Source organism: Abramis brama (assembly GCF_963993115.1).
Source record: "Abramis brama genome assembly, chromosome: 3".
Classification (NCBI taxonomy): domain Eukaryota; kingdom Metazoa; phylum Chordata; class Actinopteri; order Cypriniformes; family Leuciscidae; genus Abramis; species Abramis brama.
The window spans coordinates 24754510-24897772 of NC_139965.1; the positions used below are offsets into that span (position 1 = coordinate 24754510).

Genomic DNA, 143263 nt, shown 5'->3' on the forward strand with positions numbered 1-143263 from the left:
ATATTGAAACAGGTGATGACTGTGAATATCTCAAAGATGTTTAAGACAAAGAAAAGCTTTACAATTTTCAGAATTAATAAACAAAAACAAAAAAGTGCTACAATTCCTGCTACATATAAATCCCTATAACGTTACAATGATATTGTAGAAGACATACAGTCTTGATTTTCCTTGCAATTACAGTCATCATAGAAATTGGGGGTCTTATTTAGCGGATCTTATATAATGGAATAAGGATAGATTGAAAATACAAACATGACGCATAAAGGACAAAATAGACAGATCTATTGAAATTCGCCGGGTGAAATTTAGCGCTTGGCTTCTTTTAATGATGATTTGAGTCAAAAATCATAATAGTTTTCTGTCCAATAAAAGCGTGTCGATTATACATGTAACGTAAACAACAGTTCATTCGCTGTTTTGTGTATCCCTGCAGAGCTATGCCATAGTGCCCGCTAACCACTGCATTCCAGCTATTATACTGTAGCCAACTTACCCAAAATATCAGATTTAGGAAGACTAAAACCGTCTTCGAAGAAATAATACCACATTGTCCCATGATTACGCTGAGGCTAGAGTAAATATTTTAATCCAGGGAGAGATATTTACGTTAATAGCAGATGCATATCCTGCGATTGTCAAGCTCCGCTAGTCAACACTTTACAGAGCATCCAACTGGACAGCGGCAGTCACGTGTCCCACTGACCTCAATAAAGCGAACTGTGCTATTTGTTCTCAGCGGCAGACAGACGCTAATAAAACACAGTCCAAGTCGTGTTGGTCTAAGAAACTGCGCCAACCTGTTTTCCTTAGGTCATATGTGACTATTAAAACTATTAAAAATGTATGAATTAATGAAGAGTGAGTCTAAAGACACCCCTAAAGGAAAGCTTAATGGGTAGATTTTGCACATCCATCTCAACAATTTGTTGTGGTAGTTGGCTAGTTGCTGGTCTGAAAGTGATGCCTGTAGTCAAAGAAAGTAACAGATGTTTTTTTCAGGTCGCTTTTGATTTATATGCAAGGCTATGTATGATGTGTAGCCAATTCTTTAAAAACATAAGACAATAGATCAGATGGATGAAATATTTTTTAAAAAGATTAATCTTCTCGTTATACAAAAAAAAACAAAAAAAAAAAAAAAAAAACAGGCTTCTTACACAGCATTTACAGTCAATTAAAAAGTCAAAGACAAAGACAATGACAAAAAGGCAAAAAAAAAAGACAAAAAAAAAGACAATGTAAATTTCAGTTCTTCACTGTTGTTAATGTATGAAATTTGTAGGCCTATGTTTCTTTGGTTCCCTTTCAGTCAGTCACTGCGAGTTACGTCAGAGACTGACAATTGGGGGTTAGAAAACGAGCCAATGGTATAAAAATACCATGGGTCTGCGGAATTTGCATCGCGAACTCCGCCCCACCGCGTGGGTATAAAAGGAGCCGTGAGTGCAATCTCGCATTATGTTTCTGCTTTGGAGCCGAAGTGTTTATGTGCTTCTCTTCGCCTTCATCTACAAGCAACAAACTCTCTCTTCGGTCTGTGTTGGTGTGACGGCACGTTTCAGTGGATTCACAATCCTGCTGCTGGTCTGTGCAGTGGCTTGCATGCGGCTCGTGTTTCATGCGCTTCAGCACTGCTGAAAGAGTTTTTCTTTTCTGAAAGAACTGCACGGGCACATCTTTTTAAAGATGTCTCGCCCGTGTGTTTCTGGTTGTGGGCACGTGATCCATCCGCCTGGCGGTCACGAGCGCTGCCTCGTGTGTTTGGGCTTTAATCACGGTCAGGTAGCGCTCGTGGATGAGTCATGTTCTCACTTTGGGAACATGACCATCGCGATGCTTAGATCAAGACTCAATGACCTCCGAGTCCCCTCTGTCACGCCCCAATCTATCTCCTCCTCGAAAGGGGATACTTTGGCTGGTGGCCAGGTTGATCTGAGGGTTTTGATGGGAATAACCCAACGAGTCTTCCTCGGGCCACGCCCCCCTTCTCATCGCAAGCCGTGGAGCTCCACCTCCCACACCTGGGCCGGTCATTCCGCTTTGCTGCCCCATCGTGGGCCGCCCTACTGGCGAAGGGTGCGATCGAGACCATCCCTCCAGCCAAGATGAAGTCCGGCTTCTACAGCCCCTACTTCATTGTACCCAAGAAGAGCGGTGGGTTACGACCAATCCTGGACCTGTGCATCTTGTACCAAACCCTTCACAGGCTTCCATTCAAGATGTTGACAGCCAAACGCATTTTCGAATGCGTTCGTCTGTTGGATTGGTTTGCAGCGATCGACCTGAAGGACGCGTACTTTCATGTCTCCATTCTTCCCCGACACAGACCGTTTCTACAGCTTGCTTTCAAGGGGCAGGCATATCAGTACACAGTACTCCCATTCGGGTTAGCCCTGTCTCCTCGCGTCTTCACGAAGATCGTCGAGGCAACCCTTGTGCCACTCAGGCAACACGGGGTTCGCATCCTTTACTATCTCAGCGACTGGCTGATTCTAGCACACTCTCGAGACCAGGTTTGCGAACACAGGGACCTGGTGCTGGGACGGGCAGCTCAGAGACGGGCAGCTCAGAGTTAGGTGGCTAAACTAACGAAAAAGAAAGCTTCAAGCCCAGAAGTTTCCAAGCAACTTACATCATAAGAAGAATGGCATCTACACTCATTTTAGTGTCTTTGTTTATCCCAAGGTTTTCCCGCAGCCTGCCGGATCCAGGCCGTATCCAGGCCGTATCCAGATCTGACGAAGGACCTTTGCCTGGACCTGATGACAGTGCTGAAGTGCCAACTAGTCTCTCCCTATGGAGGATCTCTTTACCACTCTACAGATAAAGCGTTGTCGAGAAAATTCATTTTGCGTTTTACCTACCCCGAAGTGACAAAATAAAATAAAATTCTGTATCAAAATTTATAAGAAAAGACCAGTACTTTGTTTAGTCTTGGTTTGTAGGGAATTACAAACCTGCGCACATATATTCAAACGCACATAACTATAGAACCAATTCTTAATGTGCATGTGAACGCCATCAGCGTTTATCACAGGTTTGCATTTAAAGTCTGTGTAGAGAGAATGGTGTCGTAAGAGCAGATGACGTAAGAGGTCACGTGACTGATATTCATGTGTACCCTCTTGGGACCTCGCAGTGGTTTTATCTGCCCAACAGAGAGCTCCCTTTGAGCCATTGCGATCAGTCAAGCTTAAGTTCATGTCTATGAAGACAGCGCTCCTGGTCGCTTTGGCCTCCATCAAGAGGGTAGGGGACCTGCAGGCATTTTCGGTTGATGAAGCGTGCCTAGAATTCAGGCCGGCTAACTCTCGCATGGCCTGGATACGTGCCCAAGGGTTCCCGCTACTCCTTTCAGGGATCAGGTGGTGAACCTGCAAGCGCTGCCCTTGGAGGAGCCTTGGCACTGCTCTGTCCAGAACACGCCCTCCGTGCTTAAGTAGACACACCGCAGTGTTTCAGGACCTCAGACCAGCTCTTTTTCTGTTTTGGTGGGAAGCTGAAGGGAAAGGCTCTCTCCAAGCAAAGGTTTTCTCACAGGATAGTGGACGCCATTGTCTTGGCTTACCAGACACAGGGTCGACCATGCCCCCTAGGGGTGAAGGCACACTCCACCCGGAGTCTGGCTTCCTCCTGGGCTTTAGCGCATGGCGCCTTGCTAACAGACATAGAGCTGCAGGCTGGGCGATACCCAACACTTTCGCGAGATTCTATAATCTCCGGGTAGAGCCAGTGTCCTCTCATGTACTCGCTTCCACTAGCCAGTAAGTAGGACCTGCTCGTGTCATCGTTTGCTGCGCCATTCCACTCCACAGACTGGATACGTGCACTATTTCACTCAGATGAGTTCTCCTTAGACCCTGAGTTCCTCCTGCACTGTTGATGCCGTCACCAGAGTGCATGCCTGGTTGGTCAACCCACTGAGCCCGGGCGAGAAATAATGCGAGATTGCACTCGCGGCTCCTTTTATACCCACGTGGTGGGGCAGAGTTTGCGATGCAAATTCCGCAGACCGATGGTATTTTCATACTATTGGCTCATTTTCTAATAACTTGAAGGTGATAGGGCTCTCTAGCGAAACCCCCATTCGTCAGTCTCTGACGTAACGTCTCCGTTCCCTCTTTCAGGGAACAAGGGTTACATACGTAACCGAGACGTTATCTGGTCATGTTTAAGAAAAAAGAAGGAAAGTAGTAGGCTATAGCTAGTGTTATATTGAGTAAATAGAGAACAAGGTCTGGTCAAAGAAAATTGGTGTCATTTGTATTTGTCTAAAGATAATGAGCTTGTATAGTAAATTTATATCTGAGAAGATTATGGTCAACTGATTTTCACATTGACAGAAACACGACTCAAAAGGTACAATAATTAATATATAGAGCACAAGTAAATATTTGGTAATTGGTTGCACTCTTTGCACACTGTTTTGTACAAGTATTATATTCAGTTCTCAGGCCAAGAAATATATTATATAGCAATACGTTATTTTTGTATATACTCTTTTGTTATTTTAGTACATTTACAACTCATCTTGTAGTGCTTTGAAATTTGGATTTTGATGGTTTGTCAATGTAACTGTTAAATCTAGTTGAGGTGTGAAAATATGGTTAAATTATTCATCTGGATAAGTGTATTGCTTATTATCTTTGAAATCTTTGATTTCCATTTGTGATATTTGTGTGATGTTGGTCAAAATGTAAACACTCAAAACTAGGACTGGCCGATAAAACGATAATGAATTGCTGAACACCTGAATTCAGCGAAGAACACAAATGTCAGTTTAAAGCTAAGATGAAACAGCGTTGGCATTCTCAATAGCACTGATGAACACGAGAAACATTGTTCCATGAATGATTCAGAAGACTTTTCAAACTACTAATCGCCGTCATTTACGTCATTTCTTGCAGAAATGTGGTATGTTCCTATTGAATTTTATTGTAACAAATATAGTTACATTTAACCAGGGTATGAGGTGCTATATGGGTGGTTTTACCTATGGTTATCATGATCTAAATGTATGATAGCCAGCCTATATGGAAGACCATTGGTTAATTTTAATAAAAGCTTAACCCAAACACTCAGAATATAAAAATTTTAACCTAATTGTTTTTTTATAGATGTTATATTTTTTATTAATTAACATAAATTTACATCTGTGCCATCAGGCAACACAAACCTGTTTCATGATTTGAAACATATCACCTGTTACCACATACAAATTCTTTTTTTTTCTATTAAGATATTTATTTTGTTTAAGAAAAAAGACTAATATGATTAGACTAATATGAAGATGATTAATATGCATTGAATCACAGACATATGACACAGCGCATGAACACAATGACCAATCAGAGGTGTTTACGATTCCGCTCAAAAGTGCTCAAAGCGTTAACCTTTTTAACAATCTTAGTAGGAATAATAATAAAAAAAATTAAACTACCTCAGATTTGTAAGATATTAACCTGTTTGGCAAGGGTTTGTCATGTTCAGACAATAAAGAGTAGTTTAAAACCATAATAAACTGTCTGATTTCTTTCACTCAGGAGCAAAATCTGCCTTTAAACTTGAAAGAAATAAAGAGTTGACATTTATCGTGATAATTTTTTGTGCCATAGCCCAGCCCGGCTCTTTTCTGAGATTATATTGTTGTGCTTGGTTGATCACTTTTTAGTTGTTTTGTTTTCCTCAATCATGTCTCGAATTTCCTTCTGATGTTTTCTGTCCAGTATTATGTGTAACATTTTTAGTTTTCATAAAACACCATTTGTTAGCCTAAATGATACCTTCTACAATTACAGCTCATTAATCAATGAAAGCACCAAGAATAACTGTTCTCTAAATCTGTCAATCCTATCTGTTTTACACATTCACGAAACTTTCACTGAATATAGAAATTTAGATACAAATTATGACACTTTTAACATTGTAGTTGCATGCAGGAGCAAATGACTTCACTCATTTAGTCTTTATTTAATACAAATTATTGAAAAAAATAATACAATTCTGGACATCCTCTAAAAATAAATATACAAGTAACTTGTTGCATTTCTTGTGACATGGAGGTGGTTAATAGGCTTAGTTAAGGAACAAATTACAGTTGATGAAAAAGCAATTACAAATTCCATGTGAATTGAACCTTTGAAGATTTCAGACAATGGAAGTCATCATCATTTTTTGATTGTCTTGGATGTAGCTTTCTAATATCTTCATTAATATTGCAGTCTCCTAGAACAACCAGAAACAGTTCATATGAATCAATTGTTGATCTGTGGTTAACATGCAGAATTGCGCAACTGACATTTTAAAACTAACAAGCAAATTCATTTAAATCACATTATTCATGAAAAGTATTTACAACAGAAGAATATTCTCTCTCATATTTCATCAGTCATTTCAGACCATAGTGCAGTATAATCACTTCAAATCGACAGAAGATCCAGTCTCGGTTCTTACCGGAACTTTATGGCGGATCTCCGGCGAGTCGAGGTGTGCTTGAAGCGCGATCCTCAGCATCTCCTGGTAGAGGTCCGCGAGCTCGACCTGCTGGGGATTCAGAGCAGCCTCGAAGGCTTTCATCGTGGAGTCGTCCTCGGTCGGGAAGCGTTCGCTGTCCACGACACTTTTCTTCCCCATAAAATGACCTTAAGTGTCAAATCACAGTTCTGTTCTAGGTATGTCACGTTATATGTAGCACAATAATAAGTCATGTATGCACCTCACCTGTTGCCCATAAATTTCCTCTCGGGTTAACTTTGATCTTTGCAACTTTGTTTCTTAGTTCAGTCAAGTCAAGGCTCACTGAGGACGTTATTGGAATGTAAAAAGAGAACAGCACAAGGTACGTGAGGAATCCACAGTGACAAAAACTGGCTACACTTAAACTGGACATTTCTAAACGTTGTCGGTGTCTCCTTCTTTCTCAATGCGCGTACATCTACTACGAGTGGGGGAGTCAGGTGTTGTTTTTATATCGCGCGGATGGGAGGGATGGGTATGGTGTCGTGTGGTAATGAATGATGACTTATTGCGTTCCATTCAGGTCCAGCGAACAGCTGCGACGTTGTCAGTATCTGCAAATATGGCGCGTGTTGAGAATATAAGCGAGCCTATGGAAAAGTAATTTTCACTTGCTAACACGTGCCAACATTTTGCCGAGTCAAATGTCTCTGATCTGCAGCGTTGAGTTCAGCACCATGGACAACACTCACATCACATGCTGCTAACAGGGGAGTTGCTGTTGGCTTCCTAAAGGATTGCACATGCTTTGATAGTGTTGAACTGAAATATGTTTATCCTACCTTGTTGGGGGTTTTTTTTTATTGTTTGTCTTAATTCCTCATTCTGTGTAATGTTCAGAACAATGTCACAGAAATCATATTTTTATAAATAATAATTAAATAAATGGTCAGTATGTTTTTGAACGGGTTCATATAATACTTCTGGTACAAATTATTTAATTGCCATTTGTAATCAATACAGATAATGTGTTCTTTGCATCATGATCCATTCATATGTTTGTTAAATGCAAAAATGTCAGGTTCAAAAATGATCTTGTGAGTCAAATCACACAATATGTTAAATTGCCGATACTTGTCAGTTATGACGTTATGTGAAATAGATTTTTTTCCAATGATTGGGTCAATGGCATGCCTTACTCTAAAAAGCTTGCTTAAACATTATACAAGTACATCAGTAAAGAAATCAACTTTTATAAAAGAAGGATTTATATCAGGTTCTCCTCGTCTTGTTTTTCCCCCTTTCATGGAAATCAATGAGTTTCCCTGTGGGAGGAGGGGTGTTTCCTTCATAGTTTTCCGGGAAGGAGAGGGTGAAGGGGGGGGGGGGGGGGTTGCTAAGGGTTGAATGTGAAAATGCAATCCATTACCACCAGTGACACCTCTTTTCCCAATAGCCTGACATCCTGAAACTCTAATGGTGTGACTCCACTGAACACGCATTTGGTTCATTTTTTTTCTCTGAAGTCTGAAACAAATGGGCCAGTGACTCACAAGGGACACAGCATGCCATAAAACTCAGATGTGTGGAAGCAGATAATGGCTGATTAATACTGAGAATTTAAAGGCGCTAACCTTCCCCTGCCTCACACCTTTCTTTATGATAACCCACATAAGAACTAAGCTGTAGTAAGTTAGAGTGCAGAGAGAGAGAGTGTAACCCTGAACCTGTCCTGTCTCTCACCCATGCCATTTTAACATTTACACACTTTTTAAAGTGTGAAAAAAAAAAAGCAGAATGATTCATGTTTTATGACGCTGAATGTGATAAACACTATCTAATTATCACTTTGCGTTAGTGCTTGCCCTTTTTTAATAGATGCCAGTGAGGGAATATGTGTCTTGTGTTTTGGCAGCAGAAACATATCAAATCATTTTCAGAGATAATTTATAGATGTCCAGTAAAAGTTAATATTAATGATGATTTAAGTTTCTGAATATATGGAGTTTATCATAAAATTTCCATAAATGGCAAAAAATGTATTGGTTCAAATGTGAGACTGATCATGTGAATGATTCTGATCTACAAATTAGAAAGACACATCACGCAATACACTTATCACCTCAGAAAACTACATCATTTAAATGTGATTGATAACTCAACCTTTTAAAGATATTTTTATCACATTATTCATCTTGCATTAGTTCAGTACACTAGAATAATATGGGTGGCATGGTAGCTCGGTTGATAGCACAGAAAGAAGTTCCCTGGGTCGAGTCCTGGCTGAGCCAAGAAGCATTTTTCAGTTTGCATGTTCTCCCTGTGTCGGCAAAAACAGAAGTTAATCTAATGATTTTGCATTAAAAAAATAAATAAAAATTCATATGATTTGTATGACAAATCCAATTACTCCTTACGGTTGCATAAATATGGGGTTAATAGAGAGTGTTTTCATAGGCTGTTAAATGTCCATGAAAGTATCAAAATGTCAGGGCAAGTAATTGATGGAAAAGTCACTTTAAATCAGAGTCTGTTGTGAAAACAGAACATACTTCTTCCGTTTAATATGTGTGTTCAAATATTTTTAAGCCTCATCTCTAAACTGAATGTTTGGTAACACTTTACAATAAGGTCTCATTTGTTAACATTATTAAAGCATTAACTAAAATGAACTAACAATGAGCAACATATTTTTTACAGCATTTATTAACCTTAGTTAATCTTACTAAGTAAAAATGTTCATGTTAGTTCACAGTGCATTAACTAATGGTTATGAATACAACTTTTTATCTAAAAAATGAATCAGTAAATGTTGAGATTAACATTAGCTTGATAAATGCTGTAGAAGTGTTGTTCATGTTAGTTCATGTTAACTAATGCAGTTAATGTTGTATTATCCCACAAATGAACACCACTGCTGTTTTCAAAATATGTTGTAAAATAACCATCCTAGGTTCAGGAAAATGACAATTATGTTTTTGAGCCATATACGTATAAAGTGTAATGGAAATAACGTTTCTTATTTTAATGCTTTTCGAGTGCTCGTATTTTTGAATGAGGACAGTTCAAACACAATAATTAATCACAGTATTTCCATCTTATCAGTCTGGGCTCACACTGACAGTGCTGAGTAAATATTTCCATACTCAAAATGTTTCTCTTTGTTATCATGAAATGCTGTTCTAATTTCCTGGAGGGATGTTATACTATGAAGCACATTATGATGGTGATCAAGCTCAAACAATTAGGTGAGAATGACACCCTAATTTATGAGTAGGTAATTATTCTTAGTGTGTAGTACGAGAGTAATCTCTGGAACAACAGGTCCTGGCTAATTTCTTAGCATCTGTCATTGTTTACTTGAGATTACAAAAAAAGTTATTGGTTACTTTATTGTCTTTGCAGAGATACTGTCAGCAGTTTCAGTTTCACAACAACATCAACTTAACTAAAAAGACCACTGCATATTGTAAGTTTACTCTAAAGAAACACATCGATGGACATTGGACAAACATTGCCACTTTAATTGCTTAGCTGGTTCCCATGGCAGTATGAGTACATCTGAGAGGCTGGCTAATCTTATCAAAACAATGTGACACTCCATATGTTATGCTAAGAGATTCACACAATATATTGGTTAACTAGCAGTCGTATTGCCACATTGTCAAAAAAAGTGGATCAGCTTTTAAGAAAAATAATAAAAAATAACATAATTTTTGAGTCCACAAAATAATTGTTATACTCCCGTCTGAATCAGCCAGTTTTCACAGAAAGATGACGACTTGCTGTCTGATCCTGAGGACTGAATCAGATCCCAATCAGCTAACTTTTTATGACTGAGGTCAGCCTCATGCCAGCAGAACTTTGTTTCTTTTTTCCAATGTGAAGATTTGGTGAAGCATGTCAGTATTTGTAATGTTTATGTACATCTGACTGTAGGATATGCAGCTGGATCTATACACCCAGATGAGTCTTATAGTTTCCACCTCACTCTGGAGAATGCACACATCCGTTGCACCTTTGTGTGGCAAGTTTGAATCACTTGCCACACCATTAAACCCTTTGACAACACACACCTGCGCTGGGCATTATGACTCACATTCAGCCTGACAGCACAACTTTGACCGAGTCATTCCCTGATCATGTCATTTCTTGAATGTCAGTTGATGGGATATTGCCGATTAGTTATTAATGGCAGTGAAGCATATTATAGCTCAACCCCCACGTTTTATAGCTCTGGATAATAAACAGAAAATATTTACAACCAGTTTTAAGAAGTTGCACAAGTCTTGTCAAATCATTTTTATATGCAAAATTAAACTACACAACAGAAACAGAATCAAAAGGTGAATAACCCGTATTTATATATTATTATATATTATTATGAACATCCATGAGTTCATATATGCATTTCTTGCAGGAAAAATGAGTTTTCCTTTATATGGATGTACTGATGTGTGATGAACTGATCCATATGTGTTTACAGCACATGGTAGAAATACAACAATGGAGGCTGATTTGAGAAGTCTGTGTTGGTTGTATTGATTGTATATTGATTATGTAAGTGATAATGTACAGCCAGCTGGTCTTTATCGTAAAATAAACATTGAAAACTCACCCTGAATGGATTTATTTTACGATAATGACCTCCTGACTGAACATTATCCTGCTTTTTACATGCGACGACATGAAATATTGAACTTTTTGCTATCACAATGTACTGTAAGTTGAAATTATAATTTTACCTTTACAAAAAAATTTATAGGCCTATAAGTAACTGCTCTGATGTCAGTTTCTCAAAAATCGAGTTGTGTCTAGTTGTCTGCATGAAGCATCAAAGTATTTGTATTTGTGTTTTGTATTGCCAATTGACATAAATTAATATCCAGTTTGATGAACTAGATACACGAGTCCTGCATAATGGTCAGTCGCGGAAATGATTAAACACTGACCAAAGGATTATTGATCTAACCTGTAAGCTTTCAAAAAGCATTATCATATAATTAGTCAGTCATGATTTCATTCAAAAATGTTTAGCCTTTTCTCTTGTTAAGATGCACAGCGCGAAGGCTGTGAGATTGTTATCAGAATGTCAGAGCAACACACAGTTCATACACACGGTCTGCAGTGCCAGATTATACCACCAGTGACAGTTACCACAGTGACGGCATAGACACACTTGCTGCCTCCAAGCTTTTAGTGGATAAGAGATAAAAGTTGTTAAAATGCCAGCGCTATTGTGACATTTCAGAAGCTTTGGGTGCTTCTAATTCAATTCCCTATTTAGTGCAAAAATTACATCCCACGTGTCATGATTATCAAAATGAAAAGATGACAGTATATTCAACCTGATATTTCAACCTGACCTTTTAATAATATTATATGGTAAGGTGTATTTTGCGCATGATCTTTTAAAAGCACTATGTTTACACATTCAAACCCTTTCCTCTCATCCTTCTTACTCTGCATTTGTTTTTAATTAATGAGTTCGCCTGTTCATACTCAGTCTGGATTCCAGTCTAACCCTCCACTTTGTAGCTTATTACTTCATCATGACGTGAACAGACAATTACGCATAAGTACATGCTAGGGACTATAATTAGGCTCCCTCATGGTAGGCATTTGCAAAACCTCAGGCTAGAATATATATTCGTTCATTCGACTAATTTATCACAATCAAAGTATATGGCAATGCCTTATCACCAATCCTCTGCTGGATATGAGAGACTATGTTAATGCATTCATTACTCTGCACACTCTTCTCAGATCCTGTCTAGGTTTTGGAATGTTTCATTTTGTATTCATAATATTTTCTCCATATGTGTCAGTGTTAGCCGTTGACTGTAGTTTTCCCACAGACCAATATACACTTAGAATTAGGTTGGTTTGGTCAAATTTCCTTCAATTTGGATATAACAGTATCCATAATATATATATATAATATATATATATATATGTGTCTTTATTTTATAAGTCTAAATGTTATCACAGTTGTTGACATAATCCTTTATTATAGTCAACATTATAATCAGTTAATCTAACTTCATGATTACCTGCATTAATACTTCTTACTCACAGAGTCTTACTATATGTTTACCGACCAAAGGCAATTACCAGAACAAAGTATTACCAGAACAAAGGCAAAACATGACAATTATCCATCAAAGTCATTCAAATCAGGTTCTGGGGCCAGATGCGAAATGGCTGTCATGATGAGCTATAGTAAAGTTATTGTTAAAATGCATACAGAGTGCATACATATGAAACAGAGTCCATGCAAGCTTGTCTAATCAACAAGGTGAAATAGAGCAGTGATTATATAATTGTCTATTCCATTCTGAGACAAAGTCAAAATCCACAAATGTTCATATATATGAGATGCAACATACTTGTACTCTTTGGAATGATTCCTTTCCCTTTTACTTAAGCCAAATGCAAACCGATTGCCTTAAAAAAACAAAGTAAAGTGAAATATGAATAGTAATTTGTACTGACAAATGCTTAGTTCACTAGAGTTCAAGTAATTAAAAAATAACTGTAGTGTTTACAGAACTGTGTTTTGCATGCTGAATGTTGAAGTCTGTGTGTCTCAAGCATAGTCAATTGCACAAACATAGAGGGATTACATCAACCCAATTAAAAGTTCCACAAGGTGTTTATGACAGAAGTGGCAGCAATAAAATCGTAAAAGATCATTATTCGACATGAGCAATAGACTATGATTTAGTTAGAAGTTAGGTCACCTTTTAAAAGTGACCTAACCTTTTAAAATCTATTTATTCCTTCCTTTCCTTTGAAACCAAATAACTGTGATTTCTTGTTGCATCGCTGCATCGGAAGAGAATTACAATAATGTAAGTGAAGTTCCAAAGTGCCCAACCAAAGCGAGCATTAATCCCCATAATGATGAGTTCAAACAAAAACATTTTAGGGAAATCAACATCAATTTATGAAGTCAGTATCATGTGATGCTCTCTCAAATTTTTCAGTTGTATTGACAATTCAATGTTCAAGATGAAATTAGTGAATGCAGTGAAACTAGAGAAAGATAACTGCAGAAGTGGAGGAAATTAGTGAAAAGACTATTGAGAATAGTCCCGCCTCAAAACGTATTTTTTGCTTGACAAAATGGCACTCAATGTCATTATATAATAAATAAATAATGTTAGCATCAGTTTCTGTGTTTTCTATTATATGCCTCTCACATCAAGCTCAATTCAGCCATAGATAGTCTTATAAATGTTGCTCCCCTTCTTGTTGTGCAAAAAGTTCATTTCTTCTGTGGAGCACAAAAGATTTGAGAGTAAAGTGCCGTAGCATTTTAATAGACAACATTCAATAGCTTTCTAAAAGTTAAAGATTATAATTTGAAAAATATTTATCATTTTCAGGATACGCATCACGTTAATCCACAACCAAATGGAAATAATATGCTCTCTCATCTCATAAAATAAAAGGTCATTTATAACTAAATTATTATATTTTTTTAAATTATTATTTACAAACAGCTAGTGAGCCAACAGCACTGTACTTCCTTTAGAAATAAACAAAGAGGTAATAACATTTTGTAGTGCCACAGCTCCTCTTGACATTTTCACGCACATATACAATGCCCTTTCAAAAAACCTCTGAGGATTATACAACGGATTCTGAAAGGACCACTACAACAGAAGATTAGGGTATGTTTCTGGATTTACATATTTCATTTAAAATGTTGCATTTATCAAAAGAATGTTTTTTACTTGCATTCTGGTTGTAAGTGCAGCTGCATCCTATTTCCTGCATTTCCTATCAATAACAGACATACTTCTTTTTTCCCTTTAGTTTTCCCTTTGGCCTATTTTAAACACCTTAATTTCGAGTTAGGCTGAGGTCTGAGGGTTCAGCTTGCGGGATACTTTGGGGCTCTTTGTGGACTTGCGTGAGGTTTGGGGACTGGAGGAGCTGGGATCTGTTCTTCGTTGTAGTAGTGGGCTGCTTGAGCCTTTGGATCTGGATGGAGCCTGGAGTGTTTCTGGGGCTTTGAGAGGTTTGAGGTTTAAGAGACCACAGAAGTAATTACACTGATGCTGAATGTGAAACAGCTCAAAAACCTTCGGATTAGCTTCACAGGGAAACCCCTGATACCTGCATCAGAAAAAAGCAAATAAGAATGCATCAAGAAATTACAGAATATTATAGCACTGTAAATTAATCTATAATGTTTAAACCAATGAAATCACATACAATACCATTCAAAAGTTTGAGGTCGGTAGGATTTTTTGATGTTTTTGAAATAAGTCTCTTAGTCCAAGGCTGCATTTATTTGATCAAAATACAGTAATAACAATAATATTGGTAAAAATTACAATTTAAAATAACTGTTGTCTAATTTAATATATTTTAAAGTGTAATCTACATGTGATGTGAAAGCTGAATTTTCAGCATCATTACTCCAGTCTTCAGTGTCACGTGATCAGAAATCATTATAACATGCTGATTTGGTGCTCAAGAAACATTTCTTATTATTTATCACAGTTGATAAATGTGCTGCTTAATATTTTTGTGGAAACCACGATATGTTTCATGATTCTTTGACGAATAAAACTTTCAAAAGAACAGCATTCATGTGAAATATTGTTTTTTGTGACAATGTAAAAGTCTTTGCTCTTACTTTTGATCAAATAATGCATCCTTGCTGAATAGAATATTAACTTCTTTCAAAAAAATATTTTATCATTAGAAAACCTGAATGAACTGTTCTTACAATACCCACCCCTTTGTCCTGATTGCTATTCCGATATTTGTCAGTATTGTATCAACTCCTGCAAAAAACAATAGTATCAAAGCCAGCATTTGAACTAAAACTAGTGCGAAGAAATGCATAATCATTTGTTTTGGATATATTTTCTTTAACTTACCCTCAAGTCTTGAGAACAGCACATTTCCATTGGTCCACTGGTGGATCCAGTGCTGGAGAGAAGAACATTTTTGTCCCACCTCTAACTTCTCATTTAATACCAGTGACCCGGTACGATCCAATCCACAATACCGCTTATAGACACCCTTAAGCTCTGCCTCCACTGTTGCATAAGGAACACTGCTTGCTGGACAGTACATGAAGTATAGAGGGATTACCCTGAAAAATATACATAGTCACAGTGACAACACATGTGAGATCAACTAGGATCCTCATATGCTCTTTGAGTTTGATATACTATAATAAATCTGAAATCACATGATTTGAGCATGATCTTGGTAGAGAAAAAACCTCACTTACTCCAGCGCTGCACCAAAGCTCTCTATCACTCTCGTCTCTGTAGCAAAGATCTTGAAGTATTCTCTGGCCATGTTCTGAATTCTACATTCCTACAAATTAGAAATTTATAGTCCTATAAATAAGGAACTTATGGGAAGAAATTCAAAATATTATAGGGGATAAAAGTGTTACAACTTATCGTTGAGAAATGTTACAATTTTACCTGGATTTTTCAAAAACTTGAAAGATCTGTCACCTGTTTTGTGATTTGGAGATTCCTTTCAGCCAATACAGTCTCCTCTCTGCTCTCATATGCAATGGGGCTCCGCACTTTTATAAAACATGAGCTGCCAGACTCAAACACAGGATCTAACCCATAGATTACTTTCAGCCGTCTGGTTTTGTGCTCACATCCCATTCCGACCTGAGCTTCTTCTGTTGTGACACGGCCGTAGAACTTTGAGCCCCAGCAGCCTGCATCAGCAAGACCTTTACTAAAGATCAGAGGAGTCATCTCAATCTCCTCCCCAACTTCATATGAGAGAGAGAGAGAGAGAGAGAGAGAGAGAGAGAGAGAGAGAGAGAGAGAGAGAGAGAGAGAGAGAGAGAGAGAGAGAGAGAGAGAGAGAGAGAAATGGTAAAAGGGACAGAGAGATTTATATGTATACTGAGGGGTCAAAAAAAGATTGAAAGCACTAGGCTATACAGCTGCTATTTTTTCTACCTTCCTGGAGCTCCTCACGCAGAAACATATTGGAAATAACTGTCAACAGATGTAACAGACAACAGGAAGCACAGTCACAATTAGAATACATTCTCTAGAAAAAAAAAAATCTGTGAGAATTTTATCATGGATAATTTAGACAAAAGAACACATTAGAGAGTTAAGAGCATAGATAAGACTCACACTCTGCACTGAGAAGATACTCTGTGGAATCTTTGCCATAGTCATTGGTAATTGTGCATCTGTAAACCCCACAGTCTCTTTTGGACATCCGTATAATAGCCAAGCACACCTGAGTCTCATCTCCTGCACTAAAACAGAAAACAAAACAATATACAAGCAGGCAGCAGAGTACGTAAGCCTATAATAATATAATAATACTAATATGCATCATGTTGTATTTTGCATGTTGTCATATGACACCATTGATGAAAGCATTAGGGTTTGAAGCACTGGATAACACTAGGGGTCAGTAAAACTCTAGGAGTGCGTACCTTCTCTTTATCTGTGCAATCTCCACCTCATCCTTGTACCACCTTATTGTCGAGTCACTTACTATATTGAAAAACTGACACCAGAGTTTCAGATGTCCAGAGGCATCAAACACCTCTGGTCGGATTTTACGGATAACCTGTGGAACTGCAAGGAAGGAGAGGGAGGACGATAAATATAGGGGGATAAATGGTGTGATAAACAACGTCCAAAGGCAAAGTGAGCAACGGCCATTAGCAACACAAAGGCCATAAGTTTGATTCCCAGGGAATGCATAAAATGCAATGTAGCTTTGCATTAAAGTGTGCCCAAATGTCTGAATAGAAATGTAGCAAAATGACACATCATTGTTTTATGGTCAAACACACCGTCACATTACAAGCATTATAAATAGTTGCTAGAATTCAGGTTTTCCGTCCGCTGTGAACCACTTGTCTACGCTATTAATTGAAAATAACTGCTTTAATTGTGTGTTCAGTGTCCATTCCTTGATATCTTTACCTTTGAACTGGTTTTCTTTGTCTTTCTCTGTTGATTTGGGCTTAATGTTCTCATTTTCTGCAGGCTTGGGGAGGTCAGCCGGGACACTCTTCCGGGTGAGACGAGGGGAGTGCGTTTCTAATGATGTCTTCAACTGTGAGTTACTGACTGATTGTAACGGAGATTCAGGTTGTGTTTTCAAAGATAATATGTCCCTCTGATATGCATCTCTATTTGCTTCTTCAAGACATATGGCCATTCCCATTTCACTCCTCTCTGTTTTAGTGCTAGGTAATGTAGTCTTTTGATTCGTCCTGGTGCCAAGTTCACTGTGGGCAGCAGTAGAGTTGTCCTGATGGTCTGTATTCTTCAGTGGGATTATTACCTTACAGACACCAGGCTGGATCACTGCAGAATTGACTTCCTCCCCATATTTATCATTGTCTCTAGAGTTTATATGTGTTGCAGCACTGGACATGGTGCTGGTGGAACTTTGATCTGACATCTCAAGGTCCAATGCAGCTGATTTCAATTGTTTTATGAAGGAGTCAGAATCAGTTTTCAGATTAAGATCTGTTTTTGGATGACGAGTGGTTTCAGTTAATTCAGACTCATTTGTCTTTATGCTTTTGTCAGCACTGTGATGTTGCTTAGGAACCTCTGATAGTCTAATATAATCTGTTGAAACCTTCTCAGTGGAACAATGACTTGATGATTCAGGTCCTTGAATCAGGCTTTCTTGACTTAGTGAATGTTGATCAGGCTTGTTGACTTCAGAAGATTGTGAACGTAGGGAGAGATCAAACTTCTCATCACGCAGACCTTTAAATTCCAAAACGGCTGTGGTTTTGTTTGTGGTGTCTGTGCAATCAGAATGAATAAGTGTACTTGTTTGACTGACAGTGTTGCTATTTGTCACACTAGAGGTTACTGCATTTGCTTCAGTTCTGATTTTAACTGTATCTGATTTATTAAAAGCACTCTTGCATACAGTGTGTTCTGTTTTGTCTGTGCTATTTTGAGATGTGCCGTCCACATCTGTAATATATATTGCAGGAATGGTAAATTCGGTGGGTAAAGCTTTTGAATGTTGGGAGAGGAATGTAGAGGGGCCAGAATGATCAATGCCTTTTTTTGCAGAGTAACTTTGCATCTTGTGATGAGTTGATACTGGTACTTCAAATGTGGTAATTTTAGATTGCTCCTGTGTGTCCATTTTAGAAACATTGTTTGTAGCTAGAGAAGAGCTCTGACACTCTCTGGCCTTAGTATCTTTCATTTCAACTTTAGTAATAGAGGAGCTATTCATGGTCTGTGGTTGCACCACATTCGAGTTTAACTTGCAAATTTGAACAAACTCTGTGACAATGACTTGATTTGTGGAATGGTTTGAGTTTGCCGTTGATTTTTCTTTTGAAATGCTGTTCTGTACATGCACATTTGTACTTGTATTTATGTTTGTCATCTCATTTTCTTCCATACTGTCGAAAGACATGGATGCAGGTTTTGTTTCACCCTTAGGTTTGTCAGACTCTTTGATGAGTTGGTTTTCAGCTTTGCTATCCTTCTCAAACACGCTGGTTAATGTGTCATCTCCTAATGAGGAACTCATAGCTGTTGTAACTTGGCCATCATGAAGCATGTGTGAAACATGACCTGAGGAGATTTTCTCACTCGGCTGAGTGTTTTGAGGCCCAGTGACAAGTGTACTGCTCTTTGTTGATGCCACAGACTGGTCACCTGCTCTCAACTTCTGTCCCTGTGATGCAAGGTGGCAGGAACTGAGTGTGTCCGTAACACTCGCAGTGACCTCACGCATCAATGGCGGTTGCTCCTTTAACTTCTTGGCTACTTCCTTATGAAAAGGAGGAATATCTTCAAGAATCGGTGACTCTGTGGGCGCAGTGTGAGTATCACCTGCAGCCTGAAATCATAGAAATATATTTATTTATATTCAGAAGCCTTAAAGGGATAGTTCGACCAAAAATCATAATTTAGCCTACCCATATTTATGTTGTTCCTAACCCTGTTTTCATTCTTCTGTGGAACACAAAATAATATATTTTGAAGAATGTTTCAACTATTTTTTTCTATGCAATGAAAGTCAATGGGGTCCAAAGCAACATTGGACCCCACTGACTTTTATTGGACACTACACTCAAAATTTGGGTCGGTAATATTTTTAAATGTTTTTTAAGAAGTATTTTATGCTCACCAAGGCTGCATTTATTTGATAAAAAACACAGTAATATTGTGAAATATTTTACAGTTTAAAAGAACTGTTTTCTATTTTAATATATTTAAAAATGTAATTTATCCTTGTGATGGCAAAGCTGAATTTTCAGCATCATTACTCAAATCTTCAGTGTCACATGATCCTTTAGAAATCATTCTAATATGCTGATTTGGTGCTCAAGAAACATTTCAGTTGTGCTGTTTTATATTTTTTGGAAATTGTGAAAAAAAAAAAAAATTGGTCAATTTAATGCATCCATGTGGAATAAAATGATTATTAATTTCTTTCAAATTAAAATCTAAATGACTGTAAGTATGAATGTATGAAAAAAGCCCACTAAGATCTTCTTTTGAGTTCCACAGACAAAAAAAAAAAATATCCTACAGGATTGGAATGACATGAGTCAGCTAAAGATGACAATTTTCTTTTTGGCTGTAAATTATTATCCCTTTAATATATACCATATACTAATATATATCCTCATGGACCTACTTACATTTAATAAACCAGTGACCAGTTGCATACACTACTTAGATAAGTCTTATAGGGGTGGTTGATTATGATTTCACTTTTCTAACTTTAGTTAGTGTGTAATGTTGCTGTTTGAGCATAAACAACATCTGCAAAGTTACAATGCTCAAAGTTCAAAGCAAAGGAAGATATTTGCTTTTAAAGAAATTGCTTTTTAAGGACTACAACAAACGGCTGGTAGGGACTACACGACATTCCTCCCGGGTTAGTGACATCACCAACCCTATCATTTACATAAACCCCGCCCCCTGAACACAATTTATAGATTATCAAGACAGAATATGCTAATCAATGACCAGAAGATAACTACACATAAGCTACATAAATTCATCAACTAAGCATACAAAAATGTCCTTAGTTTTATTGAGTGTGTTGCAACTTCTTCTTGAGTCTCTCCATCATTGTCTGACTCCGGTTTGAACATGAAAGGCTAAAAGTTTTTGAAATTTCACAAAGGACACAAGCTCTTGAAGCTTCGCCCCCTGTGCCAGGAGCAGCAGCTCATTTGCATTTAAAGGGACAGACACAAAAACAGTGCGTTTTTGCTCACCCTCAAAAAGTGGCAATTTTAACATGCTATATAAAATATCTTTGGGGTATTTTGAACTAAAACTTCACATACATACTCTGGGGACATCAAATACTTATTTTACATCTTGTGAAAAGGGCATTATACCACCCCTTTAAAAGTTAGTCATCTAATTATTTTCTTAAAGATTGGTTCTAACTTTTTGAAGTCTGTTGCATAAAAAGGTTGATCGGTCTAATTTTAATCAGAAAATTAAGATCGAGTTAGAGTTAGATCAGAAAAAATGCAGGTAATTTATTTTGATATCTTATTTTGCAAAAAAATGCATACTTTTATGTTGGAAGGATGTTTCCCCTCCATCTCTTAAGACCTTTTCTGACCAATTGTCTTCATTTCTGCCATTAGAAAAACTGACTTTGGAGAAATATAACCGTGCACATCTCTTTAATGAATTCTGGTGCCCTTTACTTTTAGGTATTGGAAAATTATATGACCTTGTAGATCAAGTTCTGTATTCATGCTGTTTAATTAATTAATTATTTATTTTATTTTATTTTATTTTATTTTATTTTATTTTATTTTATTTTATTTTATTTTATTTTATTTTATTTTATTTTATTTTATTTTATTTATTTTTCCAATTTTTTTACAGAAAATGTGTTAACTTTAAAATCGGGGATATTTACCTCGGTATGTTATATAAATGATTTTCTTTTGAGAAATAAAATAATAAAAAAAAATAAAAAAATTAAGATCGATGGTGCTAGTTTGTCAAACTAGTGATCTTAAGACTTAAGACCTTGAAATCTTAGTGGCTCAGTTTATGCAACTGGGCCCAGATATACTGGTTCTGTTGCACTGTACTAATGCCAGATCCCTGACTAATGAAAGCTTTAGCGTAAGTTCTGCCAGGAAGACTCAATCAGCGTGTATTACCTCACTTCTAACCAATCATGTGCTAACACTCGCAGTACAAAAGATTGGTACTTACATTTGTCTGAGTTCGCAGATGCTGACGCTGCCAATTACCTCCATCCTCCCCAACCACCACCAAGATGGTACCTTCCCCTTCATCCTCCCCACCACCACCAGGATGGTCCCTTCCTTTACCTCCAGGGGGTCGGCTGCACCCTTGCCTTCGTCTTCAGGCAGGATATGCAGCTTCCGCTACCCTCGCATTGCAAAGAACTTTATAAATTTATGCTTGCTGGGCTGTTAATAAATATACACTTGTTATATCAATTTATCTCCAGAGTCTTTCTGGTAGAACTGTAAATCTGCAGGGAGATTCTGCCACTTAGCACTTGAGTCCTTAATCTAAAATCAACAGAGCATTATATTAGCTGAACCTCTGTAATATTAGCACTTGATTATCTCTCATTTAGCTAGGATAAGAGAAAAAACAAGAGGAAGAACCAGAGAAAATAAGCGGATTCAACATTACTTTATTTGAAAGACCCCAATATTAGATAATGTGAATGCCCTAATTATATGATTACAAGTTAGAATGAGAAGCCACCTGTTTTCAGTTGACTAGGTCTATCTTTGCTTCGTATTTAGTATCTATTGCCTTGGGGAAGCTGTTGCACTGGCCATATTTAGAGAGTATTTTAAGGCTTTATGAGATCGGAGAGGAATGTGGGATTAAGGAGAGCAGCTGGTCTGTCCACAGCACTTACGACTTACACAGTAAAGTTGTATTTTGTATCTGCTTTTAAAACGGCATGTAGCAACAGGTGGTTTGGGACAGCAAACACATCTGATGGATCTCAGGATCTTTATACTACTGTGTACCCTGGAGCCACAATGTGCGTAATGGGAATATTATCGTTGTCTGTGACCCTACTTGTGTGTCATTTAAGATGGGTCTTGTCACATCATCAAAGTCATGCTTGTGGCACTATTTATAGTTTATGATTGTGGCTGAGGGGGGTTACTGGTCTCACTACCACTGGGAACATTACACTCGCATGAAGTCACAGCCAGAGCATGAGGAAACACTCACCAAACCCCTAAGGGAGCATGCAGATACATTCCTCTCCCCTGTGTCCACATTGACGTCATTCCCGCCACAAGAATGAGGCAAGATCCTCACACATGTACTTACTGGGTTTCTATTCCTGTGTTCATCAAAAAGTTTGAGGTTTGATGTCCCTTTCTCAGATGATGCTGTTTGCTTCGTGATTTCGACTACCTTGTTTGTCTGGGTTGTCATGGAAACCTTCAACGCTGGTCGTTTCTGGGTTGCAATGGGCTTTTGAACTCTTTTTGATTCTGAGGGACTTTCCTGTGCATTCTCTGACAGTTTTTCACTCTTTCTGTCTGTTATGTCCATATTCTTTCTAGATTCAGTCACTGAGGCGATCTGAACGTCTTGAGCTTTCTTTGATTCTTTTGAGGGACCTTTGTTCACATTCACTGACTGTTTTTCTTTTCTTTTTGTGTCTGTTATGTCCATTTTGTTTCTAGATTCAGTCACTGAGGCGATCCGAGCACCTTGAGCTCTCTTTGATTCGTTTGAGGGACTTTTGTTCACATTCACTGACTGTTTTTCATTGATTTTTGTGTCTGTTATGTCCATTTTTGTTGTAGATTCAGTCACTGTGGTGATCTGAGCACCTTTATCTCTCTTTGATTCTTCTGAGGCACTTTTGTTCACATTCACTGACTGTTTTTCATTGATTTTTGTGTCTGTTATGTCCATTTTTGTTGTAGATTCAGTCACTGTGGTGATCTGAGCACCTTTAGCTCTCTTTGATTCTTCTGAGGCACTTTTGTTCACATTCACTGACTGTTTTACATTCATTTTTGTGTCTGTTATGTCCATTTTGTTTCTAGATTCAGTCACTGTGGTGATCTGAGCACCTTGAGCTCTCTTTGATTCTTCAGCGGCACTTTTGTTTACATTCACTGACTGTTTTTCTTTTCTTTTTGTGTCTGTTATGTCCATTTTGTTTCTAGATTCAGTCACTGAGGCGATCCGAGCACCTTGAGCTCTCTTTGATACGTTTGAGGGACTTTTGTTCACATTCACTGACTGTTTTTCATTGATTTTTGTGTCTGTTATGTCCATTTTTGTTGTAGATTCAGTCACTGTGTTGATCTGAGCACCTTTATCTCTCTTTGATTCTTCTGAGGCACTTTTGTTCACATTCACTGACTGTTTTTCATTGATTTTTGTGTCTGTTATGTCCATTTTTGTTGTAGATTCAGTCACTGTGGTGATCTGAGCACCTTTATCTCTCTTTGATTCTTCAGCGGCACTTTTATTTACATTCACTGACTGTTTTTCTTTGATTTTTGTGTCTGTTATGTCCATTTTCTTTCTAGATTCAGTCACTGAGGCGATCCGAGCACCTTGAGCTCTCTTTGATTCGTTTGAGGGACATTTGTTCACATTCACTGACTGTTTTTCTTTCATTTTTGTGTCTGTTATGTCCATTTCATTTCTAGATTCTGTCACTGTGGTGATCTGAGCACCTTGAGCTCTCTTTGATTCTTCTGAGGCACTTTTGTTGACTATTTCTGGCTGTTTTGTACTTTTTTGTCTGTCTGTTATGTCCATTTTGTTTCTAGATTCAGTCACTGAGGCGATCTGATCGACTGTGTTCTGTACCTCCATATTCTCATTGGAAGTCCCTCTCTCATTCATCATCTCTTCCCTTCTTCCAGTTGGTCTGTTTTCCTTGCTTCTCTCTGTTGCAGCTGTCGAGATTTTGAGCTTCTTCTTGATATAATGCTCATTGTTCTGTTTGCTGGAGGCACTATGCACAGTATCATGGATATACATTAGCCCCTCACTGTCTTTGTCTCTGTTTGCGATCATTTCAGAGTTTGAGATGCCATGGAAAAGTCCTGCTGCTGACACTTGAACTGGAGCAGCTAGTCTGTCCTCTACTGGAGGTGTTTCCACCTTTACGGCTTTCTCCTCTGAAGGGCTGCCAGCGCCCCTGGTCTCCATGGACCTGCGTTTCCTCTGGGCTCTTTCAGGACTACTGTCGTGCTCAAAGGCTGCTGGGACATTCTCTTTGCCTATATTGCGGTGCTCCTCCTGCTCATGGCGACGGTTCTCGTTTCGCAGTTTAAGCTTTGCAAAGTAATTTTGATGAATCTTGTACTCACTCATTGTTCCGACCTCCAACACACCTGAACATGACACAATGCCTCGACTGTTCTGTGCTGATGCTTGGTAAATTGCAGCATCCTCCAGAGTACAGCTAAGATAGAAATAAGCACTGTAAATGTTCACTAAACAATAATCAAAAGAAGAAAAAAGGTTCTAAGAAAAGAGCATACTTGTATATTTGGAGTGTGTGTGTCTTGTCGTCACGTGATATTTCATATTTGGGAAGGCCGCAGTATCTGTCCAGCTGTATGTCATCTTTGTACCATGTCACCTCAGGAACTGGGTAGCCTGCAAATGGGATGGTCAAAAACAAAACCTGGTGAGCAGAAAGTTTGGACCACTTTACTAATGTTCCATTACACAGTATAATGCATTCGCTTGCTTTGATGGGATACCTGAAACCACACAGTTGAACTTGACGTTTGCATCTTCAGACACAGCTTTGGATTTTAAGGTGGACTCAATTGTTGGCTGTGTCTCCTCAGTTAATTGAGCCATGACACTACAGAGAGTGCTCCTAAAATGGAGGTAAATATATAATTGATCTAAGGCAAAATTTGCATAAATCATTTGCATTATCATCAGCATAGCACTGTCATCACAGTCACCATTATTGTTAGCATTCATGCAAAGTAAGATTTACAGTGGTTATATTGGTGAGACACAATATTAAAATAAACGGAAAATTCTAAATATTAGAACTGAATAACCAATAGTTTGTTAGATGTATAAATTAGCTGAGAATATGTTGTTTGACTCTAGATAATGGCAGGTAATTCTGATGTTACAGCATCATTGATGTGTTTATCATAAGCTTTCCTAATATCTTACTGTTACGATGAGGCAAGGACGAAGCAGAGAGAAAAACTAATTTAATGACACAAACAGGAACTCCAGGGCAAACAGAGGAACACAGAACTCAGGACAGGAACATGGAAACAGCTACAACGACCGACAAACAACAACTGAAGCACAGAGGTTTAAATACACGGGCAAACAAGCTAAACAAGATAACAAGGGGGCGTGGTAAATAAGAAACACCTGGGGAGACTAATCAACATAATGGGGAACTGCTAAACACGGGACAAGACAGAGGAACACAGACATGAATCATTACACTTACAATGACTTCACAAATTGGGTGTTTTTTCTATGTCCCTTTTGTTTTTGTCGTATGAAGTTGACAATAAAAAGAAAATTAGTTTTTTTTTTACCATAACTTCATAATTTATTGATCCATTTTATGTATAGATAATACGGTTCTATAAATTGTTTTTGTGATTTTAAAGGGGCTATATATAAGAATTTTCATGTATTAAACTTTTTTTTATTGCCAATGTGTGATGAGAATAGCTTGTACCGAAACTTAAAAAACAAGACCTTCCCTGACTTCATAGGTTGTCTATGATAGCTGTAGACTGATTTTTATGTCAATGACTTGGGATGATTTTGTCTGGAAAATCAAAGGAATGTGTTACGCGTGCTCCCAAGAGGCTCTCTTCCATTCAATGACACATTAAATAGGCCTATATTATTCAAATTTTAGGAGTCAGAACAATGCCGAAAGAGCCTGTACATAATGTCAATTGTCATGCAGAGAAAGGGATTCATTCAAACAGTCTCACATAGCCAGATTTATAGTCTCAAATATAGCCTACTTTATAATCAAACTATCATAACAGTGTAATTTTAATTACCTGTCGACATGATGCTGGTGAATTGCAGAGCTGGTGCAAACATATCCACATTGCTATGATCAGATGCTTTCTTAACTGCTGCTTTCTCACCACTGTCATTTTTGTTTTGCATTTATTGTATTGAAATGAAAGTGCGCAGCATATTTACACATTCATTCTAAGCGTCGCTCTCAGCAGTGTGGACAACGTCGGGATGTTCGTTAACAGTATATCGCTGCAAAGGTATTTCAAACTTCTTTTTGCTTCTAAGCATATATAGCGAAAAAGAACTTGGCCTTGAGCATTTTGGGGCCTTGAATCACATTCAGTCTCTTGTAATGTGCATGAGTACGAGCGCGAGCATGAGCAATGAGTTGCTAGCTGCAGGTCACCTCGGTCACCAGTTTCGCTAATAAAACAGGTTTCTGAATTCTACATATAGATTCATTATTTACTCCCCCTCATGTTGTTCCAAACCCATAAGACTTTCGTTCATCTTTGGAACACAAATGCAGATCTTTTTTAATGAAATCAGAGCTTTCTGTCCCTCCATTGACAGCCTACGCAACTACCACTTTCAAGGCCCAGAAAAGTGACATAATTAAAGTAATCCATGTGACTCCAGTGGTTTAACCTGAATTTTATGGTGACGCAAGTGCTTTGTTACGCAAATTTTTATTTTATTTTACCAATTTAGTTACAAAATATTAATCTCAGATGTGCATTCACGCAACGTCTGCTCTCGCATCAAACCGCATGCATCATGGTACACTCGTGAACGCACGTTTGAGATGAATATTTTGTAAATAAAGTGGTAAATTATATTTTTTGCGTGAACAAAGCACTCGCATAGCTTCATAAAATTGAGGTTAAATGGAGGTACATGAATTACTTATGATGTCTTTACTACCTTTCTGGGGCTTGAAAGTAGTTGCTTAGGCTGTCAATGGAGGAACAGAAAGCTCTCAGATTTCATCAAAAAGATCTTCATTTGTGTTCTGAAGATGAACAAAAGTAAGGACACAAAGGTAAGTAATTAATGACAGAATTTTTCGGTGAACTACCTTTTTATCTAGACACGTTAAGTAAGGAGCATGCTTGAAATATCAATTGTGAGCAGGATTTTTGTATTGTGCATCAAATTATTTATTTACTGCATTTAGGATACAGTACAAACCATTTTCAACACCATCATTTTCATTGCAAAATTCTATTAATCAATTTATCATCAAGATGTGATGGAAATTACACTACAGTGGGAATTTTTATGAAAAATGGAAAAACATCAGAATTCTCCTGTGTATGTTGGACATTGTTAGTGAAAACAAATGAAATCAACTATTGAGAGTGTGAAAAGAGTGTTTGAAGAGACTATTTTCTAAAAGTCCACAAGAACAAAAGTGCCTGAAATTGAAGAAACACCAATAAATCAGAACTGCTGAGAAATTTGTAAAGTTAGCTAGTTCTGGATAACAGTTGTCTTTTTACCTGGATGGCTTGAACTGAGAGAATCTATGGCCAACATAGCTAAGCAGAGATGAAGCAAGCACAAGAATCAGCCATGCACACAAGTTTGTTTTAGTGATGAACAAAATCACACAACCATAGCATTCAGGTCTATTTGTAATGAAGGACATGAATTTCTTTATTTTGGGAATTATGTTGGCCAAAACTGAAATCAGTAAAATCTCAATAGTAATTTATAATGCATGTCACATTTATTTTTTGCACATTGTAAAGCTTTCATAATATTTAAAGGTTGTGTTTTTGACAAAACAGATTTGATAAAACCGTTGCTCTTGCGGTAAGTTGGGCACTGGTGAATACTAAAAGACATTTATTGAGGGTGGCATGCGCACTACTTATTTATAACCTTATGACCTTCACACAAGCCTTTCAAGAGTCCGACAGTGGTGGAGCTCTGAACTATTGGCAGTAAAGTAAGGAAATCAAATATCTTCTCTTCAGTCACCCTGAATTAGGCTTACACAGTTTATTATTATTATTTATTATAACGTAAGCTTGAATTAATTCGTAATATAAGGAAGCATATGGCTTGTAATATGCATTATTTATGTGCTGTTTATTTAGGCTTATAAATCTAAATTGTTGTTTAAGCCCTACTGCATTATTTATCACAAATCTCCGATTTAACAATCACTAAAAACATGTATATTTTGAAAGCTGTCATTTAACAGATGCTTTTATCAACATATTACAGGGACAGTCCTTCTGTAATAACCAGAGTTAAATTCTTTACACAAGGGCACTGATTTTACATCAGGAATCATAAACCTGTACCTGCTTTCAGATCGGACACTGCTCAGGTAGCTCCTTCTGCCAGACCTTCTATTCTGAGAGGCATCGCTGGCACTGTAGTCAGACCTTCCATCACTCGAGAGCGAACGGTTCATCAGCCTTCTGGAACTCATCTTCTTAATCTGTAAGTCTCACATGCATTCACAGAGTCATCTGCTTGTATCCAACATTCTTAAAGCCTGTCAACATTAAACGCAAAAGTGTTTGTTTTCCCAAACTTAGAAAGTTAAGGGGTCGAGCAAAAATCTTCTGTCATCACAGCCAGCATCCCAGCAGTAGATTTCTCACTGGTTTATGTCTTTACTTTGACACTCAGGACAGGGGTGCACTCTACAAGCTCAGTGTTTTCTTTCAGTGCCGTTGGACTCCTGGGGTGGTGCACGGGGGCATAAGACTCTGCTGTTTCCAATCAGTCTGCAGCTTGCGTGGCCATGAAGGCTAATTATAGCAGGGCCACAAATAGGCACACAAGCACATCACATTTTCCAAAACTGACTTACTAGTTTTTTTGTTTTTTTAAATAAAATATCATTCTCTTGCTGAAATCCATGATCGAAGTCCCTCTTACGTTTTTCAAGCTCTACCAGCACCACTAGCATTAACAGGTAAGCCAGAACCATGTTAATATGCTCCCAAGTGGGTGTTGAGAGGATACGTGGTGTTTGTTAGTCCTGTCGTAACCCAGCATAACCCTTAAATGGACCGTCTATTCAAGTAAACCTGCTCGTCTGCCTGATGGCATTTCTCTGAGCTCCATTAAATCTGACTATAAAGTCAGGCATCTGGGACATGGGGATCCTTTCCGAGCACCAGGAGGCTGTAGTTACATGGACATCTCATGATGATAGTTTTCATCCTGTGTTGATCAATGGAAGTATGGAAAGCTTGTCAAGGATTTTGATTTGTGGTGCCACATGCAGGTGAATATCAGGTCACACCAGGAACCACTGAAACCAGTAACCTTCCAAAATGTACCTCTTTTGTATGACATGGGCTGGATATGGCCTACACTACTGTTAAAAAATATATATTTTTATGAAGTCACATTTGTTTAAAAAATACAGTTAAAACAGTAACATTGTGAAATATGATTACTTATTTCTATTGCAATATATATTAAAATGTAATTTATTCCTGGTATGGCAAAGCTGAATTTTCAGCATCATTACTCCAGTCTTCAGTGTCACATAATCCCTTAGAAATAATTTTTATGCTGCTCAAAAATGCTGAAAAGTTGTGCTGCTTAATATTTTGTGGAAACGTGATGATAAATAGAAAGCTCAGAACAGCATTTATTTGAAATATGAAATATTTTGTAACATTATAAATGTCTTTACTGTTACTTTGATCAATTTATGCACCCTTTTTCACAAAAAAAGAAAGAAAGAAAAAAGAAAAGAAAAAACTTACCCCAAACTTTTGAACTGGAGTGTATAAGGCACTATTAAACATATAAATAATGGGTAAATTCAGTCTTAATTTCAGATTGGAATAAAATATCTGGTGTCTCTTTTACGGATATATACTTTACATTGACTCCAATTTGCTCAGGTTTAAAGAAAATGGTGGCTTGGGTGTGTTTCATCATCATTAAAGCCCATTGTTAGGATAATAGTAGGTAGCCTATAGTTAATTAAGTTGATTTGTAGCACTGACAGTTACATTGCACCAGTGCTGCTCTGAGCTGTGAGCAAAATTAGTTAAAGTCTATGACCAAAACACATAAACATTTAAGATGGCAATCTGACGTTCCGTATACCATGCTTGAACTAAGGCTGGTTAATTTAGTGTTGACAGTGTTGTGTTAATTCTGCTGCTTTATGAATTTCCCCTCACTTTTTACCTTTTATTGCAGGTTTAATGTCTAATCTCTTCTGTGAATAAAAACCTTTTGCATTCAGTAATATCCACTATCTAAAATCAAGTCTGAGGTATGGGGCTTTACACAGATAATATGGCACATGCCATATTTTGTCATGAATTACTTTGTATATAAGCTCTCCCCTCTCATCTCCCCTTTTAGGTTTGCCCGAAGATTAGCATTAGCAATACATGAAAATTTGTTGAGAGATTTGGATGAGAGGAGTGTTTCTGCCGACTAGTGGCAATTGCTTAACATTGCAATGATTTCTGCAGTGATCACACTAGCCTGTTGACTCAGATTGATTACTCAAATACATTAAGATATTAGTTAAACGTCATTTATCATGCACTTTCACATCAGTAGGCTACACTCATATGTAAGTAAGAACATTTAGAGAAGGCCTCGTTCCTACAATGTCTCAGAGGATCGCAGCAAGGTTTCTGGAAATTATTTAAAAAGTAAGAATGTTGAGAGTTGAGATTACAATTCTACATCGATTACTGCAGACCTACATCAAGTGGAATTTCTTATTTATTTTTTTAATGATTTTATGAAACTCACAAAACTGCATAAGTAGGCTACATTAAATTTGGTTTGGAGAAGGTTTTTTTTATTTTTTTTAGAAAAACATAAAAATAAACTGCTTTAATGCCTTCTTGGTACAACATAGGGTAACCAAATTATGGTATGAATCAATGAAAATAAAATATGTAATTTACAGAAAATAATAATCTGATGCTGTACAATGAGCAGGAAGATCACATGGCTCAGGCACAGTCGAGTCATTGTATAACAGTGTAATTCATTATCCATTTCAGATTGTCTTCTGAAATACAACATTTCAATCTGCTATTGCTTTGAGTGAAACTTTTGAAATGTCTGAAACAGTGTCCATCGCCACCAGTAAGAGATCTGAAGGATTAGTCAATCACAGTATATTAAAGATGATTTATAGCGCCACCTGCCGATTGCAAACGGCACAGTGTCAGACAAACAATCAACACATTCTTAGGTTACTGAATTTGTAATGCACTTCTCAACCATCTTGTTGTTTTAGGTTAACAAAACACTTTTCTGCTGGCTTATTAGTGTCATTTTGTATTGCTTCATTTCTTTTTGTATTATCGCATAATCACCAGTGCAGAGAAAAAACATATTAGGATTTCGATGCAGGTGTTTTCATCTGTGCCATCAGTGGTATTGTTGCATACTGTTTCTAGTCAGGCTATTTTACGAAGCTACACACACACAGCACACAACAGCACATAAAAGAATTACATCACACTATGTTGCTTTCTTGAAATGTAGGGTTTCAACCCCCAAATATGATTTAGATCTTTTCAGGACATTTGCAATTGCTGTAGGCCTGACAACTGACAGTACCAACGAGTTCCAGTTAGGTTTTATTTTCTTGACATAAGCTTTTATACCAAAAATATTTAAAAATGTGCATATAGTTGTGTGATTACTTCCACAGATGACCTTTGTGTCTTAAATTTACCATCAGTTTGTCATTTAAATTAAATTACTCTGCCACTTGTCTTACAGCTAATACAACCCTTTACTATGAGTCTCATGAAGGCAACAGAAAAGTAACAGAAATTAAACATTTTGTCATTTGGTTTAGACTGAAAATGCATTTACCAGTTCAGCCATTCTGAGACTATATGCCTTTGGATAAGATCATTTCATAATCACACAACTGGATAAACTAGTTGTGTGAACAAATTCAGCATCACCTACAGAAGACATCGTCACATTTTAATTTTGAAAATTAAGGCTGTGTAAGTGAAAGAATGAGGTCTCCAAAATAATGATGCATGCTTAAAAAAATAATTGAACAAATTATAGATAATTCAATGTTTTTTTTTTTTCAGAAATAGGTTAGACTTTCAAATATTTCACATTACTTTGTCCATCCAGTGCACTTTCTTCACCCTCATCACAACATTTGAATCTCAAGGCCGCCATCTTCCACTAAATATCAGTGCTCATTTTTATGGGATAGAATATCGTTTCTCGCTTTGGATAGATTGGATTAAAGGTCAGTGGGAATTTTCAGATGACCCATACCTTGGTGTTAAAGTCTTTACACAAATGTATTCTCAGTAACTCTTTACCATAAGGTTGAATTTATTAATCCATTAGGTATCATGAACTAACAATGAGCAACCATATTAAAGCATTTTTTAATTTAAGTTCATTTAAGTGTACTATTATTCATTGTTAATTCATGTTTGTTCATAATAAAGATGAATAAATAGTTTATGAGTTCATGATACCTATAATGTTAACAAATTAAAACTTATAGTAAAGTGTTACTAAATTCTCATCAAAACACCACTGAAGCACTTTTAAAAGAGATGACACTGTCAATGGCTTTGATCCATACCATCGACACACAATCATGTTTATAGTATGATATGGATCAAATTTACACCTTGTACCAACATATTACACTTACAAAATACCTCATCTAAAAAACCTCCAAACTCACTCTCAAACTGTCCAACATTAAAGAGATAGTTCACCCAAAAATGAAAATTCTCTCATCCTTTATACTCATCCTCATCATGTCATATGACTTTGATTAATCTTCGGAAAACAAATTGTTTTTTTGTAACAAATTGCAGAACCTGAGAAGTTTCTGTCCCTCCATTGAAATTCCAGGTAACCAAAACTCCAAAAAGGTCATATAAAGGTGTCATGAAATGAATCCATACGAGTTGGGCAGTTAAATCCAAGTCTTTTACGATCACTTTATATGATGAACAGAATTAAACACATCACAAATGGTAAAAATGTAAGTTTTTTTGTTCATCATAATCTCTCATAATTGATTCTCACATTGGAGCTTCTGTATGTTTACCATATGTGATGTGCTTTATGAATTTGTGTCACTCATTATTTAGTAAATAAAAGACTACACTGAATCTGTTCATCATATAAGCGATCATATCTCTTCTCAAGAGTTGTAATAAACCACTCGATTCATTTGGTTTTGTTTTATGACAAACTGCATGGACTTTCAATGAAGGAACAGAAACCTCTCAGGTTTTATTACAAATATCTTGTGTTTTATTAGATTAGATTACCCAAAATCTTACGGGTTTAGAACAACATAAGGGTGAGTAAAAGACAACAGAATTTTCATTTTTGGGTGAACTATGGCTGTCTCTGCCCCTGTCTATTGTCTGGCCAATAAAGGCAACTTTGTCTTTGATTGCAGTATGAGGTCTTAAGGCCTCATTATACTTCTGCGTCGGACCTACACCGGAGCCTATACGCCGTAGGCAACGTGTTGGTTTTAATTTATACTTCTGCGTCGTTGTCCGCGTTGACGCGCACCTAGGGAGCATGTGAAACCCCGAGGGAGGGGTTCTGGCACACCAATCACAGCGCTTGCGTCCGCGTAGAATTGATGCGTTGTTACATTTTTGGAGAGGTGCACGTCAGGGTACGCGCGCTACACACAGCCTACGACGTAGTTACGGCGGCAGTTCGACGCAGAAGTATAAATAGGCCTTTACTTGTCACAGTCTGGTTGAACATTTCTTGAGTGTAGATATTATATTTAAATGATAGATAAAGGACGTGTGGGTGACAGCAGCATTTAAAGACCTATACATACAATTTTTTACCCAAATGCTGCAGAGAACAATTTCACAATAACTAGAGTTGAAACACACAGGTTCTCGTCTTGGCATGGTAGGAAGTCCACGGCTTTGGCTATGTAGATAATAGTAATTTCGTTTTAAACTCATGGTACATGGTATGATATTAATGCTTAGAACATCCCACTCTCAAACTACCACAGACTACACTCTCAGGAGAGAGGGGTGCTTATGCACTCAAGTCTCAGTTATTTTTTAATGAGATTCCCACCCATCCAGCGCAACTTGCAGGCCAGCCAACGCCTAAGGGGGCAAAAGTATTCATAGTGGAACTGCTGGAATTCGGGTGTCCTCCGGATGTCCCTAAGAAGGGCCAAGTCCAGCTCAGATTCTGTTAGCACAATAAGAAGGATAAGGAGGGCAAAGAGCAGAGCCAGGGTCACTAAGAAAAGACGGGCCAAACTACAGATGAAATCATTCACCCCTTCCTCTGGGCCGTGTTGGGTTGGCTGAACCTTCTCCAGGAGGGAACGTTTCCCTTTGGGCTTAACGGCCTGTGGCCTTGCCTGGTTTTGAGTGCACGGTTCTGTTCCTCCTTCATCTTGGATCCTGCGTGGGCCGTTTGTGTGGCGAACCTGAGCCTGGTCCAAGGGGTCATTGGACACAGGTGTGGGAAGCACGCTGTCAGAGGGATTGTAAGAATCCTCAGAAAATTCAGCTGTTCCGCTTCCTCCCTCGGCTCCATTTCCATGGGAGCGTAGGAATGAGTTGCCATTGGAGACCGATCGTACCGGTGTGGAATGGCCACTGTCACGCAGGGACTCCAAACCTGAAACAGAGTAAGGATGTTCAGTGATTGTGTTTGATGCATTGATGTCTATTTGCTTTCAGGGTTTTGTACCAGTCAGAATTGAATTTAGAATGCCTTTTAAATTTGAATTTGAATTGAGGTAGCAAACAGGATTGCTAGTATAAATAGATAAATTTAAGGAAGTATAAATTAACTGAAATAAGTGTCACTTTATAGCAAGGGACCAAGAATGATGGCTTGACAAAGCATTGCCTGAAAGTTTAGAGTAGTTTAAAAAGTTGAAAGTCTTAAGAACAGACAAGTATGTTTGAAATGTCACCTACAGAAATTTGTACTTCATGTATACTCTACTTTTCAAATGTTTGGGGTTAGTAAGATTTGTTTTTGATAAATTAATAATTTTATTCAGCAAGGATGCATTTAATTGATCAAAAGTGACCGTAAATACATTTATAATGTTACAAAAAGAAATCTAATTCAAATAAATGCTGTTCTTTTGAATTTTCAATTCATCAAAGGATCCTGAAACAGTGTAGGACGATTTCCACAAAACCATTAAGCAGCACAACTGTTTTCAACATTGATAAATATGAGAAATGTTTCTTGAGCAGAAAATCAGCATATTAGAATGATTTCTGATGGATCATGTGACACCGAAGACTGTAGTGATGGCAGCTAAATATTTAGTTTTGACATCACAGGATCATATTACATTTCAAAATATGCTAAAATAGAAAACAGTTCTTTTAAAGTATCACACTATCACTGAAATTTTTATTTAAATAAATTCAGCATTTGTGAGCATAAGTTACTTATAAAACACATTTTAAAAAATCATACCAACCCCAAACTTAGTGTACAAGTTATATATAGTGTACAATATATATATATATTTATTTTTTATTATTTTTTATTTTTTTAACAAATGTATTGTCCAGGATGGAAGAAAACTTAATTTCCCAGAAAGCTGTCTCTAACCAATTCAGTAAATTGCACTTCCTTTAATTCCAATTTAACTTCATGTGTGCTGTGGCCATTTCATTTCAAACTGAAGAATTAAAATCAAGTCAATTATGAAATTGCCCAATCCTAATGTATTATACTGATTTCACAAGCTTATCTGCACCACTGGTCTAAACAATGTTCAAAAGTATCAGAATGGGTAAATTAATTAAAAGTTGTTTAAGTTGTTGGTATGGAAATATAAATATGTGGCAAATCTACTTCAGCACATCAATATCCAAGCTGCCTCCACATAATGGATATTCAGAAAAATAAAAAGTTATTAGAAAATCAGAAAAAAAAAAAATCTGTTTAAGTTCTTTTTTTTCTTTTTTTTTTGCTAGTTAACATATAAGTGACATTCCATTATTATTCACAGAGACCATTTACATTCATTAAACTGTTACCAATGTATTGATAATATGCACTGACTATAATGTACTGTTGTAATCAAAATTATTAAGCCCCATTGTAAATCAGGTTTATTGGCAAAATTTACAGACTTTCAGCTGTTTGCAATGAACAAATCAAACAAAAGTATTTTAAGTAGTTCAACAACAAATGTTTTAAGTGGTTTCCCCAAATTCAACTGAAAATGCAACTTTTAATGACTTCTGCAGTCTCGAAATTATTCAACCCCGTGAATAGTATCCCTCACAACAGCACAAAACTGCAAAACAGGTGTTGTCTCGAGCAAGTGAGGAAGTGTGCTTGAGCAAGAACACATGTGTGGCAAGTAGGGCAGGGCAAAGAGCCGTCAGAGAACAGCGCGAGCCGGTGGCGTGATTGATAATGAGCGTCACCTGCGAGCCACACCGGAGGAGCTACGGAAGCATAAAAGGAGCGACGACAGTGAAGGAAAAGAGAGGACCAGGCCTGGACTATTTTAAGTTATGTTTTGTTTATGTGCATTTATGTTTATGTTACTTTCATTTTGTGTTTGTTTATTTAGGATTAAAGTTGCTGAACGTTTGCCGGTTCCCGCCTCCTTCTTCCCCTGGACAACTAACCATGTTACAACACAAAATATCTGTACTGGCTAGGATTGTTGATTGTCACACTTGACTACATGTTAGAAATATGTCAAAAGAATGGTCCAAAAAGTTAAGAGAAGATATCATCGCCCTTCACAAACAAGGGACAAGATACAAAAAGATAGCAAAAGGCACTAAGTGTTCCTATAGAGACACCGTTGAAAGCATAGTTCGCAAGTTCAAAGTTAAAGGAACAGCGGTTACACTACCTGCACGGTGCAGAAAGAGGAAGCTATCAAAAGCTGCAACCAGATTTCTGAGAAGGCAGGTTCAGAAAAACCCTTGAGTAACTGCAAAAGACCTGCAACAAGACTTGGTGGCAACAGGCATTGAGGTTTCAGCTTGCACAGTATAAGGCGCATACTAAATGTATGCAGTTTCCATGCCAGAGCTCTAAGACATCCACAATACTGACCCCAAAGCACAAGAAAAGGGCTCAATATCAAATAATTAAGCCACAGAAGTTTAGGGATTCTGTTCTGTGGAGCTATGAAACAATGGATCAGCCTTACGGATCAGCATTGAAGTATCAGGAAATCCTAGGAGAAAACATCATGCCATCAGTGAGGAAGCTGAAGCTTGGGCGTCATTGGACCTTCCAACAGGACAATGATCCCAGGCATACCTCAAATTCCACCAAGGCTTGGTTGCAGAGGAAGTCCTGGAAGATTCTACAGTGACCATTAGTCACCTGACTTGAACCCCATAGAAAATCTCTGGTGGGATTTGAGGAAGGCGGTTGCAACACACAAACCCAAGAATATTACTGAACTGGTGGCCATTTCTCATGAGGAACGTGCTAAGATTCCTCAGAAACGCTGCCAGAAGCTGGAGTCTGATTATACATCTCTTGATTATACAAGATGCTTGCCATGAAGGGGTTGAATGATTTTGAGACTGCAGAAGTCATTAAAAGTCATTTTCAGTTGAAATGGCGAAACCAGTTGAAACATTTGTGTTGAGCAATTACTTTTGTTGGATTTGTTCATTACAAACAGCTGAAAGTCTGTACATTTTGCCAGTAAACCTGATTTGCAATGGGGGTTGAATAATTTTGATTACACTGTAAATATAATTAGTGTATATTGTAGAACTACACAACAACACAGGAAAATATGGCTCCACCCACAATCCATAAAAGCTAAACACAATCCATGCTAACAATGGTGGCACTCCAATCCACTGTATACTAACAAATTCAAATGCAGTCACACTGAAATAAGTTGGACGCCCAGCTGTTCCAAATGACCTAGAGCTTTACCTGCAGTGCTGGCGGGTTGAACACCAAGTCTGGATGAAGCTCCAGAGGAAGTGGAGGAGCTGGGCAAGGAAGGGAACAGAGGCAGAGCTCCTAGAGCTTTCCCTAATAGTCTAGGTCCCATCGTCAACACCCGTACCTTCACATCCCGGTAACAGTGGTTGATCATCCGCAGGTGAACATTCACCTTTGTTTTAATCCGTATGAGACACTTCACCATGGTTTCAGAATGTAGCTGCTAAAGTGTCTGATGTTCTCACCCCTGCGTCAGTGTATCACCAATAGCCCCCTTTCCTCCCTCTATCCTCCTGAACAAAAATGACATAACACTACAGTGTGTGTGAGTTTGAAAAAGTGAGTGTGAGAAAGCAAGAACACCCTAAAGCCCTAAAGCTCCATAAGTCCCTCTATGCCCAAAAGCCCAGCTGCCCTGCATGCTCCAACCCCCTCAAACCCATTATGGGCTGTAACAAAAGAGCACATACACAACACACACTCATTCTGACACAAACCACATGACATACATGGACAGGCTCTCTATTTATAGACAGTGTAATAATAACAGTGATGGTTGGACAAGGTAAAATCTGTCACTCCTCATTGTCTCTGTATTTTCTTGTGCATGACACAAATTGTCATGAAACCCACTTGCAGGACTTGTGAAGCCTTAATTTGTACTTCCTGTTAGCTTTTACCCCCTGCTTTAGTATAGTGAATTATTTTTAATTTACCAGTAGCCTGTGTGTTTTTGCAAGCACACTGTGTCTGTTTACTAAAGTACTAGACTTTTATTATTTCTGTATAGGGCAGGTACTAAAACAAAACTAATCTTAAACTCAAAATATACAGTACACTTATAGAGTACCCTCACACACAGACAAATGCAACCATGATGGCATTTGCCAATGCGGTAAAGTGACTGGAACAGGTGAACGTCTGGTCACATTGTGCACAATGAGAGCAGCTCTCATGTTACACATAGAGCAATAGAGGGAGATTGATTATGGTGTATTCCTATCCAGAGCACACTTTTGTTATCTTCTCAGCTTCAAGGTTTGTAATCATGACTATGTACACTGTAGTTCAAAAGTTTGGGGTCAGTAAGAAATTAATACTTTATTATGCAAGGACACATTAAATTGATCAAAAGTGACAGACGTTTACGTAGTTTAAAGAGAATTGTAACAATCTATTCATCAAAGGAACCTGAAAAAAAGACAGTTTACACAAACATATTAAGCAGCACAACTGTTTTCAATATTGATAATAATAAGAAATGTTACTTGAGCAGCAAATCAGCATATTAGAATGATTTCTGAAGGATCATGTGACACTGAAGACTAGTAATGAGTAATGATGCTGAAAATTCTGCTTTGCCATCACAGAAAGGAATTTCAATTTAAAATTTTATTTTATTTTATAAATTTACAATTTTATTTATTAAAACAGAAAACTGTTTTTTTATTTTTATAATATTGCATTTTTGCTCAAATAAATGCAGCTTTGGTAAGCATAAGATACTTATTTTAAAAACACTAGGAAATCTTACCCCAAACATTTGAATGGTAGTGTACTCTGTGTAGGTTTACGCCTAACTGTATATGTGTTTAAAGTTGAATTATATATTTTGAAAAACATTGCAGCCAGAATTGTGTTGTGAACAGAACTGAATTGTGAATTATAATTTTTATTTTATTTTTTAAATCTATAGTATTGTAGTGGCTGAATGGCAAAAGTGGCAAAAATGGTAAGGCATTAAAAAAGTACTGCAAGTTATAGTCCAGTATAGTCCACAATAATGAATCATGGTGGAAGAATAAACCAAACCAAAAATCTCCATGATGCTTTTTATTACAGGGGAGATACAACGTTATACCACCAGATAGCAGTATTTCAGTGAGTTTGGACCAACAGATCTTGCCTTGAGTTGGATTCAGAAGACAGAATGCATAACTTTTCTAGTTACAAATTAAATTAAATTTTTGTTATGAGAAAGGAGCAGTTATATGCTTAAGTGTGTGTGCACATTCGTGTTCTTGTTTAACCTACATTGCGAGGAGCAAATAATAGTAAATTAAGTTTTTGACATTGTTGGGACAGGTGGCCGGGGCCCCATAAGGATAACAGCTTAAAAATCATACTTGATGTTTTTTTTTTAAATGCAGAATGTTTTCTGTGAGGATTGTGTTTAGGAGCACTGTTAGGGGATAGAATATACAGTTTGTACAGTATAAAAACCTTAATGTCTAAAGTCTACATAATGATATAAAAACATGTTTGTTTGTGTGTGTGTGTGTGTGTGTGTGTGTGTGTGTGTGTGTGTGTGTGTGTGTGTGTGTGTGTGTGTGTGTGTGTGTGTGTGTGTGTGTGTGTGTGTGTGTGCGCGCGTGCTTGTAGGCACATGGGCATACCCTCCATGATGGAAATATGGACTGCTCTCCTTCGTGTTCGGGGAACGCTACTCTGTCGTGGGCCATGAGTGATGGAGGGACAACTCCTACTGGGGACCATCCCAGCCCTGAACCCACAAAAAGATGTGACATAACAATTGGCATAATGTCAAACACAGTTAAACTGTTAAGAAAACAAGTCAGTGTTGAGAAGACTTACCTGTGGATCTCTGGAGGCTCTCGTCTGATTTTGGCACTCTGTTCCATCACTTCCTTGGCCACTTTACCGCTATAAGGGAAATTATGCAATCAAAATCTTAGTGTTGCTTGCAGCTAATCCATTAATTAACATATATTCACAACACAAGCCTAATTAAGCAGGGCTCACAAACTCATGAGGTTCACTTATAGCAGATACTACTCACCTATATCTAAAGCGACTCCCTTTAAAGAAAAGATTACTACTGGACACAGTGCGAACTTGACTTGATTTCTCAAACCTGTAAGAAATGGAGAGAATGAGAGATAGATTTAAAAATAAATAAGAAAAATAACTGTTTGTCTAAACCAGTGGTTTTCAACCTTTTTGACTCGTAGGCCCCCCATTGTCCAACATAATATCTAAAGGCCCCCCATACTGGCTAAGATATTTCTATGGAGTCAATAATGTGCCATAATTAAACAAACAAATCCAGTATTTTGCAAACAAACTCGATCTGCTTTGCAAAGGAAAACTCGACTCGCAAACAAACTCGATCTGCTTTGCAAAGGAAAACTCGACTCGCAAACAAACAGAAAGCAATGTGCAAGTACAAAGGTCAATTTGAGCGAAAATGCAGTGGAGTAACACATGCATTGTGTTTTGCAAATAGAAATAAGTGAGCCTAGATCATATTTCACAAATAAATACAAACCATCCTACAAATTGCATGTAACCTTTGAACAAATACTAAATCTAGTGCATACAAATGCATATCTGTCTGTTATGATTGTGAGACACTTGGCTTTTTATGAGATCTCTTGGCTCGATTTTCTCACAAATGTGTCCAGGAAGATTTTCTCACAAATGCAGTTGAGCAACTTCCTCTTCTAAAACAGTAGATGGCGCTAAGATAGGGGATTAATTGTCTCCCGGGAAAAGCACTGATTTGAAATTTGCCTTTGCCTACAGCTGAGGCAAATGACCGGTGAACAGGTGTGTTTCTGTCTTACTTTATCTATAATTAACCTTTTTAAGGTTTTCTTTTGCAAAATTTTATTACATATCTAGACAGAAATCCACATTAGCACTTACAATTCACTCTCTCTAGGATAGGGGAATCTATAAGCTGAAAGCTCTGCCATCATATGTTGCTTTTTTAAATTTTTGTAAAAACGTAAAATTTTCTGAACGAGTCTATTTCTTTCGTTCTCCATTAATTAATGAGAACATTTATATATTTAATTGAAAGGAGGGTCCCACTTATTTATTTACTTAACAGCTTAACTGTTAATGTAATAAAATAATTAATGAACAAAACAAACTATATACAGTTGTTTCTTAACTTGCCTGTGATGTATGCAGTGCCCAAATTATTATTTTAGACAGACAAATGAAACCCTCCTTTCAATTAAATTAAATGTTCTCATTAATTTATGGAAAATGAAAGAAACAGATTCGTTCAGTGTAGACATAATCACTAATTTAGTCATTTCGTATGTGTCCGATGCAGAAAAAATGTAAAAAAGCAATATATGATGGCAGAGCTTTCAGCTTATAGATTCCCCTATCCTAGAGAGAGTGAAGTGCTACGAAGTGCTAATGTGGATTTCTGTCTAGATATGTAATAAACATTTTGCAAAAGAAAACCTTAAAAAGGTTAATTATAGATAAAGTAAGACAGAAACACACCTGTTCACCGGTCATTTTCCTCAGCTGTAGGCAAAGGCAAGTTTCAAATCAGTGCTTCTCCCAGGAGACTGGCGCTAAATTAATCTCCTATCTTAGCGCCATCTACTGTTTTAGAAGAGGGAGTTGCTCATCTGCATTTGTGAGAAAATCTGCCTGGACACATTTGTGAGAAAATTGAGCTGAGAGATCTCAAAAAAAGCCAAGTGTCTCACAATCATAACAGACAGATATGCATTTATGCACTAGATTTGGTATTTGTTCAAAGGTTACATGCAATTTGTAGGATGGGTTGTATTTATTTGTGAAATATTATCTAGGCTCATTTATTTATATTTGTAAAACACAATACATATTTGTTACTTCACTGCATTTTTTGCTTAAATGTACCTTTGTACTTACACATTGCTTTCTGAGTCGAGTTTTCATTTGCAAAGTTTGTTTGCAAAATGCTGGATTTGTTTGTTTAATTATGGCACGATATTAACTCCATACATTTCCTCTCGTATTTTTGCTCTAATTATGACAGTTTTTATTTTTATTTTATTGATAGAAACTCGTAGAGTTAATTTTGTATTGTTACAATGTCAGTAGTATATGTAAATGAACAATGTTTTCTCTTTCTCCATGTTAAATCCATGTTTATTCATGCAAAACATGTCAAAGCTCTATTGCTTTCATGAAAACTGCAGATTATACTTTGCGCATTTTTGTATCCCCAACCACAGACAGTCAGATCGACAGAGCGTTATTAACAGAACATTTATTGTAAGGGTAGGTTTATCACTAATAATTGTATTGTACTTTGTCTACTCTTTAAACAGCATTATGGTAAAAAGTGGACACTATGGGAACAGCTTTCTTACCTGTACGCAATGCCGTTTTGCTTTGGGGGTTGGGCGGAATTTTCTGTTTTTACCATCCGTTTGGCCTAAAACACTGTGTTCGTTGTCATCCAGTTTGAAATGGAAACTTAATTTCCGATTTTAATTTAATCTCCGATTTTAATTTAATTTAATCTTAATTTACAGATTTATTTTTTTTTGTAGCAGTGTTCTCTCCATATTTACACTTATTTGCAGCCTTTAGCCCAGGGGTTCTCAACTCAACAACTTTCCGGCAGAGATTAGCTCCAACCTTCAAAATCAAACTTTCAGGGCTGCTTTTAAGTCCAATTTTTATGCCCTTCCCTTGATAACTTCTCTTCATCTCAGGGATAAATTAAGTTAAAATAAGTCCGAACTGCTGTGACGTCACAATCTCAATCTTTGTAAGATATAAGTCAACATTTTAACCGCATTAAAGCTTTTTTTTTTTTTTTTTTCATTTGTATATCATTAGATATTTCAGTAAGTTGAAACCAAATCCTTACGTTTAAAAGTGTAATTCAGCAATTTCTGGCAAGGCCACGAATGAATCCATCTGTTGTATTATTCATTGCACGGGAAACGAAGGACACATTTGGAGGCTGCATTTGAAGGAGCCTTAGAATCGGGACAGCCTTCGTCACGCAGCTGTTACACAATCGGCCTTTGAATGTGGCCTTCGAAGGATGCAGCCACTGAATTGGTATAAAGCTACTGAGAAGGCTCGCTCCATCTGTCAAAATCTAAGGGTCGAGGGTCTGTTGAACGCACTTCAAGATGGCGGCGGGGATTCCCCCAAGGGGAAGTGCAATTCAACACCATTATGACTAAAAGTTTGCTAAGACATAATATAGCAAATATAGTAAATATATAAGGTGATCTGAATGGTCAAGTCTATACATAGCAGACTGGGAGTGGCCTTGGACGTCAACATGCCCAGTGCATTATGGGTGTTGACGTTATTCCTACCTATATGGCAAAAGGGAAGTTTTTTCAGCCTTTTTTCTGTTTTCTTTAGCCATTTAGCACCGATTTAAATTTTTCCCCCGCCTTTCTACTGCATAGGCAGCCAAGTTTTATTGAAAGCCATTATGTCAGCGATGAAGTACCCCCTTTAAGTTTTCATATAATTCATTTTAAGTCCTCCTGTAGACTCTTTAGAAGATTGCTGAGGCCCCAAAATGGGTCCCTGTACCCTAGTTTGAGAACCACTGGTTTAAACTAAATTAAATCATTGGCAAGATGTTTTATGCTTGATTGCTTGCTCTTACTCTTTTTATGCTATTTCCATACTTGAACCAAATTTCAGCCTGATAGGTCAAAAAGGTTATGCACACTCACTGGTAGAAAGCTTGGTTTTCCACCCCACACTTCCATAAATGCTTGCAGGCCTCAGGTGTTGGAGCAAAGTAAGTCAAGATGATCTTCTGATCCTTAGTAAAGGTCACAGGAGGTCAGTAAGTGAAATTATTTAGTTGTTAAATAGAACAGGTTGGTTTCCTGATCAATTCCTAGGTCCTGTATCAGTCTGCATTCATCTTACTTTTTACCATTTGTTCTTCTGCATAACCTGGGGCTGCCTTGCTGTCACCTACCTCTTGATAAGTTGCATATATATGGAATGTCTTTCCTTCGAACTTTAGTTTGGTGACCTCGTTCCTGTACAATATGACAAAATACTGTCAAAGTTATTCATATACACAGTCATTTGATCTTGACTACTAAGCAAATGAAAATGATATGCGAGATTAATTTCGCCTCTCACCATTTGAGGAAATGAATCCTCCTGTTCCCCTGCAGTACCACAAAGCCAAAGGGGGTAAATGCAAGAAATGCTGCATTCCCAGACACATCCTGTCATACAAAAAAAATTAAAAAAAAATCTGTGTTTACACTTCTTTGTGAATGTAAAAATTCAGATTAAAAGACTTTCAGTTCAGACACTTGTGTTGAAATAATTTCTTGTATATGAGCAGCTGATACATTTGGGTACTGACTTTGCAGGGGTGTGGATCTACTCCATATGTTTCTAGAGACTGAGCTTTCCTTAAGAAATTCATTTCAGATGTCTCAGGACTCTGGCCTCTGTAGGAAATAAACAGACTAGTTAATATTCTGTGTTTGTTCTGGGAGATAAATTTCATAAAATATATTTAATCTCTCCATTAAACACCAGCGCTGCTTTAAAAAGAGTGACATACTGCATGTGACAGGCTAATTGAATGTAAGCTTACGTCAGCTCGGATTTGTGGATCTCAGCAATGCGGCGTTCCAGGCGCTCAGAATGCTTTGGAAAAAACTGAAACTTAGAGCTGTAACCTTCCGGATGCTTCCCTGGGTCATAATCGCCAATCTCAGCTAAAAAAAAAAATTGAGAAAGAATCAAACAAAAACAGTGTCATCTTGAGAGTCTTGTCTTACTGTAATGTCATTCATATAACAAAACTCTTGAGATGTCACAATTCAACAAATATTGTAAAGAATGGCTCCTGTGACTGTGGTTTGCTATTACCCTGCAGAATAAATGCGGCCAATGCAGCAGCATCTGAACTTTTGCACAGGAGTCGGCCATGATACAAATCTCTTTTAATCTGTAGGAAGACATGGTATCTGAAAACAATGCAGAGTATATATTGAACTGTCAGTGTGTTAATCATACATACATCAGATAATTGTAAGACTCTGTAACTTTTCTAATATGATTTCCTATAGATTCTTTAACTATGTTAATTATGAATAATAATGGACTCCATGTTAATGAGCAGTACCTAGTGATCTCTTCTTTAAGAGCTGCAGGGTCCGGAGGATAGAATTTAACACGCAAACACATGGTGTAGGGTGGCTGAGCTAGGACACAAAATATCCATGTGGATGTAATTAACCAGACAATATACATCTGCCTTTTAGAAGGATATTTGAATGCAAAGATTATTCTTTTCACAACATGCACACAGTGTAAGAAGGATTTTCCACATACAATATGACTTACATCTCATTTGTTTGGTAATTGGCTTGCTGAATTCCAGCCAGTGCTGAAACAACAAAATAAAAAAGAAATGATGTCTAGAATGCAGATTCCAGTTAAATTCCAGTTTAACACATTGCTATGACTATCATTGTCAACTGATGACTGTTCACAACATTACATATCGATTGCATCACCCCTTGCAGCTCTTCATCTGAATCAGCATGTGATCTTTGGGTGTCTTGCTTCAAGCTCAAGCAAAAACATTAACATTGCTTTTATCAGGCATGGTTATTAACAAGTCAGCATTAGCATGAACCTTAGTCAGGGTAGATACCATATTTAAATTGATGGGACATAGATCAAGGCTGCAATGAATATACAGTCAATTTGTTGTGCTGTCTGAAAGTCTACTTTCTCACAATCCATGGTTTGTGTTTTGTTGACTGGATTTTTTTTTTTTAACAACACTTTCAATTACATTGGCTGAATAATCAACAACAAGGCACCCAACATTACAACCCATTGAACCAACTGTACGGTGAGGTGAAAAAAAGGAATCGCCGGTGCAGCACAGATGTCTACTTATTAATTTTTTTTATTTAAGGTGCATACCAATGACTAACGTTTCGATGTAAAGTTACATCTTCATCAGAGTCCTTGAGGTGGTTAAGATAAAGCGCACGAAGAAGGCGATACTAAGGAAAACTTTAATCTAGAAATAAACATGAAATAGTACAACCACATAACACTCAAATAAAAATATATATGATACAAGACAAGGAACATGGAGAAACAGATCAGGGAAACGAGACACAGCTGGGGCAAATTAACTCAATGACAGTAACCATAGTAACTAACAAGATACAGCTGAACCAAAAGAACTAATGGAGTGGCTAGAAACTAAACAATGAACGCAGAGGAAGAGCATGCAGGTGAGGGCCAGGGAGGATGATGGGAAATGTAGTGACCGTAACACTCTCACAGCCTTGTTTTAACTATCATGTCCGATCTCAGTCAAAATATAAAAATAACCATTTTCCACAAGCTCAGTACACTATTAACAGCTCATTTTATATTTATACTATAGAAACTCACTCGTTGCTTGTCTGGGTCCACAAATCTGATGCCAAAGTAGTCTTTCTCCAACAAGTTTAGATAATGGCAGACCTGCTCAAACAGCCATTGACCTTTTGCATCCCTCTGGAAAAGAGAGACACAGGAATCAATGTGACAATGTTTGTATACAGTCCTTGGGATCATATTGGATCATATCAGTTCTACACAAATTGGACATAACTCAACTTAGATTGCAGATTGCAGATTGGACATAACTCAACTTCTTTTGCTGACCAGTGTAGTGGGTAACACATTACAAGTAGCATGAGTTATGTAACCAGATTACTTTTTTCAAGTAACGAGGAAAGTAACACATTACTTTTAAATTTACTACAAAATATCTGAGTTACTGTACTTTTTTGTTACTTTTTAAGTTACTTTGTTTTCCCATTTATTGACTGACAGCTCTCCTGTCCCCATGTTGAGAGAAGTCTGGAGTAAAGGTGCAGAGGCATGATGGTTATCCTTCGATGATCCAATTCAACCATACTAATAAGCAAAAATGACTTTGGTTAAACATCACATTTATGTTTAATTTTTAGTTTTTGTTGCTGAAGTAAGAAAGTTGAACTTTCTTCTCCTGTGTCATTTCACTTTTTTGGTGTGAAAGAGCCTTGATATTTGTCAAAAATTTAACTTTTGTTTTTTTGCAATAACAACCTACCAAGCCCAGCCCAAGTGAGAAAAAGTAGTGCAAAATAACGTGCAACATAACTTTCCATAAAAAGTCACTAAGTATCACATTTAGTTACTTTTTTAGGGAGTAAATTAGTTTCACAGGTAACTTTCCCAAACACTGTTGCTGACATCCCATTTAGTGTAAGGTAAATATGTCTTAACAATGTACTCTTTCAAAAACAGAAATTGTTGCACTTGAGCAGTTGTTTAATAAAGTAATTTTCCCACATTTTTCCAAACTATGTTTTGTAACCAGTTTTCACATAAAAAAAGAAATATATATATATTAGTGCTGTCAATTTGATTAAAAGCATCTAACATAAACGTTTTTGTTAACATACAGTATATATATATACTGTATATACACACACATATATATTTATATAATATATATATATAAATAATGCAACACCAATGCAGCGTAATAGGTTACCAAAATCTGTTACCCCTCTCTATTTAATACATAGGCCTAATGGCTTAAATGTTACCCAAATTCACACTGGTGATGACTAACCTTATTGTAATTTATATCCTAGAAATATTTTTTTGCCTGATGTGAACAACTGCAGATATACTCAGTATCACCAAATCCGACAACACAGCATTAAAGGTTATCTAAATCTGTTACCTCATCTATAGCAGTTTATCCTGATGTGAACAGCTGCAGGAATACAGCAAGGTCACCAAATCCGACAAGGCAGCATAACAGGTCACCGAAATCCACACACAATGGCTTTAACGATACCTAAATGCACACTGGTGATGTCTAATCTCCTCCCAGCAGGCACACAACGTCATAAGACGTTGATATTTTGTTGTTTTTAGGTTGTGTTGTAAAGTTACTAAATTCCAACGTCTCCTTGACGTCATAATGGTGACATCCACACAACTTCAAATTCTAACATCATTCATATGTTCAATGAAAGCAGCCTCCTCATGCAGCTACATCTGTTTCTTTCTGCACCAAAGCTTGTTCTCGCGTAAAATCCTTTCAAAAGTGCGTTTGTTCCGAGCTATTCCATGCCTTTCCATTCCATGCTTAATAAGGCAAGAATTTCATCATTAACCATCATTAAAACCAGTAAAACCATGTTTAAAATACTCCTTGTTCACAATTCATCCTGTGTCGGGTTACGTCAGATCAATGAGCTTGCAAGTCATAACTTAGATTTAGTTATGTCATAATTTCGACTTAGTTATGTCATAATTTTTATTTAGTTATGTCATTATATTGACTTTTTATGCATGATTTTTATTTTTATTTTTTTTTGTGGCGGAAATGGGCTTCCATAGCTCTAACGAACTGTTTGTGAAGAATTTGTTTACATAAATTTACTTCTACCAGAAAGACTCAGGAGATAGAATGATGTAACAAAGCATTAATTTATTGACAGCCCAGCAAGCAATTATTTATAAAGTTCTTTGGCGTTTAGGCCCCGTTCGTAGTGCATAATCCGAGGGTAGCGGATCTGCTGAAGACGAAGGCCCTGCGCAGCTGACCCCCCGGGAGGTATGGACAGGACCATCCTGGTGGTGGTGGGGAGGGTGGAGGTAATTGTTTGCGTCAGCGTCTGCGAACTCAAACATGTGTAAGTACCGATCTTTTATACAGCAAGTATTAGGACATGATTGGATAGATGTGAAGGTAATAAGTGACGTAGTAATTGAGTCTTCCTGGCAGAACTTATGCTAAAGCTTTCATATCTGAATAATGAAACAGTTTTGGAATCAATAGTCGTGTGAATTAGTGACAATTTTGTAGATGTTTCAGTTTCAGACGTTGGATGTTGACGTCAATCTGACGTTGGGTTCTGACGTCAACCCGATTTTCATTTCCAACCAAAATGCAACGTCTGTTCGACGTTGGATGTTGGCGTCAATCTGACGTTAGGTTCTGACGTCAACTCGATTTTCATTTCCCACCAAAATGCAACGTCTGTTCGACGTTGGATGTTGGCGTCAATCTGACGTTAGGTTCTGACGTCAACTCGATTTTCATTTCCCACCAAAATGCAACGTCTGTTCGACGTTGGATATTGGCGTCAATCTGACGTTAGGTTCTGACGTCAACTCGATTTTCATTTCCCACCAAAATACAACATCTGTTCGACGTTGGATATTGGCGTCAATCTGACGTTAGGTTCTGGCGTCAACTCGATTTTCATTTCCCACCAAAATGCAACATCTGTTCAACGCTGGATATTGGCGTCAATCTGACGTTAGGTTCTGACGTCAACTCTATTTTCATTTCCTACCAAAATGCAACATCTGTTCGACGTTGGATATTGGCCTCAATCTGACATTGGGTTCTGATGACAACCCGATTTTCATTTCCAACCAAAATCCAACGTCAATCTGACGTCATATTAACGCCCGGTGCCTGCTGGGCTATGTTTCATACCTGAAAAACATTTACTCAAATTTCACTATAATTTACTCAATTTATGAATCAAGACAAGAATGTGATGAGACGAGAAACATTATAGGAGCATATTAGGCATTAGATTTAAAGTTTAATAAATTACACCCAAATTAATTTTTTACCAAAACCAAAATTAAACTTTTCATTTAGCCCAAAACCAAAAATAAAGTTTTCTCACTTTAAGAAAAAGAGATACAAAAGCTGTCACTGGAATTGTATCCTTTCAAAACCTTCCTTACACCCTTTACCCAGAGATTTTCTTATTATTGAGAGATGAGAGGGTCTGTGGCTCTTAACATTGGAAAAAGCGTAACTGCTAATTTAGATCACATGAGACACCTCAGCCTATCATATTATGGCAGTGACGTCAGTGGCCAGCGTTCAGAGATTTATGACAGTCAGTTGTAGTTGTTGCACAATGTTTCTTGTGGATTTGTGTGTTCGTTTTGTGAAAAAATTTCTAAATTTGATGCTATATCGCTTGTAAATGTACAGTTAGGACTGCAATGTTTGTGGAATGTGCTTTCCCAGGCTTTACTGAGCGGAAAAAGAGCACCTTCATTCATTTACCTTTATTCTTTAAAAAGCGCTATCATTATTAGGCATAGAAATCAAAAATCATTACAATTCAAGTCTAATTCATTTGTTGAAACCTGGAAGCCCGAGAGCGACATCATTATTATTATTTTATTTTTTTCCGTTAAACAACAATATAATACAATATTTATAATTAAATTATTAATTTTCTCTTTATTCATTAAATGTAACCCTAGTTCCCTGAAGGGAACAAGATGCTGCGTTGAAACACTGTGGGAACGCCTCTGCGTGATTGCGTCATGAAGCACGTATGAAACCAGTCCAATGGCGTGACGGAACGTCATGTGACGTCATCGACCAGGAAACTATAAAGCACACCTCAACCAAACAGCGCCAGCTTCAGATAGGCAGAAGCAAATCGATCACGGGCATGCCGGGAGTATAGCAGGGTGACACAGCGTCTCATTCCCTCTTCAGGGAACTAGGGTTACATACGTAACCGAGATGTTCCCTTTCAAGGGAACTCGAGTGGGAACGCTAATACCCACGCCGCCATAAGAGCAAGTGTCCGTCTTTGTGAAATCAATGCGCACATCTAGGCGAAAGCACCTGCGCACCTGAATTTGGTGCAGCCATACTCCTAGAGGAGTGTGCCTGTACAGCCAAAGGTGAAGGCTGACTGGCCGACTCATAAGCAAGTGAGATGGCCTCAACCATCTATACTTAAACCCCTCTATGGGTACCCCAAAGCATACAAACAGTGTTTAGACTTTCTCCACAGTTCTGTGGATGTAAGCATCTAAGGCCCTAACTGGGCAGAGCAGATAAAGTTTCTCTAGGTCTGATGTCCGGAGGAAGACAGAAGGCCTGTAGTACTCTAGGTCTTACAGTATTTGTAGGAACCTTAGGAACTTAACCTGGTCTTAGGGTGAAGAAAATCCTTTACCATACCAGGAGCAAATTCCATGCACGAGGGAGATACCGGAAGTGTTTAAATGTCTCCAATTCTCTTGAGAGACGAAATAGCGAGGAGAAAGACAGTCTTTAGAGAGATATTCTCAGAAACTTCCTCAATGGGCTTGAATGGAGCTAGGGAGAGGCCTTCTAGTACAACAGCCAAGTCCCATGTCGGCACCCTTGTGCGGACTGCTGGCCTCAGCCTCAAAGTGCCACAAAGGAAACAAGTTATTAGTGGGTGTCTCCCCAAAGATACTCCACTCAAAGGGATGTGGAAAGCAGCTAGTGCCGCCACGTACACCTACAGTGTGAAGGGGGAAACCCTGCGGAGAAGTGCTCCTGCAGGAACTCCAGCAGGAACTCCAGCACTGCACCGACTGGGCAGTTAACCGGGTCAAACTGGTGCTCTCCACACCAGGAAGTGAAAAGTCTCCACTTCAAGGCATACAGTTCCTTGTGGATGGAGCTCTGGAGTGGAGAATGGTCTCAACAACCTCAGTTGAGAGACCAGAACTTATGAGCTGGGCCCCCTCAGAGGCCAAGCCCACAGTTTCCACAGTTCTGGGTAGGGGTGAAAGATCGACTCACTCGCCTGAGAGTAGGTCCCTCCTGATCAGAATCTCCAGAGGAGAGCCGTTGAGGAGAGACACTAGGTCCACAAACCATACTCGGGCCGTCCAGAATGGGGCTACTAGCAGTAGACTGGCGAACCCTTTCCAGAACTCCTGGGAGCAGAACAATTGGGGGAAATGCGTACAGATGTGATCTCGGCCACGTCTGCACCATAGCGTCCAACCGGATGCAGGGCTGGATGGCTGAGTGAGAACCATAGTGGACAATGTGTGGTCTCTTGGGATGCGAAAAGGTCAGCCTTTGCTCAACCAAATTTCTCCCAAAGGAGCTCGACCACCTTGGGGCCGGCTTGTCTGCACTTTTTTCACTCCTCCCCTCACTGCAGCCGCCTACTCTCGCATACATTTCAGGCGAGGCAAGGCGCATCTCAAACAAGCCTATTATGTTGACCCATAATCTACACGCTGCCTCAGCATGCGCAAGATCCAAGCTAGTTAAGACTCAACAGGGGCATAGCTAATACTTCCTTTATAGTGTGTGTGTTTTTCTACACATAGGGAACAATAGGCTTGTTTGAGATGCGCCTTGCCTTGCCTGAAATGTAGGAGGAGTGAAAAAAGCGCAGGCAAGACGGACAGTTTTCTCTTCTCGCAGTGGATCTGACACCTGTGAGATCAAAGGTGGATATCGCGGGATTCACAGGATTCACGCTCGTGCACGGTGTTGCTAATAAACTGGATGTAATTTAAGTTCTGTTGCTTTTATATGAAAATAAATACAATGAACAAGACACCCAAAGTACTTATTTAATTCGATTCCAAATACGTGTTTATCAATCATTTTTTCTTTAATACAGACATGTGTTTTTATTTTTTTAATAAAAATTACATCACATAACCCATATCGCACTGTCAGAGAATTTATTTACATATAACGTACATATACACATAAAACATGATATCAAAGTTTTAAAATCAAACATTTTAAAAGAGAACAATACATCACGGTTGTTTAAACCAATGAGCATTAAGCAAGTCGTTTCCCATGGTGCTTTTGATCAGCACAGTCGGTGGAGAGCAACTGCGCGCGACTGCAGAATCCGACACGTGCGCCTTGCGGTCGTGAGAGTTTTTTGACATACGTCAGCATGATATCAGAGCAAGGCGGACTGCACTCGGACACATTTCTAACCGGCATGCATCTCGCGGTGATCACCGGTGATCGGTTCTGCGCAGATTTTGCTCATCTCAAACAAGCCTATTTTTATGAATGAAACTGTCAGCCCACACTGATGTGCATGCACCGCAGCCAAACATACACTTTAACCACGTCTATACCCGCTCGTAATGTTGTGAGGGCAGGGAGGGACACAATTCAAAAGGCTGTTTGCTTCACATGAAGTGGCGAGTCTGTTTCGATAACTACAACATACAGCTCCTCCGAACTGGATAATTGCAGTACCGGTGCCTCATTCGGGGTGGAAGTAACATTCATTCGGGGTGCCTCATTCGGGGTGGACCTGGCAGGTGAAGGCAGAGAAACCCCTCTGCCAGATCCATTTGTGAACCCCGCAACTTGAGCCCTCCTCAAAGAGCGATCGGCGGGAGCACAGCGTTCTCACAACAATGCTTATATTTACCCCCCTCGAGGGCTGATTGAGCATGCTGCGCTCCAAAACGAACAACACACAATACATGTGTATCCCCACCCGTGATGTAGATTGGGTAGGGATGAACACACTATTGAAATGTTGTTCGCTCGCCATTATACATTTTTTTATATATATATATATATATATATTTATGGGTGAAAACTCCTGCCTAGCAAATTCAGACAAAAAACACCAGGGACATAGATTCACACAGAGCGCTTGCTGAAGACACAGAAGATGACGCTGTTTGGTTCAGGTGTGCTTCCTGATCGCTGACGTCACATGACGTTCCGTCACGCCATTGGACCGGTTTTATACATGCTTCATGACGCAATCATGCAGAGGAGTTCCCACAGCGTTTTGACGCAGCTTGAGTTCCCTTGAAAGGGAACATCGATATTGTTTATTTTCTTTTGACAATACACAATATCATTCAATATTACACAACACCCATTATTAAATACTACTACACATTTGCTGGTGGTAATGCCGTGAATGAGTCTTACCTGTCATGACATTCCCCACTCAGCCTTCTCGTAAAAAATAAACATAAACAAAAAAAAATAAACAAGCAGGAGCGTTAGCTTTAGCCGTTGCGATTTTTTGGCTAACGGTTGGAGGCTTGCCTTTTAGTGACTTTGCTTTACCCTTTTTTAGGTACACTTTTGTACCTAGAGTGCATAATAGTACCTCAAAGCCAAAGGTACATATTGGTACCAAAAGTGTATATTAGTCCCTAAATGGAACATACCACAAGTAACATTAATAATCAAGTAATTATACAAATTTATTTAATAATCAACACTCAAATAAAACGTTATTTATAAGTTGTACAAACATTTAAATTGCACATAATACTATTAATAATAGAATTATGTTTCTCCTCCCATTTTTTATTGAAATATTATCATTAATAGGTGGCATGTGTACTACAAATAATGTTTAGTGAGTTGACGCATCATTGGAAAACAGTTTAGATTAAAAGAATTATCTTGAGATTTAAGAATCCATATCAGTATTGATTTAAATCGAGAAATCTATATTTTCCACACAGCTAACATTTACCTGTTGTAGTCTATCCATGTTGTGGCGCGAAATAGACACTTATACAGACAAAACGACCTCCACTGTATGGGGATTCTTGTGTTGATTAAGGCAATCTTCCTGTTAGGGGAATGTGTCTCTCTAAACACCATTGCTGAATGAGGTTTTTTGTTATAGTGGTGAAAAGATTTTTATGCCAAGCCCTGGTTGTGGCAATAATTTCAGTGGCAGTCAGAGGACAATTAAGGAGAGAGGGTGTGAGCATTTGGCCTGCCTTCTGCTTAATATTTCAGAATCTCTCTGGAGACATCAGAGCTCAATCAAATATTAACAATCACACAGCACTTTGAAGGCATCTTAGAAAGCTTTAGAGCTGTGTGATAGAGGAAAGTCAGATTTTAAAATAATCATTGCCTGCAAAAAGCAGTTCAGGAAGGCGAGGGATCAGGGTCACAACAGCAGCTTTCAGGACTAAACAGACAGATGTGAACTAGCAGACTGGCTTATCAGACAGTATAAGCACTAATGTGGTGTATTTCCCCGGTTCAGCACATGTATGTATACAGTATAACACATGGGTGGAAAAACACCAGGAGATGTTATACACAGCAACATCTGCAAGATCGTAAATAAGGCAAGTATTTTGTTTGTTTTTTATAAGTGTGCTCATGATTGGAAGAGAGGCAGAGTTCATGTTAGAAACTACAAGTAATGTCTGACACTAGTAATCTCAGTATGTACTCAGATCTCCATTCACTCGAGATTAAATATTTAAATCAGCTCCATATCAGCATCTCAAACAATATTAATAAATTATTCCTTTCAGGTCATGAGAAGGGAATATATAGTGAGAGTTAAAGGTGTGATTTGTATGCGTGTATGCGTGTGTGTGAATGTGAATGTGAGAGAAAAAGAGTGAGGGATATAGATGGTTCATATGGTTCTCTTGGTGAAAAGCAGTCTCTGGTTATTGCTTGCTTGCTACTACTTGTAAGCCCGTCTAAATCGGCCCAGTGGAGGTTTCCAATAGAACGGGTGAAGGTCTCTGCGTGTTACTGTCTTTCCGCGAGGCAAAGTAATTTAATTCCATTTAAGCTTTTATCTGACTCCATCTGACTCTATTTTATCACAACCTCAAATTTAGGTTAGATTGCCAATTGGTTATTGGTCAATTATATAATAGTTTAGCAATACATTTGATTGTTCAAAACTCTTTACTTATATTTTACCCGTTCATAAGCTATGTCGCTCAGAGGTCCTCACGCCTTGTTTAACGTGGGTCTCACGATCGCAAGCTCGCCAGCTTCAGTCACCAAACAGAGGTAATTGCTATATACCTGAGATCGGTCGCATTCACGCTTACACAATCAAAGATATGTTATAGCCCCCGTGATTGCATACACTTGAAATTAAAGTAACGTTTACTTCAGTAGAGGTATGGCCACTACTACAGATAAGTCAACCAACTTCTACTTGGGAAAACAATTTCAGCCACAGTCGGAATAAAATCAAATGTAACAATTTATTATGTCTGGTAAATGTATCATGCCAATTTCATAATCAGTTCAAAGATAATAAATACAAAACATCAAATGCTCTGGAATAAAGAGAGAAGATGTGAATCTGACACTATAAAATACATGATGCGGAGTGTATGCAGGCACTAATTTGAGTTACAAATCGCCAAAAGCCTTCTTCAGCATCTCCCTAAATACTCAGACCAAGACAGAAACCTCTTTTCAAATGTAAACATGAGTTCACAGTGGGAATTTGCATTAATCACCGTCCCAGACTTACAGGGGACAGAGGTTGATTTACATTGGGGCACACCCACAGCAGTTAACAAGATATCTCCAAACTCTCCACACCTTATTACCTTTTTGGTTTACTTCTGTGGGAATGAGAACTTTGTACCAGTCGCACTGAGACATTTCAAATGATGCCAAACATGTATAATACTGTATATTAATGGTTCATATTAAACCAAATTTTTGGGTGAATTCAGGTAGGGATGGGTGAAGGGAATGATGTGTAAATTGGTGATCAACTCAAGTGTGATCATGTCTCGAATGGGGATGGTAATATAGCAAGAGAGTTCAAATGTTAATTTCCTTTGTTTTCTCAGAGACTAGCCCTCTCTTCCAGTTCTTCCAGTTTCTCCAGTCTTACATACTTGACACCAAAAAATAGTATTGTAAGGAGAAGAACTACTTTCTTAATGAAAACTTTTCCTCTCTCTTTTTTAGAACAGTTTTTCTTTTCCTCTTTAAATATTTTATATCCAAAACCCCAAACCTTCCACATCATGATTTAGACAGCTGCACTGGGACATGTATTGAAATCTTGTGTGATCTGAGTGACAAAATAATCTACACCTAACAGCATATGGCCAAGATTTACTCTACAGCAACATATTCCCCTATTTTCAAGGCATGCAGTAGATTAGTATCAAACGAGAAATCAGTTTCAATTCTCCTATACTTTACAGTGAAGTCTATTAATTTGTAAAATGTCAATGCTTCTACAAGTCATATTCCTTGCTGTGTTTTTATGCACTGAGCAAATCTGATTTTTTTTAATCCTATATGGAGTTTAATAACCTGTATTCACTATTTGCTTTTATTTTATTGAAAAGAGCAACATGAAAATTATGCTAAACCTTTCCTTTTTCTTTTTTTTTTCACAGAAGAAAAAAAGGCAAATGGGTTTAGACTGATATGAGGGTAAGTAGATCAGTCATAATTTACTTAATAGGTAAGTAAATGATGACTGAAATGAAGAGTAATTTTGAAAAACATTTTTCAAAATATGTACAGCCATGTAAGATGAATCCAGTTATATCAGTAGCTTAAATAAAATATGTTTTATTTTACAAGAAGCAAGCACTGAAACCGCGACTGCCATATTGGCCTAAAATGATCAAGAACTTAGAACTCAGCCCTTTCAAATACATACATACACACACACACACACACACACATATATATATGAATATACACACACACACACACACACATATATATATATATATATATATATATATATATAAACATACACTGTATGTGTATGCTTGTGTATATACCGTGTATTAATTCATACAAATATTTCATTGCATTTTGAAGTAACCAAGTAAAATCCCCTGAAACTTCTATATAAAGCATGTCTTCACAGAATGACTTGCATCCTGGTGTATTAATTGATTTTTTTCATCAAAGTGTAAATTCACCCTGACCTGGTTAATTTAATCATTTTATCTTTTAGTTGCATTGCTTAAAGCCACACCGTGTAACTTTTCAACCTTCATGATATATTTCCAAGACCCTTGTGATGGTACATCGACTTACAATAGGTTGAATGACACGTCTGCCATAGCCTGACGGGGTCTGTATCGCTTTTACTGGCACTATGTAACTTCGGGGTTCGGGTAGTAACCAGACCACAAAAAGAACTACAAAATTCGACTGCTTTACGGCATACGTCACTTCCCCCACCACTTCCTCAAATTCGGACGTGAGCGTTTATATACTGTCTATGGACGTGAGAGGCCAACCAGTGTTTGTTTTCGGCTTTCGTGCGTATGTTTTTGTCATGGGGGCTGTTGGCCCTGTCCCAAATGGCACACTCCGGACTTGTGGACTTCCTCAGAGTCCGCACTTTGGTGACGTCATGTAGTGCAGACCTATAGGGCCCTTGGCGCGAGTCCACGAGGGCGCATTGAGAGGTATTTTTGGGACAGACTCGATCGGCACGCCGGAAATAACGGCCTGGTTGTTGTTGGACAGGAGAAATCACATTTTTGCGCTCTGATGTCTTATCTCCATGTCAACTACACATCCTAATTTTACAGTTCTATATTTTGATATTGTGCATATCACCTGGGCATTAAACAATAGATATATCATGCTTATTTAAATGATGTATACAGTTGTACATAATAATAGGCTACATAATGTTCCATTTGAACTAAGATTACAATTTTAAAACATAATTTAAACATAATTTTTTCAATTTACAGGTGTCAATATTCATACTATGTTTACATATGACTCAGTAAAGCCCTGACATTCGGTACTATTTATTTAATGAATCATAACACGATCGTATTATTAAACACGCTATTATTATGTTTGAGACATCAACCACTGGTCGATAACCATAATGTTTGTATAAACTGTAGGTAACAACTGGTAAAATGTACATTTAGGTCATAAAAACCGTAATATTTTCTTCTCAGCCATGTCAACAATTATCCGTGAGTGAAATCTCCTCCCATCTGTTGTCTGATTGGCCTTTCGCAAGGATTCCTGGGTAGTTAAAGTGCGTGGAGCCTGCTTCTATGCGGACTTCGCGGAAGACCGCTTCAAGGGTACAAAGGGGGCGCTGCTGAGCACACTTCAGAGCGGTAAAATGCTGAATGGGACGGCCTACGGACTCGTAGACTCAGCGAGCACGCGCAATTCAAGTCCACGAGACCGAAAGTCCGCATGAAGTGCGCCATTTGGGACAGGGCCGTTGTGTTTAGACCTGGCCACTTCATGCGTTTTCTCAGATCGGATAGCTATCCGATCGTGAAAAAACCAGGTGTAAATGCCCTCTGAAACGCATTCAAGACGGATTTGAATCCGATCGCTCAAACCACTTCAGGAGGTGGTCTGTGCCCAGGCCCGGAGTGGGTAATCGGGAGAATCGGGAGAATTCCCGGTGGGCCGCTTCACTTTTAGGCCGGTCGAGGAATTTTTTTTTTTTTTCACATTTCAATGTCACGTTAGTTACATAGGCTACACACGTTTCGCATTCTGACACCGCAGCGCGCAGCCTCTGCATGGGTTGTACCATGTGAGGGAGTTCTCCCCTCCCCTCCTATAGAGTTGGTTGGGTCCATAGTCCGTCTTTTCCAAAACGTTTTCTCAGGTAGGCTACCGCGGCACCGCCGGCGCCTACCGATAGCTGGGCTGGCCCTACCGTGACGCGTCAGGGAGGATGGATGGGAGGAAGAGGCCAGGAGGTATGGAAGCTTTTTTTAAGCCACAGAATAAAACATTTTAAAAGATAATTGCGACTTTTTATCTCACAATTGCGAGTTTACATCTTGCAATTCTGACTTTATTTCTCAGAATTGCGAGATATAAAGTCAAAATTGCGTGAAATAAAGTCGCAATTGCGTGTTATAAAGTCAGAATTGCGAGATATAAAGTCAGAATTGCGTGATATAAAGTCGCAATTGTGTGTTATAAAGTCAGAATTGCGAGATATAAATTCAGAATTGTGTGAAATAAAGTCGCAATTGCTTATAAAGTCAGAACTGCAAGATATATAGTCAGAATTGTGTGAAATAAAGTCGCAATTGCGTGTTATAAAGTCAGAATTGCGAGATATAAAGTTAGAATTGTGTGATAAAGTCGCAATTGTGTGTTATAAAGTCAGAATTGCGAGATATAAATTCAGGACTGCGTGAAATAAAGTTGCAGTTGCTTATAAAGTCAGAACTGCAAGATATAGAGTCAGAATTGCGAGATATAAAGTTAGAATTGTGTGAAATAAAGTCGCAATTGCTTCTTATAAAGTCAGAATTGCAAGATATAAATTCAGGACTGCGTGAAATAAAGTTGCAGTTGCTTATAAAGTCAGAACTGCAAGATATAGAGTCAGAATTGCGAAATATAAAGTCAGAATTGTGTGAAATAAAGTCGTAATTGCTTCTTATAAAGTCTAAGTGAATTATTATTTAACTTTTACATTATTTGTTAACCCATGGTATTAATACAAACTACACAATAGTAAGAGCTGAACTGTTGCTTCATTTATCCAATTTAGAAAAAGTGCTAATTTGGAATTCCACCATGGAAAAAGTGGGCCGGTCTTGGGCCTGAAACTCCCGGGCTGAAAAGTGGCCCCACTCCGGCCCTGTCTGTGCCGCATTCCAGACGAAACTGGACAAGTGTGCATCTGGTTGTTGAAACCACATATGCAAATTGTACTCCTCCCAAAAATGCTAAAAAAATAAATAATAATAAAAAAACGTGTGAGAGCGTGTTATAGGCTATATGTTATTGCCAGATATGACGACGCGCTGGAACACGCATCACCGCAGATGAGAAGCTGAGCATCAATTCATCAAGCCAACGTGCAAACTATCGCAAATCAAAGTGAAAGTAAGTCGCAGATGCTTACACACAATCATCATCATCATTAAAAGTAAAGAAATGAAATGATCTTACCAGGGCTGTTACTGCTCTCTCTTATTGCGGTCTTTGATTTTCAAATTTTAGATGATGATCAATAAAATGCAGCTCATATCTGTTGCTTTCGGTGACGTGCACTCCATTAAATCTGCATATAGCGCGAGAATTGAAGATCGGATTTAAATCCGTTTCGCAAAAACACATTTATGTGACCAGGTGTAAATAGAATCGTTTTGATAAATCTGATAGCTATCTGATCTGAGAAAACGCATGAAGTGGCCAGTAAATAAATCTCTTATTTGTAAACTTGTTTGCATTCTATGTTGTTGCGCTTGCTTGTATGTCATTTTTTTACATGCTGTTCATTCATCCATTGCTGATAATTAGACCAGTCCAATAATTTCCACATATGTCTAGCTAGCTTTCGATTATCAGAGCTGTTAACAGACTTGCTAAAAAAACACTCGTTCTCTTACGTGTTTTTTGCGTTATGTTTTATTGCCTAGCTTGCCTCACGAACTAGTTTGCCAGCTGAACTCAGGTGTTGTGAGGTGTATTTATCACGTAGTCCTGAGGGATATCAGACGACGCTGTTGACGTTGATTCCTGCGATCATGAGAACAGTTTTCAATATCTCACATAAATATCAGGACATAAATAAGCCTAATGTAGAGGTTGTAAATAAACAAGCACAATTTGCAAACTATTATGATAAATTGCAATAATCATGTCTTCGGAGTCTGCGTGCCTGTTCCATGCCTGATGCAGGTACCGGTGTACAGGGTGGGAGGTAGGGGGGTGGAGGAGTATTTACGACAGTGCAAGTATTCCACAGCGACTCTAGGGGTCGCTGTTTGACAAAAACACAAATTCTCCACAGTGTGCCTTTAAGGATCATCTTACAAGCAGTATCTGAGCAGGAGCAAAATAAAGGAGAAAACCACTATTACGCACAGAATATATAACAGCAAGTTCTCTTATAACAAAATGCTGCTGGTACATCTTTATATTTAACCATCCAAGTCATATAAGACAATACAGTAAGTGATTTCAATGAGTAGGTGAATTTACATTTATTAATTTAGTAAATGCTTTTATTCAATTTAATGAATTTAATTTATTTTCATGAATTTGGCAGATTTAAGGTATTACTTAGATAAGTTAACATTTTAACAGATCATGGATTCTCTGGCAATTGAACTTGGTGTTACTATTATTCTCTTCTATTTGAGCTACAAGAATTTGTATTGAACACTTTTAGAGAAACCAAAATAAAAATAAAGATCTTTTTCTCTTTTGATATATTCTGATATATCATATAAATAAATGCAATTATTTGTATGTCTTTTATCATGAACAGAATGAAATCTCTTTTACTCTTTTTTTCTCTCATTCTTATTGTTCATGGTCATGTGTCGATTTAGAAGATTTAGAATGACTGACTGTGGAGTTTGATCTGATGAGGCAGGGGAACTAGCCATACCCTACGGTCATTTTACAAATTACACAGTTAGTTGAGTTTATAAATGCCCTCCACTCTTCTTATTATTACTCTTCAGCACAACTGCTGGACTACTAAGTAAAAAAAAAAAAAGAAATTAAATTTCCAATAACATTTCCGAGCCGTAATACAAGTACAATAGAACAAGGATATTTCATTCCACAATACACATGAACACATTTTTTTCCTCAAAAGTATACTGTTTAGTAGCAAGCAAGCAATAACCTCAGGCAGTTGCATAAACATAGCCATTATGTAAAGACTGTGACTTAAGTACTAGTATCACTTAGTCAAGGGGCAGTCTTACTTTTTGGTATCAAATTAGACCAATCTAAAAAAAAAAAGTCATGTACTGTACGGTTCGGTCTTTAGGGAAAGACTTAGCAGTTTATGCCTCCTTTTTACCAAGAGAACCATTTATGGACCATATCTCTCATTCCATGTCATTTTCTTTCTTTTTCTCTCTTATGTGCAAACACACACATACAGTAACACAAATCTCACCTTCAACTCTCACTATAGGTTCCCCTTCTCATGACCTGCAAGGCATAATTTATTAATATTGTTTATGTTGCTGATATGGAGCTGATTTGAATATTTAATCTCAAGTGAATGGAGATCTGAGAACATATACTGACACGCTGTCAGACATTGCTTGTAGTTTCTGACAAGAACTCTGCCTTTCTTCCAATCATGAGCACACTTATAAAAACAAACAAAGTACTTGCCTCATTTACCATCTTGCAGATATTGCTGTTTTTCCACCCATGTGTCATACTGTACTTGCATGTGCTGAACCAGGCAAATAAATACAATAATACAATACCATTGCCATTGTTATTTGACAACATGAAATACAATACCATTGTTTTCATTCCTCAAAGGATTTGATTAAAGTTATTGATAATTTGTGTTATAGAAAAAGAGATGCCATCCCCATGAAAACAACGGCAAATCATAATGCCCCATGTTCATGCATGCTACTGTGAGATATGAAAGAAAAAGAAGCAATTAGATACTGCAAACTGAGCAAGATGTGCCTTCCTGAGGACATGCTCTCAACAACTGGTACTTTCATTTCAAGTTAATTATGACTCTGAAATGCTAATTAGAACAATGCAGCCAAAATAGGATAAGTCAAGAGCGGTACAAATTATATAACATTTTACAAGTGAATTATCTGAATAGTTGACGTTTGACAGACGTGTAGTATGTATGGCAAACAATAAGCAGTGAAATATAGCTGAGAGGCACCGCTGACCTACACAAAGGTGAGCTCTGTAATGAAGGTATATGTGTGAGTGTCTCAGATATCTGGTCTCTTGATGTGTGACTGCCAGGAGCCAAACGCAGTCAGCAGTCTCTCAAAAGAGAGAGGCCATATTTCACTAATAAGCATTTCATCACTAACCAAACTCCACTGTCCTGATCAATCAATTACAGAGGACGATCCCAAGTGGGACAGGGGCGGAAAGGACAGAAGAGGATTGTCTCTGTTTGCAATGTCTAGCCGCCATGTTTGAATGAATCCTGTGTAACAGATGGGTATGTGTGTTTGCACACGTGTGCTTATATCCTGTCTGACGAGAGCAGGAGCAGCTGGGAACCGATGATGGAATCGGCCTGTTGCCATGGAGACCACAGCATCACACAGAATTCCAAGGACAATGGAATGTCACAATCTGATATTCTGCTGATATTCCCAGACATACCACAAACATGACCTCACACAACTAGTACCATGAATGACCACCAAATTCACTATTTAAGAGTTAATATTTCATGTTGTCAAATATATAACTTATACACAGAACACTTACTATTTCAAATCCATTAACTTATTTTTTTCTTGGAAAAATAATTTGTTCCAGTGTTTAAGAATTCTGCCTCAACTGAGCTCTGAACATAATCCTTTAGTAACTTGTGCACGTGGAGTTCAGTCATGGTAAACTGTCCCACCAAAATGAGTTTCAGACACATGAGCATATATATCTATAAATATATATATATATCCCCAAACCCTGGGTTGAGCCATTTTTTTGGGTTATTTTTTCTCTGTTTGGATAGTTTGTGTTACCCAGCTCCTGGGTCAGACGTAACAACCCAGTGTTTGGGTAGTTTTTGTGTAACCTGGATCCTGGGTCAGACGTAACAACCCAATGTTTGGATAGTTTTTGTGTAACCCGGATACTGGGTCAGACATAACAACCCAGGGGTCGAGTTATTTATTGCGGGCTTTTTGCGACCTCTCCAGGAGAGAGCAGTGCAGCTCCGTCAAATTGTTGAAGGTTTGTGTACATTTTATTTTAGCTATAAATTCGTTATTGTGCTGTATATTGTTTAATTTTATGCAAAGCAACATCCAGGGGCGCGATGTGAGTCATGAGTGATCATGTGACTCGCATCGGCCTTTTCACATGATTTCTTTGTATAAAAGTTTATGATTTTATTCAAAAAGATACAGAATATATACTGAGGATGTTAAAATATGTCCTCAGAGCTGTTCACTGTTTGTTTATGGACAGGTTATGGGGCCATTCACCGCATATTTTGGCTACGAGTGAAACACAGGGCAGCGGTCTGAAGTTAGAAGTCGTCGTCCCGTCCCAGTTAGAGATGAGTCCCATCTTAGGACCCAAGCAATCCGATTGGTTCAAAGCACATTTTATGGGTAATCGCTTTAGTGCCTGGTTACAAATCAGACAAAATCACTTTATTATATAAGACGTTTGAACTACGTTATAACGACCATTCATGTCTAAACTTATATGTTTCATATACTAGTATATAACTGAAGCTATAGATTGTAAAAATAAACATTTCTCGTTCTTAGTGTTTTTTTAGTTAGCTTACATATACAATTCAATTACTATACAATAGCTGTCTGTCTTTCTGTAAAGCTGTACTGTGAAAAGCGCTATACAAATAAATATATTACTTGATGGAAGAAAATTGCTAGACTACCTGCTTAAAATGTTTTTACAAACTGCTTTTATCTTATCTTGTACATAGCAGCGGGATTTAGCTGTAGGCCTATATAGCAGCGGGATTTGGCATGCTACATAAAGCTACCACATAAAGCTAAAACAGCTCATGTTAGCTACAAGAAGTTATCGCAAGAACAGCTTTAGATCAGGCGTACTACTGGGGGTCCTAAGGTGGGACTCATCTCTACGGTGCTGGGACTCATCTCTTCACCACACAGGTGTGGTGATAGGTATTTTCTTTAGCGCCTGATTACAATTACAATTACAATTCCTGCTGTTTGAACTATAATGACCATTAATGTCTGTATTAGTTAGCTTAGCATAGCATACAGATACCCGAATTAGCCTGATAGCTTTATACACGCATTTTCACTTGTCCTACATTTACATCATCTTTAAGGTAATTACATGTTAAATAAAGTGTTAAATGTCCAAATATATTTCAATTATAAAAAGAATGTAATGATGTTCAATTATTCACTTAATAGGCTATTGTTATTATTATTATTAATAATAATTAAACTAATTAACAGTTTATCAAGTGAAAGAAATGTTCAATTTGTTTTTTATGCACTAGGCTATATAGTAACTTATATATATATATATATATATATTAAAATTAATATCGTTCGTATATACTTAGTATAGGCTAATCAATGATTGATAGTTGAAAGAGACCCGATTTCGAGGGAGGACCCGATTTGTCATGAAACCGGCACGAGAACAGAGACTGGTCAATTACACTTGAATTACTTCTAAATGTTTTTATTTTTACTTCTAATATTTGTTAAATGAGCTTAAATGTTAACCCAACATGTGTCATGTGCTATTTTTACCCAGCCCTTGGGTTGAAAACAACCCAAAGTGGGTTGTTTTTTAACCCAGTGTTTTTAGAGTGAGAGCAGCTGCAAAGTATTAGGCATATTATAGCTTCTGCAATCTTTCAGCAACTGTTGTTGATTCTGAACATCTGTGAATAGCTCAGCCCAGGAGGAAACTCGTTAATAAAAACATGCCTATCACTTTCATTCCACCTGGGATATTTTCATTCTCTAGCTTTTCAAGGACAACATATATATTTATACACACAAAACCACTGCTCTTCTTGGCAACTTAGCATCTCAGCCAATGATTTTGCTATGATATTAAGATGACTCATTATAACAATCCCAAACTTTGCTTTTAATTATTCACTTAATACAATGATGCAATACAACTCAATAAATTACATTAATGGCACATTCTAATCAATTAACTTAAAGCAATTAATCTCCATTCATGCTTTTGGGCTGCCTTAGACAAGTAGTGGAAACAAATGCATCAAGAAGACTGTATAGCCTATTGAAACAGTCTGGGAATTTGTCTAGAAACATTGTCTAGAAGCTGAATTGCACGGTAATGTGGCGTGTAGTAGGCTGTGTTTGGTCAAACAAGAAGAACAGGAACAGCTAGTGAATCACCATTACAGTGTTGCACGTATACAACAATCTTTCAGCAGCTGTTATCGTGGATAGTTCGTCAATTTAATGTATGAAACCTTTCCACTAGTGCCTCTTCCCACTGAATGTGACTCAGGTCTCTCGGGCTGGCGGCAGGCACTACGTGACAGGTGACCCGATACAGACGGGTCACCGAAACCAGCACTGATTCATTCATCAAGGAAATGTCCTAACACGTTAATTAGCCATTACGCATTGCAGCCCTTGTGCAGTGTCCAGATTCGTACAGATGCTCGCGGATTTTCCCGCTTGAATGCGCAGTATCATCAGCGTGAGCATTAAAGCACGTGTGTCGGTGATGGGGATAACCCGCTTGTGATGATGAAAACATGTTAATACTGACCTGAACCGTGCAGGTGTATTCCGAGTCGTCCAGCAGTCGCACTGTACAGTTGAATTCCCTGTCAAGAGTCCGATCGCTGCCACTCATCAGTCGGCTCAACATATTGGCCAGTCAGTACAGACGCACGAGCGTTTAGGACGAGCGCAACATGTCACTCACTGCAGACATGCCAGACAGACCCTTCTCGGTGATCAGAAGCCCCTTTGAGTCATTGCTCCCCATAATTATCCTTCGGACTGGTCGGTGTGGTCTCCTCTGCCGTTGGTGGTTCTATGCCAACGTTGGAGGTAGTCCAATGCACTGAATAGGCTCAGGCACAACAGCCCATCCATATTCATGCATTATTTCAAGGGAGGGCTGAGGCGAAATGTATTCATAAACTGAAAGCCAGTGAGAGTCAATGTTCATAACTGTGTAGATGAAAATAGATTTGTCATATGGACTCTGGAGGATCATTTACACTTAGACTATTAAAAATCAGTGAAAGAACACTATAATAACTTAAGTTTCTGTCCAACAAAATGTATTTTACATTATTGTTTACATCTATTATATCAACAGTTAAGATGGTCTTGCTTGTGCCAAATATTTATTTACATCAAGAAGTATTTTTATTTATTTTTTCTGAGATGTTTCAAAATCTTCTTGCTATGTCCGTGATTATATGCCATTAAGACGATTCATAAAATCAATCCCAAACTTTGCTTTTAATTGTTCAATTTACATAAGGCAGGAATATAACAACTTGATTTAAGGTAATATTGACATAATAAATCAATGCAATCACAAATCAATTCAACTTCCAGGGCTGAGGTAAATGAAAAAAAAAGAGATAGGCTATGTTTGTAACAAATATTTGAGGAATATGAAATAGGTCTATAAAATAGCTTTTGAATTGCACAATAAGTTGATGTTTCAGTTAGAGGCATCATATGTGACAGACATGATGTAAGCCCTTAAACCAGCAATTGTGTGCATGCAGTTTGCACTTGACAGAATTTATAATTAAGGGGTCATGAACTGAATTTGTAATAATTTTTTGTTTCCTGGTGTGCACTTATAGTGCAAGTATGATTTTTACATCAAAAAGGGTCAATTTATAAATAAAAGGCCATTTACCCTGATTATAGCCCTCTGATTTGAACGCTCTGTCGGATGTGTCGTGTCTGCTATGAGACTCCGGTTTAAACGCTCACTGCTGTGACTGGCTAGCATCTTTGCACATGATACAAGTATTGCATGTGGAACTCTTCTGAAAACTTTTACTAGATTTTTACTATTACTGCTGTCGAGGTTAAATAATCATGTAAAGTATTGATTATAGCATTAGATTTAGATCTACTCCTACCACATGTATTGTTGCAGCGATGAGCATTGTAGCCGATGACAGACACAAATGCAGTGATCTCGTCATTGTAACTCGATTTCTGCACTCTCACAAATGCTTCTATCATAACAGTCCAAACACAATGTTATTAAGAGATTCATTGCACCGTGTAGACAGCGTCATTGATAAACGGAAGTTTTGGTGAGAGTCCAGAACTCTGACACATTAACAGCAATAAACGATTTTGAGACAAAGAATGTCGGACTGTACTTGAATCATATTAGAAATCACTGATCACAGAACACGGCTACTTACATGTTATGGCATTACTGTCGGGTGACTCGTGTCCATATCTTACAGTAAAAGGCTGTTTGCAAAGCCTGCGCCGTAATTGCGACTGATTTACCAAAGAATCCACAGTGAAATGTACCAAACAAATAAAAGACATTCACATAGCCTAGCTGAAAATAAATAACGACTTTCCTAGAATTAGGATCCTTTGCAGGTAATGTTGTTTTTAGTCCAGTGATCCTGTATCTCTATTCTCGTCTCAGTAATGCGCCAGCGGGCGGGGCCAAAGATACGATGATGTAGAAGTAGGCGTTGATCTGATTCTAGAGGCGGTCTCTCGTCGCATTATTATGTGACGTAATCCGAAATGAGTCATTTTCGGAGCAGGGTTTCAATAAAAGCTGTTTTTGGACTAACGAGGAAGATTTGAGTTCTGAAACCTGCAGGATTTTTTTATAAATGACCTCTTACATGTCAAAAGATCAAATAAATTTTTATTTCTCAATTCATGACCCCTTTAAGAGATGAAGGGGAAAATTATATTTTTTATAGTTTGCCAGATATATCTATATCTATACATATAAATAAATCACCTGCATGAATTTTCCCTTTTGAAGGTGGGATAAACAAAGAAGGGCTTTGCTAAATAGAAAAATAGAGGTTTAACAACAACATAATCATTCATTATCATCATATCATTATAGTTACCATACAAAAAGAAAGGTATTTTCTAGAAAGGTATGTTAAGACATATGCATTTAAAGTTGACAAAGGCACACTTCAAGTGGATAAAGTACAATTTTAACAAAACAAACAACAATGGTACAAACCAAAAACAGTAAGATGTGGCATTATACAGGTGCAGCAGGTCTATTTCCATTACTGCAACAGTAAGCAATGCACATAGAGGCCGATTTGAATATACAACACAAGATAATGGACTCTTTTAGTACATGACTCTGTAATTAAGGCATTTTGTTTGACATCAGTGTTATTTTTTATTGGTTGTAGGCAACAGTCAAGACTTTTTTGTTTTAAGGGGATCAGACTAATAAATCAGAAGATTATCTTCAAGGAGAGAAGACGGCAAACTAGAGATCTAGGTCTATGTGCTGGTGGCAACACTGGCTTTCTTGTCATTGAAGAAACTCTTAAGCATAAGCACCTGGCCAATACAGACCACAAACAGGATGATGGCCTCCCCAATGGACCAAATGTGCACACGCTCATTCAGATCTTCAGCCCTGAGTCGGTCCTGAGCCTCTCGAAGACGATACCAGGTCTGAGAGTCTGAAACCACTTTCAGGATCTCATGGATAGACAAGCAGGCCGACTCCATCTGCATGATTTATTCAGAGGTTCATATCAAATGCATATATGCAGAGTGCATGCTGTGTGTGAGTGCATGGCATTTGTGTTTCTCACCTGTGTGAGAGCTGTCGCTCCGTTCATGTCAGGCAATAATCTGGCATCCTCTCCAGTTCGGAAGTCCAGGTATACAGTTTTGTGAGAGAAGGTCGAGAACTCGTTGCTGAAGCAGACCTTGTACACTCCCTTCATGGTTGTTGTATGGGAAAAGCTGTCATATTGCTTTTTTCGTTCCTGATACAGCATGTTATTCACTGGATCTGTCACAAAACAGTCAACATCATAGTTTCCTCCAGCAATTACCTGTATGAAAAGGAGAGAATTAATACTGAAATTTGGGAACATGGAATACATCGTATCTCCAGTTGTTTAACAATGTTTAACCGTGTTGAATTATAACATCTGAAGCCCCAAAAATCACGGTAATATCTGTTTGTGCTAAAAAAAAAAGAGCAAATAATCAACAAACGTGGACTTGCAAAAGATAAATAATCAACCAACATTGCAAAACACAAAACGAGTCAATTAAGTTACCTGAAAGTCTATATCAAACTTGACTCCTTGTTCTAGGTCTTCGTAAAAGCATTGTTTCTCGTTATCGGGCAATTCAAAAGTTAACTCGGTAGCATTTATAAAGGCTATGTACACAGCCAAAATTAAAAGACAAGGGTGTCTCATGATGGAAGAAAACTTAAATTATTATTCTTTACAATGCACAGAAAGCCTCCTCCATTGAGTTATAGCTGGTTTGCTGAACTCACTCTGCTACTTGACAGCTTGAAGCGACACACCACTGACGTGGCAGGACGACGGGACACTTCCGGGTTATTTGCCGTTTTATTTTTCAAAATAAATAAAGGTGCGATTATTTCATTAATTATTTTAGATCATTTCAGATTATTTTTAGATCATTTTAGATTAAGTTTCTGACTGACCTGTTCTATATACAGTTACCAGTAGGTGGCAGTAAAGAAGGCAATAATATCATTCTTATTACCTCATGGTTTTATAATATCCTATTAACTTACTTCGACAAAGCAATAAAGCTGTTTCCAGTACATAAACTAGTTGGTGTACACTTTATAGTTAAAAGTTTTCATGTTCTGATAGCTCTATGGAGTGTAGACTCAGGAAGTGGGGTAGGAAATACATATAGGCTATAAAAAGAAGCAATTTAACAAAATAGCCTATCTCTGAACATAAATTAGCCTACTTTACAAAGTAGAAGACTTAAAATAAATATTTGTATTCATATTTTTTTCCCCACTTTTTCACTATGAGTTCTGAAATATTATTTGTTTAATGCTGTATAGCAATCAACAACAAATTTACAAGAAGCTTGCGAGTTTTATGATCCTTATTTCCAAATATTTTATTTTCTACACAGCCTTCAGAATGTTGATGTTGAATGTTGTTATTTTTTCATTGGCTAGGAAGAAAAAAAATAGGCTGGAGCCTTAAACCTTGGCATGATGTAGCACAAGGTTATGTACACAAATATGTGCTCCTCCATGTTTCAGGTCCTCGCCTGAATAGAAAGTATCAAATGCACACCCATTCTACAATTCCACCTATTCTAACAATTACAATGACCTTATAAAGAAAATGTAAGTGGCACTGACCAAATCCCTATGCCACAATGTTGTCTCGACAATTTTCTCAGTATTTACTAAAGCAGTTTTCAAACATTTTATGCCAAGGACCTGCAAATATGATTCATTTATAATAAGGTATTTTCATGTTTAAAGGCAAATTTATCCTGTGTGAGGAAAAAAGGGGACATGTTTACTTTAAGTTGACTATGTTTTGCACCAGCTGGCAAATAACTTTATTCAAGAACTGCTATACAGCCAAAACAATCTCTGTTACTTTAAACTATCCTTGTATCTCTGTAAAGCCGCTTTGGAACAACATTGTTAAAAGCGCTATATAAATGAAGATGACTTGACTTGACCAGTCTATCTGATAAGGTAGACTGTCAATTAACCCCTGTCAATTTAAGTGTATTTTTTTCGCTTAAATCAGACTGTAAGCCAGCACTACTAATCATTTCAAATGTATTATGACACTATTGATGATTGTTGTTCCTGTGTATGCCAAAGCCGCATTTTACAACCTTCACTCTTATTTTGAAATTCGAGGCTGGAACACGTGAGTCCACTGTGTTTACTCTGAAGTTCTCTTTTCCTGTGTGTAGTGTGTGTGTGTGTGGGCGGTGACTGACCTCTCCGTCTCTCTCTCTGTCTGTCTGTACTCTGTAAACACTTTCGATGCTGAATAGAAGGAGCTCAAGTAGTTGAAGGTTAATCTACCAGTGTAATAATGCAGGAATACACAAAGGCAGCGAAGGAGTTTGTGGAAGAACACCCTACAGGTGTCACAGCTGTCCTGGTTACAGGTAAGTTAGGCAAAAGTTAAATCATAGTTTGCATGTTTATTACTTGTTCGATAAAATAATGGCTTCCCAGAACAATCAGGGTTCCTACGGCAACCAAAAACATGTCAATGTGAGGCACTTTTAAAACTGATAATTTACACTCATAAATAGATTCTGAAAAAAAAAAAAAAGAAAGAAAAAATAATATCTATATATATATATATATATATATATATATATATATATATATATATATATTATAAATGTGTATCATTTTGCAGTTACTCAGCCAAGAAAGTGTTTTTAGTGCGTGCAATTATGTCAAATGATAAATAAATAAAAAAGGTAAAAGAAAAAAGTCATGGGATTTTATTGATTGAAAGATGTGGGAACACTGTTATATTTCATTTAATGAGAAATAATGATACATCTAAGATATATCTTTTTTTATATTATCTCATTTATATCTCTATGGGCCTCTTACATGTGTATCGGATAACCTTTGCTTGGGCTTATCAAAGATACCAACGTTTTGAGAGTAGGTTAGAGGTGAGGTCTCCATAAATGTAGTCACTGATTCTAAGCCCAATTTTAGGCTTCTCTGTGTTGATTTAAATGTCTCCCTTTGTTCGTCATTTAACAAGAAAACTGCTAAAACTGCTGTTAATTAAAACAATTATGCTTTCATCATAAGAGTTACCTCCTGATTTCCTAAAGATTACTTTTTTTCATTTTTAAGTTACTTGTTATTTATTTAGGCTATGTTTATTCATTTATTGTATGTTTAATTTCAGTTGCTTTAGGCTATATTTTTTGTGAATTGTTTTTTTAGTAGACTATCTCTGTTTACTGTATCTTGCTTGAAAATGTAATTTATTGCCTTGCTCTACCTTGAGTTTCTTATCCTGTTTTCTTAAAGGAGCTGTATGTAAGAAATGTATTTCAATTAATCATAAAATGGCCCTGATATGTCACTAGACATTAAGAAATCATGTTCATTTCAAATACTTATATCACTGACAACAGTAGTCCGGCCAGGATATTGTAATTTAAAAAGTGAAGTTGCAGCCCTCAACTGATGTTGATGTTGTCATCTTGTGTTTTGGCCTGAAGCGCCACCCTCCACCTATCAACCAATCACGGAAGTCAGTAGTGTTTCAGCATCCGGGTTGCCAGCTCTGCTCTAGTTACCACAGCTACGTGTCAGCCTACGTTCCTGCTGGATCCTGCAGCCTATCTGGCAACCTCGAGTCAGGGGGGAGGGGGAGGGGATACACCGCTCTACAGTAATTTGAAAGTGATTGCAGTACCAGTTTTGGCCACAATCTTACATACGGCTCCTTTAAGTGTTTATTTGTGATATATGTATCCCCTGTGATTTTTGTTTAAAAAAAAAAAACACCACTTTTGCTAAACAAAAAAAGAGAGTGAAAAGGTTAGAGGTGAGGTAATGATGTTGCTGTACCGGTAGGTGTGGGTCTCTTTGCCCTGCGGAGATGGCTGGGTGGTGGAGTCTGCCGCAGCAGAGCGCGCTTGGACGGCAAAACTGTTCTGATAACGGGAGCCAACACTGGTATCGGTAAAGAGACTGCGGTGGACATGGCCAAGAGAGGTCAGATCATTTTAATGGAGTTCCTAAGTTATTTTAAAGTATTAATTAAACTGGCATCATGATAGGTCTATATAGCAAGTCTATTTTTTGATACACAACACACTTGTAGCCAATCGGCAATAAGGGCGTTCTCATTAGGGCAAGGTGCCTGTGTTGCATAGCCTGTTTGTGAATTTTGGAGGCGGAGCCATAAAGGTAGGTGTCCGATCCTTTTGGGGAAGGGTGTGTTTGTTTTGGTGATTTCAAATATCAACAGCATTTTTCAGAAATCACTTACTGCACCTTTAATGACAACCTTAAAACACAGTAATGAGCAGGGCTTGACATTAACACCCTCCAAATGCGGGTGGATTTCAGTGGTGGCGTGTAACGCAGTCACTTTGGCAGGTTGAATTTTATATAATATAAATTTTTCAGTTGTAGTCTTTTAAAGGTACAATATGTAAGAATTTTGTAGCAAAATATCCAAAATCCACTTGCACAGTGTTATATATTTCTTTCAGTTGTGTACTTAAATTATCCTAAATGTTTCCAAGAATTTGTAAATTCAGAGAAATTCACAATTTTAAATAGTGCCCGTCCCTTGTCGCCTGTCAATGACGCAATATCTGCGTTACCCCTGGTTTCCGCTTGTACTGCCATAGTAACCATGGCAACAGACGTGGACAACTGCGTAATGTATGGCGGCACGCTGTTGTTGTTTCGTTCAAACATTATGGACCATGGCAAGCAGACTTTGGGACAAAAGGAGAAATAAGACAAGGATCAATATCAGCGTGGCGTTTTCGAGATGCCGAGAGCTCCACGTCCGCGACAAACTTCGACTTGACAGAGCTGTACGACTTGACAGAGACGCCGCTCTTGCTTGCACTTTATTAGACAGGTGAGCAAATGTACATAAAACGAATCAATGTTATATAGCTCAACATGATGTAATGTTAGAATATGATCAGTATATTATTCTAATGTTGATCTAGATTACTGCTAGTCTCATACAGACAACAAACTAACACATAGAATAACATTATAACTTTCAACTCACTCAAATGCAGTTTAGTATGATAGTGTAACGTTAGACCAAGGGAAACAGCTCTGCGTTACCTCACACGTTTAATTCGTCAAATAAACTGACCAGTTTGAGTAGTAATTCAGCACTTGCGGGTAGTTCGGTAGAATGAAATGTCCTCATTCCTTTAGATCCGCGGGACTCGTGTGTGACGCTGATATCTGATGTCTCTCATTAGCAATCGCGACCTGCTTCATATCACAGTCATGTTAAAAAACATGAATGTATTCACTCATAAACATTATTTCCCCTTAAACATTATTAATGTTAGATCCATCGGCATGACGACAAGTTCCATGATTCCACGCTCATTTACTGCGTCATCAATCTAGGCCTTTGTTATTGTAAGAGGTTAGCGACCCCTTCAGGTGAAAAAAATACATATTGTACCTTTAAAAAGGCATCTGAAATAATAAACTAAGTGCAATGAAGTGTTGTCAAAAGTATTGATTTTTTGATACATATCACTAAAATATCTGAAACTCTTCTGCAAGATACCCAATACCAGCTGCGCGTTCAAGCTCTATAATCTCTCCGACAGCGAGTTGAAACACAAACCCTTTACTCACTCATTTCATTTGCTCTGGATGAATATTGTGTTACAGGGCTTGAATTTCGGAGAGGGATTGCACGTATTGAGTATAATTTTACTCATTCCTGCAGATTTTGTGCTCACAACCAAAGTGCGTGCACATAAAGACAAGTATATTGGCTATATAAAACAGTATAATGTGTCCGTGCGTAAAGTGACAGCAGCCTAATATACCGGCTGGCAAAATTATGAGATAATATTAAAAATATCTATATGGCAGTTTTTCCCTATGGTATCGATGTCAAAATAGTGAAAATGCTGAGTGGCTAGTAACTCTGGAAAACCACTAACCCCAGTGGCTGGTGAGCAAAAAAGTTAAAGTCAAGCCCTGGTAATGAGGGTCTAAAGAGGTCCACACTGTTTTGTGTTTTTAGTGACTTGGCAAAAAACTGACCTTGATTTAGAGGACAAACGTTTAAACAAATATTATAGTTTAAAACAAAATTGATTATTTTTACTGAAAAGTACTAAAGTCATTATTTTTTTACAATCTCTGGACAGTTATACCACCTTGACATTTTTTACGTTTAAGCTCCACAAAAATTAAATTGATTGTATGTTTTTTATAGGTGTATTCAATTCAATTTGTTGGTCTGAATTGAATGTTTAATGTATTTTTGAATAACTTTTTGAATCCAGACACAAAATGAGCATCACATCAATGACCCTCATAACAGTGCCGATGGAACTCTGTACCTGAATTTCACAAACAGCCCGGTTAGATGATTTTTGGACACTATCTTATTCATTTGATTGATATTTATACTGATTGATATTCAGTACCCTCAATGGTATATCCGATGGGTTTGAAAAGGATGATAAATTCACAGGGGGGAGATAAAACTGCAATCCATTAAGCAATCCATCACTTATGAAACCACACTAACATGGCCCAGTTTGTTATTATGAGGCTAATGAAACCCCTTCAAAGTTGGAAACTCAGATAGTGATAGATAGTGCATAAGAGCTTTGTAGTACTGTTGTATTTGTTGAAGGCTTGATGGTTGCAGAAAATATTGCATTGTCACAACAATTACTGTTTATTAACCTCCATTGTTCAGGTGCAAGGGTGATTCTGGCTTGCAGAGACATGGGCAGAGCCAACAGAGCAGCGGATGAGATCAGGAAGAGGAGCGGAAATGGCAACGTGGCTGTGAAGATGCTGGATCTGGCCTCCTTGCAGTCTGTCCGAGCTCTGGCCAAAGATGTACAGCAGAATGAGGAGAGATTGGATATTCTCATTAATAATGCTGGTAAGGAATGTCAGACAGATTATAATGCATAAGCACATGGTTGATACAGTAACAAAGTGTTTTATTTTTTGGCAACAGATTACAAGGTTTGCTCTGTCAGCAAATGAAACCTATGTATTGTATGTATTTATTTATTCATTCATTTAAATTTAATTAGATTTATTTATTTTTTGCCATCAGGGATAATGATGTGCCCACAGTGGCAGACAGAAGATGGCTTTGAGATGCAGTTTGGGGTGAACCACCTGGGCCATTTCCTGCTTACCAACTTACTTCTGGACTTGTTGAAGAAATCAACACCTAGCCGTGTTGTCAATGTTTCTAGCATGGCCCATGAGAAAGGTATGGAATCCCATCTATGTCTTTATGTGCTTAGCTGAATTATGCCTACAAAAAAAAGCTTGCACATTTTTATCATTATCATTTTTTTATCATAATTATTTAAATTATTGCAAGCAGTAATTGAACTCCTTATCCAAATCCCTGACAAGATGCTCAGTTTTGACAAAATGTAAGGTAATTGTATTGTACCATTGTAGGGCAGTGTGCATTGATGGTATTATTTTCCAACATATTTTATTTTAATGTATTACAATGTAAATACATTTAAAGTGTTTATGACACATTAGATTTTTTGATTCCCAAGCATGTAATTCATTAAATTTCAAATTATTTTCTGTTGGATAGGCAAGATTTATTTTGATGATATAAACCTGGAGAAAGACTATGATCCATACATAAGCTATCGACAGAGCAAGCTGGCCAATGTTCTGTTTACCCGTGAACTAGCTGTCAGGCTGAAAGGTAAGCTATAAAGAAAACTTTCTCATTCTTATTGAATTGAAACATCACAGTGTCACACTCTCAATCATGCTGCTTTCAAACACTTTCCCTGTATGTCATTCAGGCACAGGAGTGACAACTTACTCTCTGCATCCTGGGGTAATCCGTACTGAACTCGGCCGACACTTTTTACCCGCCCTGCCTCTGTGGAAGAGGCTTATGTTCTTGCCCTTTTTTTTCTTTGTCAAAACACCTTGGCAGGGTTCACAGACCACCATCTATTGTGCGGTGGATGAGAGTCTGCAGAATACCAGTGGCCTTTACTACAGGTCAGTGGCTTTTTCTGTCACATGTGTTAACTGCAATTTAGTATGATTATGTTCAAGGCGTGCATGGAGGTGTAAACAACTTTTCTAAAGTTAGCGTTACAACGCAAAACATGGTTGCATGTGTGTCACCTCTCCCAAGATATCATAGACAGGCAATTATAGGAAGAAGCTGACAAACTTGATACAATGAACAAGCTTTGAAGTTTTACAATGGATGTCTTCATAATTTTAATAAGGTCAAAATAGAAAAAACAACAAACTTTTTTCCATACAGTTTTAAAGCTTTTATTCACACTATTGTCTGAGCATTGTCGTTAAATAATGATCATTTCATGCTTTTGTTCATTGCTCTCTTTTGGTCATTTTGCAGTGATTGTGCAGCCAAAGAGGCGGCTCCTCAGGGTAGGGATGATGCTACAGCCCGCAGACTGTGGGATCTCAGTGCTTCCATGGTGGGCCTGGCTTGAGACAACACCTTGCCCAATGAAAATCACTCTCTTCATTTAAAAAACAGTGTGTCGCCATTCCTGCCTAAATTTTACATTCCAAATTTTCAGTCTATTTAATCTGCTTACTTTATATAAAGAACGGAGAGCCTGTTTGAGTAAGAATGTAGGAAAGTTGTCAGGTTGGTGATGCCTATGCAATAAGATAAACTGCAGTATGAAGTGTAAATTTAAGCATGAAATAATTTGTGAGATCTTAATGCTATTAGCCATATTGCATAGCTATACAAATTAGACATATACCTTTCATATTCAAATTTCATTGCCATCGTTTGTGTAATTTGATACCATGTATCACAATAAAATTCCATGCATAACATGAATGTAGGTTAACATTTTGTTAACATGATGAAATAAAAACATTAAATAAATTGTAAATTAAAGGTAAAGAGCATTTTATACAATAAAGTTTGTAGAATGACATGAGTTGCATTTAGAGTAAAATTGGAATGTTTGAATTCTTTTCCCCTTACATAAACAGAGTTTATCTGAATGTTTTTGCTTGCAGATTTATTTTTATTGCGCCTATTTAAAACGTTGGTATTGTTTTCATTAAGCCGTGAGCATTATTGTCATCAAAAGATAATAATGTCTGTATTAAGAAAAGTAACACATACTCTACCAATTTGCAAAGTACTAATCTACTGCTAACTTATTATTATAGAAATTAATGTGATTGAGAAGTGTCCTGTTTGGTAAAGATGAATAAAAAAAGAGACTAAAAATACAACATCACCAACTCATGTGCAGCCCGAGTTTACATTGAGACATACATATATACACCTACATTTCAGTTTTAGTATAGTAAAAAAAATAAAAAATAATTATGGTTAAATTAATAAATATTGGTTCTCATTGGCACCATAATTTAGAAATACAAAACTCAAACATGATGATTATATGTATGCAAGTAAGACATGAAATGACAGTCAATTATGCTGTTTCAGCAGTATCTGGAAAAAAGTTCAAGTAAATCATATAAGAGTTAGAAAAGGTTTTAAAATAATACTGAGTTAAACTTATTACCAACTACTAGTTATTCAGTCATTGACATTCACAAATGTGCACATATCACCAACGCACCCTGACCTGAGAGCCCAGCAGACACAAAGCTGTATGTGTCAGCCACATGCCCTTATCAGTTCTCCGTCCAACAGATTCACCATCTTTAGCTGGGCTGGAAAAGTGATAAGGAGATGTGAGCGACCATTTGAACATATACTCAACAGTTCCACTGAGAACTCCAACTGCTTCCATACAAATCTCCGGCACAAGTTCCCACCTGCTCTGTCCAGCATTTTTCTTTCAGCCAAAAGAACAGCAAATGAGTCTTCGTGACATGTCTCCCCATATAGGTATCTGCAGCTGTTATTACCAGTTTAGAGAGGACATCTGTGATTTTTCCAGGGCTCCCGGCAGCTTTCCACCAGGATGAGTCTAAGTCCGCCTTCCACAAACCATAGTTTTGAGGCAGGAGATCTGCACGGTGTTGTACAGACTCACAGTCTGTACTTACGCCACTGTGGACACACCCCACAGATGAGTTTTATTTCCTCTCCACCCCACCTATCTGCAAGTCAACCATGGCATGCTATTGGTTCACAATTTGGGATCATAGATCAAACCCCTTCAGCAGCCAAAAGAGAGTGTTTATTTGTTGGTTGTGCTGTCAGTCATGATCAAATCAGCCAATGAAAAGGGAAAGACCAGGTCCAATAGGTGTGTTTTATCCCAGGTGTGACTGAAATGAACATTCCAGTCTTCATATACCTATCTATCTCCTCTTCTGCTTCCCTAGCTGCGGCACACCCTCTTCAGATAAGCGACAGAACACTTCCTGCTGTTGTTTTTATGGGCTTTCATCTGCCAAAATCACTCAGCATCACTTGTCACTTAATGCTCAATGAGAGATAAAGATATAAGAAGACTGTAGAATGTAGAGTTGGTTTGGAAAACCAAGGAGGAGAAAATTTTAAAGAAGGAAAAGTTTTAGAGTTGAATCAAGGACTGCACTGAATCTCACATGCACACTCACTCATATAACCAGCTAATAGGAGACATTCTCGGTAACTTTGGGTAACATTCTGGCAAGGTTCTTGTTCAAAGTTATGAACAAATGTTCTTCCAGTTGCGTTAATAGAACGTACATTCAAAGTTATTTGGTCTTTAATAACGTTATTAAAACATTATCACAAACATTTTATTTATAGATCATTCATGAAACATTTTAGTTGGATGTTAGTCTGTTTTGTTCAGATGTTATAGAGAATATTCAGAAGTAACTTTCCCGCAATACTTGCAAAATGATAAAATAACGCTCTAACGTTCACATAACCAAGAAAACGTTTTCATAACTTAATGGGAACGTTAGTAAAACATTCATAGAACAGTAACCCTAAGCCCTTAAATGCATAGTTCACCCAAAAATGTAATTTCAGTCATTTTAAACCTGCTGAATACACAATAAATGGTTAACAGTTTTTTCAAAACAACATTGGACCCCACTGACATTCATTGTATAGTCCCAAAAACCACATATTTTTGATACATTTTAGAAAATGTAAAATTATGAGAGCATTTTCCTTTTTTCTTCTCTTTTTTTTTTTTTTTTGTGTGTGTGTGGACTGTCCCTGTAACAGGTGCATGCAGTAACATGCACTGTTTGCTCCGAGCAGTCAACATCACATTAAATTTCCCCACGCACAGACACACCGCAGGATTTATTAGGGTGTGTGTGAGTGTTTGTCATTGTGCGCATGTGCCTCAAGGTGGTGTGAGAATGCAGGTTTGTAGCATTCCAGGGAATACAAACTCTGCACGGTTTCAGCCTAAAACGAGTTAAAACAAGTAAAAAGCTTAATCATCCTTCAGTGCGACTATGAACTTATCACTTACAATCATGTGTAATGGATGTCAGACATAAGGGATATATAACGCTTATGTCTGGTACAGAATAGGCTGAAGGGGACACAGACACGCACAAATGCACACATACACACGCATTCAAACGCACATCCCAGACAGCTGTCCAACAAATTAAATCACGCTCATCTCTCAATGACTCAACAAATGCTTCACTGACAGAATATGGTGGATTGGTTTATTCTTAACACTAAAATGAACTTAAACTTCACAGTTAACAAATGTTCATAAAAGTCAAAGTTAACCCACTGTGGGACTAATTATGAAATCACAGCTAGAAAAGATAAATGACTTTATATTTTACATATATTTAAGGCTAAAATAATTTTCCATAATTAGTTTTCAACATCTGACCTTTGACCTTTTTTAGGGTGCTGTCATTTATCACTGACTTTATCCTATTAGGGTAAAATATTTTTCAAGCCTGAAACTTGTCTGAAACTTCACACACATTTAAATGCATTTTCACTATCTGAAAAGTAGTGTAGTCTTAGTGTTTCAAAAAACATTAAAAAGCTTTATTAAGATTCCATTTTATCGTGCACCGCTATATTTGATTTGGAACTTACATTTGAAAATGTCAAAAACTTTACAATTTTACAACTTCACAAATTTAGATGCAACTTAGCTGCCAGGAAAGTAGTGAAACAATGTCCTAGACGTGATGTTTCAAAAAACATACAAAAAATTATTTAACATTGTTTCATACTTGGAATTCCAAATCAATGATTGTAGCACAAGTGGAAATCAACATGACACTTCTTTTTCAGTGTAGCCCACACTTTCCACACGTAACTCGATTCTGTTTAGTCATCATTTTTGGATCATTTGTTTGTCAGTGTAGTGAGACCAATAGGCAGTGGCCTCTTTCCTGACCTCTGGTTGTAGTCTGGATCACATCTTCTAAACTGCCATAGGATAATGTTACAAAATTCCTGACTTCCACAACAATCTATGGCTTATATTCTTCATCTCTGCCATCTCCCTCGCTGCTTCGATTTTCCTTGATCTTCAACTTCTTCCTTTCTTACTACGACCTTATTTTCTGATGCACTGCCGTCACTATCATCAATACTTTCTGGGAAAGGTACAGCTTTTCCTCTCTTGTCTTCTATAAAACTTATTAACATCAACCTAAAACACAGGCAAAAATACTATCATACTTCCTGCCAGTACTGAACAATAGTGCAGCTACACAGAAAGTATCCCCTATAAGGACTTTGTCATTTATGCATTTGATCTTTAAGTTATTTTACCAAATGTGCACTAAAAATGACTAAAACCGTTTGAAAACATATTTGGATGTATAATGATATAAATGACGATGCCCCATAAAGGGTGTAGATGATGTAGTTTATATAATTCCCAGAAAACCAAACCCAGTTTCAAGCATATACTTCCTTATTAGACTATTCCTTGGACAACTGTGGATTGCCTATAGCAGGTTTATATACATAACTAAACACGGAATTTTTGAAGAGCTATAATAAATATTTTACGTTTTAAAAAGTGTATTAAATCAAATGAAATTCCCAGTACATTGATTTTATTGGCAAATTTAAGACAACTTTCCGCCTGACTGGTTGTTTTGCGACTGATGGTTAGTGATGTCTTAGCATGCCTGTGTCAGGGAAAGAGAGGCAGTGACTCTGTGGGCTTTGTGGCCAATTATCTAGTTGAGTTCCTCTGGATGGTGTGAAAGTCGCATGCAAAGCAAACAAGCTTCAGTCGGCCTTTATCTGATCCTGGAGTTCCGTCCAAATCACACACCAGGATCATTCATGTGGATAATAGGATATATGCTAAAACATCTTCAGCAACGCAGCAGGATTACAGAACACACATTCCCAGCATTATTAGTCATCTCCTGTTCACCACTCATCAAAAAAAATCATTAAAACAAGTTTAATTCTTAAACTATTGTTTACATTATAGTTCATTTTTATATACATTTGGGACATTAAATAAGGAATATTGCTTTTAATTATCTAAAATCTAAATTAAGGACAACATAACTAAATATGTATCACGTATGGCTTTCAATACTATTCAAGAAGCATTTTTTCAAACAGATGTTTGAAATTTGACTGACTGCTTGTTGTAATGCTATTGAACATATATATTATTATTAATATATGCAATACTGCAATATTAAGTTTTATTCAAAGTACATATAGAAATAATTGTAAATAAATGTCATTTTAAATGTCATTTTATTTTCATTCTTAAAAATAGAAGTGGTTATTATATGTTTTTCAACAACTTACATTAAGAACAGCTATAGCATATATATCCATCGTCACACTCACAAATGTTAAAGTGTTAAAATGTAAAGAACATAAATTCCTTGCTTTATTTTCAGTTGACTATATTCTGCCTGATACAACAGTTTCATTCTGAAAGAGCAAAGTCCGACCGACTCCTTTGTCAATTTTTTCCTTTGAGCTGAAACATGAGAAGTTGTGAGAAAATAACCCTGAGCTACCTGTGAGCAAAAAACATATGAAATGTGGTTATTTCTGAGAAATACGATTATCAACTTCACATTTTCACATTCAGACAAACATAAGTTAAAGCAACACAGATTTGGTCATCACTAGTTTTGTCATCAATGTTTGGAAAACTATTAAAATATTCATAATTTAAAGCAGCTAGGCTACAGTGAAGCTACTCATATAAAAAGTTACAAATCAGCTTGGTACACTGAAGCTACTTAAATGGGCTTTATTAATTACTATTTTACAATCATACTGAATAAATTTAAACATACATTTACACTAAATATCCCATTTAAATTAAAAGCCACACAAGGACTTCTGTAAATATTTTTTGAGGTTTACACACACACACAAAAAAACTGTTGATATGATTATTTTCTGCCTTTCCTATCCCTTCAAATAATGGGAAGAGGAGAGCTTAGTATGCACTAGCTCTAGTTATCTAGTAGTAGACCTATACGTATGACCATGCTGCTTTATGCGTTTGTACAATTGCACTTCTCAGCCACTAGAGGGAGACAACTCCCTGGAACTGGCTTATCCTAGCAACTGAACTGAAGCAGCATTATGGAATAGTATACTAGCATACTACTATTTCTACAAAGACTTGGTGAATTCGGAACTGCATACTAGCATACTGCTTATACTATTTCTGTCATAGAAAGATATTTTCAAAGTACTAGTAAGAGTAGTGTATAGGCTACTGTGCGGCTCCGAATTTTAACCGAAAAAGCTGTGTCCGAAATTGCATACTTCCCTAGTAGGGATTTTGATAAAAGAAGTATGTCTGAATTCATAGTAATCATAAAAGAGTAAGCAAAAAGTACCATTACAATACGTAGCTACCATTGCATACGATGGACACTTTACTATCCCATGAGACCATAATAGAGGATGCAATAACTGATGCTGCAGGTCACATGATAACGACAACACGGCTACTTCATACATAGCCTACATGATACATTCATAGCCTACTACAGAGCTAGAGTAGGCTATCTAGGTATCTAAGTATAGAGTATCTAAGTAGACTTATTTGCAGGACCATAAATTTCTCTCAAATTGGGCCCTCTTACTCGTTGTCTCTTCACAAGCCTCTCAAATGTCTCTATCACCAAGATACAAAAAACAAAACAAAAAAGGGTTAATAAACACGTTAGAAGTGATTTAACTTATAGAATGTAAAGCAAGAATAAAATAATAAATAAATCATTAACATAGTCTAAAAATAGGTTTAAATTACAAATGAATTACATAAATAAAAGCTTAAGCGTAACTCTTTAATTTTCTATTACGCCGTGCTCGTTTACTGCACCTCACGTGCATCGGTTTATAGAAGTGAGCAGAGTTAAATAAGTACCCAAACATGAAACGTCACGAGGGCATATTGAAACACCTCCCAGCTCCCACATGATGAATATCAAGATGGGTCACAACTTTCACTCTTTCAGTGCCATAACAAAAGGGGCGGGGACAGTTACGAAACCGGTCAGTAACGCGGGAGTTTTCATAACAGCAGCGTGATTCAAAGGAAGTGTGTTGAATAACCTCCTCATCTGCATAGACATGGATGCAGATACAAGTGAAATAAGTTTAAAGACGATACAACTTTTACAGGTGAGGTGCGCTCCCGTTTCTCACTTCCAGACTTAATAAAGCACGTGCTGATGATAACTAGTCTGTATGTCATAAGTATCTTGCCATTATCTGCATAAGTTACATAGAGACAGTTTATTTATTGCACTGTGTAGCTCGAATGTGTGATTGACGTTTGATTCACACGTATGGCCGAAGCAAACCCGAATTACACTTTTTTAACTTTAGGCCCGCTATGATAGAGGAATAATTACGACAAAGTAAATCATAGCCAGATAGAAGCTTGCCTCTCCTGACGACGAGATGAGAAAATTGACCGGTTTAACCGTTATTTCGATTATTTATGGCTGACGAGGCTCTGAACAACAGCGAAACCTATTATATTTGGAATAAAATAAAGTTAAGTAGTGTAACGGACGAATAAAAACCGATGTGGTCAGTATTATATTGTTTTTGTAAAGAAACTCCTGCAGTCCAATGCAGTGATTATAGCGCCCCCTGTATGACACATAGCGCAGACATATGCTGGTCGTTAAAGCAGGATTATTTTTTTGAATGTAAAATGTATCATTTTTAGGAGAGGACACCGTCTCAGAACCCTGGGATGGACGAACCAGTGCGCCGGACTTCCCGTCGAATTAGAGAGAGAAAACAAGAAAAGAAACAACTGTTATCCCCAAAACGTCTGACATTTAGGCCTAAGGTGAAAAACACCAGAAAGGGAGTCAAGAGAAAGGTAAAGAGACGTCCCTTATGAAACATTAAACCCCTAATTGTGTTTGTGAACATGTATATTGACTATTACATATTATCTTAGAAAAATGACAGTGAGGAAGAAGAAAATGTTCAAGAGGCACAAGCAGACAATGACAACGAATTTCTTCCAGTAAGTGCAAACACTACACGATCACGTCTACTACAAAAGGTCCACTTTCCATCTGAATGGCAAAATCCACCTTTTCTGTCTTCTCAAACAGGGTTATCGTGAGGGTTTGTCTGAATATGAGCTGGAACGACTGGAGAATATCAGACAGAACCAGGCCTTCCTCAATTCCCTGAAGTTGCCGCAGGTAAAACTTTGTAGTGAGGCAGGAGAGTCATTTTTTTTAATAATTTGGCTGTTTTTCCACATAAAACTTGCTTTACTTTATGCCCTTGACTTAATGAATTAGTACATTGGTACTTGTTTGCAGATTTCTGAAGCTCTGAGACCCAAGCCAAAACCTACTCTGAAAGGCCTGAAAAAGTAACTATTAATAGTAACATTTCAAAATGGCACAATGAAAATGTATATAATAAACAATATTTATTTTAATATATATATATATATATATATAAAATTGTATTATTTTCAGTTGAAGTGCTCCTAATGTTTAAAGGTCAAAAACTCCACAGTCTCATTTACTAAAGAAGTTATTTAATTTAGGGAAAAGACAGAAACAGAGATGCTCCCTGTTCGCAAGTCGCTGCGGTTACAGAATAAGGGTCCTCAAACAGCTACAGGTACTCTAGAAATGACCCCTTCTACTGCCATAGAGCCTGTAAGTAACAGTTGAAAGTGTTAATGTTAAATTTTAACACCATTTTGACAAAGCGCTATGAAATGATTTGATGTGAAATTAAACAAATGTGTCTTATTTCAGGAAGAAATTGTTAAAAAAGCCCCTGGACCAATACCACTGGATCCAATCAACCTGGAGGAATATGTCAGGGTACCTGAAGATTTATTAAATCTCTGGAATGAGGTCAGTGTTTACACATGGACAAGAACACTCCTATATTAATCGGAATTTGGTCATATTCCAATTACTTGTGCATCACGTATTAACCCAAAATATGTATGATTTATATCTTTTATAGGTCCCATTAAAACAAGATACAGAAACATTGGATTTTAAATCGTGAGTAACATGTCAAAAGGAGAGTGTTTATCTATGCATGTAATTTTGGTGTCTCTTCTGTCAGTTTCAGATGAGGTCAATCTTGTAGTAATTTGTAGCAATATACGCAATGAGAACGTATCACTGTTTTAAAAAATGGAATAACATATTTTTTTCAGGTACCAAGAAGTGCTGCAGAAATTATCCATCGAGGAAGGTTGTGTGGTGAAAGTTGTGAAAGGTCGGGTCTGTTCAGCAGCTTTTCACCCCTCCGCTTCTAGCTTGCTCATGGCAGCAGGAGACAAGTTCGGCCACCTGGGACTCTGGAAGCCAGTGAGATAACAGTTTACTGGGGTGATAAAAAGGAGAGATGTTTGTGAAAGTTGGATGGTGGGAAAGGAGAGATGTTTGTGAAAGTTGGATAGTGGGAATGTAATTAAGTGACTAATGGCTATTCCAAGATTTTCTCTGCTATGCCTATCTTAATGTACAATGTTAACTGTGTTTCCCTTAGGATGCTAAATGGGGCGATGATGGTGTACTCTGCTTTGAACCCCACTCTCGTGCAATTACCAGCATGGCCTTTTCATCTCACCCTTGCAACCTCATCACAGTCAGCTATGATGGCTCTGCACGCAGCATGGACCTGGAGAAGGCTGTGTTTGATGAGGTGAAAACTACAGCCAGTCTTTGAAAATGTTTACACTGGTCATATGTAGGGTTGGGTAAGCCATTCCGATTCTGCTCATCGATTTAGATTCTTATCCATTTATAGCTTTGATTCCAATAAGGTAAAAAAAAAAAAAAACTTTTAGCAAAAAAATGAATTGCAGCTGTATACCATGAACAAAAATCAATAGGCTTAAGAACACTTACACGGAACTTTGCCTATGGTTTTAACAAAAATATCTGGTTTTAACAAAAATATCACAACAAAAACAACTAGCCTAACTAATATAAATAAATAATAAACTAGAAATAGCACAAATAAATACAACTAAACAATGATACAGATAAAATTTGTATTTTCAGGTAGGTGTTGTGTTCAGGTAATCGTAATCAAATGTAAAATAACTGCGCTTTATAAATAAAATATACATTACAAATATAGTTAGAAAAGTTATTCAGTCAAGATCAGTGAGTGAATTTTCTCTCTTTTGTTGTTTGATTAATGTTAATTACATGGACGGCAGCAGGAATATTGGGCTGCTGTCACTTTAAGACCCAGTGCACGGAGCCAATATACACATGCGTTTTCTTTCTCAACTGTTTACTTTCACTTAAGACAAAACTGACTGTTTTACGACGACATAATTTTGTGTGTATTTGTCCGTTCAAGTGGAAGAAGAAGTGAAAGAGAACTTTCTGTGCACTCCTTGGATGTGTGCACAGCACAGAAAACAGAGCACAGGTTTTCTTACGCTTGAATGGTTTAAAATAACATTAAAATGCACACAAAGGAATTAATAAGAGGAGTAGAAATGTTCATTTTATAACAAGTATCCAATTCCAGAAGTGGAATTGATTTTTGATTCCCCACCCTAGTCATATGTATTTATTGTGTGATATGTGATGCACCATTGAGCAAGTTGCTATAGTAGGTTTTTGTGTAGTCAAGCTACAGTCTTTGTCCATGTATATATATACAACAGTGTGTAATTGATGAATTAAATGTATTACTGTTTTACTGTAAATATGATCAGATAAATCCAGCCTTGGTGAGGATAAGAGACTTATTTCAAAAACATTAAAAAAATCCTACTGACCCAAAACTTTTAAAAGGTAGTGTATAAATGACAAAAATATTTTATATTGGCTACAATCATGAGAAAGAGAAAAGTGACAAAATATTGAAATTTGTATTTTTGAAGATATTGGAATCTGTCATTTGCAACAACAACAAACAAAAAATATAAAAAAAATTTTTTTTTTTTTTTACACACGTTAGTGTATCCCTAGTAAATCATCTTACCATCCAATATCTGTTTTTTAATCCTGTTTTGGTGCCATCTTACAGATGTACAGCCTTCAACACTTTTAAAGATAACTACTGTTTTGTACTCAGGTGTATCGCTCAACTTCTGGACTGAAAAGTTTTGACTTTTTGTCAAACGACTGCTCCACTTTACTATTCGGTGAATGGAATGGAGAAGTTGCTGTTGTTGACCGTAGAACTCCTGGGTGAGATCAAAATGTCAACATAAATGTTAAACCTAAATACCCCATACAAAAATAAGTATTTACATCATAAATTATAAAGGAAATGTGTGATTGCAGGAAATATGAATCTTTGCATACCATGGCTGATAAACCTATACGCTGTGTTCATGTCCATCCTGTGCAACAGCATTACTTTGTAGTGGCAGAGAGCAGGTATCACATAACACTTCTCAACTAGACAGTTTCAGTTAATTTTCACCAAATAATGATCAACGTGATGTTTCACAAGTTGCTGAGTAAATTACATACACTGCATACAAAAGTATGTTTTTGTTATGTTTGTTTTTTTCTCCTTCTAGTTTTGTGAACATATATGACTTGCGTCATCTAAAACGAAGGAACAGTCTAGCAGTCTGTGAACTCAAAGGTCACCGCCGCAGCGTCTCCAGTGCCTTTTTCTCCCCACACACAGGCAACAGAGTTCTGACCACCTGCATGGACGACAACATCAGGTGCTGAGAGATCACAAGCCGCACTGCTAGAAGTTGCTTGTGTTAAATCTTCTTGCAAATGTACCAATAGAGGGTGCCAGAGCATCATGGCTATGTGCCAGAATAGGTTGAATAGGCTTTTTTATTAATTTTTGTGTTTGTGTTTTTCTTTCCCCCTTACTATAGTTCTAAACTATACAAAGCAATTTAAATTGAAATATAAAATAGTCTTCCAAGAATTGTAAATGCCACCTATCCTCCAAACCGCTTATCCTCTTTAGGGTCTGCTGGAGCCTGAAGAATTGGAAATGCATTACAATTTGTAATACAAATGTTTTAATAACCTTTTTACAATTTTGTTTTAGGGTATTCAACACTTCCCAAATGGATTGCAATACTCCTGTAATAAAATCAATTATGTAAGTATTTGTGTTATCATATGTGTTAAATAGCACTGTTCAAAATATTGGGGTTAGTAACTTTTACATTGTTTTTACATTTTACATTACGTACTTTTTTACATAAATGCTGTTCTTTTTAAACATTTTATCCATCAAAGAATTCTGAAAAATATGCATTCATTTGATGTTTTCCACAAAAATATTAAGCGGTTTTCAACATGGATAAGAATAAAATGGAAAATTAGAAAATCTTTATTTTAAGTAATAATACTATTTCATAATATTACTGTTGTTGTTGTACTTTTGATGATAAGAGACTTATCTATGCTTAAAAAGCATTAAAATCTTACTGATCCGAAACTTTTAAACAGTAGTCTCTACAAAAAAAATAAAAAAAATTGCATGGCTGCAAAAATGAGCTAGGCATCATATAACGCTTTGGGACCCTACACAAAGTGGGTGCCAAAATCATAAATTTACAAGCCAAAAACTTAAATGCAGTTATTAACAGTAGCAACAATACGTTATTTTGTGTGCATTTATCTTTTATAGATGTGTTCATATTTTATTCTGACTAGATGTGTAGATTATGCAATATTCTATGTTTGAACCATTTTAGTTTCTGTATTTTAGTTTTTTAATCAGAAGTGCCCATTGTAACAGCCGGTTAAATTCTTTCTATGTAGGCACAACATGCATACAGGTCGGTGGTTGTCCAAGCTGAGTGCAGTATGGGACCCCAAGCACCAAGATTGTTTTGTGATTGGCAGCGTGAACAGGCCTCGCCAAATTCAGGTATATCACGAGAGTGGTCGTCTCCTTCACACTTTTCGCAACATGGACCACCTGACCACAGTGTGCTCCATCACAGCATTCCACCCAAGCAGGAACACTCTGCTTGGAGGCAATTCAAGTGGGAGACTGCACATCTTTACCGACAGTTTCATCAACTAGGAGAGATGCATTTATTTACCCGTTTATTGAATTGATTGTGTTGGTTTTCTGCTTCCCTCTTTTTTTTAAAACGCACAACAAAGCACTTGCTTGTACTGTTGTTTTATATAAAATACATTGTTGGTTTTTCATTCTTGTAACATTAAACGTAATATTAAAGATTTAAAGACTTGAATAATCTTATCTTAGTCATATATTTTGTCTTTAAAAATAATACCATGATTCAGTAGCTGATTGTAATTTTATTTTTTTATGAACACGTTCATCGTGAATTCAAATGCAAAGAAAGTTTATAGTTTTGGTTTTCTGCTTCCCTCTTTTTTTTTTACACACAACATAGCACTTGCTTGTACTGTTGTTTTATATAAAAGATGTTGTTTGTTTTCGTTCTTATAACATTTAACATGTAATATTAAAGAAGAGGATATGGACTTGAATAATCTTATCTTAGTCATTTTTTTCTTTAAAAATGATACCATGTGATTCAGTAGCTGATTGTAATTTGTACCTGTATTTTTTAATGAACACATGTTCATCCTGAATTCAAATGCAGAGTTTATAGTCCAATCTAAAAGTCAATTTAGCACATTATCCATTAACACACTCACTCCAATACATATAAACTTAAAAAAAAAAAAAACAGGTTTATTTAAGAATCTGCAGAGTTGTCTTGGAAAAACAATTTACTATGGATGTGACAGGCTTTATCTCCTTAAGTTAGACCAGAACTCAAACAGTCAATGATGAAAGAGGCTCATCACAAGTAATTATTTGATTTTTTTTTTTCAAAGTGCAAAATAAATAGCAAATCAGTACAAAAGAACAGTAATTTTTCCATTCAAGAGGTTGTTAAACCACACTTCAGGTTAGTTTAATTCTGGCAACAGTAGTGGTGCTCAGGAATGGGCGGCATATGGTCCTGTACCCGATGAAGAGCTGTAACTTTGGTACATAGGGCCCAGGCACACGCTCACTCTTTTTTTTTTTTGCTTTTTTACCCACACAAGCCTATCTACTCATGCAGATATCCAACCATTTACATGGGCCTTACATGTTTTTTTCTTTTACACTAGAAATCTCTTGGTGCGTTTCTTTGAGTTACTGTAAGTGAAGGCAATATAAATGAAAATAAGTTAATACAACAGACTGTTCTGAGGTACCACACTGATGAAGGCCACAAGGCTGCATGCACCTCCTATTTCCATATTCCCAACCAAAATTATATTTGGAGGACGGCGTGTATTACTTTAACAAGACTGCACGTGTATGCACCTGCATGTCACGAAGCTAATGTATCGGGTATTAATGTAACCATGTGATCCACTTCATTCTAAAAATACAGCGTTGATCTTTGTTTGAGATGAAAAGAGTTAAAGGACTCTTTGCAAACTATCGGCCCATTTCATTTGAGACAGAACCGGAGTGGCTTCCCAATGAGATCAACCAGGAGGTCAAGATGGCCTCCAACTACCTGCTCATTTGCAACTCCAAAAAGATGAGCATTGGTTCTCATGGAGGAACATCTCAATCAACTTATGGTTGATAAGTGCCAGCACAGGCCTTTTGTTCCTTAACATTTATTCAGCTTGACTTTAATAAAAAAAAAAAATTATGCTGTACTGTAGTTTCCCACATCCTTCCCAAAATTATAATAGTCAAGTTCCTGGATGGCCACTTCAGATAGCTTAGTTAGGTTCGGTGCATCATTGTTTTCCATATTCTCTGGTGCTGTAAAATTGAAGTTCTCATCCTCATAGTCCTCATGGGGCTCCATGTCTGGTGGGCCATCTGTATCAAAAAACAAAATGTATATTATAAACATTTAACTGCCATGTTAGAGAATGTTGATCAAATACTGTTGTATTCTTCTCACCTTGTCCATCTGGAGAGACGTCCATTCCATGTTTGACCTTCATGTGTCTGCTAAGATTTCCCTTCAGGTTAAATTTACTCGAACAGCATGCACACTTGAAGGGTTTACTGCCTGCATGGAGGTGCATGTGGCCCAGGAGGTTGTACATTCGGTTAAATGACTTTCCGCATACCTGTGGAAAATGAATCAAAAGCGCTTTACAAACCAGATGGTGAAAGTGTCAAAGAGATGGTGTGAAGCGCGTTTTAAGTCTTACCTTGCACTTGAAGGGTTTCACAGGCAGGTGTACGATCATGTGAGTTTTGAGCGTCTGTTTTTGGACGAAAGATTTGAAGCACACGTGACACTGGAATGGCCGGACGCTGGCGTGGATTAACATGTGCCTCTTTAGGTTTGCAGACAATGTAAACTCTCGGGCACATACGTCACACTTAAACCCCTTTGTTCCCTAATGGGGAAAAAAGCACAACCAACAACTAAAATGTGCTCAAGGTTTGATGCAAATTGTACATTTTAAATCATATTGAATTTTATGACAGCAGTGGATAATTAGTCTAAACAATCAGCATACATATGAGCTATTTGTTATGGTATCAACTGAACTACTCTACTGCAGTGTTTACACTTAATTAATTACTAAAGCTGGCTAGATAGATATTGTGCTACAATGGACATTGTTCAAAGGAAAATGGCAGAGTGAAATTGAGAGGGAATTGAAAATGGAGGGATGAGAAAGGAGAAAAGAGGCCTTTACCAGAGGGAGTAGAGAGAGATGGGAGGAGTTAAAGAAAATAGTAGACGGGTAACCTAGTAAAATCGCATTAGGGTAAAGAGGTTGTAATAAAAGGTAAGAGGTAAAAAGAAAGGCAAGGAAGAAGAAAGAATAAAGGCAGAAAAATAAAAGTGCAAACTGTCAGGTAAATCACTGTATTTGTACTGAGACAATTTTACAGACATAATTTCTAATGTAATGTAATGTATAGTATGAAAGATAAATATTCCTTTGAAAAAATTTAAAAGAAAAAAGTTAAGTTTATACCGTAATCTATCACTATCACTTTACGTTACTGCTAGATTTTGATCTAAATTGAAAACAGTTGGAATGACCCATTATAGCCAATAATTAAAACTATGGCTGATTTACAGTACTGAAAATTTTACTATCATAAAATTATTGTTTACGTAGCATGGGACCACACCATAACAGAGCATAAAAACACCAATACAACAGCAGCAAGGATGTACAGCTGTTCAAAAACACACTAATAGTATCTGTACCTTGGTAGCGCGGGTCTGAGGCTTGTTTGTCTTGTGTGTTAGAGAGTGCTGGCGTAGCTGATGCAGTTGAAGAAACTGGAGGCCACACTGACTGCAGGAGAAGGAGCGCTGCGTTTGGTGCTTCAGCAGGTGATTCTGCAGCTGGCTGCGGTAGGCGAACGACTTGTTGCACTGGCTACACTGGAAGGTGGATGGTCCTTGGTGGCTCACTTGATGACGCTTCAGGTGGGCATAGGTAGGAAACTCCATGCCGCACTGCGAGCAGACGTGGCACCGGCCTCTTTCATGCTTTACTTCGTGAGCACGGAGTTCACTAGGGTAGGCAAAACCACGACGACAAAAACGGCAACTGTAGGGCTTCACGTCGGTGTGCTGCAGCATGTGCCGCTTCAGGTGGCTGGTCTGGGTGAAGCCCTTCTTGCACACGGTGCACTTATGTGGCCTTGTGCCCTGGTGCGTCAGCAGGTGCGTCTGTAGGTGGCTGGGCTGCTTGAAGAGTTTGCCGCAATGTGGACACGCGTGTGGCTTGATGCCATTGTGGCCCAGGATGTGCGTGACCAGATTGTACTTGGAGGTGTACGACTTCTCACACATGCGGCACTTCCATCGCTTCAAGCCCTCGCCAACGTCCACGCAGTACGACTCATTGATCTGGATGTTGATGTCCAGTCGGTCGATACGGCGGCCACGGGGTGCCTCCCCTTCCACAGGCTCTGCCCAGAACATCCCCTCACTGTTCTCATCGAAGTCCCCGACCCCTTCCATCTCGCCTCCCTCGTAGCCGACCTCGCTAGCCTGAAAATAGCTGCTAATTTCCTCGCCGCCGCTTCCTGCTTTCCCCATGCTATTTCTCACGTTGTCCCTATCCTCGCTCACCTCATCTACTCCTTTTTCATGTGTGTGGCTCCGGTTGCGTGAAGGCACCTCATGAGGTGTGTGGCTGTGGGAATGAGGGTGTAAATGTTGGTCAGGCGGAGGATGCGTACTCTTGGGGTCTCGGACGCAGGTGGTGCAGCAGTTGTTGGGTTGGGGTTTGGGCAGGACCCTGTAGCTGGAGGGGTCCACCATCTGCATGCTATCTCTGGGCACCATGTTATTCATCATGTGAGTGCAAGAGGGCAAACCTGGGGTCACGACCTCTCCTTTAACGTGTAACGCCATGTCTTGGTGCTCTACAGGGGGTTTACTGTTCTCAGGTTGCCCCTGCCACCTTCTCTCAACACAGCTGGAGTGCATGTGCCCATCCTCACCCAAATTCTCTCCAAGATAGTCGCCGTTGGCACCTATAAGCTGGTCAGCATACTCATAGTCCATTCTCTCACCTGGCGGAGCGGGGGACTCTTTGGGGTCTCCGGTATAGAAGCCGTTGGGGGCGATGGTGGCGCCAAAGACCTCGTTCTGTGAGATGAGTCCCAACACAGCAGCTTGGGCCAGCGACAGGACCACTACAGGGTCTGTCTGCGTGCCTGCGTCCATCTGCTGGTGCATGGCCTCAGAATAACATCTGACCAGCCGCTGCGTCTTCTCCTCCTGTAAAGCACACACATAAGCACATGCAGACAAGTTTAGTAGGCCTTCATGCCTAGCTTCTCTATTAGTTTCGAAACTACCCAAAATCATTTGCAAACTTTTATCTAAAGATATTGTGTGGTTAAGATATTATGACTATCACACCATTGGCTGAACTGATGTTGCTGCTTCTTAAAACAAACAATTGTAATTCTGTTTGGTGCCACTAGTGGTAAAAAAAAAAAAAAAACACTTTACATTTGATTGGCTTAAATGTAGTTTCTCCAAAAATATTTTTTTTAATAATTTACTCACCCTCATGTCATTCCAAACCTGTATGACTTTGAAGAACCAAACAGTTTTGGTTACCATTGACTTCCATTGTATGAACAAAAAAACAGACATTTCTCAAAGTAAGAATGTCAGATTTGGAATGACGTGACGGTGAGTAATTGAAGACAAAATTAGATTTTTTTGGTGAACTCTCACTTTAAAACTAGGTAACCCAGTCAGCGCTGTCTAGTATTCATACTTGCTACCTCTCCATCTCACTCACAAAACCTCATTCCCTCAGACAGGCGTCCCTTTTTAAGGAGGATTCTACACCTTAAGAAAATCCAAACTCTGCATGAACATCATGCAAATCATGTAACAAAAGTAATTATGTAATGATGACTGTGCTAGTGGGTATTTTCAAGAACAACCAAATATCTTTAACAAGGACAGTGAAAGTCTATACAGACTATAAAGGGAAAGAGAAGGAAGAAAGACAGCAAGGAGAATGAGTGAGTTAACAGAAAGAGAAGTAGAAAAAGAGAGGGAGGGGCAGAGAGTGGCTGGGTGAGTGAGTGAAAGCAAGCAAGAAAGAGAGTGAGAAATAAATAGAAAGAATGAAAAAAAATTAAAGACAGGCTAGATGAAGGATTAGGGTGTAAGAGAGACAATGAAGACTAAAAGCAGCTGAAATTCGAATTTAGAAACTGATCAAATTATAATAAATAAAAATAAAAAACATTGTGGTCATTAAAAACAAGAATCAGATTCAGATATATACAAAAATATGTTGAGCCATCTGATCAGGCCATTTAATTGGGCCATCCGGTTTAGTGAACAACACACATACACACACATACATACATACACACACACAAACAATCTGCTAAACAAACTAAGCCCACAGAAGGCATCGGAACAGTTGCGAGTGGAACTCACCACATTTTTCTTGGTCTGTGGTTTCAGGTGTTTGAGAGATCTCATCCTGAGGCAAAGTCACAGGTTTGAATTCACCCGCTGCCCTCCCCTTCATACATTATATGTTCTCTGGACCAAAACAGACACTCTCTCCTCTGTGTTTCTCGTACTCTCTCTCTGTTCTCTGTGTATGCGTGTTCTCTTTTTCCTCTCTCACTCTTTTTCTCTCTCTGCTTTCCCCTCCCCCACTCCCCTCTCTCTCTTTTTCTGTCTCTCTCTCTCTCTCTTTGGCGCAAGCACACACATACACACAGTGCTCTTTCCCTCACTCCCTCCCCCTCTTTTTCATTTTTTCTTTCTTTCTTTCTTTCTCTCTCTCTTTCATTCTGTCTTTCTCTTCCTCTTAGCCTTTCCAACTGTCTCACTCAGACATTCTCTTTTGCATACACTTGTGAAACACGTTTGAGAACACAAACATTGATGCTGTGAAAAGATTGTGAGCTCAGCCATAAAGGTATGGGCATACATGAACATCACAGCGATCACACAAAGAGAAGATGTGTTTGACAGAGCGTAAAAACAGAAGCGAGCTGCAAGAAAGTATTTTAAGAGAAATACAGAAGACATTCTATAAAACAATCCAGATACAAGATCAAATGAAAGAGTACAAAATGGATATGTATAAGCAGAAGGGAAAAAAAGAAAATCATCAGACAGGTTCAAGTAAATGTCTCGTAGGCTGAGAGCATACATGCATCTGAGAGAGTCTGTGCCAGACGAGGACCTTTTGGCCTGTGCGCTGAGAAACAGGAGCATTCAGCTCGTCTCTGTTTTAATGCTCAGCAGAAACAATGTGATGTGTATTTATGATCTCACATATGAGAATCCATTTTTTATTGTCAAGCTGTTATGATGCATTTAAGCTTCGCTGTTCTTCATATGCCTTCAAAAACATTTAAATGGTATTCTCTCCATGCGAGTCAGTCTATGTGATTGTCACACACATTCAAAAGATACAGGTACACACACTGACCACCAACCGCAACTTTTAGACGGAATCTTTATTTTTCTAGCTCAACTGTCACAGAATGGAACGCACAGGATTGTGGGATATCAAAGACAGCGAAGGATACATCTATGCTACCTTCAAAAATCGATCAGATGAAGGTATCTCGGGAGACAGGACGTGAAGCTAACTTTGGATTAGGACGTGCCCCAATGCCTTCCTACCATGGAACGCATCTTCCGAAGGCAGCATTTTTAAGATTTTGGAGGCAGCCAAAGTCACAACTAATCAGTGTGCATTATTTAGTTTGAATTTAACTACAAAACTATATATACATAATTATGAATATGGCTTTGCACTCAGATTCATGAAAGCAGAACAAATCTGTGTGAAATGTTCGTAAAGCCATTCTTGAAACGCAATTTATGTAAAACCGTTTTTATGAATCATTCATCCATACAGAAATTCATTCTGTGTGTGTTTCATGAATTAGGCCCATTGTTCATTAATGATTAAAGTTAATTTATAACTGTGGTATATAATTACACCTTATTTCTACATTAATTTGCAATTATTAAGCAAGTATTGATTTTTAATGGATTCGAGATAAGTACATATACCTCCATATAAAATGGCTGAGAGAGAGAAGGATTGTGAAAGAAGAGAAAATGGAGGGATGAGGGAGGAGAAGAGAAGCCTTTGCCTGTGAGGAGGGAGGGGGGTATTGTGAGAGAGCAAATGGTGAGAGAGCAATCGAGGGAGAGAGGGGAGGAGATAAAGAGAACAGGAGAGGGAGGGGAGGGAGAGAGAGAGAGAGGGAGGGAGAGAGAGAGAGAGAGAGAGAGAGAGAGAGAGAGAGAGAGAGAGAGAGAGAGAGAGAGAGAGAGAGAGAGAGAGAGGAGGGAGAGAGAGAGAGGAGGGAGAGAGAGAGAGGAAGGAGGGGGGAGAGAGAGAGGAAGGAGAGGGGGAGGAAGGAGAGGGGGAGGGAGGGGGAAAGATACAGAAAGAGAGAAATGGGAAAGAGGGAGAATCACACGAATAGGGAACGATGGAGGAAAAAAGTAAGAAAAGAGAAAAAGTAAACTGTGTGTGTTGTAGGGATAGTAAATGAAAACAAATAAAGAAAAGAAAAAAAGGAGAGAGAATTCAAAACATTGGGGGAGGGGAAGGAAGAGAGAGAAAGAGTGAAAGGGTCTCCACTGAGAAAGGTTTGCACATCTTAGTAATATACCAAGGAATGTGGTACAATGTAATGAATTAAAGCAATATTATGAAATCAAGTGTGCAAAGAAGTTGAATAATACTCAGCAAGGACAATCACAAGATGTAAATCAGATATTCAGATATAAGCAATGTTTTGACAATTAATATGCAATTAATATGAATAGTGTTTAGCATGTCAAGCCTAGTCAAAACAGAAATGTAGCATTAACACTACATCAACACTAGAACTGACAAAAATGTATAGGCTACATTTACAAACCCATTCATATTTCTCTGAATCTGATTACAGCAGAGCTAAACCCATCTGTCACAGGACAGATCACAATAAGAGGCCTGATAGTTTTGATTAAATGTGTAGCAGAACTGGTGTTTTGAATCCTTTTGTAAATCATGAAAGCACTAGCAAAGGACAACTAACCAATTAAACTAAAATACAAATAGACTCTGTAGAGGCAGGCAACAGGCATGCAACAAATCTACTAGCCTAGCCAGCATCTAAACTACTTTTAAGTTGTGATCTTACAATCTTGAATAGATAGGGCAGAACAATCCCTGCAATGGCATCTCCATTAAAAATCTTGTATGAACACTTAAGTATCACTAAGCATGTTTTTTTTTAAATGATGGAAAGAGAAATCATTCATTTGCTATTTTTACTCCTCAGCAATTGTCTTTGTTGTCTCAAACGTAAAACTAATATAGATGCTGGCCACATGCAAACAGAAACTATTTTTGTTTGACCACACAAAGGGAATGATTGCTTTTCCTGACTGCATTTAGACAGTTTTCAAAGCAGCAAAGGTACAGCAGGTAGCTGATACCCAGATAAAGAGCACTGTGGCATGATTCACTGGACTATGTTTCCAATAGCATCTAGGTCATTCAAGACTAATGCTGTGCTACAGAAATATCACATAATAAGGTTTACATTATAACAAAGCAAGACTTACAACATAAAAGTTATCCCATGTAGCAAAGTCTATAAACAGTCTCAACTGCATCTATATTTTTAACAAATATAGAACAGCCATTGTAGTTTATTATCTTTCATGCCTCATTGCTGCATGATAGCACATGAAGCTTCATTATCTACACATTGTGCCATTCTTTTTATAAGAAAAAAGGTGTATTTTTAGTCCAAATTGAAACAACACATGATGTTTTTATTAATAAAGTTTCGGGAGGAGCACGTTCAGTTAATTAACACGAGTGGAGAGCACTCGGCAATCAACGATAAGAGGTGTATATATATATTCAGCAGTCTCACCTCAATTTGTTGACAGTTTAACAGCATCCCCCCCCACCACCAACTTTACTCCCTCTAATTGTATGTAAGTGTGAACAATAATAATAGAGCATTACATCAAGCAATCAAGCAGAAATGTATACAAGAATTAGAAACTACCATCTGTCCCAACCAAACCATCTCAAGTAGAGCTACTTTAATAAAAGATTGACTTTTAGATTTGTGAAGGTTATAATGCTAATAAAGACCACTAATATCATTCTCATCTACAGATACCTGGGTGAAACACGACTGATTATGTCACTAAGGAGTGCGTGATAGAGGGAAACGGGTTGGGCGATTTTACAGTATTAAAAATGGTAAATTCCTCATAAAGCATAGCCTAGTTGACACCCCACATCTCTCATCAACTGTATTTATAAGAGCGAAGATTAAAAAAAAATAAAAAAATTGACAGTGATTCACACCTCGTGTAACACAAACTAACATCTGTAGGCCTACGTGTTCTGCCATCCTTTGCCTCATCAAACCTATTCATTACCATATAAGCGTTAAAAAAACAAAAAAAACAGAGGTAGACTGACATGGGTTTTTCAATGACCGATACCACTATCTAAAATAGCAGAGTGACCAAATGCTGATATATAGCTACTGTACATAAGTATTGCTATTTACATAAACAACTTAAATAGTAACAGATGAGTGTACATTAAACAGCATAAATTAAATAAACATATATTCTCGATATTTATTCAAAATGCATTGCTTTGGAAGACTTTGAAATGGATTTAAGCATGTGAACCACCCATTCACACCAAGAAGGATAACTACGACAACTATAAAGTTTTAATAATCGTTCTAAACTCACCTATAACAAAAGCCTGTTCACCCCAACAATAACTATAAAGATAACAATAACGATAACTATATCGACACCAACGGACAATAACGTTCTGTTTATTATACACGTGCGCTGCAGTTATGTCATCTTCTGCTTTAAAAGCTCAAGCTCTTTAAAGTCGAGTGGGTTCTTATTGGCTGTCAATGGTTTTTTTGTTCATCGTTATCGTCATGTAGCTGTGATTTGGACTCCCCTATTATCGTAGAATTAAGGCCTGTCACACAAAGAACAAGAACTATAAAGATAACTATAATTAAAAAATATAATGTCTCTGGTTGCGTCATCTGTGATGTTATTGGGAAACACCTTTCTCCTAGAAATACTGATTTAGGCCACGCCCACGCTGGGGGGGAGAACAATCCAACCGTCTCCATTGACTTTGCATTGCGAGAGGCTGCCTCCTTGTCATTTCTGACTTATAACAAAAAACAAAACAATGTTGAAAAGCTGCTATGTGACAAGGTGTACAGCAAACAAGCTAAAAAAAACAGAAATAAGTTTTTATAATCTGTCGACCCCAAAAAACGAGCATTTAAGGACACAAAAGTGGATACAGGCAATTGAAAGAGCGCAAGGTGTCATATTACTCTGAGAACTACGTCCACTGGAGCAGGGAACGTAATCGGCGACAGTATATCTTAGCTTACAGAAATATAATATATAAAACTGACATCTGGATATTCGACTTACCAGTGACAAAATGTTTACTGCATTTTTTAGTGCATACTGAGTGTCAGGATCCCAATTTACCCACTCGTTTCAGCCTGTACCCACTTTTGTGTCCTTAAACGCTCGTTTTTTGGGGGTCGACAGATTATAAAAACTTATTTCTGGGTTTTTTTAGCTTGTTTGCTGTACACCTTGTCACACAGCAGCTTTTAGGCATTTTTCTGTCTTTTGTTATACGTCATAAATGACAAGGAGGCAGCCTCTCGCAATGCAAAGTCAATGGAGACGGTTGGATTGTTTCACCCCCCCGGTGGTTGTGGTCTTCAGATTATGACGCGTTGCGCTCTGTCTCTATTGGAAAAACGCTATAGTAGCACAATAGCCGCGTTTCCACTACCCTTCAAATTGCGCAAATTGATATTGCGAATTGAAAATACGGAATATGTCAATATCACTGAAAAAGTTTACACGCTCGAATGCGGTGGTTTTTGCAGCCAATTCAAAAAAGGAATATTTCGCAAAACTGCAATGATAGTTTTTGCGCATTTACAGGTCACCTGACGTAGATGGTGCGGTATGTTTGGACAGAAGACGAGACAGAGTTCGCAAAAGTTTTGCGTAAATCTGTAATGGAAACGCAGCTAGTGGCATTCAAGCACATGAATTAGAGGTGGGAACACCTCCTATTTAATGCAGCGCTGAACAACATTTACTCAGAATCTTTCAACTGAATAAGCCACTCACGAAAAACCCTGAGCATAGTCATAACACTGCATGAACACAAAGTCTTGTTCCCTCATTTCAGGGAACTGAGGTTACATCAACGTTGCGTCATCTGTGACGCTATGAACGTGCTCCAATCACACAGTGTTAAGTGAAGGGTGCTCAGGCCCTAATCACAATATCTCACAAGCACTTACACGGCCAAGAATGCGAATAATACAAGAGATAGACGCTGCGAATCTCAGCACTTAAAATAACTCATTACTGATATAGAATAACACTAAGTGACGCATCCAGCTACAGCAACACTGAGAAGGAAATGGTGAATCTCAAGCAGTAGTCTCCTCAGTAACTGGGACAGCTTTCCCAGAAAGGTGTGGACCATGACGCTTTGTGAATGGATGACATTTGGGCCACGAGTCCTTAGGACGCACCGGTAGCTGTCGGGGTGAGGAGCGCTGCGCAGAAAACAAGCGAGGGCGAAAAAGGAAGAGGGGCTTCGGCACGCTTTTGGTGTGAAATGTTAAATGGCAGTCCAACACAACCAAACTCCCCATCGTGTGGCCGAGGAATTGGGCCGTCATGTTAGTAGCCCGCAGGGTGAGGTCAGTAGCCAGGCTGGAGGAACTACTCGTCCAACCTGCTGCATTCTGGTTCCACATGGGGGACCACTCCAGATTGAGTTCCTCCACTGCTTTAGACAGCACACAGAAGAGCTCCTCATCCGCATATCCAGTGTTGCTGCGGTGGGTAGCGGAGTCATCTATGGGACTGGCAGACCAGTCCACTGTATCAGATGAAGCCATGTCTACTGCGGCCTTTCCTCACCGGGCGCTCCAAATGAGATGGAAGGGGGCGGGAGCTTGTTTCCCAAAACATCACAGATGACACAACGTTGAGAGACCGATATTGAAAGGGAATAGCTATAACTACATTAGCTATAAGGAACTGTTTATTATAAGCACGCGCAGCATTCACCTTGTCTTCCACTGTAAATTCACAAACTCTTTAAAGTCGGGTGAATTCTGATTGGATCTCACTGTTTTTATCGGTCGTCATCTAGAAAAAAAATAATTTTGTAAGTGATTCCAACGATACCGTTCCTCTGTGCCATTATCGTTATAGTGTGGGCTCTGCTATTCTTATAAATTTACAACGATTTTTAAAACTTTAGTTAAAGGGTTAGTTCACCCAAAAATGAAAATTCTGTCAGTAATTACTCACCCTCATGTTGTTCCAACCGCGTAAGACCTTCGTTCATCTTCGGAACACAAATTAAGATATTTTTGATGAAATCTGAGTTCTGGATCACTCCTCCATAGGCTGCTAGGTGACCGAAACTTGCTGGCCCAGAAAAGTTATTAAAGAGATCGTTAATATAGTCCAAGTGACTACAGTGGCTCAATCTTAAGTATATCAAGCGACGAGAATACTTTTTGTGCGCAAAAACAAACAAAAATAACGACTTTATTCCACTATTCATTTCCTTCTCTCTGGGCCTCTAGTTGGTTCACGTAGTGTTTTTGCGCTGCGCGTCTGTGTTACACGTCACCACGCATCACACACATGACCAGCGTCGGCCAATAGTGAGCCTACGTGGTGACGTGTAACAGACGCGCTGCGCAAAAACACTACGTGAACCAACTAGAGGCCCAGAGAGAAGGAAATGAATAGTGGAATAAAGTCATTATTTTTGTTTGTTTTTGCGCACAAAAAGTATTCTCGTCGCTTGATATACTTAAGATTGAGCCACTGTAGTCACTTGGACTATATTAACGATCTCTTTAATAACTTTTCTGGGCCAGCAAGTTTCAGTCACATAGAAGCCTATGGAGGAGTGATCCAGAACTCAGATTTCATCAAAATTATCTTAATTTGTGTTCCGAAGATGAACGAAGGTCTTACGCGGTTGGAACAACATGAGGGTGAGTAATTACTGACAGAATTTTCATTTTTGGGTGAGCTAACCCTTTAAACACTAGTTATCATACGTGTTGTGAATAGGCCTTCAGAATGATTAATAAAACTTTAGTTATTGTTCTTTGTGTGAACAGCCTGTAACACACAAATGAATGATATTGTTGGAAAGAAAAAAAAGCTTGAGCATTTAAAGCGATATATCAATTGCATGTGATAAATATCATTCTTGGTGTGAACAGATCTTAAGTAGGTAATATAGTAATTTATCTTCAAAATCTTCATATTGGTCTGTCACTTAACAAAAGCATACACTTCATAGTCCTATAAATGAATTTTTGGACAGCATCGTCTTCAAAAGTCAAATTTAAACACCATGCTTCATGCAAGGTCAGTCTGAACACATGAGATGCAAACTGTCACCCAAATGGTAAAAGTAGCTAAACAGCTAACGTTACTTTTCTTTAAGCACGCAGAGCATCTGATATGAAGATGCGTGACAATTATCCACCTGACTTGCGCTCAGAGATGTTGGAAAACAGGCGCAGTGATCATCGGTGTTTAATATATTCACTCACTATCTTTAAAAATAAATATGGAAACGAATACCCATGAACCACACCACGACAAATCCCAAGCAAATTCACTAGCCAGCTAACTTAGCTGCATCTTAAAACTTCCCCACATTCTTCAGCATCACCAGCTACATTCAGTCCAAATGTAAAGAGTTGTGAAAAGAAACTTCAGAGAGGGAAACTTGAATCCAGTCTGCACGGGGATGGGCCTGTCTTAAGTTTTGCTCCGGTCAAACAGTGAGCTAGGCTAACCGAAGGCGAGTGTGGCCTGCTCTATTCGTTTATGCGGCTCTTTTTCACTCCCTCCATTCCCCTCCCGACGCCATCTGTTTGTGCCATGAGAGAATGTGGAAGTAAAAAGAAACCGCGACATTTTGGCTCTATAAAATGACCTAAATACGGAATCGCTCCCTCGGAAATACGAAATGTAGATGCCAGATGAAAAGCGGAAATGTAAATATCAGCATCCAGTTCAGAGTGCACATTATATTTTGAGGCCAGTTATACAGAAATCGGTGAGTTTCGCTGGGATAGATAGACAGTGGGACAGCTTTTTTCGGGGGCTATTCGATCAGTTTCGTTTTCTGTTTCTATGGCAATAATGAACGGACCATTGTCGAACTTACCACGCTCCAAAAATCGGGTGTATACGTTGAAAACACTTTGGAAGATTTGAATGTCGCTTTCTAGTTTGAATTGTTGCTGGTCTGGTTCTCTGTGTTCGGCAGGAAGGAAGGAAGGAAGAAGGGAATGAGAGAAAGAGTGACGTGAACGAATAAACAGCCCGGGCTCCTCCTCGCTGTCACAAGTAAATGATGGAGCTCATGGGCACACAAATATGTGCCCATACCTTTTGGATTTAATGCAAACATTGGCAACACAGACAATGCTATTTGTAAAAGAAATGTACAGAAATTGAGAAATATGACCAAATTACATGCTTTTCAAAGCACTTAATTTATAGATTTAAATCATAAAGCAGTAGGCCTATGTTTATTCTGTATCTGTGTTCAATTTGCATTTTTGTTTTGGGTAATTTATATAAATTAGAAGACTTATAACGTTACATGAAATGGACGTTAGAGGACGCTTCACTACCCTTATTATGCATCGCTAGAGCAGCATGTGTAGTTTCTCGCACAAACAGAAGAGGTCGCCCTGTCATTATATATTGTGAATTACTTCATAAAATGCGAGCAGTTTATTTTAAATTACCATACATTGGTGTATTTAATGTAACAAAAAAATAAAGCTAATAAAATCTTTTAAAATCTAGCAGCTATCACTCTACAACTCTCCCCTTGTTTGCCATTCAAGCTAAGCAGGGTTGAGCCTGGCCAGTTCCTGGATGGGAGACCTCCTGGGGAACACGATGATTGCTGTTGAAAGAAGGGTGTTTGGTCTGTGGGGGTCCAATTGTGTAACCTAGGCATCCTGGCCAATTTGCATATTGTCTTTTATCAATCATGGCCTCCTTCTTATTCCCATTTGCACTGGTGGTAAAGGACCCATGTGACGTGTTTGAGTGTGTAAAAAAAGCAATATGAGTGTAAAGTGCTGTAATTCAGGGTTCCAAAGTTGGCAAATATTGGCTAAATTACATGCTTGTACAGAGATTTTATTAGGTGTGACAGTAAAACAGTGCAAAGCAAGGGTTTAGTGGAAGAATAAATAGTGCATTAATGATTGTGGATCAGTTGCTTGTGGAGAAGTTCATAATGAGAATAAGTGAGGTAAAGGTTTCATACAAGATTTTTCTTTCTGTAAACCATTTGTTGTGTCAAACAATTTTAAAGCCACATAAAAATAGCTTCTGATATACTGAATATTGATATTTGATTCAAGTTTATTTATACAGTGTTTCTGTTTCATAAAAGTTAATATTATAATTTGTGATAAAAATTAAGATGTTATAATTTGATGGATTTTTTTTTCTGCTGGAATCCCATGAAGTTATTGCTCAGGGTTAGTGCTGATCTGATCTGAACTGAGATAGAGATCTGTTTCTTTGCATTGCATCATGTCCCCTCAACATCTGTGACCATTGGGACCTCCAAGCTGGAAAACTGAGCGTGTGAGTGTGTGTTTGACCCTACAGAAATTGTATTAGGCTTCAAGTGCTCACATCCCATCGGGATGCACGTGGAAGGAGTAATCATTGTGACTCAAAATGTGTCCTGAATGCAGGAATTATGACATACAGCTTGCTTATACACATATACAAGTATATTGTGTACATGTGCACAAGCACATCCACTAACAGGTGGCTACTGTACTATAAGCCAGAACATTACTTCAGCTCTTGACATCTGAATGTGTGAAAGAATCCTTTCTCCTTCTATGGGTGTGTATCCACACCCACAGCAGGGTGTGTATAGATCCAGTGGGAGAGATTAGCTTGAGAGTTTCTGGCCGTAATTCAGTGCTGAGTGAATCATAAAAAGAACATCCACACACACAACACATGAAGCACATGTACTCTCCCACATTCAGTGACACACCACCCCCTGTGTACAATGTGAATGGAGTGGCATTCAGCGCTAAGTTGACAGGTCTGTTTTAGCCCAGTTCCCATCATGCAGAGCTGGCCTAGTGTTTTAGGACAAGACTCTTATTAGTATCAAGCCTGGGCATACTGAGTGGAACTAATGATGAGAAGTGAGGTCTAAAACAGCACTTTATGTCCTGACTGGTCTTTTATTAGGGTCAGTGCTACTTTCATTTCAGAGATCTGGAGTATTTTTATTTTTTTCTGTCAAGATGTTCAGTTATACAGTTTGTACTTGTTTGAAACCAACCTGTTACTGACAGAGAAACTGGAATCAGTTTGTTGAGCAGCTAAAGAAAAAGGTCAGGGCATTGACTTTAAACATCCTGCTCTCAGTTTCTGTCTTTCTCTCCTTCTCTCAGTCTCCCACCCCCCCATCCCTTTTTTCTTTCACCGTTTCTCTCACTTGATTCCTGTTTTGTTGCTCTGAGAGATGAGGTAACGGTCCCTAGAGCACTATCCATTCTCATTCAATTTTCATTCAAATATATCTTGCAAACAAGCCTGAATGATCTAAAGAGTGTCCTCTGAGCAGAAAATAAGCCTATACTTTGGTTTTGCATAGTAATGACAACATTATCAGCATTTTTACTCTGAAATAACAATTTATTTTTATGTGTACAGTTCACAAACAAACAAACAAACTGAGTTATGACAGCTCATTATTTCAGAGAGTTTGCTGCATGGTCAGGTCATCATTAGACTGTTTTTCTTGTTTTAACGTTTCAAGAATACAGCTGACCCACATAGACTCCATGAAGGCCTGTATCTGACATTAGTGTCAAGTTTCATTTTGATAAAAACTTCACTTATAGAACCAAACTGCTATGAAACTGTGTTAGATTCCACTACCTTTCCCTTATTGCATACGTATAAAAGTCACATCCTCATTTCATCCTAATTTTATCATTCAAATTAGAATTGAAAGGATAATCCTTCACTCAAAAATAAAAATTCTGTCATTATTTCCTCACCCTCATGTAGTCCAAACCTGTATGACTTTGTTTATGGAGTTTGGGTTCCTTGCTATTGTCACCCCTTAACTTGCATAGCTGGGTTTAAATACATTAAATAGTCAGTAATATTATTTATTTAACTCCACAACTTTATAGCTGAATCGAAATTAGTTTCATAACTGATGAATTTTGCAACATCAGTACAGGTATTGAATTGACTGAGCTGAATAACGACACTGTTGTCTTCTATTACTTATAGCTGAATTGAACACATTTCATAATTGATTAATTTTACACAGTGATTGAAGTGAACTGAATCAACACTGAACTGCCTGAGCTGAAACATGACACTATTGTAGTTTTTAGAGAAAATTCCCTCAGAATTTCAATTTATTTCATATTTGCATCATTGATTTTAATTTGAAGCTGCATTGAAACAATAAAGAGCTATATAAATTAAGGCGACTTGACTTTATTCAGTAGAACACAAAATAATATATTTTAAAGAATGTTGCTGTTGTTTTTGTCCTTACAATAATAGTCAGTGCAGTCCAAAACAACACTGAACCCTACTAACTATTGAACCCTACTAACTTTTTTTGCCCAAAGAATCTTCTTTTTTGTTCCACAGAAGAAAGAATTGCAAACAAAAGTTTCATTTTTTGATGAACTATCCCTTTAAGACTTATGGTAAAGTCTAAGACATATTGTGGCTGGTCCTGTAAACTGGTTGGAGGCATAATTTATTTTGTCAAATGGAGTGCTGGTCACTCTGACTAACATTAGTTCTTAATCACCACGTCTCCGAGCCTGGGAATGCAATCCCTCTGTTTACGCAAGATATCCCTCTTCCTTGCCACAACTCATCAGACTGTTCACGCCATGCACTGAGGGGCAGAACTGCCCAGCAGCAAGATTTAGAACTGGCTTGAGTCCTAGAAGTATTAACAGTTTAGTGACTCTTAGATGTTGTGGTTTCATATGAATTTGAAGAAGAGAATGTGACAGCTTGCTGAGTCAAACGCATGTGACTCGGTGTATATGCAAGAGAAAGAGAGAAAAAAAGAATGAGGCAGGGAGGATTTAGGTTTAGCTCAGCAGCCAGTCCATTAGGGGTACCACTACCATATATATTTGCGAAAAAGCCACTCGGCCTCTCTCTAATATCTTTGGTACTCCAATAGAGTGCTTGAGTTGCACTGTCACGTCTAGACTATTTTGGTTGTCTGCTCTATCTGCTGAATGCATTTGGTCTCTCAGCTCTATCATTGTTTCACACACCAAACCACATTTGATAGATTGTCATAAGTCATCCATCTAGCTGTGCATTTGTATGTCTTCCAAAGAAACGAATGTGTTGGGAGATTTATGTGAAATTACACTGTACTCCCTACTGCAGCAGTGTAGCCTAACTCCAAAACCACATGACATTTATTAATTTAGGTGCACACAACTGTGATAGAAGACTCAACATGATAAAACAGGAAGTTCAGGTAACAAAAGCATAAGAAAAATGTTGAATAAGACCTGCAGTTTACATTTAAATAGCAAACCTAAAATTGTAGACGAAGCTGGTGTGGTCCACTGTGTAAGAGTGTGCACATGACTCAGGGCTCTCATTTCTCATTTGTTCAATTGTGGAGTAGACTGAACAGGTTACCTAGGAGACAAGCTAAATGCTGGTAAGGACAGACGCTGATCTTATTTCAGTACGAGTAAAAAGACAGTACAGCATGATGCAGAAGTATAAGAATCTTTCTCTCTGGTATAGATGAAACACTGTTTTATATTTACACAAGTTCTCCACGGCATGAATTCTGTTATTTCTGCACAAACAGGGTGCAGTTGGTGAAAGAATACCAAGTGATCAAAGCAACATTATAACTTTGAATCTATCAGGGTGCACAATAGAGTGAACGGTTCAAAAGAATGTCATTGTAAGTAAAAAGAGGATGGAAAAGACTGTACCCGTGACTGAAAAATATTCTTTTGATAACTAACTCCTGTCTAAGAGCACAACTGCTCATTAAACTGCATTTGATTCCAGTCTGTCGTAACTTTACTAGAGATTTCATGGATGCCTGAGCTCAGCTCTGGTCCTTGCTGCTGATCTACCTCTAATCCCCTGTAATTTCCTTTGAGCATGAATTATTCTCCTCAATTTGAAGGACTATCTAACTTTGGGAGTCCCAGAAAACATATACATATTGGCCAACTATAAATGAAAGTACAGATTCTTGACTTTGAACATTTTTATATGGCTCTTTTAAATAGTCACATGACCTGTTTGCTCCTCTGAAACTTGAAAGTTGATGTATGCCTCAAAGCTCCATAAAAGGAAAGTGATGTGTTAAAGGTATAGTTTACTTAAAAAGGAAAATTCTGTCATCATTTGCTCACCCTGTAGTAAATGATGACAGAATTTTCATTTTTAAGAGAACTCTTCCTTTAAACATAATAATACAGATACATATTTTGGACAGATGGTATAAGGACCTATTATTTTTTATAATAATAGATTGTATCATATAATGTAAACATGCTACTGGTCACATTTATGACTGGTGGAAAACCATTTTGTATAAGTAACTAACTAAAAAAAACAAAGTAGGCTATAATTAAGCTAGCCTACTAATTCAAATTCTAAAATTTTACATTTCAAAGTAATAGCCTACATTAAATAAAGTTATATTACAGTAAATGAAATGTGAATTATTCTTGGATTAGCATGTCATTTATTTGTCCTCCACAATTGCCTGATAGTAAAACACAAAAACACTTTCTGGTTCTTGTTTACCAGAGAGAAATTTTGACTGTTAGTTTATCACTGGTTACAATTGAGACCAAAGTTCGTCGGATAAAGGGAGATCACCTCTAGTTTGATGTGTGTGTGTGTGTGTGTGTGTGTGTGTGTGTGTGTGTTAGTTAGAGGTGTGGCTCCAGTCAATGGTTTGAGGAGGAGGAGTGTCGAGTGTCTCAGTCAGCGCAGCGGTAGATCCATGAGCAAAGAAATCAGCGGCTGAATATTATACAGTTAACCGGGACCGAGAGGAAGGAAACATGCTGGAATACAAATCTAAAGGCTCATTTCCAAATCACACCAACTGGCAGTCTCTTCGGAGAGAGATGTATTGGCTTTAGTGGTAAGTTACGTATATAAACAATAAGTTAAAGAGGGGGGCAGTGGGTAGACCAAGAGGTGCGATCTAAGATTCAGTATTGTTCGTATGAATATGTAGGACTGACCACGTTTATCTGTTGAATGCTGGATGCGTAAAATCACCTGTTGCAAAACATCACTTTTTACTATCAGTCAGTAATTTATTTTCGTTTAACATAAGCGTTATGGTGTATTAGGATTCAGGCTGTATCGTGTATTTGTAGTGGTATTAGAGGGTGAGTTAGTTGGGGGTGGGAAATGGGCTCAAATAAACAAGGTGGTGCTGGATTGTGCGCATGTGTTATCATGCAGTCACGCAAAGTAAAGCTCGAGAGCTTACAAGTACTTGTGAGGGAGAATAAACGTTAAAAATGTAGGTGAACTATGGAAAAGTAGCCTAGTCATTTTTGTGAAGGGGGCGCTGATAAAAGCTGTATTTTTAATGTGCTTCCACCCTCTTTAAATTGATCAAAAAACGTATTTATTACAATATTATTGCGACTATTTTATATCGTTGCTTTTCATAACTGTTGTTTCATTATCATATCACGTGGAGCAGATCATCATTAAAATTGGGGCAGCGGTTTTAAGTTTACAGCAAATATGACCACTGCATTTAAAGTAAAGCAATGTTCTGATAACAAACTATAGTTATAGATTTTAGATTTTTGTCAAATTAGGTCTGTGTCACTGTTGGAAAAACCAACCCTAGACCTTCATCAAGATTGTAAATTGCTGCCCATCAGTTGGTAGTCCAGCAATCCGTTAACTACAGTTTGGGCCAGACATGTTGACCACAAATGACCAGCATTGTCCAGCCTGAAACCATGTAAAACCCAACCACCATCACAAAGGTTACACAAATGTATGTTCTCAATAGTCCAATGATTCATGACCATAAGCCAGTTCTAAACAATTAAAATAACTAAATCATATTCAGTTAAACTGATAAAGCAGACCCTCATAAATAATCAGTCTGATACTGAAGCTTACTGTTCACTATGAATATGTCAGGCAAATGAAGGCATGTACAGAACGAAAAAAGACTATTAGCCTACATTTGTTTACTTGGATATTTAAAGGGCAGTTGATATTGAAATTTACTTGTCCCATGTTTGCTGAACCCATCCTATAACATGTGAATTTTCTTTGTTTCAGTATCAAAGATACTTCAATCAAGTAGTGCATTCATTAACATTGATATTAATCATTTTAATTATGAGTGGGATCTGAAAACTGATATCATCTTGCTTAATTGTGTTGGTTGGACTTTTAACTTTGTTTACGCTTCAGATCATGTAACTTTGGAGTGTAGTATGAGGGAGTTTGATAATGATTAACATGTAAGATAACAATTTAAATGAAATGAGTGATCAAGACATTTTTTTCCACAAAAGACCATTTTAGTTACTGAATAAAAAACAAGTACCGTAATCTAAACTGTGAGATACGTGGTCATATTTTCAGTCTAAGACTGAAGATTGAGTGTTGCTAAAAATAAATATATATATATAATTAAAAAAAAACAGGTTAAAACTGTAGTTCCTCTAGGTGGTTAGATGAGTGAAGAGAGCACATGAAAGCAGACCTTTATTGTTTACATAAAATCTGCTCTCTTTAGAACAGCATCAGCCTTTTGGATCAAAGACTATGAGGACTAGAGAATGAATGCCCTATCAAAGAACCTTTTGATGTTTATATTATTTGGTAAAGATAGTGTGAGTTCTTCTGTTTTGAGTCAGTAGGGAGTCAACAAATGATAACCAGCTCTCCATTTGGTTGATCACTTTGCCAGAGGAAAAGCCCTAAGGGACTCACTATGTAAAGGGAAGTAGTAAAAGAAAAAGACCAATGGTGTACTGCCTTCTTCCAGCTAGTATAATAAAAGTGTTAGTGGAAAGATGCTAGGCAGCTTGTAAATTTTATTGCATATATCAGAGATCTTTTTGAAGTAAAAGATAACAAGTTTTTATCTGTACCATTCTTCTCTAGATGTAATGCTTGGCAGAATGTTCAATTGTCTATGGCGACAATGAGACGCTTCATTAAGAATGTAAGATTTTATTGTATGTTTACACTTGTTCACATTGCATAATATTTTCTGCTGTTAAAAAGTTACATCACACTTTTAATCAATAATAATCTTTCTCAAATCATAATCTCAAATTATTAATCCCCCTTTCAAGTCACCATCTTTTGAGATCATGCATGTCAGATCATTTCAACATTAATGGAGGGTCAATTAAGTTCTCATAGTAAGGGAGGTTTTTTTTATAGAGCTGTATTTTTTGTGTGTGTGTACATGACCGGTCTGCTGTAGCAGTAGTTTATGAAAGTGTACGCAGCATGATTTATTTTTTATCTCTGTCTTTAATCATTTAGAAGTGCTTGTCTTCCAATTCTGACTCTTGAGTCTTAGCAGCAGCACAGGGCAGTTATGTGACATCTGCAGGCTGTATCGGTGTTTGTGTACATCTTGTACTTATGTCAGTACTACACGCATTTAGGTGGAACTTTGTTACATCTTTGCATGATTTAGGCTATATTGCTGATGTATACATCTGTAGTTATATGTTTACATGGCTTTTGGGCTTTTTAATGGTCTAAACTGTTTGTGTTTTATGGTTTGCAATGCTAAAGACAAAATGGTCACCTGATCCAACTGACAGTTTATTTACTGGCAGTCCAGATTCGGAATTGACTGTTGATTTTAATTTTCTCCAAAATAATAATAAATAAATAATAAAAAAATTAAAAATAAATAGAAATTGAGAACATAGCCTAAGCGTGATCAGTATGGAATTTTGTCATTTTGTTTGTGTGTTGTGTTTGAGGCTACAGAGACTACACAGACTTCCTGTTTTCAGGACATACCACCCTTAAAAGCTGATCAGGCCAAAAGGGAGGAGTTGATGCATTTCCAAATTCTGTTTGGATAAAGTCATGCAGAGGAGGACATTAGATTCAGCCTCTTTCCCACAAAAACACTGAAACATGTGCTGTGGATGTTGAGATCAGCCTCCTTTGAACTGAGAAACATCTATGAGTTGTCTTGAGTTCTTTAATTCAAGCGTGAGGTGGTTTTATCAGCTGTGAATGGCTATAACTCATGGTTGTAGCAAAATGAAATTATTCTTATTATTCCCTCCCAGGGAAGCCACATCATTCAGTCTGTTCGTTTCTGTTTAATCATGTGATTTAAATGTGCTTCTGTTTCTCCCTCTGCAGATTCCAGACGGTCTAATTGGAGTTTGCAACGTGGATAGTCTCTATTAGGAGGAATGTGTTGTTTAGAATAAGTGTTTGTTTGCCCACAAGGATCTGATATCTCTCCACCTTTGACCTCTTTGAGGGCATAATTGCAGTATGGCAAGGTCTCGGTGACCTTAAGTATCCCTGAAAGAATCAACGACAGGGTGTAAACATTTCATTTGAATACCAAAGATACCTGGAATATTACAATCTTCAATTGCAAAGCAGTTGACCATGGCGACCAAATGGAAAGTCCAATGGAAAGTATCCATGGAAACCACAAACTCTCTCTGGCTCTTGTTTTGGACCATATGGACTTTTTTGGCTGGAGTTTTACAAGCAACCGTGGTTAATGAAGATGATGTCACAGCACGCATCAGTTTCTCATATAGTAAGTGCATGAATTAATTAGTTATTCAGCAGATGCTTTCTTATCCAAAGCTGTTTACACTAAACTTACTACTAAAAAAATTCTAAATATAAAAGAAGGTAACACTTTATTTTGATGGTCCCCTTTAGACATTTTGTTGACAATAAAGTACATTACACCTACATGTCAACTAACTCTCATCAGAGTATTAGTAGACTGTCTGCTCAATATCTGCTAACACTTTATTTTGATGGTTCCCCAACACACATTCTACTGACATAAGTAACTGTGCAAGTACATGTAAACTTACTCTGCTAACCAGAACCCCTTATTCTACTAACCCTACCCCTACTTCTAACAGTCAACTAACTCCTAATACTCAACTAATACTCTAATGCGAATTAGTTGACATGTAAGTGCAAATAAAGTTGAAATAAATGGTTGAAATAAAGTTTAACCTAAAAGAATAGCAGATGAAGAACTATAACGATAACAGCACAGAGAAACGATGTCGTTGGAATCACTTTCAGAAGGTTTTTTTCCAGCTGATGAACGATAAAACAATGACAGCCAATCAGAATCCATCCTGCTTGAAAGAGCACGAGCATTTTAAGTGGCAACAATATTATACAGGGTTTCTACGCAATTTGGAAAAGTATGGCATTTGATTTGAGTAATTTCCAGGCCTGGGAAGGTATGAAAAAAAAAAAGCAATGTATGGAAAAATATTTGCATTTCCAGACTATTGTCCCTGTTTTCTATAATTATAGTTTTCTATAATAGAAAATTGAGAATTTAATGAAAATAAATATATCATACAAGAAGTGTGTTTTCATGGCAGCTGTTCAGTGATTCTTTAGTGATTGTCAAACATGACTGCCACTATTGCGCCATCAGCCCATTTGGCTGTGTAGTTTCTTGGCCACCACAGAGTACGTGTTAAAGCAGACCTAAAGCTTTGAAAAATGATGTACTTCCCTAACGAAAGCCAATTTTTGAACACTTTTTACAATACCAGTTTTTTTTTTATAGACCCTTGAACTTGGCAAATAGGACCATACACACAGCTGTATTGTGCCATCAGCCCATTTAGTGTCATGGTTTCTCTGCCGCCACAGAGGATGCATTAAATTGGACATTAGGCCTTGATATTAGAGGTACTACCCTAAGGAAAGCCAAATTTTCTATTAATTCTTATGCACCCATGCTCTCGTTTTCTTTATAGTAAGATGGCAGTGACGCTCAAAGGAAATAGATTATATATAAAACTAGAAATTGTAATGCGTTGGCACGCAAAAATATTCCCGTGCGCATGTGAATAGTTTCTCAAGGGCATGCAAAAGTCTGTAATTTTTTTGTATTTTAGGGGCTCTGTATGTTGACCCCTGAGAAAATAAACATATTTACAGATTGCAGTACTATATGCCAAATTTAAAGCTCAAAATAATGTTGTATGAACCATTAATGTTAAATATGGTTTATGATAAACAGAGAGGTTTGGAAAAGTATGGCATTTTGTAATGGAAAAATGTTTAGGAACTCTTACCCAGGCTGCATTTATTTCAGAAATACATGATCAGAAATACAGTAAATATTAAAACAGTAAACAATAATATTGTGAAATATTATAACAATTTTAAACTGTTTTCTATTTTAAAGTGTGATGGCAAAGATTCCTGTGATGGCAAAGATGAAATTTCAGCATCATTACTCCAGTCTTCAGTGTCACATGGTTGTTTAGAAATCATTTTAATATGCTGATTTGGTGCTCAAGCAACATTTCTTATTATTAATGTTGTAGTATCAATGTCACAGTTGTGCTGCTTAATATTTTTTGTGGAAGCCATGATATTCGTTTTTCTTTGAAGAATAGAAAGTTAAAAAGAACAGCATTTGAAATGGAAATGTTGCATAAAATGGCATTTTATGCTCACAAAAGCAGCAATGTCAGTAATGAGCACTGGATTCTGTGGAAGAAGCTCTGCTGGCCCAGATTCCCTCAGACTACCACTCATCTGCTATAATTTAGCTAAATTTTAGGGCTACTTGAACTGCCATGATGTTTCTTATTCCCAAAAGACCCATTACGAGACTGTTCCAAATGTTCCACATTCACTCATCTTAGCCAAACACACAGGAGGGTTTAATCCTTGATTGTAAACATTTACAAGAGCTATTAGAACCATTTGCAAACCCTGGCTGGTGTACTGTATCAGAGTAACAGCTATACTCATTAATCATTTGAGGTTGAAATGCAAATGTAATGGTTGTACTTAGAACAAATGGCTTGTAAAAGGTTTTATGTCAGTAAACACTGACGTTAGTGACCTCTGTGCCTTGCCAGGAAAACCTTCTGGACATGCGAACTGAAATAATTTTAAAGGGTCGGTTTGTCTGCTAGGTTTGTGTAGTATTGAAGGAGCATTCCATGTGAGGAATGCAAGATGCTTTCTGAATGTACTGTATACTCTAAAAGACTTTATTTAGACACTGATTAAAAAAATAATAATAAATAATATATATATGTGTGTGTGTGTGTGTGCAAAACATTAAGATTTTTTTGGATAACATTGATTTTTGTTTTTTTTTATGAGATGTGCAAAGTAATATTTTTGCCTGTGGGTGTGTTCAGATGCAGAAGGGCGATCAGTGAGAGAGTTCTCTGTGGATGGTGTGTATAACTATTCAACTCTTCTGCTGAGCCCAGATGAAAACAAGATCTACGTGGGAGCAAGGGAGAACATATTCTCTCTCAGCCTGGACAACATCAGTGTGACGTATCTACAGAAAACAGTAAGTGTGTGCGAGAATGTTTGTAGTAGTGTGTAGGAGTGCATTTTGATGGTACTTAGCGTTGTTGTCTCTTCTGCAGCTCACATGGAGCACTCCAGAAAAGAAGAGGAAGGAGTGTATCTTCAAGGGAAAGGACCCCCAGGTATAAGTGTGTTGCGGTTATTGTTAATGTAAATGTGAGACAATATATTAAAACAACAAACTAAAAGATAATCTGCCTCTTATGTGTTTCAGACTGACTGTTTCAACTACATCAAGATTTTACTGCATTTGAACAGCACACACCTGTATGTGTGTGGAACATATGCCTTCAGCCCCATCTGCGCTTACATTGTGAGACATCTCTTCTTCTTTTTTTAAATCGATTTTAAAAAGTTCTTAGTACTCTCTATATGCATGTCGGATTCATACTTTTTTGGAAAAACTTGAGGATTTAAATGTAATGTCTCTAAAAATGTGATATTACGTAAACAGTATTAATATAAAAGTGATTTTTAAAAGTAAAATAATCTGATATTCATATATATCTGATGGTCATGAAGGTCTGTAGACAATTTCTCTATGGTGTCATTTATTTAATTTGTATTATTATTGTTGTTGTTTTTACACACACACACACACACACACATATATATATATATATATATATATATTTCATTCTTTTTTTTTACCTTTTTCCCCAAAAAGAAATATTTAAAGGGACTGTGTGTAGGAATTTCTCCCATCTAGTGGTGAAATTGTATTTTGCATTCAAACGAATAATGCTCTCCAGCGCCTAATTTTTTTAAATGCGCGTTGCATCTACGGTAGCCGTTATGTACTAAAAAGCTATGACAGGATGTCTTATAATAGCACTTCATGTTTTTCTTCGGGTGAACAGGTTTGTTATTTAAAACAAACTGAAACTTGAAACAACGAAAAAAAGAATGTTACAGTATAAATTACTGACTGTGAAAAACATTAACTATGGTAATTAGTAGTAATGCCTTCTTTACTCGTTATATTTTTTGAAGTACGTGCATTGTTAGATATCATCATCATCAGAGCCTTCTCTAACGTTACTTTACTCAATAGCTGCTATTCATCAAAGAGCCTGTTTAACTTTTAACTATAAATGTTCTACTGTCTATATAATAAAGTACACAACCAAGCAGTGAAAAAAAAGCTTGTAATTAAGACCGTAACACTGACTTACCTGTCGAGAAGAAAGCAGGAAACTTCAGCGTCTCTTTTGTAAGCTTTCTCCTGCATTAGCTATCCTGACGTTAACCCTTGTTTTTGTAATCTCCGGTCACGTTTCCTTTTACGGTCTATTTTGGACTATTTTGGACGACGAGGACTCCTTATCCTGTGACTCAGCATATGTATGAATGAACGGTGTATAAATAACCGTGCAGTGCAGCCTTTTAAACTTGCCGGTGCAGTGACAAGCGCCTCTCTCTGTTCTGCTCCTCCGCTTCTGCTGGCTTCAGTCACGTGACGCTGGTTCTGAACGAAAACGCGTTGTGGAAACGCGTTGGCCTAGTACTTTTTGTCCCTCTCTGCTATTATAGTTTTTCAAGATGGCGGAACTACATGGAAGCCTCCGTGGACCTACCCGTCCCATGTATATAAAGATAATAAATTCTTCGTTTACGAGGATTAGTCTGATCATTGGCATAGGTATTTGTACACCATTGAGGGCATATTTATTAATAAAAATATTGATTTTAGATAATAAAATACCTAAAAAGCTACACATAGTTCCTTTAAATGGAAAAATGGAAATTAAAAATGAGGTGTATTTAAGTCATTGTGTATTTAAAATGCTTTTCTAATGTATTTTTGAATAAAATAATATATAGGACAAAAACCTGAGCTTTATGTAATTGACCCATTTGTGCAAGTGTGTCTGGTGTCATTTGATTTAACGAATGACGTGTTTGTGTTTTTCATGAAATTTGTAGAACATTTCAAGTTTCTCTCTGGAAAGAGATGAAAAGGGGGAACCCGTTATGGAGGATGGCCGTGGACGCTGTCCATTTAATCCAGAATACAGATCTACAGCTATTACAGTGGGTGAGTATAATCATGCAAAAACAATACAATCTTTTTGTTTGAACTTCATATATAAACATCATTAAGTTTGATGAAAAGGTTGATTTGGTGTTAATGAGCACTTGAATGTTTTGTTATAGATGGGGAACTGTACACTGCTACTGTCAGTAACTTCCAGGGAAATGAACCCACCATATATAGGAGTCTAGGGACTGGCACCCCTCTCAAAACGGAGAACTCTCTCAACTGGCTCCAGGGTAAATATATACAAACACACACACTTCCTCACAAGGGACCTTCTTAGAGATTAATATCTAAAAATAAATGCCAGCATCAGTGATTACAGAACCATGCTTTCTCACGCATGTTGGAAACAGAAAATTACTGACTGATACTGATGTTAAATAAACAGTTGTACAGTTTTGTTTTCTGGAATATGGTAAATGTGTGTGTGTGTGTGTGTGTGTGTGTGTGTGTGTGTGTGTGTGTGTGTGTGTGTGTGTGTGTGTGTGTGTGCGCGCTGTGGTCCGTCAGACCCAGCGTTTGTAGGTTCTGCTCATATTACAGGTCAAGACAGTGAGAGAAGTGATGATCAGATCTATTTTTTCTTCAGTGAGATGGGAAAGGAGTTCGACTTCTTTGATAACACCATAGTGTCCAGGATTGCACGTGTGTGTAAGGTAAGATGGAGTGTTTAAGCAGTTCACACAGTGTTGATAAAGTCAGCATAAGCCTGAAAAGAAAAAAACACACGTACTGACACGCATACAGAAATCCCAATATATCCACTATCAGTATACACTAAGTATATTCATATCTTCTAAAGATTCCTCATCTCATTTTTTGTTTAGCACTCAAAAAGGTCAAAATGAAAATAAAAATAAAAATCGACTGTTTACTTTCTTTATACATGTTTCCTGGTGTTATAATGCAAAATCCATTAGTTCACATTATATTATAAAGTCTTCATAATCTTTAATTTAAGTGTAATAATTTGTTCTGGCTTTGTATGAACTTTTTTGTACACTTAGATATTGTTAACCAGTAGCTAAATAGCCAGTCAACACTGCTGCATTCTCCATTTTGAGAGAACCCTATTGAGAAGCACAAATGATGGCAGGGACGGTACATAGAAAGACATTGACTTAAAGGGGTAATTCACCTCTGGCAAGATGTGCTTTAAATACAACTAGACGGTTTATGCAGTAGATAGCCTTTCTTTTAATCAGAGAAAAGGGGTGTTGGTGGTGGTCCTTTTACCAAACTATATTGTGCATGGATGAGGGATACAAAAATGCGGACATACAAGTTTTAACAAAAGTCAGCCAGATGACATGTTTTGCATTATCCAGTGGACTTTAGCTGAAAAATAAACCAGGAGATCTTGGTGCAGATAACATGGGGAAAGAATACACATTGTTCATTTACATATATTATTGGGATTGACAAAGCTGGTTGAAAATCTGCACACTTGTCATTTAATTAGAAGTCATTGAGCCGAACAGATGAAACTGGCACGTTTACATATTTTTTAGTAAATTGTTGGGACACTTCTGAAACCGGGGCGTCTGGTCACCCTAGTTTCATGTTAATTTAAGAAGCAGATGAACAAGGTGAATCACAGAAGGCTGTGAACTCTGCCCCATTAATGTTCACATATGTGTTATTTTCCCACCAGTTGACACTCCCTGCCTCCCTGACTTCCATGGGAGTACATTGATAATACCATGTTTGTTTGTTTTTTGACATGTACCAAGGCATTACAATATTATTATTTGAAATACCCTGGATAATTATATAAATACTATAGTATATGAATATGATAATCGTTCAGTACTGTGGTGTCACTATCTGAAACTGTCACTGTACCATTGGTACTGTAACAATCCTTTTTTTCACCAAGATGCTCTAAAACCAGGGCTGGAGTTCTGATGCCCCCTAGTGGTCCTTCAGAGTATTATAAAATATTTTAAGTGAGGAAAATATGTTGAAAGTGTTAATCAGCTGCTTGTGTGTGTTTGTGTGTATAACCTCAGGAGGATCAAGGTGGAGAGAGAGTTCTGCAGAAGAAATGGACCACATTTCTTAAAGCTCAACTCTTGTGTTCGCTACCCGATGACGGTTTTCCTTTCAACATCATTCAGGATGTATATGTGCTTCCAGCCCAACGCAAGAAAAACACACTCCTCTATGCAGTGTTCACTTCTCAATGGTGAGCGGAAAAATAGAGAGGGGCACAGGAAGATAATGTTTTTCTGTACTAATACTAGTAATACTACACTAATACAATATACTAGAAACTGTTTGCTCTAATTTAACACTGCAAATTCTAGTGTGTCTGTTCTAAAATGTAAACTTTTTTTCTAATTTGTTGCTATATGTTTTGTAGGAGTAAAGGTCTAGCAGGCAGTTCAGCAGTGTGTGTGTTCAGCATGGATCAGGTAGAACAAGCGTTTACTGGCCGTTATAAAGAGGTGAACCGAGAGACACAGCAGTGGTACACACACACTCTCTCTGTACCTGAACCACGACCTGGAATGGTAAGATGACACACACTCCCACATATACACTTTACCAGTTCTGTATAAGTGGAGGATCTTTGAGTTTCTGTGAAGCTTTTTGTGAAGATTGTTTTTTTGTTTTGTTTTTCTACAGTGTATTACTAATGCTTCAAGGCAGCTGGGAATAGACTCATCCTTAGATATGCCAGACAAGGTACTAAACTTTGTGAAAGACCACTTCCTGATGGACAGACCTGTCAAAAGTCAGCCTGTGCTCTTCACGCACTCCGTGCACTACACACAAATCGCTGTACACCACGTGCAAGGCCTCCACAGAGCTTACGATGTGATGTTCATCGGCACAGGTATGTTGTGTTTTTTGCGTGTCTGATTTTCTCTGATTTCAATTTCTTTTCTAATTAGCTGTTGATGTTGTGCTCTGTGATTTGATAGATGATGGACGTTTGCAAAAGGCTGTGAATGTTGCTGGTACGATGCACATCATTGAGGAGATCCAACTGTTCCCAGAAAAACAGCCTGTACAACACATTGAGCTGGATTTGGCTAAGGTGTGTGTGTGTGTGTGTGTGTGTGTGCGCGTGCGTGTGTGTGTGTGTTTATGTAGTAACACTTTACAAAGAGGTTCAATCTGTTACTATTACTAATGTATTAAATACTATGAACTAATAATAAAAACTACTTTTACAGCATTTATTAACCTAGGTTAATGTTAATTAATGTTAATTTCTGCATATACTACATTTAATATTCATTAGCATGAATAATTAACAACAATATGTGGTATATTTAATTTCTGCATATACTACATTTAATATTCATTAGCATGAATAATTAACAACAATATGTGCTATTTTAAAAAATGATGTAAAATGATTGTTACTTGTAGGTTCTTGATAACTAGTGCATTAACTAATGTGAACAAAACGTGTTACTGTTTATTTGTACTTATGAAAAGGTGCATTCATTTTATACACTACCATTGAAAAGTTAGGGGTCAGTAAGATTTTTTTATGTATAAGTCATATACTATTGTCTTATACTTGCCAAAGCTATATTTAATTTGTTAAAAAAACAGTACAAAATGTAATTTTATTTCTGTGATGGCAAAGCTGAATTTTCAGCAGCTTTTACTCCACTCTTCAGTGTCACATGATCCTTCATATATCATTAATCATTCTAATATGCTGATTTGCTGCTCAAGAAACATTTCTTAGTATTATCATAATGCTTATTTTTTGTGTATCTTTTTCTTTTCTTTTCTTTACAATTTTATAACATTATGAATATCAGTACTGTCACTTTTGATCAGTTTAATGTATCCTCGTTCAGAAAAAAAAATGGTACTTATTACTCGCCCCAAACTTTTGCACAGTAGTGTATTTGAATTACACATTTACTTTCACTTGTTCTCTACAAAGATTGTATTTCACTCTCTTACTCTCAATCCTCTCTCTCTCAACAAACAGGGTTTGTTATTTATGTCGTCACACTCTGGTATTGTGCAGTTGCCTGTAGCAAACTGCAGTTACCATAACAACTGTGGCGAGTGTGTTTTGGCCAGAGACCCATACTGTGCTTGGACGGGAACACACTGTACTGACGTCACACGAATCACACCACAAAAGTAAGTCTTCCCTGTTTCAAATGATCTATTGAATTAATCATTTTCAGTACCAATACCAATCTTTTACCATCCTATGTGTGTTTCAGACAATGGCAGCAAGATATTGAGAAGGCTGACACTTCATCAAAATGTAACGGCACGATGTTCAATGTGGACTCTGAAAGCTCAGGTAAACCTGCAAATCCTTACATATTCAAGCATCTTATCATCCGTCTGAATATGTTATGGTATATATTTCTTCTCTCTTTCTAGTGTTACCACGTTCTTTCCCAAATTCCCAAGCATCTAATTGTGAGATCATCATTGTCCCAGCTAACACCCTTCGCCTGCTGCCCTGCAATCTTCGCTCCAATCATGCCCACAGAAAATGGTTATACAAACCAGATGTAAGTCACTTCCTGTTCCCCAGCCCAGATGGTGGATTGGTAGTCAGCGGCCGACCAGGCGGAGATGAGGTCTTCTCTTGTTGGTCAGGAGAACATGGCTTCTGGCAACTTTTGGCCAATTACTGTGTAAAGGCAGAGCCTTTATCCGAGACCACAACCAATACTGGGCAGATAGATACACCTCTTATAATCCAAAGCATATCGTCGGACATCCTGTCCGGTGAATCGGCACGCTCTGCTCAACCTCGCATAAAGACGTATGGCACAGAGCTGGCAGTAGTGTGTGTTTTGTTAGCTGTGTGTGTGCTTTCGTTCGGGCTGTCGGTAGCCTATAGACACAGGGGCCGGATGAAGGAGGTACTAAGAGGGGGAGAACAAACTGGAGGATCCCAAAAGAGCACAGTCAGGCCTGGGGAGAGTGTGCCCCTCAATGCTGGTGTGCTTCCAACCTCCCCATCCGACCACAAAAGCTACCAGACTTTGGAGGAAAACTGCGGTTACATAATCGCTCCATCAGAGACAAGCACGCAGCTCAACTCCAAGGAAGCACAGACACTCGCCCAAACGCCACAGAATGGGTTCAAAGAAAGTCATGTGGAGGTCAGTGACATTAGCCCTCGCCCCCGGGTACGACTGGGCTCTGAGATCAGAGACTCTGTGGTGTAAAACATAGACATTGCCAATGAGTTTATATGATTTATGCATAAACAATCTAACAGTCTTAATGTTCACTTGGGCAGCTTTCATGAAGACTAAGCGTACTGAGCCCTAAATATTAAGAATAGATGTGACGTGCTCAGTGTGCGAATTGCCAAATTTGAGTTATTCAAGACAATGCCCTCAAATCCACTCTCACATCTTCTTCACTCTTTAATGTTAAACTTTAAGTTATGACACAGTTTATCGTGTTGAATAAGTGTTGGAACAGAGATGCCGTCAGAGACAACAACTGGAGAAAGAGTGGACCAGATGGATGAGCAGGAGAGAAATGGGCAACAAGCCTTCTTGTGTGACTGGTACTGGTGCTTTATCACTGCCAAGACTTGAGTAATGATGCTTCACTCAAGGTGAAAAAAAAGGTTTTATATGTCTATTTGTAGTACTTTGCCATTTTGTGCAAAGATTCAATGCATACGTGTTTAATGAGGGTATTTTAATCTTAAGCTGACTATGAAAACAATAGCCCATCCTCAGAAGATAGTCATTATACCAGCATTGAACACCAGGCAGTTCAAACCAGAGAGCTTGTTAGTGTCGCAGAACTTGGTAACTTTCTAAACATTTTTAGAAATCTGCTATCATTTTTATTTATTTCTTCTTTTTTTTTAAATAAATTTTTAATTTCTTCGCCTTTTTGAGGAATTAGTATGTTAGTGTTTTCTATTCTGTGATTCAAATGTGTTCTTATTAGTAAAATGCCTGGTGTTAAATAATGGTATGATGTGTATGGAAATTTTAAATGCGAAAAAAAATAATAATTTGCTTTTAGATAAAATGTAGCAAGCGTGTATGAGCATCAAGAAACAATGTTTCTTAATACTTTTGAATGTACATTTGAAGAGCACAAGTACGAGATTATGTCTTGCCACACAGGTTGGTGGTAATTGTGTTGGGTGCAGCATATAGTGCAGTGGATGGAGTCTAAACAGATAGAAACAAAGACAATGACACGGTACAATAGTACAATATAACAAAATTACAGTCGAAACAGTATTGTTGGCATTTGGTAAAGAGTGAGGTATACTGCATGAGAAAAGAATGATACACATTGTGGATGAATTTGATGTAAATTTGGAGATTCCAGTTGGAAAAGGCTGAAAACATCTGCAAATTTGCAATCTGCTTTAGGGTTAAAAAAGAAAATGTAGAAGAACATGGTTACGTTAATGGGTCATCCAGACTTAAAACAAACCCTCTCTGACACAAACACTAACTTCGCTATTATAGACTTCCACTTGAAAAAATCTTTTTAATCCACATTAACCGTGACATGTTTGATGTTGTTTAATCATGTGTTACATTCCAATGTGTTTTCAACTTGTGTGTTTGAATGGAAAATGTAAAGTAGATTGTGATTTTATATACTTTTGACACTGTTTTGCTGTTGTTTTACATTGTACATTCACGCACTTTATTTTTTCTACCAGTATTTGTAAGCTGTAAATGAGGTAGGCCACTGTCAATGTCTTGGTTTCGTAGTCAAGGTTTGTACATTAAAAGAAGTTGTAAAATAGGTCTGAAAGAGTGTCTCCACAGTCTGACATGCAAAATAAAATTTTGCATAAACTTGAACGAGTATCCGTGTTTTGAATTAAGGTCATTTCATATGCAGTTGAGAAAAAAAAAATAATATCAGAAAGCTTCTTATGATCGATTTATGTTCTTGAAATAAGACCAAAACATTTATTATACATGATAATTATTATAAACCGAGGTCCAAAACCTGAAACTGCACTCAAAAACTGAAATTCAAAAATGTAATTGAATCTTAAAGTTTAAGAGTTTAAAATACTAAGAAATGTTTAGTTTCAATAAAGAATGTGGATAATATCATTTTTATTGAAAAAGGAATGAATAAAAATTATAACAGAAGCAGGATTCTTACTGATATCATCAGATTGAAGAATATATTATATTACATTACATATGAGAATTCACAACATGTGGAGTGGTTTTACAGAGATTTAGAATAATGCATAGTTAATGTGCAAGATCAATTAATTTCCAGACATTGCTTTTCCATTGAGCATTTTTAACATCAACATGATGGAAACAAATTTAATGACAATAAAGGTGAATGCATTAATACAGCCTAATATGAAACATTTCTCTCAAACAAAATTATTTAGGTGGTCAGTGAAATATTCTGCAGTGATGGCATCTCTGACAGCTCTGCCAGCAGGATGGTCCCGATTAATGGGGTCAACATCATCATCATCAGGGGGGAGATAATATTCATCTGGCACTCGCTCCTTCCTTATAGTGGCTATGTTGTGAAGGACAACACATGCACCCACAATCTGAGATGCCCGCTCAGGTGACACTCTCAGGTCACGAAGACAGTTAAACCGTGCCTTTAAAATGGCAAGAGTCGTGTCAATCTTGAGCCTGGTTTGACTGAGGGCCATGTTAAAGTCATGCTGTGGTGGTGTCTCAGGGTCAGGGTAGGGGGTCATCAGAAAACTCTGACATGCGTAAGACTCGTCTCCCACCAGGAGACCATCGAACAGCCCTGTCAATGAACAGAAAAAAGACGTGTCACAATAACAGTCCATTTTTGTAAAGTGTTGTCTACTGTTGCCATTTTACCATACCTTCCTGTAAACGCTGGCACAACGACGAGTTCTCGAAAATCTGGTTGTCATTCATTGAGCCAGGCCATCTGGCATCCAGGCTTGTGACCATACACTGATGGTCACAAGTAATCTGTAATGAACATACTGGTGAGTCCCACGTTTTATCATTACAATAATTAAAGTGGATGCATATTGGTTAAATGCAAATATACCAACCTGAACATTGAGGCTGTGAGTAGCCTTTCTGTTAAGATAATTAGCCTCAATTTCTTTTATTGGAGTCGAGATTGGAATGTGTGTGCAATCTATTACTCCAATAGCTCTAGGGAATCCTTGCAAAAGATCACAGCATTACCATCTCTTAATATCGATAATTATTGATGGTGTATTAGTGTGTTGATCAATCTTACCAGCTATATTGGAGAAGCCCTCTTTTATGGCCACAGTGGGGAAATGACCGGGAAACACAACGAAAGTGTTCAGATATCTCTGGAGTGCGATAACTACCCTACGAATTGTTCGGCAAACTGTGTTCTTGCTGAGCTTCTCGGCATCGCCCACTTCATACAAGTATGTACCACTCGCAAAGAAACGCAAAGCAATACAAATCATTTGCGGGACAGTGGTCGCGTGGCTCCGCCGCGTCGGGTTTTTAATATGTGGTTCTAGAAGCCGACAGAGATACAACATTCCCTCCGCCGAAAATCGGTATTTCTCGTGTAAGTTCGCGTCAGAGAATGCTAGGGGGTTTTGTTTATCTCTAAGAACTCTTTCTCTGCGTAAAGCCCTTTGTACAATTTGGGCTCCGATATCAACAGGATTATCCAGAAACGGTGAAGCCATTTTGCTACTAGTACGCTCACTATGAGATTGAGAATGGACTTGGTTACGTCAGAGTTGTGTCACTTTGCTCACAGCTGATTGGTCTATATCTGTTTACAAGCCGTTATCATGAATGAACGATGAACAATAGAGGTGTCTTGAACAAAACCTGTCCCAGAGCAGTTTAACGTGTAGCATTTATTTTTACCATGGCTGTATAAAATAAAAAGTAATCTTTCTTGAGTTGAGAAGGCTGCTGTAGTTGATGCTTTATTGAATCGGATCTTGTTTTCTGGTCTGAATGATTTTTAAATCAGACTGATTCACTAAGAATCAGATTTCATTGGTGTAAATGTTTAATAGCAGAAATGTTAAACCTGCTTGTATGAAACTGTTGTCAACACACATTGTTTATTGTTAGACACATTTATACTCTTAATTATTTTATGCTGCAACAAACTGAACTTAGACACAATCAGTTGCAATACTCTTATTACTAAAACTTAATTGAAACCGTAATAAACAAGAAAATGTGTACATATGGCTTTATCTTATTGTTGTAAATATGCAATGCCAGGATGTCAGCGATCACGAGCTGTTCGAAAGAACCGATTCGGTGTAGTTAACTGATTCGCTAGCCCCGCCTCCTCTCTGCAAAACCCCGCCCCCCGAAGACATGTCAACAAAAAACAAAACAAAAATCAAAAAGAAAATCAAAGATCATGAAGTTTTATGACATTGTTGAGTTCCAATCAGTACAGATGCTATACAAAGCAAGGCACAAATTGTTACCAAGCCAAATACAAAGAAGGTTCCAAGAACGTACTGGTTGTTATGAATTACGTGATGAATTAAACTTTAGGACGCAGAAACATAGTACAACTTTGCAAAGTTTTAGCCCTACAGTTAATGGGGTACAATTGTGGAATAACTTGGAGATGGAGATGAAACGATGTCCAAACATCAACCTGTTCAAATATAAATACAACAAAATATTTTTGAAAAATATAGAGAAGAAGAAATGATTTGCCACTAGGGGTATTTCTACCATGATCAGATACTGCAAGTGTATATAATCCTTTTTTGTTTTGTTGTTGTTGTTGTTTTTTTGCTGTTGTTTCCTTGTTGTTGTTTTGTTGATTTTGCACTATGTTCCTTTGTACTATTGTGAAATGAGAATTTTTTAGTGTATTAATTTTGGGGGTGGGCGCTTATAAGCTCTTTTGCTTCGGCCCACTCCTTTTGAGCAGAATGGTTACTGCTCAAATAAACTAAAATCAAAATAATCGACAGGCGGATGGCGCCTAAATATCTGATCTAAAACAGCATCCCATGCGTGGTCAGATTCGTTTACAGAGTATGTGGTTTCTTAAGGCGCCGGGCACCTAATTCAGTGATGATTTCAAGTAGCAGCAAGAAAGGACATTTTAAAAGCTGACAGCATATTTAACAAGGGTAACCACACATTTCTGTTTTTGTGACACAGGCCTCATATATTATGCTTTTTCCTGCTAAAATGCATAAATGTAAATATACTAACAGTAGTGACATATGCATTATTAGTCCGTTCCAACAGTTGTCAAAGCCAACTTTAATAGTATATGAAGAAATTATTGACATTCTGAATAAGTAGAAATCAAATAATGATGAATGAGAAAAAATGTACTTATGTACCTGTTAAGCCAGTAGAGAAGCTGTCACTGAGAGTTCACTACTGCTTTTAAGCATTGCTTTTTAACATCAAATCAGTCTGATTAGAAACATGCACTGCATTATTTGAACAGTCAATAATCATGTTGGAAATGCTTAACAGTGATATGGTTAAGGGTTGCGGTTTATATAAATTTACCCTCAACGCTAGTTAATTCCGTAAAAATAAGGAAAGAAAAAAATGTGAATGGTTAAAAACCTTAAATTCTAAAACACACATGCAGTATTATAGGGATAACAGTTTAATTGATAGGTGTGAATTAAAATGTACATTTTTATTAAGAAGGGCACTTTATACAAAAATACAAGATTATAAGTCCAGTCCAGACATTTTTAGACTCCCATTTATTTGGGCTTGCTCGGATTATTTGAACATAAGAAACTCTCTCCTCCTCCATAGCTGAACACAAATCATTATGTACTGTGAGGTTGATATGCCCTTTCAAGCACATTATGGAGTTTGGGATGAAACATTAAAGAATCAAAGTCTCCACATCTACACAATGAAAGATATTTTTTTTCTTGACTAAAGGAAAAAAGATCTTGGATGCCATGTCGGTCAAAACCCCATCCACTGGTTATTTGGCTTTAGGGTCTCCTTTCTCACTTGCCTTTTTTTGCTTCTGCTGCATGATTTCAGCATCTCTGAAATACAAAAAAAAAAAAACATATTCACATTCAGTAGGATGCGCTTTGTAATTCAAAGCATCTATATGTTATTGTTCTCTTTAGATGTACCTTTGCTTACGGGCAGCTGCTGAGAGGCCATCTTCATTTCTCTTCCCTTTGGTATTATCAGTTTGCTTCTTAGCATTCTTTTGACGGGCAAGCTCACGCTGATTTCCCCCTGCAGGACGAGAGATTTCAACACTCTTAATAGCTTGTTCATGCTCTACTCCCTTGAAAAGACAAAGATTGCAGACAGGATTGAACATGCATCAACAAGAAGAGGCCACTTTGTTTAAAATATCCAATCTGCAAATCTATCCAGTGTCAAGAAGTGTATTTAGAGAACGAGGAAGGTTGATGCTGTGTACAGTATAACACGTAAATCCAAATCTGTGTACAGTATAAGCATGTGTGGCAGTGAGGCGACGTGGCAATGAAGGCGCCAGAGAGCCTTCAAAATAACAACATCCGCACAAAACGATAGACTACCTACTATCGCCGATATCACAAAATAAACAACATCCTGTTGTCTTATAAGATAAAAAATACTTTCGCTGTATTTTACCTGGGTGGCATTAATGTTGCATTACAATTGACGATATAATTTAAGTTTGCTAATGTTAAACATCTGTCAACTTTTCAACTTTTCGACAATGTTTTAAAAAGTTTTCCGTGTCGTAGTATAAATACAAATAATTAGTTTTCACTAACGTCACCCTAAATCTGCATTTTGCCTGGTTTAGAAGCTTAATCTTGTGATTTCCTTTCGTGGACTTTACAAAGAATAAGCTAGCTGGCTAGTTAGTTAGCCTTGCTATTGTATTGCTCCTGAAACCTGGATTCCATTAATGTACTTACATTAGTAACAGTAGAAGCTTGATATAATGTCAACCGATTTAATAAAAATCAATACCCACTCGTCATGATCACTCTTTTGTTGTCGCCGGAGCGCAAAGCTCAACCAGGCGTTACCTCTGGTACTTGTGATGGCTGGCGTACCCGAGTCTACTCGGACGATTTTACGACAACGCAGTGTCGGAACACAGCAGCGCGTTTCCAAGTGAACATCCCTCGTGATTCTTGTGGACGTCATTACGTCATATGAAGATGAGTCAACAACTTATTTTACTAAAGTATATTATAAAAATGTAATCTCTGTATTTTTTGCAATGTGAAGAAAAACAAAAAACAAAACACACATTTTACTAAATAAATAAACACACTTCTGCACGTTTATTCAGAGATAATATGAATTATAATAGGGATATAAATTTCTCTTTATTCTCTGAATCTCGTTGATGAGCTCTGATCTACTTGATTTTACCATTAAAAAATATATATATATATAATAATTTGTACCGTCATACCTCTCAAATATCTATTTTTGTATTACAGCAACATTTTAATATTTTGTATTCCTGCGCCACATGGGTAATATTTTCCAAAGCATTATTTCTCATCAAAATTAAAATATTTAAATTCTAAAATGTATTTATATCTATATATATATTAAAAATGTCTTCAATTAAAGTGACTGAAATATTGCATACAATTCATTTTTGTGTGGTATTTATGGAACTATATGAATGTGTATTTCTGCTCAATTCAACAGAGCGACATAGAAACGCCATCTCCGTCATATACGACAAAATTTAATATGTAATTTATTGTAATAAATGTCATTTCATTTAGTGTTATTTTGAACCTTCACAGTGGAGTGCATAACTTTGCCCAGCAGGTGGCGCCAGTGCAATAGTATTTCTTTCTTTCTTTCTTTCTTTCGAACAGCTTTTTTCTTCAATTCACACAACCTTTTGTGTCTTTCATGAATAATTGTGTAAACGACCATTTTAACAATAAAATACGGACACCAAACTATTTATTTATTAACATTTTTAAACAAATTGTTGTTATTTATTCAATCATTATTATTTTTTGTATTAAATTTTTTGAGAATGCCTGTTCAACTGTAGACGCCGGTAGACGCTAGTTTTAGCTTTGGGTCTTTTATTTTGTAATATGGTGCGGTATTATCGTTGATTACTTCATTCATTGTCGTTGCTTATTTTTGACACATGGCGGTATAAGTGGATATCTAGCGCCACATCAGTCATGAAGCTTTATAGAGGGAACATGTCAGTGTAAGATTTGTACTTGGGTTTACTCATTCTTCACAGATCTGATCATGTCGGCAGCGTGGACAGCGCGCCAGGGGGAAGTGGGTGATCTGAGAAGCAAGAGTAAAGATGAGCTCCTTGAGATACTCTCTCGACAAGAAAAGTTACTGTCTAATAAGTAAGTTATGTCCTCTACCTTTTTATTTGATTTTACCCCCATTACCCTGAATATATAATCATAGTGTATATAAAACTACATTAAGATTACTGGCTAGAATACTGTGCCGCTTAAATATTCTGGATCATTCCAGGTCCACTCACTCACTGGCGCCCCCACAGTAAACTTTCCTATTAGTCGTGTAAATATCATAGATACGTGCATCATCCATCCCATGAGTGGCAGTGTACACTTCTACACACAAAAGTTGGGGCAATTTATAATTCAAAGCAAAAACACCCCTTATATGTAATACAAATGAATTTGTTACATTGTTTAAGTAATTGAAGTAATTTGCAACATTAACACTGTTATTTTCCTATTTATTACTATCAAGCTGCTTTGGAAAAAGTCTAATGTTAAAGTGTTATATAAATAAATATATCTAAATATGAATTGTGCTTTTGTGATCTTTTCAGGAGATTTGTTCAGAGCCTCCCAGATAAGGGAAAGAAGATTGCTGACTTTGTGGTGAAAGTACACCTTGCACTTGGACATCTGGAGGAGGAAGAGAGAAAACAAGCAAATTTAATCTCTGTCCGGACAGAGTTACAGGCTAAATATCAGCAAGCCCTTGCCAATCGAAGCACAGATAAGCATTTAGGCTCAAATTTGGACATAATTATTCCATCCCATGACGGAAAGGAAGTCAGTGTTAATATTGATGAGGCTAACATACAGGAAAATGGTGGTTTGTTTGGCCGAGGGGAGTCTTTGACATCCCGGCCACAGGCTGCTGAAACACTAGGAACAGCCGGTGGGAATGCACCAGCCTCACTGATGAAAGACACAGAGCTTGTGGAGGCGTTTGGACGAGTAACACTTGCTGAAAGTAACAGCGCCTCCAACCAAGGCACCATCAAAACCCTGCCTTCTAGTAAGCCCTTTCTGGGTAATCAGCATCAGAAGAAACTACATTACATAGAGGTCCTGGAGAGGACAGAGAAAAGTGTGAATATGAGGAAGCCCAGATTCAAACCAAACCAGTTAGTGGAACTACACTGTCATTGCATGGCTTTGTATTTATTTTACTTTTTTAAATAAGCTGAAATTGAATACTACATGAATACACTTCTTATTTCCTTTACAAATTAAGTTTCTTTATAGTTTTTTATAGTTGTAATGAGAATATTGGTCCAGTTGTAATAAAAATGGACTTTTTTACTTTGTTGGTGCACATTACTAGTCTCGCTGTGAATGAATCTGCAAATTAATGCACAAAAAAAATGTGTCTGGGTAATCTTACATCAATCTTCTTCAATTCCAATTAAGAACTCTGATCTAGAATGTGAGGAATATGATTTTATGATTTTATTTAACATTAAACACTTTACTTTATATAGCTTCAGGTCTCAGGTTAATTTGCCCTTGCATGGTGCTAGTAAAAGCCAAGTCATGGGTTCAAGTCCCAGGAAATACTTAAACTTTTAAAATCCATAGTTTAAATGCTCTGTAAGTCACTCTGGATAAAAGTGTCTGTGCTCTCTTTAGGTTAAGTGTAAAATCGACATCTACATCACCCAGTCTGGCCTCTGGCAGCACCACACCACTTTCTGCAGAGGCCAGAAGACAACAAGACCGAAAACACCTGGATGACATTACTTCGGCTAAGCTGCCACCCCTGCACCACAGTCCTGTCCAGCTGCTGTCATTAGAGGAGTCCTCTTACCTTCAGCAAGAGCAGACCAGAAGGCACCTGGTAGGTTGAAGATGTCTTTCTCATAGATAAAGTGAGATTTGAATGATCAAAGTGATAAATGACATTTCTAAGCATCTGAGGCCTCAAAAATCTCAACCTTTTTGGACCTTTGGTTGAGAGGAAGTACTTCTTGAATATTCCCGGTTGAGAGTATAAAACCTATACGTGTTTGCCTCTTGTGTGTTTTTGTTCCTGCCTCATTGTGTATTCAGGAAGTAGTACATTCATGTAATTGTGTATACTGTTCATTTCAGGAGTTGCAGGCCAAACAAGCTGCCCAGAAGCTGGCAGATGGTCTGAGTATCAGGATGGAGAGTTACAACCCAGAAGGAGGCCCACTGGAGGCCTACAGAGAGGTGCATGATGATGGGGCCCAGCTTTCCTCAGAGGAGGACTGACCATGGGGCCCTACAGGCAGGGTACTGGCTTGCTGATATGTTTGGCCTCTTGCCCTGGACCAGCTCTCGGCCTTGAGCCCATGCTTCAGGACCCTGGAGAGAGGCTTTTAAGCCCGACGACAAGAGGATGTCTCTTCATGAACTGCACTGACAATGCTTTCAGATTCTGCCAAGGAAGATAAAACAGCAGGTTGAATCAAGTTGAGAGTTATTGTGTTGAAAACCCGAACATTTTTGCATGTGGAAATGTTACTATCCAACAGTAACAGATTATTTTGGCAAGCCAATTCCGAAAATCTACCTTGGCAGGTCCACACCTGTTGTCTTGTATAGAATAATATAATTTGAAGCTTTTATCAGCTGTACCTTCAAGGGTGTACTTCATGTGTTATTGTGAAGATGGTAATAGAATATTTTTGTATGACCTTTCTTAGTGTTTATTTAAAACAAAACCCTCTGAATTGAACTCCAAAGCTTGTGATTGGTTCTTTGAATCGGATAACAAAAACCGCAGTTTCGTAAACTAAAGGTGGAAGCACTTAATGTTTTGTCACTTGAGCGCAACAGCTTGGGAGACGTCTGTCTCCCTCCCTTTTTGCAGCATTGTTTTGATAACCGCCCCACTGGTTTGATTGGAATGAGTCAGCCGTCGTTTGAAGGGAGGGATGTTGTTATCAGTGCAGAAATCTGTGACATGCCTCAGATGATTAATATATGTAATGTGAAATATCGAGGCTTGAAGGAATTAGAGCAATTGGTGGAGTACATCTGGATTGTATTTAGATCGTGTTACTGCATGAAGTGGCAATGCATTCTGGGATGGCAACAATAGACAGACGTGACATATGGTAAATGCAATTTCCAAAGCCATCAACACTGATAAAGAATTCCTAAAATTCACTATTTTATCCTCTTAGGATGTAAAAATGTTTTTGTTTTTTTTCCAGGAATCTTTATATTTAGATGGAGAAAAAGGAGTTTGAAGGAAGGAAATCCAAATCCTTGCTGCTCTGCAGTTGATGACCTGTGATAACCTCTAGTAATTGCTTCTGCCCGTTGATGGGAACTGCTGCCTCAGAAAAAAGATCCTAACACATCTGGCAGGTTAGTGTTTAGACACCGTGTGTGACGAACTCCAGAGTGCCTTACCCAGACGTCTCGTGATAAATATGTCAGACTTGTCCAGAAAGAATCTCCTCTCTACTGGTATTAATTAAGTCTAACTTGCATACAGAGGAAAAAAGACTGTTATCAATTACACACTAGATTCCTGTGCTGATCAGATTCGCTTGTGAGTACATAGATATGCTTGAGTTGGACATGCTGTTCTGACTGTGTCTTTAAGTTGTTTCTTTTTAGCTGCAGTGTTTGCTTTCCACATACACTCACACACCCATCGTCTCGGATCAATGAACGGCTCGTGAAGTCATCTGCGAGTGGTCTTGCAGATAACTATCAAATGATCTACCAAAAGTGTGAAATTGTGCCCTGAGAGAATGAGCAAAATTTTAGAGCTGTGAGGGGGATTCAAGGATACAGTTGTTGTTGTTTTTCTTGAAGTGCCCTTTTAACAGACTTGCCAATAAAAACACATCTTATTGCGGTAGAAGATATAAATTATAATTGTGCAGGACATAAAAAGGTTGTAACAGTACGATCAAATGACGAACAACATGATGATGCAACGCGTAAAAAATTGATACCTATATATATTTTTAAGGCACCTTTATTTTGACACTCTCCTCAACTTTGCACAATGTCCATCTGTTTGTCCATCTATCTAGTTTAAACTCACCTGTCAGGGCTCGACAATAAGGACTGCCCGATGTTCCAGGGCCACCGTGAAAAACGGACCAGTGCTTGAATCCTCACAAAACTTAATCATTTGCCTGTATTTTAAGCCTTGCCAATTTAAACATTCAAGCAAAGAAGACACGAAAGAGAACTCATTTTGGTACTCCCACGCTGTGTGAGAAGTTTTCAGTGCGCACACATCAAAAGCACGCACACAGAGAGCCACCTCTCAGATAGAACACAAATACTTACTGAATTGAGTTATCTTTCCCTTCTTTTTGTGCTTGAAAGGATAAAGTACAGACAAAATTGTCAAAATGTCCAGCGAGTATTCTCATAAACACAGTCGGTTATGTCGTAAGTAAATCTAAACAGTCGAGAAAGACAACACGTGTTTCAGTAAGTAAATTTGCATTAGCTCTTAAAGTTAACTTTTGTAACTCTAATAGGGATTAATCTATATTTAATGTATATAGTGAAGACTGTAGTGTTATTTTACATTTGATTTACTTTATTTGATTTCTGTCCCTGAAAACTTCTGTTAGACCTAGCTGAAAAACCTGAAAAGCGCTGTTTATTTAATTTTTGTCTTTGTTCTATTGTACAGTAGGTTATTTATTTGTGCTATTGCTTTTAATTTGATTATCTGTAGAAAAAAATCCTTATCCTTGAGCCCTGCCAACAAGTTTTAATAGCTTAATAGCTTTAATAGTTTCCTAATGAGGATTTGCAACAGATTTTACACACTGCACATTTTAGCAAGCCTGAAAGACTTTCTTGACTCTTGTCATGTCATTAAATCACTGATATCATTTGTGACTTGATTTTTTCCCCACTATTAATTTTTCTTTATTATTTAAAAAAACTAAATTTTACTTTTTTTTGTTGTGGATGTCCCAATTGGGGTACAGGATGTGCAATTTCCAGAAAAATGTTTGTGTTATATATTTTGGTTGCATTTGTGAGCTTATAAAAAATGTAACTGGTTGTGTAAAACAGGCACATAATATCATAATAACGAGAAATCAATCGATATACCCCTGAATCTAATCAAGTCATAATCTTATTGCAGAATTTTTTGAGGTATTGGCAAATATCGAATCGCTGGCTATGAGAATTGATATAAAATCGTATCATGATGAAATGTCCACTTTACACCCCTAGTTTTGATAATGCTCTGCTCTTAAAGGCATTTTGATACATCACTGCTTTGAGACATAAATCTGTCATTGTCCCTCACCTTAATCTTTTCTCTGTCTATCTATAGGTCCAGTTTCACAGTAAATCTGGGCTCTAATAAGACTGCTCAGAACAGGTCACATACTCTAATGCAGTGGTTCACAACCTTTTTTTGACTCCAAGTCCCCCTTTGTCCGAGACAATATTCAAAGGCCCTCCCATCTAATCTGATATGTACCTCTGGTACTGCTGTTGTAATAAAACAAACAAATCCCAAAATTCAGCTTATTTTTAATGTGGTGTTGTTGTTTTTTGTTGTAATTATTATGTAATGTTATTGGGGCCCCACTAGAAGTGAGTTGAGGCCCCCTATAGTAGCCCGGCCCCCTATTTGAGAACCATGCTGCTCTAATCTAATCACTTAAATCTATGTAATGTTCTGTTTTCCCCCCACATTTAATTCTGTAGTTCAAATGTGTTTGATAGAAATAATTAATTCTACAGTGCTTAGTTGCCAACACAGAAATCTGTACCGGATATAGACTAATTAAGACAATGGCAATGAATCATTTTTATAAATATATTTGCTTTTAAATCTGATTTGTGTGTGGTTTTGATACAGCGGTTAATGCAGGAAGGAGAGGGTGTGTCAGTGCTTAGAATGAGAAACCTCAATATTGACTGTTGGCTGTAAAGATGTCTGGATTTATGCTGTAGCCTAGGATTGGTTTTGGAAATGATGTGAATGAGGTTGCTGCTGTTGAGAGAAACACTGCTTATATCATTCCTGATGTCTTCCAGCAGTGCAGTCATATGATTAGGAAAGACATCATGATTCCACATCTGCTCCTTCACCAAGTCCATGCAAATAAGTGCAGTTATGGGAATATTTAAGTACTCAAAAAGGAGTGGGAATGATTATCTCTGCTATCTTTAGTACTTGACTTTACTAACTATCCTGACAAAAAGTCTGTGGTGGCAGCACCATGATTGTTTCAGACAATTATGCCATAGATCTTTGGTATATCATATTGTCATGCCTTATTATTTACATTTTATTTGCACTCTAAGGTAATTATTGATTGAGCACCATTATTTTACTATCATACCATGTCCAATAAAAATGGTGATACCCTGCTACTAATTCCAAGTCGAATCAAATCAAGAGTTTTTTTCTTTTCTGTCATAATTTACTCGCCCTCATGTATCTTAAAATATCTTCTTCTGTGTTCCACTGCTTCCACAGAAAAAAAGAAAAAAAAAGATCAAGAGCGAGTAAACAATAGCAGAATGTACCTTTTTTAGTTGAGTTGAGTTGAGTGGATGCATGACAGATTAATGAACCTAAAAGCATGATTATTTAGCCACTTTGTTTGCAATATGTGTCCTTTTCTTAAACAAGTATCATAAAGGGTTTTGCTACCCTGGCAAGCCAAAACTGTTTTTTGATGAGACAGCAGATGGCAGCAGTGCTTCTGTGTTTCACATGCTGAACAAAACCCTCTTTTTCAGTCTTTTCGATTGAGAGGGTTCATATCTCGTATGTATTTTGTCTGAGTAGATTTTTTATGTAATTATTCCTAGCCATGAGATCTTTTTTATATTGCCATTTAGTGCAATTTACTGATGTGAGCTCATTGAGATGCTTCAGCATCATTTAGTCGCCATTAATGGCTCCAGCCTTTTGCCATTCCTTTCATTGGCTAAATCATCTTGAAAGTGTTATGGGTAATTTGATACACATGTATGCTGAAATTATGGTTGTATGTTTAGCTCAGAGCTCTAATAACTATATAATATCAGCCTGAGTGGGGTTTACACCTGCAGAAGATAATGTTTATTCCCTAGATGATCCTCCAGAGCTCTACCAGATCATTCCACGTTCCAGTTTTAAATCATAGTCCACATGTGCTTAAACAAACTGTTGTTCTAAGAAGTGTGCTTAACAATTATGAGATGGCTCTTCCATCTCAAAAGCATGGAGAGAGAAAGAGATGGGGAGATTAATAACCGCCAAAAAACTGCCAGCATTCTGCTCAGCCTGGCACGGCTGTAAAGCCTGTCAAAAACTCATCATGGCGAGGAAGCCGCCTCAGCAGGGATGCTTCGAGCTGCCAGGGCACGGTGGGGGAAGAAAATGGAGCCGCTTGCCCAGCAGCGTGTGATCATAATGAGGAGGAAAATTCCCATTCTTGTATCCAGATTAATGTAACAACAACAATGTGCTTTTGTCCAATATTTTTTCTCCACCCTCTCGTATTACTCAAAGCCTCCATTCCCTTTTCCATCCATCAGCTGTACTGCGAGCATAGAGTTACTGGGTACAGTTGCATTGCCGGTTTAATGCATCTCTTGGGTGGGATCTCACATAGATGTACTTGCATATTGTGCGAGTTTCTGGTTCTTTAGCAAGCCGAGGAAAATCGATTCCGGTTACCAGGCATCCGAGTACCATCTCCAAGCAATGAGCCTCTCTATCTGTGTACATGTGTACATGAGGTCAGTCTCAAGCTGTCTGTTGATGAATGCAGTGTAATGCTGTTTTTAATTATTTCCATGCTATTCAAGTGAAATCATGCTTTCTCATTTCTGAATGCAGCAATTGACAAGCACCAGGAGTGTGAATTAGCAGCAACTCGGGGAATACTGACAGACGTTACAAATGGAGAGTGCTAACTTCATTTAAAGGGTCATGAAATACAGTCGGAGACATGTCAAATATTGTCAATGCCCACTTTGCTGCGTTGCAGGTGCGAGAGAGGCAAACCCATCTGTAAAAAAAAAAAAAAAAAAAAAAAAACTTATTTTGGGACTCGACTGCTCTGTGTGCTAGATCTGGTGTTTGTCATTTCATTCTAGATTTATTTCCCTATTGTCAGATTCTCTTATAATATATACGACTCCAGCATGACTTGTAAAGATTTGCTCACTGGGCCTTTGGTCATACAACAGAAGTAAAAGCATGCAGTAAAAACAAGGCAATTCTCCTCAGCCAAGCTCATAACAATTACAGGGCATTGATATGGACCCATAGCCTTGTTTATGTGTTGTAATGTTGTCTGCGTGCCAAGACAACCTTGAGTGCTAGGAGCCCTGGTGATTCTGATTGGCGCTACGTGTTGACTTTGCTAGTCTGCAGCTGGCTTATTAGACTGCAAGTTTTATTTGTGTGTGTGGATCTGTTTGCGTCCTAATTTGTTT

General features: G+C 37.7%; 12 protein-coding genes across 16 annotated transcripts in view; 4 read left to right on the top strand and 8 right to left on the bottom strand.

The window, feature by feature from the left end:
- Nucleotides 1–691, bottom strand: part of tspan3b (tetraspanin 3b) — a 3368-nt gene extending 2677 nt beyond the window's left edge. The window contains exon 1 of the mRNA XM_084109369.1: nt 497–691. Within this exon, the coding sequence (XP_083965495.1) occupies nt 497–559 (63 nt within the window). The 5' untranslated portion in view covers nt 560–691. The remainder of the gene's footprint in view (nt 1–496) is intronic.
- A 5243-nt stretch (nt 692–5934) lies between these two features.
- nmbb (neuromedin Bb) lies at nt 5935–6942 on the bottom strand. The gene is made up of 3 exons (XM_084109901.1): nt 6724–6942; nt 6457–6644; nt 5935–6228 (listed from the first exon to the last, which is right to left on the bottom strand). The coding sequence occupies exons 1-3, from the start codon at nt 6890–6892 to the stop codon at nt 6151–6153; spliced, it is 435 nt and encodes a 144-aa protein (XP_083966027.1). The 5' UTR covers nt 6893–6942; the 3' UTR covers nt 5935–6150.
- Nucleotides 6943–12426: 5484 nt separating this feature from the next.
- On the bottom strand, nt 12427–29281 carry alpk3b (alpha-kinase 3b). Of its 2 annotated transcripts, XM_084108008.1 has the most exons (14): nt 28793–29281; nt 27980–28018; nt 25211–25332; nt 24986–25103; nt 22797–24906; nt 17415–19317; nt 16916–17060; nt 16605–16732; nt 16422–16460; nt 15954–16228; nt 15719–15807; nt 15360–15577; nt 15215–15263; nt 12427–14586 (listed from the first exon to the last, which is right to left on the bottom strand). In XM_084108008.1, exons 1-14 carry the CDS (start codon nt 28921–28923, stop codon nt 14322–14324), a joined length of 5631 nt encoding a protein of 1876 aa, XP_083964134.1. In that variant the 5' UTR covers nt 28924–29281; the 3' UTR covers nt 12427–14321. The 2 variants fall into 2 exon arrangements, with proteins under 2 accessions (XP_083964134.1, XP_083964135.1); XM_084108009.1 differs by lacking the exon at nt 27980–28018 and having other exon boundaries at nt 28793–29279.
- Nucleotides 29282–31271: 1990 nt separating this feature from the next.
- Nucleotides 31272–68340, bottom strand: frmd5b (FERM domain containing 5b). Its single transcript, XM_084108010.1, has 14 exons — nt 67996–68340; nt 47601–47705; nt 46527–46569; nt 46306–46384; nt 46050–46147; nt 45772–45895; nt 45535–45622; nt 45303–45391; nt 45133–45196; nt 44879–44970; nt 41209–41283; nt 41004–41072; nt 40805–40911; nt 31272–35117 (listed from the first exon to the last, which is right to left on the bottom strand). Exons 1-14 carry the CDS (start codon nt 68095–68097, stop codon nt 34537–34539), a joined length of 1716 nt encoding a protein of 571 aa, XP_083964136.1. The 5' UTR covers nt 68098–68340; the 3' UTR covers nt 31272–34536.
- Nucleotides 68341–68683: 343 nt separating this feature from the next.
- On the bottom strand, nt 68684–71782 carry tmed3 (transmembrane p24 trafficking protein 3). The gene is made up of 3 exons (XM_084109796.1): nt 71516–71782; nt 71039–71284; nt 68684–70952 (listed from the first exon to the last, which is right to left on the bottom strand). The coding sequence occupies exons 1-3, from the start codon at nt 71657–71659 to the stop codon at nt 70719–70721; spliced, it is 624 nt and encodes a 207-aa protein (XP_083965922.1). The 5' UTR covers nt 71660–71782; the 3' UTR covers nt 68684–70718.
- Nucleotides 71783–73167: 1385 nt separating this feature from the next.
- On the top strand, nt 73168–79992 carry LOC311079623 (retinol dehydrogenase 11). Its single transcript, XM_084109211.1, has 7 exons — nt 73168–73379; nt 74830–74970; nt 77690–77881; nt 78062–78223; nt 78569–78685; nt 78789–78993; nt 79364–79992. Exons 1-7 carry the CDS (start codon nt 73304–73306, stop codon nt 79458–79460), a joined length of 990 nt encoding a protein of 329 aa, XP_083965337.1. The 5' UTR covers nt 73168–73303; the 3' UTR covers nt 79461–79992.
- A 6404-nt stretch (nt 79993–86396) lies between these two features.
- wdr76 (WD repeat domain 76) lies at nt 86397–92836 on the top strand. 2 transcript variants are annotated; one of them, XM_084107640.1, is made up of 15 exons: nt 86397–86536; nt 87093–87251; nt 87333–87401; nt 87493–87585; nt 87709–87761; nt 87942–88056; nt 88159–88260; nt 88376–88416; nt 88575–88728; nt 88910–89065; nt 90461–90576; nt 90673–90768; nt 90915–91067; nt 91412–91465; nt 92134–92836. In XM_084107640.1, exons 1-15 carry the CDS (start codon nt 86486–86488, stop codon nt 92399–92401), a joined length of 1680 nt encoding a protein of 559 aa, XP_083963766.1. In that variant the 5' UTR covers nt 86397–86485; the 3' UTR covers nt 92402–92836. The 2 variants fall into 2 exon arrangements, with proteins under 2 accessions (XP_083963766.1, XP_083963767.1); XM_084107641.1 differs by having other exon boundaries at nt 86529–86541.
- A 189-nt stretch (nt 92837–93025) lies between these two features.
- On the bottom strand, nt 93026–107330 carry znf710b (zinc finger protein 710b). Of its 2 annotated transcripts, none has more exons than XM_084107639.1 (5): nt 107140–107330; nt 95553–97082; nt 94531–94722; nt 94275–94446; nt 93026–94189 (listed from the first exon to the last, which is right to left on the bottom strand). In XM_084107639.1, exons 2-5 carry the CDS (start codon nt 97038–97040, stop codon nt 94011–94013), a joined length of 2031 nt encoding a protein of 676 aa, XP_083963765.1. In that variant the 5' UTR covers nt 97041–97082; nt 107140–107330; the 3' UTR covers nt 93026–94010. The 2 variants fall into 2 exon arrangements, with proteins under 2 accessions (XP_083963765.1, XP_083963764.1); XM_084107638.1 differs by lacking the exon at nt 107140–107330 and adding an exon at nt 98274–98541.
- A 5647-nt stretch (nt 107331–112977) lies between these two features.
- sema4bb (sema domain, immunoglobulin domain (Ig), transmembrane domain (TM) and short cytoplasmic domain, (semaphorin) 4Bb) lies at nt 112978–128453 on the top strand. 2 transcript variants are annotated; one of them, XM_084110321.1, is made up of 16 exons: nt 112996–113160; nt 115170–115230; nt 116406–116820; nt 119432–119592; nt 119672–119734; nt 119827–119925; nt 121539–121650; nt 121770–121886; nt 122164–122309; nt 123666–123841; nt 124019–124169; nt 124285–124495; nt 124584–124699; nt 125618–125775; nt 125862–125944; nt 126028–128453. In XM_084110321.1, exons 3-16 carry the CDS (start codon nt 116664–116666, stop codon nt 126825–126827), a joined length of 2550 nt encoding a protein of 849 aa, XP_083966447.1. In that variant the 5' UTR covers nt 112996–113160; nt 115170–115230; nt 116406–116663; the 3' UTR covers nt 126828–128453. The 2 variants fall into 2 exon arrangements, with proteins under 2 accessions (XP_083966448.1, XP_083966447.1); XM_084110322.1 differs by lacking the exon at nt 115170–115230 and having other exon boundaries at nt 112978–113160.
- A 74-nt stretch (nt 128454–128527) lies between these two features.
- On the bottom strand, nt 128528–130406 carry harbi2 (harbinger transposase derived 2). Its single transcript, XM_084110323.1, has 4 exons — nt 129868–130406; nt 129674–129789; nt 129476–129587; nt 128528–129393 (listed from the first exon to the last, which is right to left on the bottom strand). Exons 1-4 carry the CDS (start codon nt 130298–130300, stop codon nt 128993–128995), a joined length of 1062 nt encoding a protein of 353 aa, XP_083966449.1. The 5' UTR covers nt 130301–130406; the 3' UTR covers nt 128528–128992.
- Nucleotides 130407–132210: 1804 nt separating this feature from the next.
- serf2b (small EDRK-rich factor 2b) lies at nt 132211–133720 on the bottom strand. The gene is made up of 3 exons (XM_084110324.1): nt 133576–133720; nt 132728–132836; nt 132211–132634 (listed from the first exon to the last, which is right to left on the bottom strand). Exons 1-3 carry the CDS (start codon nt 133580–133582, stop codon nt 132568–132570), a joined length of 183 nt encoding a protein of 60 aa, XP_083966450.1. The 5' UTR covers nt 133583–133720; the 3' UTR covers nt 132211–132567.
- Nucleotides 133721–134672: 952 nt separating this feature from the next.
- On the top strand, nt 134673–137555 carry polr2m (RNA polymerase II subunit M). The gene is made up of 4 exons (XM_084108310.1): nt 134673–134953; nt 135412–135978; nt 136484–136691; nt 136946–137555. The coding sequence occupies exons 1-4, from the start codon at nt 134844–134846 to the stop codon at nt 137087–137089; spliced, it is 1029 nt and encodes a 342-aa protein (XP_083964436.1). The 5' UTR covers nt 134673–134843; the 3' UTR covers nt 137090–137555.
- The last annotated feature ends 5708 nt before the right edge of the window (nt 137556–143263 follow it).

Coding starts and splice junctions, on each gene's coding strand:
- sema4bb (XM_084110322.1), top strand. CDS start 116,664: ATGGCGACCAAATGGAAAGTCCAATGGAAAGTATCCATGGAAACCACA. Junction 116,821..119,431: donor ACGCATCAGTTTCTCATATA/GTAAGTGCATGA, acceptor GGGTGTGTTCAG/ATGCAGAAGGGCGATCAGTG. Junction 119,735..119,826: donor TCAAGGGAAAGGACCCCCAG/GTATAAGTGTGT, acceptor TATGTGTTTCAG/ACTGACTGTTTCAACTACAT.
- frmd5b (XM_084108010.1), bottom strand. CDS start 68,097: ATGTTGAGCCGACTGATGAGTGGCAGCGATCGGACTCTTGACAGGGAA. Junction 46,148..46,305: donor CTTAAAGAAGAGATCACTAG/GTACTGCTCATT, acceptor CATTGTTTTCAG/ATACCATGTCTTCCTACAGA. Junction 41,284..44,878: donor GAAAACCAAGCTTTCTACCA/GTGAGTGTGCAT, acceptor CATTTCTTACAG/GTTTGAGAAATCAAGTCAAG.
- serf2b (XM_084110324.1), bottom strand. Junction 132,635..132,727: donor GCAGCTGCCCGTAAGCAAAG/GTACATCTAAAG, acceptor TTTGTATTTCAG/AGATGCTGAAATCATGCAGC.
- LOC311079623 (XM_084109211.1), top strand. CDS start 73,304: ATGCAGGAATACACAAAGGCAGCGAAGGAGTTTGTGGAAGAACACCCT. Junction 74,971..77,689: donor GGTGGACATGGCCAAGAGAG/GTCAGATCATTT, acceptor TCCATTGTTCAG/GTGCAAGGGTGATTCTGGCT. Junction 78,224..78,568: donor TAGCATGGCCCATGAGAAAG/GTATGGAATCCC, acceptor TCTGTTGGATAG/GCAAGATTTATTTTGATGAT.
- znf710b (XM_084107638.1), bottom strand. CDS start 98,318: ATGAGATCTCTCAAACACCTGAAACCACAGACCAAGAAAAATGTG. Junction 94,447..94,530: donor TGAAACCCTTCAAGTGCAAG/GTAAGACTTAAA, acceptor CATTTTCCACAG/GTATGCGGAAAGTCATTTAA. Junction 94,190..94,274: donor CGTCTCTCCAGATGGACAAG/GTGAGAAGAATA, acceptor TTTTTGATACAG/ATGGCCCACCAGACATGGAG.
- tmed3 (XM_084109796.1), bottom strand. CDS start 71,659: ATGAGACACCCTTGTCTTTTAATTTTGGCTGTGTACATAGCCTTTATA. Junction 71,285..71,515: donor AGTTTGATATAGACTTTCAG/GTAACTTAATTG, acceptor CTTTTCATACAG/GTAATTGCTGGAGGAAACTA. Junction 70,953..71,038: donor GAGCGACAGCTCTCACACAG/GTGAGAAACACA, acceptor TAAATCATGCAG/ATGGAGTCGGCCTGCTTGTC.
- polr2m (XM_084108310.1), top strand. CDS start 134,844: ATGTCGGCAGCGTGGACAGCGCGCCAGGGGGAAGTGGGTGATCTGAGA. Junction 134,954..135,411: donor GAAAAGTTACTGTCTAATAA/GTAAGTTATGTC, acceptor TGATCTTTTCAG/GAGATTTGTTCAGAGCCTCC. Junction 135,979..136,483: donor CCCAGATTCAAACCAAACCA/GTTAGTGGAACT, acceptor TGCTCTCTTTAG/GTTAAGTGTAAAATCGACAT.
- harbi2 (XM_084110323.1), bottom strand. CDS start 130,300: ATGGCTTCACCGTTTCTGGATAATCCTGTTGATATCGGAGCCCAAATT. Junction 129,790..129,867: donor GGGCTTCTCCAATATAGCTG/GTAAGATTGATC, acceptor ATCTTTTGCAAG/GATTCCCTAGAGCTATTGGA. Junction 129,394..129,475: donor GTGCCAGCGTTTACAGGAAG/GTATGGTAAAAT, acceptor GTTCATTGACAG/GGCTGTTCGATGGTCTCCTG.
- wdr76 (XM_084107640.1), top strand. CDS start 86,486: ATGGATGCAGATACAAGTGAAATAAGTTTAAAGACGATACAACTTTTA. Junction 88,057..88,158: donor CTTCTACTGCCATAGAGCCT/GTAAGTAACAGT, acceptor GTCTTATTTCAG/GAAGAAATTGTTAAAAAAGC. Junction 89,066..90,460: donor AGAAGGCTGTGTTTGATGAG/GTGAAAACTACA, acceptor TTTTGTACTCAG/GTGTATCGCTCAACTTCTGG.
- nmbb (XM_084109901.1), bottom strand. CDS start 6,892: ATGTCCAGTTTAAGTGTAGCCAGTTTTTGTCACTGTGGATTCCTCACG. Junction 6,645..6,723: donor AGGAAATTTATGGGCAACAG/GTGAGGTGCATA, acceptor TTGACACTTAAG/GTCATTTTATGGGGAAGAAA. Junction 6,229..6,456: donor AGATCCGCCATAAAGTTCCG/GTAAGAACCGAG, acceptor TGGTTGTTCTAG/GAGACTGCAATATTAATGAA.
- alpk3b (XM_084108008.1), bottom strand. CDS start 28,923: ATGAGTTCCAGAAGGCTGATGAACCGTTCGCTCTCGAGTGATGGAAGG. Junction 15,264..15,359: donor GCTGTTCTCAAGACTTGAGG/GTAAGTTAAAGA, acceptor TGTTTTTTGCAG/GAGTTGATACAATACTGACA. Junction 14,587..15,214: donor ATAGCAATCAGGACAAAGGG/GTGGGTATTGTA, acceptor TTTCTGATGCAG/GTATCAGGGGTTTCCCTGTG.